Source organism: Cervus canadensis, chromosome 16 (assembly GCF_019320065.1).
Source record: "Cervus canadensis isolate Bull #8, Minnesota chromosome 16, ASM1932006v1, whole genome shotgun sequence".
NCBI classification, from domain to species: Eukaryota; Metazoa; Chordata; class Mammalia; order Artiodactyla; family Cervidae; genus Cervus; species Cervus canadensis.
In genome coordinates this window covers 32,023,744-32,167,922 of record NC_057401.1, presented here as the reverse complement: position 1 = coordinate 32,167,922, position 144,179 = coordinate 32,023,744, and the positions used below count along the sequence as shown (strand labels likewise).

At 39.3% G+C, this 144,179-nt stretch overlaps 4 protein-coding genes across 10 annotated transcripts; 1 reads left to right on the top strand and 3 right to left on the bottom strand.

Moving 5' to 3' along the window:
* Nucleotides 1-39,625: 39,625 nt before the first annotated feature.
* Nucleotides 39,626-44,222, bottom strand: LOC122454357. Of its 2 annotated transcripts, none has more exons than XM_043488791.1 (2): nucleotides 43,208-44,222; nucleotides 39,626-39,750 (listed from the first exon to the last, which is right to left on the bottom strand). In XM_043488791.1, the coding sequence occupies exons 1-2, from the start codon at nucleotides 44,220-44,222 to the stop codon at nucleotides 39,743-39,745; spliced, it is 1,023 nt and encodes a 340-aa protein (XP_043344726.1). In that variant the 3' UTR covers nucleotides 39,626-39,742. The 2 variants fall into 2 exon arrangements, with proteins under 2 accessions (XP_043344726.1, XP_043344724.1); XM_043488789.1 differs by lacking the exon at nucleotides 39,626-39,750 and adding an exon at nucleotides 43,054-43,130 and having other exon boundaries at nucleotides 43,202-44,222.
* Nucleotides 44,143-57,261, top strand: PTGER4 (prostaglandin E receptor 4). The gene is made up of 3 exons (XM_043488788.1): nucleotides 44,143-44,275; nucleotides 44,734-45,661; nucleotides 55,319-57,261. The coding sequence occupies exons 2-3, from the start codon at nucleotides 44,777-44,779 to the stop codon at nucleotides 55,910-55,912; spliced, it is 1,479 nt and encodes a 492-aa protein (XP_043344723.1). The 5' UTR covers nucleotides 44,143-44,275; nucleotides 44,734-44,776; the 3' UTR covers nucleotides 55,913-57,261.
* Nucleotides 57,262-66,736: 9,475 nt separating this feature from the next.
* TTC33 (tetratricopeptide repeat domain 33) lies at nucleotides 66,737-97,206 on the bottom strand. Of its 3 annotated transcripts, none has more exons than XM_043488418.1 (5): nucleotides 97,043-97,206; nucleotides 93,674-93,895; nucleotides 76,489-76,570; nucleotides 74,682-74,813; nucleotides 66,737-71,698 (listed from the first exon to the last, which is right to left on the bottom strand). In XM_043488418.1, exons 2-5 carry the CDS (start codon nucleotides 93,892-93,894, stop codon nucleotides 71,345-71,347), a joined length of 789 nt encoding a protein of 262 aa, XP_043344353.1. In that variant the 5' UTR covers nucleotide 93,895; nucleotides 97,043-97,206; the 3' UTR covers nucleotides 66,737-71,344. The 3 variants fall into 3 exon arrangements, with proteins under 3 accessions (XP_043344353.1, XP_043344352.1, XP_043344354.1); XM_043488417.1 differs by lacking the exon at nucleotides 97,043-97,206 and adding an exon at nucleotides 96,823-97,020; XM_043488419.1 differs by lacking the exon at nucleotides 97,043-97,206 and having other exon boundaries at nucleotides 93,674-93,898.
* Nucleotides 97,207-101,353: 4,147 nt separating this feature from the next.
* On the bottom strand, nucleotides 101,354-129,434 carry PRKAA1 (protein kinase AMP-activated catalytic subunit alpha 1). 4 transcript variants are annotated; one of them, XM_043488415.1, is made up of 10 exons: nucleotides 129,124-129,233; nucleotides 127,789-127,920; nucleotides 118,209-118,350; nucleotides 116,442-116,535; nucleotides 112,824-112,968; nucleotides 110,526-110,613; nucleotides 108,320-108,544; nucleotides 105,894-106,380; nucleotides 105,657-105,783; nucleotides 101,354-104,355 (listed from the first exon to the last, which is right to left on the bottom strand). In XM_043488415.1, exons 4-10 carry the CDS (start codon nucleotides 116,499-116,501, stop codon nucleotides 104,111-104,113), a joined length of 1,377 nt encoding a protein of 458 aa, XP_043344350.1. In that variant the 5' UTR covers nucleotides 116,502-116,535; nucleotides 118,209-118,350; nucleotides 127,789-127,920; nucleotides 129,124-129,233; the 3' UTR covers nucleotides 101,354-104,110. The 4 variants fall into 4 exon arrangements, with proteins under 4 accessions (XP_043344350.1, XP_043344349.1, XP_043344348.1 ...); XM_043488414.1 differs by having other exon boundaries at nucleotides 127,797-127,920; XM_043488413.1 differs by lacking the exon at nucleotides 127,789-127,920 and having other exon boundaries at nucleotides 129,124-129,434.
* Nucleotides 129,435-144,179: the final 14,745 nt, after the last annotated feature.

Sequence of the window (144,179 nt, the reverse complement as noted above, 5' to 3'; positions counted from 1 at the left end):
CAGCTTCAGTATCAGTCCTTCCAATGAATATTTAGGACTGATTCCCTTTAGGATTGACTGGTTTGATCTCCAGAGTCTTCCCCAACACCACAGTTCAAAAGCAACAACATTTGGGTTATTTCCAGTTGTGGGTTACTATGAACATCTGCATGCAAGTCTTTGAGACGACATATTTTCATTTCTCTTTGTTAAGTACCTAGAAATATAATTGCTGAGACACATGCTAAGTGTGTGTTAAACTTTTTAAGAAAGCAGCAAACTGTTTTCTAAAGTGGCTGTATATTTTTGCATTCCCACCAGCAATGCTCCAGTGGTGCTGTACCCACACCAACAACTGACTTGTCAATCTTTTAGCTATTCTGGTAGGTAGGTAGTGGTTTCACACTGTGGTTTTAAATTGTATTTTCTTATGACTTATGGTAAGTGTAAGATGAAATTGGTATTTAATGTGCTAATAAGAAAAAATGCTGCAATTAAACAATGACACAATGCTTTCTTATCACTTAGAAATTGTATTTTGTAAATCTCCCTGAAAAGCTCTCTTAGACTTATTTAAGCATAGTCTTTTTATTATAAATCCGTCACACATAAATAAAAGAAGGATGTATAAGCAATATTAATTGGTGAAGAAAACCCTAAAACTTCTTCAAATTTAGAGTCCAGCTCTTCTAAATGACGTTTTGGTTCCATTATTGATGTTAGTGTTTTCCATATTACATTGACAAGGCCAAAGGCAGCCTTTTATTTTGGAAGTCTGCACCATTGTGGCTTCTGAGGTTTTTCTCCAAGTCACTAACAACATTCTGCAAATTTTGATACTGACACTTACTTGATTTTACCAGACTAAATTCCTTATCAAAAAAGATTACTGTTCCTCCTTCAAATGGCTTATAGATTAAAATGGCAAAAGGTTTCAGTTGTCCAATCATACTACCAGCAATGATAACCAAGATTGCACATGCCCAGGCAATGATAAATGAATGAGCTGCCCAAAGGTAGTAATTGTAAAATGTCATCAGTGTAAGATAACATCCCAGCCTCAGAGATGTAAGAATATATAAAAAGATGAATCTTTTAAACATGAAATACAGTTTCAAATAAGCATACTTTTTAAAAAATTGTCTTCTTTATCTTAGATCTGTTTATTTCAATACAGAGAACATACTAATAAAAGCTGAACATCCATCATTCTTAAACTGCATCATGCAGTTTAGCAGCTAATTAATCATAGTCTTAAAATACACTCAAAGTTTTGCAAGTTAGTTTTCTCTCCACAAGTAGACCACAAGTCCTTCTTCTTCAGTAAATTTACCTTTGATTCCTCTCGCATTATTTACACTATTGTTTCTCAAATTTTATGTAATGATCCATTAGAGAGTCATAAAATCATTTTAGTAGGTCATGACCAGCAGTTTTTAAACAAAAAAGAATAGAATAAAAGCCATAAAAGTGTAATACATAGTAAAGGTAAGGGCCACTTCATAAAGTTTTCAAACGTTTCATTTGAAAAGTTTCTTTTGGTCAAATGTTTGAAATGTTTGCTTTGGTCAAATACATAGTAGAGTACTGGTTATGATAGCTAACGTATTTCTTAAAGCCTGCTGTAATCAAAAATGTTGAAAAGCACTACCATAATAGCATGAGAAGCATACAATAATATTGATTAATTGATTTTTTTCAAGCAGAAGTCAATTTTAAACTTTTTTGAATGGCCCAAATTTTTGGTCCAATTCTTTTAAAGTTATTACCAGGATGGTATATTTTTACCTTCTTTCAGTGAGGGTAATATTGGACTAAAAAAATCTTAAATTCTTATCAGTTTATGTGATTATAGTATCACAATCTGACATACTTCTGTTTCTAAGGGAAAGAGTTTCAATTTCTGATTCACAAATGAGATAATCAGAGTTCAGTCATCTAGACTGGACCCAGATTTTTAAGTCCTGGGTGGTTAATTATTTAGCACCCTTTCTAAACTGAAATTCTTTAAACAATTATTTAACATTTATTTGAAAGAAACCTCTCTCCTCAATTCTTCAATCAGTAAGTCTGTCCCCAAATCTGCAAACAAACCAATGACACAAAAACCCTGATCCATCACTCTTGAAAGCAGTTCCAGGACTATTTGTTGGCAGTTTTTCAAACACACCATTTGGGCTTCCCTGGTGACTCAGGCAGTAAAGAATTAGCCTGCATTTCAGGAGATGCAGGTTTGATCCTAGTGTCAGGTAGATTGCCTGGAGAAGGGAATGGCCACCCACTCCAGTATTCTTGCCTGGAGAATCCCATGAACAGAGGAGCCTGGTGGGCTACAGTCCATGAGGTCGCATAGAGTTGGACACAACTGAGCGAATAAGCACATAACTTTCACGCACATAACTTATCAAAATAGCTGTTATCTCCCCACCTCCTTCTTCCAACTAAATGTGATAGTACTCTAGGAAGAATTCTGGTACATATAATTTCTTCCATCTGAGTTACTTTTTCAGTAATGTACTGATCAATTGGACTGCTCCAGAGCTGTCTGGCTAACTTACCTCTCACTGCCCTTAATCCAGCTTTGGCTTTAATAGGAAAGACTCTACCCTGGAGCCAAGAGACATGAATGCCTATCCTGGCCATGTCACGCAACAAGTGACTTCTGACATTTTATTGGTTTTTCTGTATCAGCTTACAGAGAAATCCAAATGAACTTTTTGGCCAACCCAATATTTAGACACATTGGGTTCCAATTTCTTCATCTACAGATGAAATGAGGTCTCTGACTTTATGTGGTCTGATATTCTTTCTATCTACATAATTCCATATCTTTGATGAGTAGTTTTCATATCTGCTCCAAAAGATGGGGGTTAAAAGAAGATGAGGTATGGACGGACTCAAGACCAGGCCTTCCTTTTAGCCATGAAAATTCTACTATCATCAGTTTTTTTGTTCAACATGTATAAGGTTTCATTCGAATGAATGATTCTGTGAACAAAATAAATAAATATAATAAATGTATCCAAATATTTTCTGAGTAGCCTCTATGTGCCAGACCTTGTTCTAGGTCCTAGAGTTCTTCTTATAAATAAGACAGAGAAGGTCCCTGCCCTGGTGGATATTTGAGAGAGTATTTATGTTATTTAACTTGTAAACTTGAAAGCACTACACAAAGTAATATGCTAACTTACATTGAATGAAGATAATTTTGAAAAAAGCTTATCATTAAAATATTTCTATCAGACATAAGATTGTTATAGTCCATAAGAATATCATTGGAATCATTTGTATAATCAACTGGAATATAAGAAGATGGTGTAAAGAGGACTGACTTTCTGTAAAGTGTATCTCACTAAATCAGCTTAACAGCATTGTTACAGCATTTCCTTTCAGATAAGGAAGTGCTGATAGAGATTAAAACCATGAGAACAGAGTGAAATAAATAAGAATATACCAGTATTATTGTGACTTTTAGTAACAGCTGTCTCTTTCACGACTGCTTGAGGACAGGAGAGATATAAAACTACTATATATCTGTTTCTCTCAATAGAATCTACAACAGGACTTCATTACTTATTAGCTTAATGAACAAAATTGCCGAACACTCAACTCTGGGAGATAATACCCCACTGCCCCCACCATGTAAAGCAGAGTGACTACCCCACTCTGGTTTACCCAGAGTTTACCCAGGTTTACCCAGGTTTACCCAGGACCCACTTTAAGAGAGTCAGGTTTTACAAGATAAATCATATGCTTGCCCTAATTATAAGCCTCAGTCACATCATCCTGCCGTTCAGCTGCTTTTTAAATTTTATTTATTTTATTAACATATAGTTGATTTACAATGTTAATTTCTACTGTACAGCAAAGTGATTCAGTTATACACATATAATGTATATTCTTTTTCATATTCTTGCATTATGATTTATCACAAAATATTGAATATAGTTCCCTGTGCTATACACCAAGACCTTGTTGCTTACCCACTTACTATTGTTTTCGATACTTAACATGACATGTGTATGTAAGAAATTCTAGACTATTTGGCTCCACTTCCCAATTTTATTTTACTCTGTGAGCAAATAGTGTATACCTTGAGAAATCCACTCCTGCTCCACTGTCATTATAGTATTATAGACAACGACAATACTCTGAGGGAAAGTTTATCTTTGGGAGACTGAGATATACCACAACCACACCTTGCCCTGTGAAGTCAAGGTTACCAAGAAACTTGCATGAGAGGCAAGAAGTCTCAAGCTTCTACCAGAAAGACATGATCTAGAGGGATCATCACCTTTCACCTCAGTCTTGGTGATCCAACATTTCTATGAGGCGGATATGGCCCACTGCCTGCTACATCCAGGAATTTAGGAAAATAATTAGGTCACATCTGTTAATTACTTTGAGTTCCATGGAAAACAGATGCCAGATAAATTCCCGGCTTTGTTCAAGGAATGCTGCAAAAACCAAACTGTAGGAGAATTTCTCACTGGTCATAACGTCAGGGAAATTATCCTAGACTTCGGGTTCCATGAAACACACATGATGATAATAACATAGTAGCACCAACTGATTTTTAATCATCTGCTCTCTCACACCAACTCCATGAAAGTGGATAGGGAGAAATACCTCAGAGAAAATGGTGGCCCACAACATTACATCAGGAATGGACCAGCCTGAGTAGCCAAGTTGTGAACACAGAGAATAAGTTTGATGAGAAATAAAGTAAGAGCAGTACACATCATTTGTATTGATATTCCCTGGTGGCTCAGATGGTAAAGAATCTGCCTGCAATGCAGGAGACCCTGGATTGGGAATATCTCCTTAAGAAGGGAGAGGTAACCTACTCCAGTATTCTTGCCTGGAGAAGCCCATGGACAGAGGAGCCTGGAGGGCTACAGTGCATAGGGTCACAAAGAGTTGGACACAACTGGGCAACTAGCACTACTGCACTAAATAAAGTTTAGGTCAGGGCACTGAGCCATGTACTTCTGATTTCTAATCCTCCTTTTGATCTGGGCCTAGCAGTGATGTAAGCAGCCCAAATCATGTACTAGATGCCCTAAGAAGGAGGTCCCAGAAAGGAAGTACCACCTCTCTTCTTCCCAAGGTGAAGTTAATTCCCGCCCAGTTTTAGAAATCTAAAATTAGGTTAAAGATTTCTGGAGGCATTCCTCTGACCTTAGGGAAAGTCTGAAGCTGGATGCCCCACTCAGGTATTCTTAAGAAATTTATAAATTTATGTCCTATAATGGGTTTATGTCTCCCTCTGTTTAGTTCGGTAGCTCAGTCATGTCCTACTCTTTGTGACCTTATGGACTGCCGCAAGCCAGGCTTCCCTGTCCATCACCAGCTCCTGGAGCTTGCTCAAACTCATGTCCATCGAGTAGGTGATGCCATCCAACTGTCTCGTCCTCTGTCATCCCCTTCTCCTGCCTTCAATCTTTCCCAGCATCAGGGTCTTTTCTAATGAGTCAGTTCTATGCATCAGGTGGTCAAAGTACTGGAGTTTCAGCTTCAGCATCTGTCCTTCCAATGAATATTCACCCTGGACCTATATAATATAGGACATATATCCTAAATTTAATTCTGGTTAAATTAAATTTAACAGGTTTAAATTTAAATTTAATTTAATTTAAAACAGGTTAAAATACTTAACTCCCTTTTCCTCTTCACTACTTCCTAGCTACCCCCACTTTCTTACCCAAAATTGATGAGTCATTTGTTGTTGTTCAGTCAGCGGGTCATGTAAATCATGTAGGACTCTGTGACCCCATGGATGCAGGCTGTCCTCCTTTAACTCCCAGAGTTTGTTCAAATCATGTCCATTGAGTCAGTGATGCTATCTAACCATCTTATCCTCTGCTACCCCTTTCTCCTCCTGCTCTCAATATTTTCCCATCATCAGGGTCTTTTTCAATGAGATGACTCTTTGCATCAGGTGGCCAAAGTATTGGAGCTTCAGCTTCAGCAGTAGTCTTTGCAATATTATACAAGGTTGTTTTCCTTTAGGATTGGCTGGTTTGATTTCCTTGTAATCCTAGGGATTCTCAAAAGATATATACCCAACTGAATACAGAGTTCCAGAGAATATCAAGAAGAGATAACAAGGCCTTCTTAAATGAACAATGCAAAAAAAATAGAGGAAAGCAATATGAGAAAGACTAGAGGTCTTTTCAAGAAAATTGGAGGTATCAAGGGAGCATCTCATGCAAGGATGGGCACAATGAGTCACTTAAGCTCTATTTCAATTTCCTCATTGGCAAAATTGCCAGGACAATTTGGAATGGAGTAGGGACTACATTTAGGCAACAACAACACAGAGTATTAGAATAGTCCCATATGTTTTCATGAATAAAGGCATAGCTATTATCTCCCTACCAATCTTCCTGGCAAAGTGTGGGGACCACAGTGAAAGGAATCTAAGGCACCAACATCAAAGGCAAGCTAATTCTATTGCTACAACAAAGGATGGTTATGGTGTAATTAGAGCCATAGCAAGGTCTATAAAGCACTTCATATACCAGCAGTAGTCACAGCAGTTCCTCCCTAGATCCTTTTCTCTTTGTCTTCAAATTGAGTTTGGAGCCCAAGTGACTTGCCTTGAGCCCCAAACAACTTGCTCCCATCCACCCTGCCTATAGACAGGGCCCAGAACCAGGAGTGGGGACCCTAGGATCCAGCACACTCCCAACAATACTGTGTGGCCTTGACATAGGCATTTAACCTCCTGGACCAATTTGCTTCACTTGTGCCATGAAGAGCTTGGGCTTCATGAACTTTAAGATCCTTTCATATTTAAATATCTTCAATTCCCTAAATCTCCCCCATTATTTCTCTTACATCCCTTCCTTTCAGTCTTCAGTTGTGCTCATGTTCCCAAGCTCTTATATATTTAATCATCTGACAGAGGCAGAATAGCACAGAGGTTAAAAAGCACAGCTTTGACACTAATATATATATATATAAAATAGACGACTAAAAAGGACCCATTGTACAGCCCGGGAACTCTACACAGTACTCAGTAATGACCTATGTGGGAATAGAATCTAAAAAAAGAGTGGATATATGTATATGTATGGGCTTCCCTTGTGGCTCAGCTGGTTAAGAATCCACCTGCAATGCAGAGAACTGGGTTCGATCCCTAGGTTGCGAAGCTCTCCCGGAGAAGGGAAAGGCTACCCACTCTAGTATTCTGGCCTGGAGAATTCTGTGGACTGTAAGAGTCGGACACGACTGAGTGACTTTCACTTCACTTCACTTCATGTATATATATAACTGACTCACTTTGCTGTAGAGCAGAAAGTAACAAATGAATTTTCTAAATAACCTAAGTTTACCTCTTGGAAGACACAGGTTTTTTGTGTTAACCATTTTGACAGAAATCTAGCTGAACATTATCTTCTTACTTACCTTACTGAACAGGGTAGATGGACTGAAATAATTTCTTAGAGGAATTCTGGGGGTTCAGAGCTTAGGATTCTGTGCTCTCACTGCCCAAAGTCTGGGTTCGATCCATGGTTAGGAAACTAAAATCCCGCAAGGCATGAAGCATGACCAAAATAAGAAAGAATTTCTTGACCACTCAGAACCATCATTATAAACCAGCAGGTGAGCTATGTAGCATTATACAGTTTCCTGAAAGAGTTTTGAAGGTTTCGAAATGTTTCCTCTTGTATATATTCAATGATCTCAGACATCAACACCTGGCATGAATAACTGGAAGGAAGTAAAATAAATAATGACCATTTAACTTTTACCTAAAACTTTCTGTACCTGTGACCAAGTACCTATCACTTAATGTGCATATTCTATGTATTATGGATGAAAGCCTAAGGGTCACCCCTCTTTGACCCCCAATTCAGTGACAGATCTTTTTTCACTTCTTAGAGCCTTTTTGTTTTATGAATCATTAACCCCAAAATGGCTAGAAGGCTGAAATACCTTCTAGCCAATGTGTAGGAGGGACCCTCTTGCATAATTCTGGTCTTTCGGTGGGAAAATTGTAATAGTCAGAGACCAGCAAGTGAGTATTAGAGCTAATATCTCCAACTCTACCCCAATCATAAGACATAATAATCTAAATAGCCTTAAATTTTAAAAATAAATAAATAAATAAAAAATCTAAATAGCCTTTGTATTGTATTGGAGATCTGTTTGGAATTAGAGAGCTATGGGCTTAGGTCATTTCCTAAAAATTTGTCCCACAAAATGCAAAATTAGATCCTCAAATGTATTTGGTGACCCTCATATGATAAAGGCTCAAAATTCCCCAGTTATAACCTTATATAAGAACTCCTGGAGTCTTTCCAAAATGTCCATAGGATCCAAAATAAGACATGCCTTAGATTTAGGCCAACATAAACATTCATATCTAACATTATATCATCAGCTACAAGCATAAAAGATTAATTTGCCCTGTTTGATAATTTTCTGATTGTTGAATTTGTTGTATTTTAATGCATGTATTTTCTTCCTACTTGAAGCTCCTGCTCCTTCTCAAAGAAAAGTAAAAACCAAAACTATTTCTGAACCTACACTGCTATTATGGCATCTTCAGATCTGTAAATAAATCCTCATTTGTACATTCTGTTGGTGGCTTCTCTCTCTCTCTCTTTCTCTCTTAATTATTGGAAACTTGAAAATGAATCAGCAACAATGACTGCTGCACTTAAGGAAATGTATGATCTGCTTCATAATTTATGAATTAGCTCCTAAAGGAACTTAAGTGCTTAACTCCCAATTTGTGATGAAAATATGAGTAACGGCAGGTCTCAATTTACATCTGATTCAACTTGCTCGTTTTATCCAAATCTAATGTCTAGATTTAGTTCTCATTATATTTTCATTTCACCTGCAGTTTAATCCCTAAATGTGGAATTGCAATCAAATATTTGTGTTTACCCCAAATGCCTTCTTTCTAGTTCCGAGATAATCCATAGCATGGTGTCTTCAATATTCTCAGAACACACAACTGTTCTACCTGATGGAAAATAGCATTAGACATAGGAGTTATTTTGCAAGATATTATGAGGGAGACAAGGAAAGGGAGAAGAGGGCAGTCACGTAGACAGGCATTTGTTAACCTGATATATTAATAATCAACTAAGTATTGTCAAACTTTTTTAAAGGTCACTGTATTCATTGCTTTCTTAAAAAGAAAGAAAGCATACTGGAGTGGGTGCCATTTCCTTCTCCAGGGTATCTTTCCAACCAAGGGATTAAACCCAGGTCTCCCGAATTACAGGCAGATTCTTTACCAGTTGAGCCACCAGGGAAACCCTATTTATTTCTTATCCCCACACCAAATCTAAGCTTCCCTGTATGGCTTTCCAAATTTGGCATTATCCTTTTTATCTAAGCTTCCCTGGTGGCTCAGATGGTAAAGCATCTGCCTGCAATGCAGGAGACCAGGATTCAATCCCTGTGTTGGGAAGATCCCCTGGAGAAGTAAACGGCAACCCACTCCAGTACTCTTACATGGAAAATCCCATGGGTGGAGGAAACTGGTAGGCTACAGTCCAAGGGGTCGCGAAGAGTCGGACACGACTGAGCGACTTCACTTTTCTTTCTTTTTTATCTAATCATATCTTCCACTTCCCACCAATACAAAGCATCTACCCCCTTGGCTCCCATACAAGCTCTGCTCACACCCACCTCTTGAACTGTGTGACCTGACCATCTGGAATATATGTGCATAATTGCAAAGAACATTGTAGGAGCTGGTGAGCCTGGATTTTATTTCTTTCTTCCTAATAAACTGGGTGACCTTAGTTATGCTACTTAACCCCTCTGAGTGCTAGTTTGTTCATTTATAAAATGAGAGTATTAGCTTGATATGGTCAGATTATATCACTCCTTAGATCATTCTCTACACCTATCTTACAACCAAAGTATGCTTTTAATTCTATAGTTCTTATCATCATTTGATATAATATTTGCTGTTGTTCAGTCACTAAGCTGTGTCCAACTCTTTGTGACCCCTTGGACTGCAGCAAGCCAGGCTTCCCCATCCTTTATTATCTCCTGGAGTTTGCTCAAACTCATGTCCATTGAGTCAGTGATGTTATCGAACCATCTCACCCTCTGCCACCCCCTTCTTCTCCTGCCTTCAATCTTTCCCAGCATCAGAGTCTTTTCCAGTGAGTCAGTTCTTCACATCAGCTGGCCAAAGTATTGGAGCTTCAGCTTCAGCCTCAGTCCTTCCAATGTATATGCAGGGTTGATTTCCTTTAGGATTAACTGGTTTGATCTCCTCGCTGTCCAAGGGATATAATATGTATTTTACTTATTTATTTTTCCTTACATACCTCTATTAGAATGAAATCTCTGTGTGGGCAAAGTTTTTTCCCATCTTGCCCACTGCTGTATTCTCAGCACTTAGAGAAGTTCAATGCATTGTAGCCACTAAATAAATCTTTGTTGATTGAGTTAATGCATTAAAGAATCATACATATTATTCTTCCTTAAATATGCTCTGCAAATAAGAGCTCCATCAGATTCTGCTGACTACTCCAAACCCAAATCTCCCTTCCATGCACTTCTAACACAATTATAGTTAGGGCTGTAGAGTTTAGCATTTAAGAATGCTCTGAATATTCCAGATATATCAGCATCAACTATTAAATAGAGAATATACATTTCTTAGAGCCAAGGGCTATACCTAGTCTATCATGCATTTGCTAGGTATTTGACTGATTGAATTTATGGATAAGTGTCAGCCTTGGATTAGGAAAATAACTCAGATTTTAGTCATCTGCACCTCTTATCTTCTAATCTCTAAATCTATTTTCTAAACAGAGCTCATGGGCGTGATGATAGCACCCAAGATGCATCTCTGCAAGCAGCAAAGGAGAAGAACAGTCAACATTTTCCTGTGCCAGTCACTGTCCATGAAACCATGTAATAGTCTCTGCAGGTAATAGAGAGACTAAAGGGGGCAGAGTTTTGTGGGGAGAATCAGAATAAAAATACCTGGATGGATCTCTCAAAAAGGAGAAAGAAGTCATAGAGGACTTGAATTCAAATTTTAGAGATTGAACAGAATTAGAATTTCTAGAGGTAAAATATAAAATAGAATTCAGAGATTAAAAAAAGCATCTTAGACATTGTCTCTTACCCTACATTTGTCTGAGAAAATTGAGGATAACTGAACTGAAGTGGCTTGCATAAATGTACACACATTATCAGTGAAAGTACAATGCAACACTGCTCATCAAAATCCGATCTGGCAAACTGAACATTTGATTTATAGCTATGACCAAAATGCTTTCTAGAGTATACTGGCAAAGATATACAGTATATTGGAACATCTTACTTCTAAGTACAGTGTAGTTTAAATAATTGAGTCTCCCTTTGATATTTCAGGGACATACATATTACTGAGCACCAACTCTAACTCTAACTGTAGCATATTAAAGATGTGAAAATTATAGGAGCAAGAACTTGCTAGGCTCTGACAATGGATTTGGGGATACTGGTTTTTATAACAAATTGTTTTCTTTGAATTTATTTTTTTCTCCTAAAAATCAAATGCTAAAAAAAAAAAAAAAAAAAATTGAAAAACCACTAAATTAGAAGGCCAAATTAGATTATTTCTAGTTCTCATTTTATAATCACCAGACAGGGTTGGGTTTTTTTTTTTAATATTAATTAACCATATCATTGCAGAAACTCTGATTTTGCCTTTATGAAGAGGTATTAGTAAGTAAATCCTTACTGACTCTGCTTCTATTTCCAACACAGAATCATAGAACCTTGGATTTGGAAGATAATTTAAAGAACACCTTGCCCTATCCCCAAGAAGTAATGGAGATCCAAAGAGGCTGAGTGACAAACCCAAAGCTAAACAACCAGTTAGTGGTAGGACCTCTTACAAAATCCTGGTGTTAACTTCAGGACTGTAACCAAAGGCATTCTAGTTGCTAGCGGATGCAACTTCCCACATGCTCCAGTATCTCTCCGTTGCTATAAATCCAGAACCACACACATAACATCCCTGTGATTCCACAGACCTATTGTTGAGAATATCCTCCTTAACTGCTGAACATTGCCCCGTTGGCCCTAGAATGGTTGCCAAGTGAGGGCTCCTAAAGTTGTGCCAAGTCCCCCATCCTTTCTGTTAAGTGACCCACAGCATGGAAGCCACACCTGAAAAAGCTGATTCTGTGCCCTAATCCAATTTCTGACTTGATTTCTTACTAAGGAATTCTGATCAATCCTGTCTGGATTTTGCTTTAAACACTCATATTTTCTGAGCATTCATAACATATAACACTCACTGCAAAGACCGAGGGAACTATGGTTTCTGAGTGAATGGATGTGGTTTTTGCTACGCTGGTAAACTCTCTCAAATTTTGTCTGGGAAGCATACATTTAACATCCCAGGTTAAAATTTACTTTACTTGTTAAGTGCATTTATCAATGGAACAATTTTATTTTGTTTGTTTAATTGAGTAACATCACAAGTGCAGAAGACAAATAAATTAGTTGGGTTGGAGGTGGGGAAAGTGTCTACACCTATTTTAGGAAACCAATAGCAACATCTCAAAATGCAAACAGTTATAGCACTTAGAATGCCCCAGGCACTCTTCTAAGAGCTTTACCCTGTCAACTCATTTAATCTTCAGAAAAACTCTCAAGAGATAGGTGTTAATATTATCCCATTGTATAGAAAAGAAACTCAGCACAGATACAGTAAGTAGTTAGCCCATTGTTACTCAGCTAGTAAGTGGCAAGGCCAGGATTATGAACTCAGCAATTCATGTTTCACCACCATGTTATACCTAACACAGGAAACTTGAGAAAGGAAATTAAAACAACCTTTTAACCTCCATTTTCTAAGCATTTCAGGTTAAATTATTTAGGTATCTGAGATAATTATTTGGACAACTGACCCAAGAGCTAGAGACACTACCATGCAAATCATCTGATCATTTTTATCATAATTCAGTTTACATTTTCACAATTTTACAAAATATAGTCAAACGTATGAGAACATTTCTATACTACTTGACCTTGATAAATAAAATATGTCACTAGCTGCCTACTATGTGCAAGGCTTTAGTGCAATAACCATGAATTAATCACAGTTCTTTACAAGATGCTTACTATCTTCTTGGGGGAGATAGTATTTGAACATAGAAAAATGCAACAACATGGGCAATACATGGTATGTGTCAAATTGGGAGGCTGATGGCAAGTGGAAAAAAAAAAAAAATCCCTCTAGAAATAATTTGAAAATTCAGCATTTTAAACACTAAAGAATATAAAAGCATTCTGGACTAACTCAAAGTTAGAAAATTGTGAGGACTTCTCTGGTGGTCAAGTGGTTAAGAATCCACCTGCCAGTGCAGGAGACATGGGTTCAAGCACTAGTCTGGGAGGATTCAACATGCCACAGAGCAACTGAGCCTGCGTCCTGCAACTGCTGAGCCCACATGTCCTAGAGTCCGTGCTCCACAGCAAAAGAAACCACAGCTACGAGAAGCCCAAGCACTGCTTACTGCAATTGGGGAAAGCCTGCTCGCAGCAACAGAGCACAGCCAATTTTTTAAAATTAATTAATTTTTTAAAAAGAAAATTGTGAAAAACTTTTTATTTTCTATTATAATTTGTGATGCTATTGTTTTTCAAATCTTGGTATAATCAAATAAGCATTTTACTAAATATGAAGTGTGAAAGTGTTAGTCACTGTCGTGCCCAGCTCTTTGTGACCCCATGAACTGTAGCCCACCAGGTTCCTCTGTCCATGGAATTCTCCAGGCAGGAATACCAGAATGGGTTGCTGTTTCCTTTTCCAGGGGATTTTCCTGACCCAGGGATTGAACCTGGGTCTCCCGCATTGCAGGCAGACTCTTTACTGACTTGAGTCACCAAGGAAGACTACTAAATATATACTCATTAATATAATTTAATTAGGATTTTAAAGGACACTGAATTAATACCAGGTGAATATTTTCTTTATTATTGAATAACATCTTCTATTAAAGCTTCAGTATGTTTAATGTTTATAGCTTCTTTCCATGTCTGCTTTTCTTTAAAAAAAATAATAAATCAACATAAGTCCCTTGCCTATAATGGTAGCAAGTTTTCAAAACAGACCATACAAATATCAGAAATATCAGTAAGTTAATTTCCCTTCCCTGTAAATGAACAATTTCTTAATTGCTTTTCATTCATTAAACGTGTAGACTAGCTTTGTGTACATCTCAATGTGGTTTTCTGTTTTTTAATTTTCTTTATTTTACACTATGGGTTAGCGATTATCCATTGTTCTTCAAAAAACTACAATTAGTTTGAATATAGTCATTTTATTCCCAACTCATTCTCACTGAAATCTGTAAGAATAACAAAAAGCTGGGAGAATCTATTAATTGTTATGGACTGAATTGTGTCCTCCCCCCTAAATTCATATGTTGAAGCCTGAACCTCAGAATGCAACTTTAAAGAGGTAGATAAGACTCTTCAAAGAGGTAATCAGGTTAAAGTGAGGCCACTAAGGCTCGCCTTAATCCAATGTGATTGGTATCCTTATAAGAAGAGATTAGAATACACCAGGATATGCGCCAACAGAGAAAAGACGGTGTGAGGACAATGTGAGAAAGAAGGCAGCCGTCCACGAGCTGGGAAGGGGGCCTCACCAGGACCTGAATTGGCTGGAACCTGTACCTCAGACTTCAGCCTCCAGAACTATGAGAAAATAAATTTCCCTTGTTTAAGCCACCCAGTCTGTGGTATTTCGTTATGGCCACCCTAGCAAATTAACATACTCATTTTGAGAGGTTTACTTTCCTCTCCCACAAAGTCATTTTCTTAGAATCAGTGACTCGAGAACCCTGGTTTGCACATATTACCTCATTTTCTACCTTCCTCCCCAAGTCATATTTTTTCTTTTTTTCTCTACTCAAGCAAGCCTAATTCTAAAACACACTCTAGCCCTAGTGAGAGGGTCATTTCTGAAATACTCACAAAAACTGACAATTTCTTGATTTTTAGCAAGGACACTATATGGGGTCAGAGTATCTCCCCAAAATTAAGAACATTTTTAATTTTGAGAGCCACAAGTTCTTGTCCACATTTTTATTATGAATGTAATTTGCACCAATTTGATTTTTTAAAAATCAAACAATGTGAGTTTATATAAAGGTAAAAAAAGAAGCTGTCCCTAATCACTGACTATCCACCAAATCCTTTTCCAACTAAATAGTCACTGTTGATAATTTGGTGTGTAAAACCCCTGCTTTGAATGGAGGATTCTCCTTTAAACACATCTGTGGTACTTGTACAAGCTACCTTCTTATTTTGTAAGCACCACTCTAGCAAATGTCTGACTCCCTAAAAGATAAGAGACCGTCTTTGTTTCTGGGGCTGGAGAACCAGTCAGGACCTCACCACCTGGATATCTGCCAACCAGAGCAGACCATGAACCTTTGCAGACAGGCTTCCATAAAGTCCTAATAAAAGGAGCCCGGCATTGCTTAAACATTAGGTGAGTAATTGTTCAGATTTATTTGTTCCTGACACAGTATACCAACCCTTGCAGTTGAAAATTAAATGATAATATACTTCCCCCTCAGTTCCACAAGCAATAACCTGTTTCCCTGGTGGATAATCGGGGGCCAAAGGGTGGGTAATTTATCACAAAAGAGAAATGGGAGGATCGCCAAAAGTAACAAAGGGGCAGTGATAGCCTTGCTCCTCGTATATGGCACCAGTTTAATTAAGGCAAAGCCAATAAACTTTCCCAGCCATGTAAGGTCAAGTACAGCCTTCTCATTAAAGTCAAGGCAGCCAGCCAGATCACCGAAAATAGGAAGAAATAGATATCGTGTTAATCACCTTTTTTTTAAATAGTCAAGAGTTATATTCCTGGGAATCAAAAGACTACTGCATTATAATCTGGTTGGGTTCTCTAAAGCTCTCTAATAATATTTCACATAATTATGCAAGTTGATATAGGCCATACTCCCAGGAACTAAAAGAAAGACAGCTTTCAGGAAAAGATACAAAGTCATTAAGAAAATTAAGTTCTCTTTTCCTTAAAGTTAATTTAAGGGTTATTTTTCCTGAGAATTGCATATGTATTGTGAGTGTGTGTAATTAAGTGTTTAAATTTTCTGTGCTCATTCTCATAATCATGTGATAGCTGAGCCTGTTTAACAAGTTGTTGGAGATGACCCTGAGGAAATAGAAAGTATTAATAAGTAGATGAGAAGTGAATGCAAATTTTGTTAACTGCTAAATTTTGTTTGCAGATTCAAACTTATGTACATGGAAAGGGTGACTGTGGCCATACACACTAAATAAAACAGAATTCAAAGTCAATGTTTAGATAATTAATGGGAAAACATGGATAATGATATATATAAGGAAGAAATCACTTACATGCCTCATGTGGGGTAGGGAATACACACCCTTAAAGACTATAGCAATAACAGCTAATATTTATTAAGTGATCATTATACACCAGGCATTGTTAACTATTTAACCCCCATGACAGCCCTGTTAGGTAGATTCTATTATTGTTCCCATTTTACTGATGAGAATATCAAGGCCAGAAAGGTTGTGACTTGTCCCAAGTCACACCATTAACAAGTGTGGATTCAGTTGGTGAGCTGGCCATTTGATACCAGGTTTCAATGTATCTTCAGGTCTTGAAATCCCCAAAATGAAAAACATCCTAACAGTATTCTCTTTCAGTCCTCCACCAAAAACCCTAACAGGAAGTCCCCCAGCCTCCTGCGAGACAGCTCTTCAGAAAGAGGAAGCTCCCCGAGGAAAGCCCTGTAAGAGCAGCTCTCTTAGAAATTTCTTCCTTCTAGCTTGAGTTGTACTTGTTTCCCCCTGCAACTGTCACTTATTCCTTCAGTGTCTGGTTTGAGCCCTACCCCTAGTAGAGTGAATCCCTTCATTCACAAGACAGCTTTTTTAATATATATACTGGAGTATAGTTAATTAACAACGATGTCTTAGTTACAGGTATATAGGAAAGGGATTCAGTATCCAGTTGTAATGAATACACATATCCATTCTTTTTCAAATTCTTTTCCCATTTAGGTTATTACAGAATATTGAACCGAATTTCCTGTGCTATACAGTAGGCCCTTGTTGGTTACCTATTTTAAATATCGTAGTGGGCACATGCACAAGTCAGCTTTTGAACATTTGTGGAAGACCCTCACATTACCCCTTGAGACGTCTCTTTGTTATTTACTGGACTTTGTCCATCTTCAACAAGTGGCTTCTAAGGTGGCCATGCATACCTGCTGTAAAATGGAGATTAGCACGTAGGAGTTGTAGACCTAGAAAGGTGCAGATAACTTCCACCCACATGGCAATTGCGAGGACTCTACCACACGGCTTCATTTAAGTGCAAAGGAAATGTGTTCACTCAGGAAGAGGAAGAAACGGCCTGGTGAGCAGCCAGCCACTCTCTGGAGACCTTACCTTCTCTTTTCTGCCTCATGCATCACCACTTTCCCTCAAGCAACTATATTTAAATCCATCTCCACTTCCTATTATTCTAAAGCACGATAGATCCTCTCTTTGCTTTATGTATGCTTTGCTGTATCTAAGTTCCCTTCTTTGTTTTGTAAAATCCTATTTCTACTTCAAATCCTAGTTCAAATGTCTCTCCTACACTTCCTCATCTCTCATTCCCCTGACGACTAGTGTTATTTTCCTACTCTGCTGTCTTCTCACAAAACTTGAAACACATATGCACTATAAAATTTTACATATCTATATGTGTATACATAAAAAATGCATTGTGTTATACTCATGTTCAGTGATCGCTTTGGCAGCACGTGTATTATACTCATATTCGTGTTCTCGTCATTATCTTCATTATTATTTTCTTATCTTTCAGTTGTGCCAGGCGGCATGTGGAATCTTAGTTCCTCAATCATGGATCAAACCTGTGCCCCCTGAAATGGAAGACAGAGTCTTAACCATTATACCGCCAGAGTTCCTCTTCATTATATTTAAAAATTTTCAATGTTCCTTTTTTTCATCTCTACAGGCCTTTAATACGTCTTATTGGACCATCACAAAAGCCTCCATACTGATCTTCCTTTCTGACCGTCTTCCACCCTCCACACCGTGCCTGGAGTAATTTACCATTGATGACCATACCACCCTGAATGCGCAATTCACTGAAACGCAAACCATGCTGTGGATGCCACCTCCTACTGAAAACCTTGTAAGAGCCATGGCCTGCAGAGCTGATCTTAAAACTCAGGGATCCCTGAGTCCCTCCTCCAGGGGGATCTCTCTTCTCCAGAGGGTTTCATGCTGCAAGTCTAGAGTAGCATCAAAAAGCTATGGATTTAATAAGTGCCCAAATGAATGGAGTTCTGCTGAGTGTTATGTGGCAGTCTGGGTAGGTAGAGAGTCTGGGGGAAAATGGATACATGTATGTGTAAGGCTGAGTCCCTTTGCTGTCTGCCTGAAACTATCACAACACTGTTAATCAGCTACACCCTAATGCAAAAGAGAAAGTTTAAAGTTTGGGGGAAAAAAGTGCCCAAATGATTTAGACGTAGGAGATTGATAGACCATATTTTGAGAAATAATGAGTTATAGGATAAATCCAAGGTCTTGCTATATCAAGTGTTCTACTAATGACAAGTTATGTTCATGTCCCTGTAGACATGCATTTTGAGTCCACTGTACTTCTGCACATATTCTTCCTTATACTTAGATTGTTCCTCTCTATGTGGTCTTCCTAATGGATTTCTAAATGCTGCTTAGACCTCATCCGTCCTGGAGCCTTCCCAGTCCCTCCTTGCCCAAACAGAATTTATCTCTTCCTCCAGATAATTCCTGTGCCTTATAAATACTTATGTTTCTACATGTAACACATTGGCAGAGACACAACCAGCCTGGACTGAGAGGCACAAAGAGAGTGAAAAATGAAAAGAGATCATTAGACCCCCCCCACAAACTTCTATGAGCAGGAAGCAAGCTGCAAAAAACTACTCAGTTACAGACACATACTAAACTTTAACTAAACAAACAAAACCAACAGTCACAGGTTAGAAATAAGAGCAGAGAGAGGAGCCAAGAGTCATGAAAAATTATTTCCAGGCCTTGCTTCCTGATCAAGAACTTCAACCTGTGCTCAGCTGGGTTTCAGAACTGCCATGGACCAGGGACTTCTGTGCACACTGCATGTTGCCTTTTTTTAACGGGAAGCTCTAGAGTGGTTATGCCGGGCTTATCTCACCATTGCATGTTGGCTGCTGGAGGAGTAGATAACATGTCTCCTTGGTTTCTACGTCTTCTGATAAATGGCATGAAAGAGGTATACTTAAAGGAGTCTCTCCACAATTGGATCTGATTTGGAAGCCAAAGTCATGGATTTTAAACTGATAAAATAAGTGAATGAGACTCTTAGAGGGACTTTTAGGGAAAGGGGAAGAGTTTAGTATATTTTGCTTGTGAAGACACTGTAAGTATTTTTTGGCCAGAGAAAGAACTATGCTGGTTTCCAAATATGTCCACAAGTTCGATACTCCTCCCTTCCAAAGATGGAGCTGTCTTCCCTTTAAGTGTGACCTGTGCTTGCTGTCTTGCTTTTAATAAATAAGATGTAGTAAAAGTAACAGTATGTGATAGCCAAAATTAAGATATAGCTGGCCTTCTCCTTAATCTCCTTCTCCCTTGGATAATCTATCTAGAAGCTTCCCCAGTGGCTCAGTGATATAGAATCCACTTGCAATGCAGGAAACACAGGAGATGCAAGCTCGATCCCTGGGTTGGGAAGATTCCCCTGGAGGAGGGAATGGCTACCCACTCCAGTATTCTTGCCTGGAGAATCCCATAGACAGAAGAGCCTGGCGGCCTATACAGTCCATGGGGTTACAAAGTGTTGGACACGACTTAGCAACTAAGTAGGCACACCTCCTTAAACTCCTTCTCCCTTGGGTCATCTCTCTGGGAGAAGCCAGCTGCCACATGAGGATAACACTCAAACAGCCTTATGAAGCAGCCCGTGTGGCACAGAAATATTAGTTAGTGAGCCCTTTCCCCCAAAAAAGATCCTCCCACCCCACCCAGAGGCTCAGAAGCATACGATCTTGGCTGACACCTTGACTACAACTCAGGAGAGTCTGAACCACAGCCACCCGACAAGCCACCCCAAATTCTTGGTTCATTGAACGTATAAGATGAGACATGCGTGTTATTATTATAAGTTGATGTCTATGATTTTTCATTAATTTGTCACACCACAGTAGATAACTAATACACTGGGTCATAACAAACCTTTTCTTTTATTCATTGGGCCAGGTGTTCTGGTTGGCACTTGGATATAGTAATGAATAACATGAGTGCAATTTTTCTCTTTGGATAGACTAGTGGGAAAGGTAGATATTAACAAACACGTGAATCTATATATACCGACTGCAATAAGTACTGAGAGAAAAAGAGTATGCCAAGAGGAGAAAACTGAGATACAATTTAGATTTAGAGGCTCTCCCTAAGCAAGTCCCAGGAGAAGGAAATGGCAGCCCACTCCAGTATTCTTGCCTGGGAAATCCCATGGACAGAGAAGCCTGGCGGGCTATAGTCCACGGGGTCACAAGAGTGGGACACGACTGAGTGACTAAACCACCACCATCTAAGCAAGTGGCATTAAAGCACATATCTGAAAGAAAGGCAGGCTTTAACCAGCTGAGACTGTGGGAAGAAACTTCCAGGCAGTGCAAGCAGTTTGCACTAAAGCTTGTTAGTGCCTTAGAGTTAAGGAAGGGCGTGGGTGGGTCAGAGAACCGTGAGGGTGTGAGGGAAGCAGGCAGTGTGACTTCTGTGTCACTAGCAAGAGGGAGTTGGGATTGAGTTGAGGTTGTAAAGGGAGGCCAGAAGTAGATCATGCAGAAACCTGTGGCCATTCTGAGGACTTTTTAGCTGAGGAAAGCCACTGAGGCGGAAGAATAACATGACTCAATGTATTTTATTAAAATGACTACTCTGTAATTCATGTGCAGAATTGATTGGAAAGGGACATGAATAGAATGGAGAACTGTTAGGAGCCTCTGAATGTAGATGAGGAGGGGAAGAAAGTGGATCAGCTTAGGTAGTGGAGATGGAGAGAAATATATGGATTCAAGCAAAGCCAGTGGGGTCAGAATCAATATGACTTTCATCCATCAAGTCCAGCAGAAATTCAAATTAATACATTTATAGCAAAAGTCAAATCCCACATAAATTTTTCTATGAGTTATTACCTAATATTTGACTGCTTAATATGGGCTTCCCAAGCAACCCAGTGGTAAAGATTCTGCCTTCCAATGCAGGAGATGCAAGAGACACAGTTCTGATCTCTGGGTCAGGAAGATCCCTTGGAAGAAGATATGGAAACCTGCTCCAGTATTCTTGCCTGGAAAATTCCATGGACAGAGGAACTTGGCAGGGTACAGTCCATGGGATTGCGAAGAGTTGGATATGACTGAGCACATGCACTTACTGCTTAATAACCATTTCACTTTTTCTAAAATGACTCTCCACAAACATATGAACTCTAGTGTTCCTCGGTGTCCAGAGGAAGAAAACAGAGGAATAATGTTCTGAACTTTTCTTTGACTAAATGTGTGAATTATCAAGCTTTTTATAAAACAATCCCTTATATAACTATGGAGGCTTCCCCGGAAGCTCAGACAGCAAAGAATCTACCTACAGTGTGGGAAACCTGGGTTCAATTTCTGGGTAGGGAAGATCCCCTGGAGAAGAGAATGGCAACCCACTCCAGTATTCTTGCCTGAAGAATATCATGGATAGAGGAGCCTGACAGGCTACAGTCCATGGGGTCACAAAGAATCAGACACGACTGAGTGACTAACACTTCTTCACTTCCCTTACATAACTACAGCACCAAAGAGGTGAACTGAGGTGTAATAGAATACTATATGGGAGGGAGTCCATTGTTGGTTTGTTTCCATTTTATTGTTACTTGTATAGTCATGTAAAAATCTTAAGTTAGAGTGTTTTTACCTGGCTACCACAATTATACTGATAATATGCCCATAAGATTGCCAAGGTAAATAAACTAAGGGTGATCCTTTCAAAAGCTAGGCCTATTCTATCAGGTCAGTTTCAAAGATGTTGCAATCAAGGGGTGTGTTTTGAGTGGGATGTTTCCTGTTGTGGTTACATAAACTGCACCACCCCTATGTTAAATACCACGTGTCGACATCTACACTAGGAGAGGCTAGAATGGAAAAAAGGACACACTTGACTGCATATTTTTAAAACTGAGGTCATGCAATGTAGAAGGATTTTCTTCAACGGTAACTACTCCAGAATGTCTTTCTTCAATTAGAGATGTTTATCCTCTGCTGCAGGGCTTCCCTAATGGCCCAATGGTAAAGAATCCACCTGCAAAGCAGGAGATGCAGGAGACCTGGGTTCAATCCCTAGGTTGGGAAGATCCCCTGGAGAAGGAAATCACAATTCACTTCAGTATTCATGCTTGAAAAATCCCGTGAACAGAGGAGCCTGGAGGACTACAGTCCAAAGGGTTGCAAAGAGTTGGACACGACTGAGTATAGCACAATCCTCTAGAACAACATTCCTCAAAGTGTGGTCCAGGGGCCATTTGCATGCGTCAGCATCACCTAAAATGCTCACAAAAATACAAGTGCTGATTTAGCGAGTCTTAGCTGAGTCCTTGAGAGGCTTCCCAAGTGGCTCAGCAGTAAGGAAACTGCCTGCCTATACAGAAGCTACGTGGGTTCCATCCCTCGGTCTAGAAAATCCCCTGGAGGAGGAAATGGCAAACCACTCCAGTGTTCTTGCCTAGGAAATCCCATGGACGAAGGAGCCTGGTGGGCTACAGCCCATGGGGTCGCAAAGAGCTGAGCATGAGCTAAGCCCTTGAACCTGTGTCTTAAACAAGCATTGAGGGAAACCTGATTTATATACACTAGAATTTAAGTACCTTGGAGAAGGAAATGGCAACCCACTCCAGTACCTTTGCCTGGAAAATCCCATGGATGGAGGAGCCTGGTAGGCCACAGCCCATGGGGTCGCAAAGAGTCGGACACAACTGAGTGACTTTGCTTGCTTACTACAGGATACACTATCATGGCTTGATAAAAACTCTAAGTATATGCAAAGATATCTGGTTTAATAGCCAAATGGCATCAAACCATTTCAACAGAAAGAGAGATTTTCGGTCAGAAATATAAATCCACTTTTTACTTTGAGGACAGTAACAGTGTTAAGCACATTTAAATCTTTCAAAATCCTCCATTCTTCATAATTTGAAAGCTTACTGTTGGCTGTCAAAACTAAATGGGTCAAAGCAACATCAATTTTCTTTCTTTAGAGGTTTTTGCATACAAAATGGTCTTCAAACTGAAAGTGAGCACAAGGACAGTTAATGTTCTTTTTTCTCTGCAGACAATGTTCTGTATTTTGATCTAGGTGTTAGTTACAAAGCTGTGTTCTCTTTATAAAAGCTCTTCAAGCTAACTACTTGATATGTGGACACTTCTCTATACAAAGTTTTCTTCAAAAAATGTAACCTGTCTTTAAAAAAAATTCATCCAAATTATATGAAAATACTTTAACATGATATTCTTGTCTTTCAAGCCAATAACCCTTATCTGTAAAACTGAAATGGTCATTCTCATATACATGACTTTTGGAAATACAAATTGATGTAAGCCTCCTGGAAAGCATTTTGACAATCAATATTTGTCCAAAACCTCAAAGCAAATCCATTGTCCTAGTAATTCTACTTCTAGAATATATCCCAAGGAAGCAAATCTTCAACATAAGAAAAGCTCTATTCCCAAATTCCAAAATATAAACCCAACAAAACAATCATAATAGAGGAACTTTTACTCAAATCTTAATACATCTATACGGGAGTAAGTATACACTGGAGAAAAAAAGTAAAAAGAAAAGCAAGTAAATAATTAATACAAAATTCTTTCTTAAATTTTATTGATGTATGGTTGATTTACAATATTGTGTTAATTTCTACTATAAAGTGACTCATTTATATATATATATATATTTCATATTCTTTTCCATTATGGTTTATTACAGGATACTGAATATAGTTACCTGTGCTATATAGTAGGATCTTGTTGTTTATCCATCCTATATATAATAGCTGCATCTGATACAAAATTTTTGATGCAGCTGGAAAAAGGCACAAAGGGACTCCTAAGAGCTTATTAATATCCACGTTTGGTACATATATAGATAGTCCAATTATCATCACTATTTAACTTTCACATAGACTTTATACACTAATATACACAAATAAATGTTATACTTTACAGTATATACATTTTTATAAAATTCATAACAAATCATATTTACCTAAAGTTTATCAACATGAAACATGTTCAGGTATAATGGTAAGTTGAAATCACCTCAAAACAAAAGAAAAGAGGAATGCGCCTAAACTGATATTTTTTTCATGTGATATAATGACATACCTAGAACTTTCTAAACAGTCAACTGACAATGTTATAGAACCAAACTGGGGTCTGTTGCCTGACACTCAGAAAAGCCAGGTTGTGGTGAAGGAAAGTGCAGCATTTACTGCAGGGCATGAATCAAGGGACTGGAGAAGGAATTGGCAACCCACTCCGGTATTCTTGCCTGGAGAATCCCATGGACAGAGGAGCCTGGCAGGCTACAGTCCACGGGATCTCAAGAGTCGGACACGACTTAGCAACTAAACCACCACCGCCACCATCAAGCAAGGGAGTGGGAGACAGGTCTCACATTCACTCCAACTTGCTCTGTGTTACGTGTTTTAAAGGGGGTGAAAAGAGAGACTAGGATTAGCGTCATTTTGTGACATTTCTGACATTTCTTCATTGGAGTTTCAGGAGTCAGTATGTCTATGGCTCTTGGTAAAGAATGTGCCTGCAATGCAGGAGACCCGGGTTCAATTCCTGGGTTGGGAAGATCACCTGGAGAAGGAAATGGCAACCCACTCCAGCATCCAGCATTCTTGCCTGGAGAATCCCAAGGACAGAGCAGCCTGGCAGGCTACTGTCCATGGGGTCGCAAGAGTTGGACATGACTTAGCGACTAAATTATCTCATCATGGCTTGGGGATATGTTAGTTCATCTTGCCCTGGACAAACAACCTGAATGTGTTCATTAATGATGATGCCTATACTAGCAATTTTAGTCACCTAACTCTGGTTGATTAGTGTTCAGTTAGCACAGAATTAGCAAGGAGATCAAACCAGTCAATCTAAAGGAAATCAACCCTGAAGATTCATTGGAAGGACCGATGTTGAAGCTGAAGCTTCAGTACTTTGGCCACCTGATGCAAAGAGCCAACTCACTGGAAAAAACCCTGTTGCTGGGAAAGACTGAAGGGCAAGAGGGTAAGAGGGCAGCAGAGCATGAGATGTCAGATAGCATCACCAGCTCAGTGGACATGAACTTGAGCAAATTCCAAGAGATAATGGAGGACATAGAAACCTTGCATGCTTCAGTCCATGGGGTAGCAAAAAGTCAGACACAACTGAGCAACTGAACAATAACAGTCCAGTTCAGTTCAGCTCAGTAGCTCAGTTGTGTCTGACTCTTTGCGACCCCATGAACTGCAGCACACCAGGCCTTCCTGTCCATCACCAACTCCCGGAGTCTACCCAAACCCATGTCCACTGAGTCAGTGATGCCATCCAATCATCTCATTCTCTGTCGTCCCCTTCTCCTCCTGCCTTCAGTCTTTCCCAGCATCAGGGTCTTTTCGAAGGAGTCAGCTCTTCACATCAGGTGGCCAAAGTATTGGAGTTTCAGCTTCAACATCAGTCCTTCCAATGAACACCCAGGACTGATCTCCTTTAGGATAACAAGCACAGAATTGATGTGAGGGGGACAAGATGGTGCTAGACACCAGTGGTAGTAACAACAACTAACAATTTTTGAGGACTATGTACTGAGCACTATACTAAATACTGTTTAGTATATTAACTCCCTTAATCCTGAGGGAGATTAGCATTATTATCCAGATTTTAAAGATTTAAAAAAAAATCCTAAGGAAAAGGTAGGTAACTACGTGAGGTCATACAGCTAATAAGTGACAGAACCTGGCAGAGTTTGTTCATATAACCAATATATTATATTGCACTAACAATAAGCAGTTAGAAAATGTAATAGGTCACAGGATCTCATTCATAAAACAATAAAGGGTCATTAAAAACACAAGCAAAAATCAAAACAAAATCCTAGCAATAAACCTAACCAAAAAGTCACATTTAAAAAAATTTTAAATAAGACCAGACAGGTAGACTCAATAAATTAAATGGATGTAATTTTAAAATGTGATTCCAAAATAACAAAAAACTGGGAGGTGAGGGGCATTAAAAGAAAAAAAGTGTTAAGCCTTATCTTAGTTCTCTAGCGAGTCACTTAGGGAACTCTCTGAAGCTTGAACTCCAAAGTTCTCTATTCACACAAAGGTAGCTCAAATCCAGCAGTCTGGTTTGCCTACTTCAAGAAAAAGGCACAAGGAGGTCTCAACAGCATGCCATAGAATGAAGCATTCTCTCCACTGCCATCCAGGATCCGAGGCATCAGCACAACAGCCTGGTCAACATGCTTTCACCAAGGTGTGGTCAAGGCAACATTTGGCCACCATTTTCCTGGTAAAGAGAGCAATGCAGGTTGTAACTTTCCAGCTAGACAGGGATAAAAGAATCATCACTGAGTCCCAGAGTGCATGAAAGGGGCTAGCAGAGCAGACCACCACAATCTTCTGTCACAGCAACACTGTTAAGCTGAAGTCAACCATAGATCTTCTCCAATCCAGCTCTCCCTACTTATAGATAAAGAAACTGAGGTCTAGAACAGACTTCTCTTCCCAGGTCACAAAATTATTTTAAACTAGAACCACAGTGTTAACTCCCCTTTTCCCCCAAGTTTCCTGATGACCAGTCTGAGTCTGCACATCCAATCTGTCTATGGATGAAAGCAGCATTTCCCAAACTTCAGACATTCACCTACCAGCTTCATGATTTTGCTACACTATATATTATCTTTACTATTATTTACTTTATATGTTCTTTGAATATGTTCCTTTTTCATACATTAATTTAGCTTCATTCTAAGCAATGATATCCACTCAGTCATGAATGAAATGTGTATTTTCCCTAACGCATTGAAATAAATATGTATCTACTGGAATTACAACATTTGTCTCTGAACTATTCCTCAGAAGAGTAAAGTATCTTTTGCTGCATCTGGAGAAAACTCCCACATGTATTCCAAGAAATTCTAATCTGTATCAGGTTACTAGGTGTGCGTGATCAAATGAACTTAAGGGATGCTAACTAAAATGAAGTTAAAGAGCTTTGAGTTTTATTAATGGTTAGACACCTCAGAGCTTTTCATAAAATATAGAATGAAACTTTCCAAGGAGGGAATATGGTGCTATATTTCCAAAATTTATCTGACCGTGAAATCTTTTTTCCTAGACAGAATCAGTATTGAAAACATATTCTAAGTTGTATTAATTTTCAAAAGGCAATAGCATTTTTGAGCTCATGTTATAAAAAATAGATACTGCACATAATAATTTACCCTATATCCCTATTAGAACATTTAGAACATTTTTATGGTCAGAAAAAGAGTGGGTAGAAAATCTTATTTCCTCTTGTCATTTTTTAAAAGTTCAGTCTCTTGGGTAAAGCTAACTTACCTTGTTGATAATGAAACCATGCAATAACATTGGGCATTCTAAAAATATATTTATCACTTCTAATAAGTCATCCAAATCTCCTACATTATTGATTGTAGTCGATGACACATAAGCTTTTTATGAAGGTTTGTTTTAGTTGTGTTGGGGACTTCTAGGTGGAACTTCAAGAGTGACAGGTCCATAACATCGCGTAAGTCTGTGGGTGTGACCATGAGAAAACGTGTACCCGATTTACCACACAGGCATTTTCTTTCTCTCTCTGTCTCCTGGCCCTTCCTTCCTTTCCTCCTTCCTTTTTCTCTTCCCCACTCTCCTCCCTTTCAAATGCTTTGATAAAAAACTTAAAAGGATTTTTCTCTCTTTTTTTAGGATTTTTAATCTTTAGGCATTTTTAAGTATTTTTGTTACCCCTGGGGAAAACATCCCATAGTTACTAAACTAATGCTCTAAAGCCAAAGTTTACAAATATTTCTTTTCCTGCATTTTCAAATAAAATTAAAACTAAGATTCAAGGCAGAGGAAATGCTGTAATGTTCCTTCTTCAGTATTCCTGTCAATGATATTAAACATTAGTAAGGAAGAATGCTGATGTGTTATGATAAGATATTCCTTCATCCAATCATGCACCAAGTCACACACTATCTTGAGTATATTATTCTTAAATACTTTTTTTTCCCAACAACCAAAGTCTCAATATATTCTTCCTGCACACACCATGGAGGTAATCAAGTTATCCAGTGAATTTTTATTCTATAGAATGCTTTCTATGCTCTCATTCAAAAATACGTATTAACTAGAAAATTGTGTGCTGAGATTCCTCACTGAATGCTGGAGGCCAGGAAAACATTCAGAAAAATGACTCAGCTCTTGTGAGTGTCCACATTAAATACTAATGCATTGTAACAGAATTGGCCTGAATAAAGTCAATTCTCTGAAATACTTAAGGCAGATGCAAACAGACTAAAAATGGAGTTTCCTCCTCTCTCTGGTTCTAGAGTCAGTTCTGCTCTGCACTCATAATAAAGAAATAGTGTTTCACTTTTTCAGTAAAGGAGATTAGAAAAAAGGTTCAAAGTGTATAAATACAATTTAAAATGTCTCCTATTTTATATGAGTTGGAATTATTAAAATACATAAGCACCAAGAACAAAAGATAAAGTATAGATAATAAATAAATATTTGATCTTTTAGGGAAATATTCCCCAAAGGGCTCTGTTATTATAGCCATAGGTTTCAAATAACTCAATTGTCCAAATACTCATTTTTGTGTATGCTTAAACATCATAAAGTTCACTAAAGTTAGGTTTTAATGATTGCAATTAATCTTTTTTTCTTCATTTATTTGCCCCCTACTTGGCTTCCAAAATTCCATTTAAGGTACTAGAAGATTTAAATGGTTCATAAGAGTTGAAATCTTAAATGTCATGGTTGGACCCAAATACAATCTGTTCCTACCTCTTTAATTTGTGTCCTGCTGCTCCCTGAATAGGGCTTTCCTGATAGCTCAGTTGGTAAAGAATCTGCCTGTAATGCTGGAGACCCTGGTTCAATTCCTGGGTCAGGAAGATACCCTGAAGAAGGGATAGGCTACCAACTCCAGTATTCTTGGGTTTCCCTTGTGGCTCAGCTGGTGAAGAATCCGCCTGCAGTGTGGGAGAACTGGGTTCGATCCCTGGGTTGGGAAGACCCCCTGGAGAAGAGAAAGGCTACCCATCCCAGTATTTGGACCTGGAGAATTCCATGGATTCTCCCTGAATTGCAAATGCGGGTGTTTTGCAGAAAGGCATGTATGATACTGTAAGATGCATTCTAGATGAGCGCTGAAGAATTGATGCTTTTGATCTGTGGTGTTGGAGAAGACTCTTGAGAGTGCCTTGGACTGCAAGGAGATCCACCCAGTCCATCCTAAAGGAGATCAGTCCTGGGTGTTCATTGGAAGGACTGATGCTGAAGCTGAAACTCCAATACTTTGGCCACCTCATGCGAAGAGTTGACTCACTGAAAAAGAGCCCAGTGCTGAGAGGGATTGGGGACAGGAGGAGAAGGGGACGACAGAGGATGAGATGGCTGGATGGCATCACCGACTCGATGGACACTAGTTTGAGTAAACTCTGGGAGTTGGTGATGGACAGGGAGGCCTGGTGTGCTGCGATTCATGGGATCACAAAGAGTCAGACACAACTGAGCAACTGAACTGAACTGAACTGAACTGAGACATTCTTGAAGTACTTTTTTAAAGCAGGACCCTCTGTCCTAGGTGAGACTTTTTTTCTAGTCACATGTTTAATGATCATGATCTCTTGTCTACTTGTACCCCTTTCCTACTCTCTTGGCAAAAATTTGCCCTCCAAAGCAAAAAAATCCTGAAGAAGGATCTTCAGAGCCCTTTCATAATCACCTAGGCAAGGAGGACCTTACCAACATACCTTCCAAGTTTACAAAACCTCCTTGTATTAGGATTTCTTCGAATCAATTCTATGCATAGCATATGCTAAATCAAGCATAGCAAATAACTTCTATCTCTTGCGTCTGCAGTAGTATATGGTGGTGAGCCCTTGAAGGAGGAATGATGTTGTGGATTAGCAACGTCTATGATGAGAACTGAGAGACAAAAAGAATAGCTATGTGTCTCCCACTCCCCCCATTTTTATCTCATTTTATGCTAATCGTTCTTGTATGTGCCCACTCCTACCCCATTTCCCAGAAAAGAGAGGCACCAAATGACTGCGGATTTTTTACCTGACGTTACATCCTGATAGGGCTGCAGAAGCAATAATGCTACCTCCTCTGTAGGTTTACTGTAGGCTTATCTAAGATAAACACAAGGGTTTAGCCTAATCCCTAGCACACGGTTTATACTCAGTCGATGCTTTTTTCATATTATTGACTTCACTCTCCACTTTATCTGTGCATAGGATCAACTTAAGCAGGAAATTTGATTTTGGGTGGGTGCTTGTGAACAGAATAAGACAAATAAGGAAGTATATGATCATTTAAATGTCATAGAAGCTATTATATATACCCTTGGTAGTTGCAGAAGTGGAAAACTACTCTGCATAAAATAGAAAATTAAAATAAGTGGCAATAAGTTCCAATCAGAAATACTGTGAAGAATTTTCTACTTTCTGCTTTTTGTATCTGCTTCCTGAGCACCCAAGGGTGGGTGGTTAAGTGGCTAATCTAAATTTACTATTATTGCTCAGAGAAGTTTTACCTTTGTCCTTTTGAAGTGTGGTGACCCCTTCTTTTGTGTTTTAAGGGGTGGAAGGAAGTGTTAAGGAGTGCTGTGCTTAGCCACTCAGTCATGTCCGACTCATGTCAGACTGTAGCCCGCCAGGCTTCTCTGTCCATGGGGATTCTCCAGGCAAGAAAACAGGAGTATTGAGGGTTGCCATTTCCTTCTCCAGGGGATCTTCCCAACCCAGGGATCAAACCCAGGTCTCCCACATTGCAGGCAGATTCTTTACAGTCTGAGCCACCAAGGAATCCCAAGAACACTGGAGTGGGTAGCTTATCCCTTCTCCAGGGGAATCTTCCCAACACAGGGATCAAACTGGGGTCTCCTACATTGCAGGTAGATTTTTGACCAACTGAGCTACCAGGGAAGCCTGGTTTGCAGAACAGAGAGAAGTATACAAAGGAATCTCCTGGACTTCCCTTGAGGCTCAGTGGTAAAGAATTCGCCTGCCAGTGCAGGAGACATGGGTTCTACCCCACATGCCACAGAGCAACCAAACCCAGCATCACGACTACTGAGCCTGTGCTCTGGAGCCCAGAAGCCACAACTACTGAAGCCTGCATGCCCTAGAGCCTGTGCTCTGCAACAAGAGAAGCCACCACAGGGAGAAGCCCTCTCACAGCAACTAGAGAGTAGCCTCCACTCTCTGCATCTAGAGAAAAGCCCATGCGGCAATGAAGACCCAGCACAGCCAAAAGTAAATAAATAAATTAAAAAAATTTAAAGGACCCTCCCAAGAGAGTCTTAATTTGAATTATAGGAAAGCTTTTATTGTTATTATGGATGTAAATGAGAAAAGAGAAGTCAGCATTTGCCCGAGCTTAAAATGCCATGATTAACACATTAGTACAGGGATCATAAGATGGATACTGGCTTTGCAAGAGAAATGATTTCCTCAAACTCCTAAAAATCAAACAAACAAACAAAAACCCAACAAAAGTGTGCCACTAACCTCTACAGAGCAATGTAGGGATCACCTGGATAGAACTGACCACTTTCTAATAAATAGAGCTCTTAAAAGCAACAGAGATCTCAGGTGTCTTTCTCTAAAAGTGAATGCTTATGCAGATCTGTAAAACAGCACATCCAATTCTTCAATCCTCCTGCACAAATTGAATCTCAGAAAAATACAGGAAAAAAGTCAAATGCAAAAAGCACATTCTGTCAAAATCCAAAGAGAATAAACTAACCTTTTAAAAACAGGAAAGGGAAGTCTTCAAAAAAATAACAGAGGGTACTGAATTGTTTAAAAATGTATTTTTAAATCTTTCCTAAGACCAGTCCTTGACAAGGGCTAAAAGATTCGATTTGGTGTTCAAAGTTGACTGGTCTGTCATTTGGGCCAAAAAGACAGAACTTTGGACTTCCTTTAACAGTCTAAGACTTATGGACACTTCATAAAATGGGCATTTCTAGTGCCACACCTTCAAGCCCAGGTGACTGTGTGGTGTGTAAGAACCCAAAGGAGTCTGTAAACAGGATCTCCAAAATTATATAAGTCCAGGCAAAACCTCATCTGGAGGATGGCCTCTTCCTCAAGAGGGAAATATATTTTATTTCTATATTTGGTAGTATTTTTGTTAATGTTCAATTTGGAAAACAAAATTTTAAATGAGATGCAAGTCAGGAAAAGGAAAACAAAACTAAATAACACTCTTCCTTTTATAGTTTGTTTGGCCATTAAAAAGTGTTTCGGAACTTCCCTGGTGGTCCAGTGGTTAAGATTCCGTGCTTCCACTGCAGGGGGCTCAGCTTTCAGTCCTGGTCAGGGAATTAAAATCCTGCATGCCTTACGATGCATCCAAAAAAAAAGTTTTAATCCATAGGTAGAATGCTAAAGTAAGAATTGACTGCTATCAAAGCTTAAATTGAACATACATAGTTTAGGGTGAAGTCTAGACTTTAGACTGTCAGCAGATCTCTTAAAGTCCCTTTAGCACTAATGGAATAGGATCAGAGATGAAGTCAAATCATTAACACAGCAAAACAGTTTTGAGAAGTGTATGTTGTTTTTTCAGTCATGAAAAAGTCACAAAATTTTACTTCTCAGCAACTGACACTTTTATACTAATTCACGATTTGAGAGAAAAAGAATTTGTTCTTGCTTCTTCAACTGTCTATCGATAGATGAATAGGTTAAAAAAAGAGGTGTGATATATATAGTCAACATAGTTTTGGAAGTCCTAGCCACAGCAATCAGAGAAGAAAAAGAAAAGGAATCCAGATTGGCAAAAAAGAAGTAAAACTCTCACTGTTTGCAGACAACATAATACTATACATAGAAAACTCTAAAGATGCAATCTCTATCAAATTACCAATGGCATTTTCCCTAGAACAAAAACTTTTCCAATTTGTATGAAAACACAAAAGACCCCAAATGGCCAAAGCAATCTTGACAAAGAAGAACAGAGCTGGAGGAATAAACCTTTCTGACTTCAGACTATACTACAAAGCTATAGTCATCAAGACAGTATAGTAGTGGCACAAAAACAGAATATAGACCAGTGGAACAAGATAGAAAGCCCAGAGATAAACCCAAGCACCTATGGGCACCTTATCTTTGACAAAGGAGGCAAGAATATACAGTGGAGAAAAGACAGTCTCTTCAATAAGTGATGCTGGGAAACTAGACAGCTATGTGTAAAAGAATGAAATTACAACACTTCCTAACACCATACAAAAAGATATATTCAAAATGGATTAAAGACCTAAATATAAGGCCAGAAATTATAAAACACTTAGAAGAACACATAGGAAGAACACTCTGACAAAAATGACAGCAAGATCCTTTATGACCCACCTCCTAGAGTAATGAAAATAAGAAAGAAAAAAAAGAAAGAAATGGGATCTAATTAAATTTAAAAGCTTTCTCACAGCAAAGGAAGCCATAAACAAGATGAAAAGACAACCCTCAAAATGGAAGAAAATAATAGGAAATGAAGCAACTGAAGAGGATTCATCTTCAAAACACACAAGCAGCTCATGTAGCTCAATACCAAAAAACCAAACAATCCAATCAAAAAGTGGGCAGAAGACCTAAACAGACATTTCTCCACCTCCATACAGGTGGCTAATAAACATATGAAAAAATACTCAACATTGCTTATTATCAGAGAAATGTAAATCAAAACTACAATGAGGTATTGCCTTACACCATTCAGAATGGCCATCATAAAAAATCTACAAACAATAAATGCTGGAGAGGATGTGGAGAAATGGGAACCCTCTTGCACTGTTGGTGGAAATGTAAATTAGTAATAGCCACTATGGAGAACAATATGGAGAGTCCTAAAAAATTAGGAAGAAAACTACCATATTACCCAGCAATCCCACTACTAGGCATATACCCTAAGGAAACCATAATTGAAAAAGACATGTGTACCCCAATATTCATTGCAGTACTATTTAAAATAGACAGGACATGGAAGCAACCTAGACGTCCATCACCAGATGAATGGATAAAGGAGCTGTGGTACATATATACAATGGATTATTACTCAGCCACAAAAAAGTGGCTCAAACTGCATTTGAGTCAGTTCTAATGAGTTGGATGAACCTAGAGCCTGTTATACAGAGTGAAGTAAGTCAGAAAGAGAAAAACAAATATCGTATATTAATGCATATATATAGAACTTAGAAAAATGTTACTGATACTGATGAACCTATTTGCAGAGCAGGAATAGAGACACAGACATAGAGAACAGACTTGTGGTCATAGCAGGGGGAAGGAGAGATTGGGATGAATTGAGAGAGTAGCACTGAAGCATATATATTACCACACAGCCAGTGGGAATTTGCTCTATGATGCAGACAGCTCAACCCAGTGCTCTCTGACAACCTAGAGGGGTGGGATGGGGTGGGAGATGGGAAGGAGGTTCAAGAGGGAGGGAATATACATATACCAGTTCATGTTGATGTATGGCAGAAACTGTACAACATTGTAAAGTTCCAATTAAAAATTAATAAATTAAGACATGCTAACAAAAAAAAGAAAACAAATAAGCCACAGGATATGATATACAGTAAAAGAAATATGGTCAGTAATATTGTAATAACTCTGATGGAGACAGATGGTTACTAGATCTGTCATCATTTTATAATATACGCAAGTGTCAAATCATTGTTGTACACCTGATACTAACATAAAATTGTATGTCAACTACATTTCAATTTAAAAAGATGTACTTGCTTTTCTTCTATTAGATTAAATGAATGAATCTTACTGCAGAAACACCTTAGGCAAATTACATAGCTCTTTTAAAATATAATCTATTATTTTATAGGAAAATACAAAACAATTTAGCATCAGAAAGTCAGATTTTTAAAACTGCTATTTATACAATCAAATCTCATTTCTTGTTAAATTAAGTACTACAGCTTTTTTTTTTTAAGTTTTCCTGTAAAACAGCCTTATTCATTGACTTTGACTTTCATACCCTTAGGCCCTCTTAAACTACAGCAAAGTTTTGGTTATACTTTTAGTTTCCTTTGTGACCAGTACTTTTTAACATGAAATGCAAGGAGTTGGCCAGGCCGGATACTAATTTTGACTTGAATTTTAATAGTCAGAGAAGTTGGTATTATCCTCAGAAAGCAATCCCACTTCACTTCTCTACCTCACCCTCCACAATGAAGAGCTTTGAACTTCTGTTGCAGGAGTTCACAGTGAAGTGGCAGATTTTCTCAGGTCATGGGTTCCTCTTTTCAAATTTCAATAATTTCCTTTACTTCAATGCACCTCAGTCGGGTTTATTCAGTTCCGGGTTTATTCAGTTCCTAGTTTCCTCAGTCCTAAAGTAAATTAAGCCTGAATATTCACTGGAAGGACTGATGCTAGAGCTCCAATACTTTGGCCACCTGATGCAAAGAGCCAACTCATTGGAAAAGACGCTGATGCTGTGAAAGATTCAGGGCAGGAGGAGAAAGGGGTGACAGAGGATGAGCTGGTTGGATGGCATAATTGGCACAATGGACATAAGAGTTTGAGCAAACTCTGGGACTTAGTGAAGGAGAGTGAAGCCTGGTGTGTTGTAGTGCATGGGGTCGCAAAGAGTCAGACATGATTTAGCAACTGAACAACAGTTTCCTCAAGATCCATTCTCTGAATTCTCAGAAACCTTCTCTGCTCTAGCCATTGGCCTATAGAATGTGCAGTTATCTTTTCTGAAGCATCAGAGTGCTTGAGAAACTCTGAGCCAGAATATGCTTAAAGCTTCCTGTACTGGGAGTGGAAGATAACCTGTTGTTAAATAACAGCCATCTTGAAGGGAAACAAACTATACTCTGGTTAGAAGATACCACCTCTTCAGAATGGCCATTCCTGCTCTCAAATCTAAATGAAGCATTGATGACAGGTTGTAAATATCTAAGTGTATGTGCTTATTTGAATGTTTCCCTTTCTGGACAGTAAGCTTTTTCCCATTACACAAAGTTACATAAGGGCAGGAACTTTGTTTATTTTGTTCAAAGGATGCACTCAGAGGTTATCCTAGTCCTTTACACAAGTACTTGTTGAATGGATGAATGAATGGCAGGCTGAAAGGAGGAAGAAATGTTTGCGACTGGGCAATTTAAGTGCAATGAATACAACCAGAAGAATGAGTACACTCACAGAAGAATGAAGGCATCATGTTTGTCCATGTCCTGGGTCAACTGAGAGATCTATGTCCGAGGATGCACGCAGGGATGTGTTTATCGGTAGGTTGGGGGCAGTGACTTGTGTGTATGTCTCTTTAGGTTGGATGTGTATGCATATAAACGCTGGAAGTGAAGAGACTACTGTGACTAGATGCAAAGTGGAATTTGTATGGATGACAAAGTTCAAGAGGGTAAGTTCTGAAGACTCATGTTACTCTGGATTTGCCATGCATTGTGCTAGCAGACTGGCAGTTTTTGCAGGACAGGGCTCTATTGGTGCCCTGGATAAGCTGATGCAAGTCAAGGGACATCATAGCTATAGCCAGTACCTGGCAGAACAGGCTGAGCCCGGTCCAAGAACAGCTGCTTTCCCCATCGTATCTTGGCTCATAAAGATGCTTTCCTTTTTTTTTCTATCCATTTTTGATTGAAAATGTCCCCCTCCAGTCTTCCTCCCCTCTGCAAGTTCCCCACATTGGCTCCCTGCTTTCAGGGAGAGCTGCATTCATTTCTTCCAAATAAAAGTGCTTAGGTTCTTATAAATATCTCAAAATTAAAAAAAAAAAAAGGAAACTTATTTTCGAGGAAAACCAGGTAAATTCTGTGTCTGGGTAAAATTTACTAATATCAGCTCAATAGCTAGACTGTGATTACAGTCAATATTAGGTGTACCCTTGAGAAATTATCTAATAAAGTTAACCTAAGTAGGCAATAGGAATCATCTCTTTGAAAGTAATTCTTTCATTCTCATGAAGGGAAGGAAAGGGGATTGACTAAACTATCTTATTTGTTATTATTTAGTAGCTAAGTCATGTCCAACTTTTTTGTGGCCCCATGGACTATAGCCCCACCAGGCTCCTCAGTTCATGGGATTTCCCAGGCAAGAATACTGGAGTGGGTTGCCATTTTCTCCTCCAAGGGAGTTTCCTGACCCAGGGATTGAACTCGAATCTCCTCCATTGACAGGTGGATTCTTTACCACTGAGCCACCAGGAAAGCCCAAAATTATCTGATAGATACCTTAATTCTCTTTCTGTGATTATATATACAACCAGTCTTTGGATATTTTGGGCAAGACCCAGGCAAAATTAAGTTCTATCAAAGTAATATATACTCAACTTATTATGATGCCATCTAAAACATCAGGGAGGATAAACATTTTATGCATAAATTTGGGGAACATAACTGTATGTAGAAATAATAACTATTTTTAATGTGTGCCAGATATTTTCTTCATGTGGATTACTATATTACTTAAACTTCAAAAGAATCAACTTAGTAAAAACTCCTTTTCAGTAAGGTTTAGGCAATTTAACTTACTTACTATGACCTTGAATCCAGACTTTCTTTATCCCAAAGCCAATGATACTAAGGAAGAAAAAAAGAAGACTAAGATTCATGTGGCTGTAGTTCCTGGGCTAAGAAATATAGACGTTAGAGATAGAGGTTTCGGGATTGGACAGACCTATATTTAAATCTTTGTTCTGCCATTTATCAATACTGTGATCTGTAATTTACTCAACCTTTCTGTGCTAGGTGGGGTGATTATTTGCAAGCAATAGCAACTGAGCATGATCAATTTAAGTACGAAAATAATTTATTGGAAAGACAATCAACACACAAAGAATCAACAGGAAGACAGGCAAAGCAAACTCAGCCAAGGTCACACCTAATCAAGATGGTCAGGAAGCCTCAACCAGTGGCCAGTGGGACCCTTCACATTGCCACCCCCAAATGCTGTGTAGTCTTTTAAGAAATGACAACGTCTTCCTCCACATTCCTCAAGCAAATATCAGTTAGCTCATCTATAAACTGGGCCTACTACTATGTAGTACCTGCTTCATAGGTTTCTTGTGAGGTTAGATGACATATGCATACATCAGTCAGCACACTGCCTCACACAAGCTAAGCACTGGATAAATTTCAGCTGGCCTGACTTATTTTTGTGCTTTTGAGCAAGTCACATAGCTTTTTTGTGCCCACCGTCTCATTACTGAAGACCGATGAGCCCAAGACCGATGACTACTGTTTTGTTAGCACAGGGTAACTGCCCAAACAAGCAGCCCCTCAAATCTCAGGGGATTCTTTCTCTTCATTTCCTTGTCCAGTGAAGGTCACTAGGATTAGAATGAGGTCCTCACTCAATGAAGGTATACAAGGACCCAGTCACCTTCTACCTAGTGGCTCTGCCATACACCAGGGCCTTGTATCCTGTTGGCAGAAAAGGGAAGATAGAGAGCACAGAGAATCAGGGTCCTTTAGGGACCAGGCCTGAAAGTGATACACATCACTTCCTCCTATTTCCACTGGCCAGAATACAGCCACATGAGCCTCAGCTAGCCACAAGAAGTCTGGGAAATGCCATCCAGCTATGTGTTCAAGAAAAAATGGAAACAGGATTTGGAAAAGCATGGGTCTCCATCACACCTACCTAACATCTTCAGGGGGTTACTAAGAAGAGCACGGTTCAGTTCAGTTCAGTTCAATCACTTAGTCGTGTCCAATTCTTTGTGACCCCATGGACTGCAGCAAGCCAGGCCTCCCTCTCCATCACCAACTCCCAGAATTTACTCAAACTCATGTCCATTGAGTCGGTGATGCCATCCAACCATCTCATCCTCTTTTGTCCCCTTCTCCTCCTGTCTTCAATCTTTCCCAGCATCAGGGTCTTTTCAAATGAGTCAGCTCTTTGCATCAGGTGGCCAAAGTACTGGAGTTTCAGTTTCAGCATCAGTCCTTCCAATGAACATTCAGGACTGATTTCCTTTATGTTGGATCTCCTTGCAGTCCAAGGGACTCTCAAGAGTCTTCTCCAACACCACAGTTCAAAAGCATCAATTCTTCGGTGCTCAGCTTTCTTCACAGTCCAACTCTCACATCTGTACATGACTACTGGAAAAATCATAGCCTTGACTAGATGGACCTTTGTTGGCAAGGTAATGTCTCTGCTTTTTAATATGCTGTCTAGGTTGGTCATAACTTTCCTTCCAAGGAGTAAACATCTTATTTCATGGCTGCAGTTACCATTTGCAGTGATTTTGGAGCCCCAAAAAATGAAATTAGCCACTGTTTCTCCACCTATTCGCCATGAAGTGATGGGACCGGATGCCATGATCTTAGTTTTCTGAATGTTGAGCTTTAAGCCAACTTTTTCACTCTCTTCTTTCACTTTGTGAATGCAATTGTGAAAGTTCCGTGGAAAGCAGTCAACAAGCTATAGAAAAAAAGGGTGTTGATGACTAAACCAGGGAGTCTCTGTGTATTTTCTGAAGTGCTAAAATATACAGCAATTCAGGGGATGTGAGAAGAAACTAAAATATAATCAGCATGTCCATCTTCCTGTAGAAGAGACACCTGGACTTATAAGACTTTATCTCTCCACCTGTACCTTCCAAAATGAGCAACACTTCTGTGGGGGGAGGGAGGAGACAGTTAGGGAGTTTTGGATTGACATGTACACACTGCTGTATTTAAAATGGATAACCAACAAGGACCTACTGAATAGTACATGGAACTCTGCTCAATGGTGTATGGCAGCCTAGATGGGAGGGGAGTTTTGGGGGAAGAATAGACACATATATATGTATGGTTGAGTCCCTTCATTGTTCACCTGAAACAATCACAACATTATTTGTTAATTGGCTATACTCCAATACAAAATAAAAAGTTTCTTTTTATTTTTTTTTTAAAAGTTTCTTTTTAAAAATGATCTCCAACTAATAAAAATAAATGGAAAAAAAAATCAATATTAATTAAATAATCTTCTTTCTTTGTCCATTAGCCCAGTTTACAATGGGAGTGCAGTGGAAATATCTGTATGGAGAAAGAAGAGGGGAAGAACAAAAAGGTAGAAAGGTGTCACTTTGATGAGTGAAACTGTCAGAGAAGAAGGAAGCCTGAAGCAATCACTTGGTAGCGACCAGCCACCACCGTGGTAATTCAGGCCCACATGAAGACGCTGAGGAGTCAATCACAGTACTATCATGTATAATAGCCCTAAGCACCAGAATCAGCACAAAATTTATTCTTGGAAAATGAAAATAATTAGGTGCACATTTAAAATGCACTGCTAAAAAGGGAGGGACCAAAGCCACAATCATGGACCTCTTTTCATGTCCAACATCAGGTTAATGTCATGCTTGTAATTTACTAAACCAGTTGGGTGAGCACATGGAAGGCAGATGTGGCCATGGGCACTGGGTTATCTGCACTAGATAGACACCTTTTTCACCTTTTTGAGAATCTATATGGCTAGTCCTGAATGACAGAGAGCAGGTTTTGCATGGGCTTTGCTACATGAATGTTATCTCTTTAGGAATGCTCTAAGATCTGGCCAGCTTTGCCTCAGTATGGGGGTCCAGGTCAGATCTGATTCATCCTGCTGCCTTCCTCTCAGGAATTAGCCCCTTTGTTTTCCATTCTTTTGACCCAAGGAAGATTCAACCTAGTCAAAGGGAATGTAGTTGGTAGCCTCCAAGTGGACTCTGCTTTTAAGAGTTCCCACCTTATGATGTTGACCTATAGTCCAGTAATTTAGCTAGCAGAGAGCAATCAAAAGGATCAGTCAGGCCATTCTTGGACTAGTGCAAACCTTCGGGGAGGATTTGGTGACAGAATTGAAATAGAGACTTACAGTGTAGAGTAGGGATTGAGGCAGAAATGGCAAGAGAAGATACAAATCAATGCTTAGAATAAAATTTTTTCATAAAATACACAAACAATGATAAGAATTGTCCACCTAATCGTGGTGATTCTTCGTTTTCTTTTGCAACGTACATTCCCAGGAGAGTGTGAGGGACACTGAACAACAGTGTCCCAGTTTTTCAAATAAAGAAGATAAAATATTTGTTGGCCAAATTTTCAACTTCTACTTTTGAAGGCTAAACTTAAGTTTTAAGAATCATGTACCAAGAGAGGGTAGCGGTAAATCTCATAACAGTTTTTCAGTCTTACGTTCGGGATTCTTATTTATTTTCATTTTCATAAAGCTACTCTGGAAAGCAAATGTAAATGACTAGTAAGAAAAACAGCTCTATTGGTAACAAGTCCAGTTTATCAGCAATGTGTTAAAATCTCTAATCCTAATTCTCTCAACAGGGTGCCTCAACTTTTATATTTAAAATACTCTTCATCATGAAAAGTTAACAAGGACCAATTCAAACTGTTCTCCATTTTAGGAACTTCAAATGCAAAGAGAATTGGAAAAAAAATGTTATTAGCAGAGGGTGATTATAAGTGGAACTTCCCACCTCGACTTCAAACTGTTACTAATAACCACCTGACAGGCTTACAGTGATGCAATGTGGTCACAAAAGATTGGGGGTAGAACGTGCAGTTTCCTTTCTCAATGCTGACACAACCCTAGAGCTTACTACTCAACAGGAAGCACAGACTATACGAGTGGTAATAGGGGATTAGGGCTCTGAGAAACTGACGGATCTCCATCAGTTCCTTTTACATGGGCTACCAAATGTGTGTTTCTTTCTGAACCCCTGATATTCATGTGGAAACAAGACAAACAACACATTGATGTTATATCAGTATACCCACATGGTGCCTTATACAATTATGTCCTGTAATTAGCTGAAAACTGGAATGCTTTGTTTTTCCTATTACTCATTTGTTACTGTGTCACTTGAGAATAACGGGAGCACCAGACAAATTCTTAAGTTTGTACATTCACGAAATAATAAAGGCATGAGTGCCCGCTTTAGCATATAAAAGGATCAAGTTATTTATCTATCCTGTGAGGAGATGCATTACCTTAAAATGCATGTATCCGACCTCTGGAAAGAGACTTTCCTAGGAACTGAAATTATGAAGGCTCACACAATCTCACTTTACGGTTTAAAAAAAAATGGTGAAGCGGTTATAATTATGCCATAAAGCTTTACAATCTTTTTTTTTTTTTTTTTAGTTTTCAGTTCTGATTTTAGCAAGTAAAATATTAATAGAACAGTTCTGACTGTAGCAAGTAAAATAGAAGGGAATAACGAGAAGAAGCTAAATTGTAATTCAAAGATTAAAAGGTAGAGCAAATAAGCTTTTCCAAGAGTTGACCAGTGAGGTAGTGACTGGACAATTCCTTTACTTGAAGACAATCCCAGTCGCTCTGCATCAGCCTCTCTAAGGATTCATGCTGAAGGTGTCTAAATCCGAGTTAACCGAGCCCAGACACGAAACTCAAGTCTAACCGTTCTCACGGGCCGCAGAAGTTCCCCGGAGGAGGACAAAGGTCTCTGCGGTGCCACGGGCAGCTCCGCAGTCACCGTCCGGCCCCTGGAGGGCCGCGCGCAGGCTCTCCGCAGCCGCAGGTCTCTGCCACCTGCGACGGGAGACGTTGCTGTCCCGGCTCCCTCCCCCACCCCTCCCGCTTTTTTTTGCCTCTGCACTGCCAATGAACTCCTTTCGTGGTGAGAGGATGGACTCCTTGTCGTTTCCCCGCCCAACCCTGGTGCCCACTCGCCCATCCAGCCACCACGACAGTCACGCGCACCCTTACTTCTGATCCGGGACCACTCGCGCGCGCACCCTATTTCTCCTCTCCCGGCCGCGCGCGCACACACACACACACACACACACACACACACACACCTCGACAGCTCCCAGGTACACACACACACACACACACACACACACACACACACACACACACACACACACACACACACCTCGACAGCTCCCAGGTAGAGTCCTAAGCCGCTGACCTCCCTTCCCAGCACCCAGATGTTGCAACTCGGCTGAAGAAGGTGCGAGAAATAGCCCACTTGGAGAGGGAGGCAGCGAGGAAAAAAAGATGCCGGTTTCAGAGCTGTCCTCCCTGGATGCCGAGTTCAAAGTAGCTAAGAGGGTGCACAGGAGAATACCGGGACTTCCCCAGGGTCCCCGCGGACCGCGGCCTCTCCGCACCACCTGCCTACAGCAGGGTGGCCAAGCCTCCACCATCCCAGCCCCACGGTGGGCTGGAAAGCCGCAGGCAAGCAGCCAGCGGAGGCGCGGTGGGACCCGCGCCGCCCGGGGCCCCGCCCTCTGCCCCGCAGCGCTTCCTCGCCGCGCAGGGGAGAGAGCGGGCGCCCCGCCCACTTCACATCTGGCCAATGGGGGCCCAGGCCGCGCGCTGTGTGGCCCCGCCCCCGCCAGGGAAACTTGAAGCTGCCGAAAAGTTTGTACAGAGGCTGGACCGGCCAGAGCGGAGCTGGAAACCCGGCAGCCCGAGAGGAAGATGAACCGCCCCAGGTCAGCGCCTCGGGCCGAGGGGACCTCAAGCTGCCCCCAGGGCGTCAGAAGCGCCCTCAGCTGTAGCCGCCAGCCCCGGTAGCCGCCCGCGCTGCCCTGGGCTGGGGAGGAGCGCGGCCCGAGCCGCGTACCCAGGCTCGGTGCCACCTGCGCGTGCCGCCGCACACCTGAGAGCTGTCCGCCCGCGGACGAGTCCCGCGGGCTCCGCAAAGCTTGGATCGTCTTTGAAGAAACGAAGGAAAAAACGAAGGAAAAAAGCAATCCATGATCGGGCTTCACTGACCCACTTCGCTGCTCTTCTGTTCCTCCAAGTTTTTGAAAGCTGACCACTGACCCCAGTTCCGGAAAACTGGCAGCCACCGAGAGCAGGCTCTGAGAAGGCAGAGGCTTGGCAAGCTCCACATTGAGCAGGGCACGGCTGAGGGCAGGTTGAAGCCTTGTCCAGGACATCTGAGGCTTGACCCTGGGGGCTTACGTAACTGCAACCTCCGCGGCTTCCACAGGTGAGACAGGGTTGGGGGCACTGGGCAGAGAGCGGTGCGGGCGCCCCTTGAGCGTAGCCTGGAAATGAAGAGTTCTCTATTCAAATTATCTTCCATAACTTGTTTTCAGCGAGACTTTTATTGACTCAGAATCTGTCGGGAAAACGAGCAAGCCACTTTTCCCTTGAGATAGGCCTTGTTCATCTTGGCAGTGGAATGAGTTGGGTTGGGGAGAGGAGAGAAAGACAGTATCAACGTATAAATATTAATGCCGGTAGAGTGGTGCTGCCGGCAGGACTTATCCGGAGCCTGGAGATTTCGGTAGCTGCAGTTGGTAAGTGGCTACAGTCCACAATGTTGGATCGAGTTGCTCCCCCCCGATCTCATCAGCATATTGTTTCTTGGGAGCGGGCCTGACACCTTTTTGCAAGTGGTAATTTCTTCTCATCGCTTTTTCGTCTCTCTCCTATTCTCCACAGACCCAGCCTCGCACTCCAAGGCAGTGTACCGTCGGCCACCACCATGACCGCCCCTGGGACCAATGCATCATCCTCCCAGGCCTCCAACCCACTGAACAGCCCAGTGACCATCCCAGCGGTGATGTTCATCTTCGGGGTGGTGGGTAACCTGGTGGCCATCGTGGTGCTCTGCAAGTCGCGCAAAGAGCAGAAGGAGACGACTTTCTACACCCTGGTATGCGGGCTGGCGGTCACCGACCTGCTGGGCACGTTGCTGGTGAGCCCGGTGACCATCGCCACCTACTTGAAGGGCCAGTGGCCCGGGGGCCACGCGCTGTGCGAATACAGCACCTTCATCCTGCTCTTCTTCGGCCTGTCGGGGCTCAGCATCATCTGCGCGATGAGTATCGAGCGCTACCTGGCCATCAACCACGCCTACTTCTACAGCCACTACGTGGACAAGCGGCTGGCCGGGCTCACGCTCTTCGCGGTCTACGCGTCCAACGTGCTCTTCTGCGCGCTGCCCAGCATGGGCCTGGGCAGTTCGCGACTGCAGTACCCGGCCACCTGGTGCTTCATCGACTGGACCACCAACGTGACGGCGCACGCCGCCTTCTCCTACATGTATGCGGGCTTCAGTTCCTTCCTCATCCTCGCCACGGTGCTCTGCAACGTGCTCGTGTGCGGCGCGCTGCTCCGCATGCACCGCCAGTTCATGCGCCGCACCTCGCTGGGCACCGAGCAGCAACACCACGCGGCCGCCGCCGCCGTCGCCTTGGCCCCGACCGCCTGCCGGGCTTCCCCGGCCGCCTCCTCCCCCGCCCTGCCGCGCCTCAGCGACTTTCGCCGCCGCCGGAGCTTCCGCCGCATCGCGGGCGCGGAGATCCAGATGGTCATCTTACTCATCGCCACCTCCCTGGTGGTGCTCATCTGCTCCATCCCTCTTGTGGTGAGTGGCAGGGGCCCGGGCCCCACTCGGCCCTTTTCCTGCGTCCACCTCCCTCCTCCATCGCCCGCTCCCTGCTCTCCCTCTCCTCGGCCACCGGCCACCGACGTGTCTCCTCCAGGTCGGGGCTGGGGTCCCCACGCTGGGCTTCTCAGAGCAGACTGAGGCTCTTTTTAGGCCTCGTTGCTAGCGAGGTGCAGCAGGTGCCTTTCCCCTACATCGCCGAGTTTCTTTCCCCGAAAGCCTGGTTTCCTCTCCCTCCCGGGACAGCCCCTACCTCTGGCTGCCTGACAGTGGCCTTGAGCCTTCCGAGAACACGCGCTGCTCTCAGATGGAGAGAGGAAACCGCTTTAGTGTGACTGAGCCCCATCCTCAGGCGGAATCCGAACCGTCGGGGACGGTGATTTCTTTGGTGTCCACTCCTTAACAGTAGTAGGGTTTTTAGTGTTCTGATTTATGTCCGTTTTTTTTTTTTTTCTTTTGGTAGCTTATGTCGAATTTTAGAGCTTGAATGCATTTTGGTCTAACTCCTTCACTTTACACTGGGAGTGACTTGCTTAAAACAGTCCCGCAGAACTAGACTGTCAAGCTAAATTCCTCGCTCTGTGCCATGCAGTGAGTCCCCCAGGAAAACATCTCGGTGCACATGTGGCCCTCCACGGGCGAGGCCCAGAGCTTCATTCTTTCTAGGGGCCCGGAAAGCAAGGTGTTTCGGGGACCTGTTGAGGGCAGACTGATGCACCTGGGGTATTGAATTCACATTCTCAACTGGGAGAGGTAGAGTGCCCTTCTAGAGAGATGGGGCTTTAGAGATGGTCACCTTATTTATTGCCAAACCAAAGCTTTGCAACTTGAGATGAACCTCAGACCAATCTAACCCCAACGCTGCTTCTGTAATATGACGTCATGTCTCCCTCCTAGAACACTTCTAATTTTGGCCTTCGAAACAGTGTGTGAGTTTGGGTTTTGGTACACTTTATTTTAAGGACACCATCTTCTTTAAAATGGCCTTGCGTTAACTTTTCAAATGTTTTAAAATGTCACAAGCAGAAAGTTTGAAAGTCTGCCTAGTTCTCCTCTCTTTGCACTGGAAACCCATGGGCAGATGCACATAATACTTCATCTAGAGTTTCTCATGAAAGCAACTAGTCCTGAGTTTTTCTATATCTCAAAACACCACATTCCTGGAAATTCTAAACTATCAACTTGAAAAAATTGGTTTTGTTTTTTTAATGTTGATTGGGACCATGAGAAAATACATGTTATAGGCTATTATTCCATCTTTTCCCTTACTAATACTGTTCAGAGACTTTAAGATAAAAATATTATATAATAAAATTGATATTGTATCTAATAAAATATTTTAATATAAAATATTATATAAAATTACAGATGGATAAAATTCCTTCCATCTGTAAATGGAACTCCAAGGTGGCAGAGAGCCAGTGTACAGTAGCTTCTTGCCAATTTGTATGAACAGAAGTAAATATAATTGGCCAGAAGGGCCTTTAAGCCGTCCCAGGACCCAGGATAATTTACAGCGTTAATTGAGCCACATAAACATATTTTACTGTCTGTAATGGCACCTTTAGAATAGAGGGAGATTTTAGAAGAAACAACTCTCTGGCTGGGGCCTCCTTCTGTGGCCTCTGCCTTCTGTTTTACAGAACAGTAAATGCCAGAGTGAGTGGTTGTTATTTACAGAACATCCACTTTAAGGAACTGAGGAATCACAGCTAGAGGTTTAGCAACACGCACATAACTTTTAAACTGTGTTTTGGTTGGAGGCAAGCATGCGAAGCTGTTGATGACCACACAGTCACAGATGAACTGTTCTCTTCAAAGCCTCTTATGGGCTGAAATGGTAGATCCATGGCAAAGCCATTTATCACAAAGCCTTTGACATTATTTGAGAAACAAGAGGCAAGAAATTATAGGACTTATATTTGTGGTTTGCAGACCGACCACATTTAAACTAACAAGGATTGTCTACTCTTTGTGAGGTCAGTGTTGGGTAGTGATATTAAGTCTTTTTACCCTGCAAATTGAAAATGGCTCAGCTGAGAAGTTAACACATAGACATACCTTTGTAAGTAATAAGAAATCATACAAGTAATGGTAGCTTCAGAATAGATTTAATTGTAAATTAATGATAAGAATGATGTCATTATATTACACACCCACCCACAGTTTAGCAATGACTGAAAGAATTAAAAAGTGAAGCATCCACAACTGTAGCCTTCCTTGGATCACTTTTACAACTTTCTTGGTTTCTGTTTTTTTTTCCCACATTTCTCACATTCATGTTGTAATTTGAGTTGAAAATTTCTGAACTCTGACTTTTAAAACAGTTGGATCTATCTTCAGTTTCAAGGAAACTAATGAAGAATCTCTTCTAACTTTATCAAATCAAGTTAGTTGGTAATCCTGTTTGAGGCAAATTAAACCCTTCCAAACATTTAAAATGCTTTGGAAATAATAGAGCAAATACAGTTTATGTGCAATTTCACAAGTCTTGACTTACAATACATAAGGAAAACAAGCATCACTGCAAAGCGGCCACATTTTTGTCTTTCAGATATCAGAGAAAGAAAAATGACAGTGGCTCTTAAAGGCAGTTGATATTGAATTTAGTATAAAAGTCAATTTTAATTTGTTCTCCAAAATATATATATCTCATAAATAGAACTTGGAATGGAAATTTGAGAAAGGTTGGAAAAATTAATTGCAGTTATATAAGGAACTGTGCTGAAGTTGCAAAATTTTTTAAAGTGAGTCATAAGCAATGAAGAGAAAAGATGTAAATACAATCAACAGGGAACATTGCATGACAAGGTTTAGTGGGACAAGGTTAATGTCATATTGTCTGTTCTGTTTATAAGCAGTCTCTGGTTTTTGAAATACAAGAGAAGCTAAAGAAATGAAAGAGTTTATGCTCAAAATAAATAAAAGGGAATGAATTCTTTGGAAATATTCAAGTGAGACAGCCTAAGGTCCTGGTGTTAAATGCTGCAGCTGGATCAATGTCTGGTACCTAATTTTGTTACTAATGTTAGACATTATTGTAATCCAGTCTTTGGCCTCAGGGCTAAACGGTTACACTACAGGATTTGAAAGGCATTTTCCCCCATGCACAGGCATGCTATGGCAGTATTTATTGCTTACTTGTTTCTTTTATTTTCTTTCTTCTTACTCTGAAGTAGCAAGCCTTCACCTCTATTAAGAGTAGAAGGGCCAGTTTGATTCATCTTCTGCCTGGGAGGAGTGAAACTTAGGAAAATAGCTTCCTTTAAGTGTTTATTTGGTTCCTTACTATAAACTAGTTGTCTGTATAAGCCTTCATCAGCATTTGATTGCCAAAGGTTTATTAGAGCGGAGGAGAACTGTGTAAATAGATATACTTTTGTTTACTGCAGGCAGACTGGAAGTGGAAACTAAAAGAAACTGATGGGGTTGCAGATGAGTTAAAAACCACATCTAGAGGTCCATGAAGAATGGCATAAATCCAGGCACTATTACAGCAAAACCTGAAGGATTTGATTATTTTTCAAATAACTTTGCCTAAATTTTAAAAAAGTAGCAATTCCCAAAAGCAGAATTTTAGCCAAAACATAAAATTGCAGACCCAGGAGTAGTACCTTGAAGACTGGAGCAGCACATAAAAGTAAGGTTGTTTTCCCTGCTTCTCTTCTGAGTCTTTAAAAGCGCTAGGAAGAAAAGAGGGCTGACCAATATTTTCACTGTCTCTGCACCTCAGATTCCTCAACTGCAGATAATGACTTTATTTCATGCTATTTCCTGGGTGGCTGTGAGTGAGTCCTAGTCTAAGACTCTTTTCACCATGCTTTGCTGACCTGTCAAGGCTTGATTTTATGGAACATCTGCTAACAAGATATCTTTCCCCCAGAGCTGAAGTGATTCTTGAAGGTTCTTGTTAGAATGTTGAAAGTTAAGGGTGCAAAGAAACTAAACACTTGAGAAGTAAATTTTCAGTGTACACAGTGACCTGTAAAGGTGAAGCAGTTGATCTGCAGTTAAATAGTCGGTCAGTGATGCAGAGGGAAGGAGAACCGAGCTCTCTCTCATTCCACCACCCATCCAAGAACTCTCTCCACTCTCCTGTACTTAGAGATTTTTGTCACAAAAAAAAAAGAGGTGGGAAGAATTTCTAGTAATGCTGTGTCAATTTTAGACCCTTCACAGGGCAGTTAGATAACTGACCACACACAGATCATTCCTTTCATGTGCTCAGAACAGAACAAGGAGCACATACAAATCCAATCACAGGTTCCCGTCATTTATTGGAAAGCATTTCTATTTCGACAGTCAACTACCAAATCAGTCTAATCAAAATTTCAACATTCCTTTTCAATTAGACATTCCCTGCCGACAGGTTAATTCATTAAACAGGAAGTATGTGTTTTAGATACCATGCGCGTCATTAACTATACCCCAAAGCGACCTCTAAGCTGTGGTTTTCATGTTATTGATATAGTCCACAGTAGCCAAGCTTCCACATATTTGTACTAAGCCCTTTCATGATTTTGCTCATAAATTATACGGAGCAGAGAGCTAGGATTTGAACAGAACTGGGCATTTATCTTTACAACCTGTAGCCTTCCTTATAGCTTCCCCATCATCACACTTAATTTGGGGTTTATCATATTTTTTCCAAGTTATGTTCCTGAATCCTAATCTCTAGCCGTCCTCAACAAGTTTAGAATATTGTCGTGTATGCCAGTTCTAACAACAAGCCACATGTGCAAATCTGCATCTACTGAAGAAATAGACTAATGAAATTGCAAGAGACTATATACGTTGTTTGTTTTCAGCGAATTCTTTTAAGGTGTCCCCCACCCACCTCCCACTCAGAGGTTGGTTTTCTCAGCAGCACACTCTTCCAACACTGAAAACTGCCTGAACACGTTTATTTGTGTAACATACAGAGCCTGTTGGACAAGAATTGCAGAAAAGTGCTCTCTCCTCCCTTCGTGAGCTGGAGTCCTGCTGTGGATGGTCCCATCTTAATCTGGGGTCTACCCCTTTGGGGAAGCAAATCAAGTAAAGCCTTTAAAGTGAGGCAGAGATGGCTGTGATTTTTTTTGAAATCTAGTGAAGTGCATGGAGCTTTTGTTCACTTTTGTCTTCTTTTTCTCTATTCAAGTCAGTCTCCATTGAGATCATGCTGCAAAGGAAAGCTCCGTCTTCATTTTTTTCAAATAATTTTACCAGCTTTTGAGAATGTTTTCATCTAAATTTGGAATGTTGCTTTTCATACTCATCTTTGCTGCTACCCCATGAGCTCTGCTTTCCTGAGAAGACATGAAATGACCAGGTTCGCTAGCTTATATTAATTGTAAGCCCTCTGCCCACCGCCCCCCCTACACGCACTCCATGGAGCACTGAAATAAGTCTCCTTTTCATGCCTTTATACAGTAGTTTCAATTAATTACTACTGAGCATGAAGTGAGCCACAAAATAATTCTTTGCTTGCCTCTTGTCACCTTGATTATGAAAGTTCACTATTAATTTTTTTTACAACACTGACTTTTCTGAAGGGTCATAGGAATTTAAAAAAATAAATGGTAACTCCTAGTTTATTCCCTTAAATAGCTACAAATTTCATTCCTTCTATAGCCATTTCAGGTGTTAAAAAAATTTCCTCCTTTCAGTAATAAATGTGTTTCCCTCGAGGAAGCGGTGGGAGAAACAACTACCAATGAAGCATTTCAATGTTAAAATTTTAAGAAATGCAAACTTTAGATTTAAAATTCTGTTCTGAAAGAGGGTCTTGAAGTGGCTGGGCAAACCTCTTAGGGAGGGCTGTGGGACCAACTCCCAAGTAGAGCAACACTGCCACCTACTGGCTAAAAGTCTCAAATTCACCCAAATCCTGCCTTGGGTTTTTTTCTAGAGGCTACACTCAGGGGAGGGCCTAATACTAAATCCAGATTTATTTATTTATTTATTTATTATTTTTGGCCTGCAGATAGTCCCTTTTTATTTATTTTTTTAATAGATATGATATTGTTTAATCCTCTTGAAAATAATACAGTCCAACAGAAATTAAAAAGAAAGTAAGTTAAATTGTCTCTGTGCAATTTCAAATAATCTTATCTACAGAGAAAATTTTGTTATTCATTTCCACAGTCCCATTTGACTCTTTGTGACTCCATGGACTGCATCATGCCAGGCTTCCCTGTCCATCACCATCTCCCAGAGCTTGCTCAAACTCATGCCCATTGAGTTCATGATGCCATCCTAAATCCAGATTTAAATCCATCATTTCTTTTACCCTTAAGAACCTACTGTGTGACGTGAGTAAAATACAGACCTCATGCTCTGTATTTTACCAATAATTCCATTGTCAGGAGATAATTCTTAAGCAGAAAGCTAGCTAGTCTGGTAAAACAGAAAAAGCAAAATGAAAGTCATTTGGAGACCTGAGGCCCAGGCCAGAATCAGCCAACAGGGTGGGGGATCTAAAGAAGGTTCTCAAAACTTCCTGGTTTCAGTAGCACTTCATCTGAGAAAAGGTCTGTAGACCTGAGGGAATCTCTGTGCCCAGGCACAGCTGAGAACCTCAGTGAAGAGTATGGTAGGGAGAGACCAAGATGCTTTGTTCCATTGGTTTTTGAAAGGACAGAAGGTCAGTCATCCTTTGTCTTGGTAGAATCATTTATACAAGCATAGTTTCTAAAAATATTTTAAGAGTTGTCATCATAGGAACTTCACTGCAGGGGGGTGTGAGTCCTGTCCCTAGTCAGGGAACTTAAGATCTCACATGCTGTGTGGTTTGGCCAAAAAAAAAGAGTAGTCATCATATACTGTTGTTCATTCTAGTACACTTTTTATTTAGCTGTCTTCCAGAGATCAAGGGAATAATTTCATCTTAGAGCCATTTCACTATTTTATTCTATGAGAGTTACAGGGCTGTATGTAATTGCTTATCCAAAATATTTAGGACCAAGTGTGTTTTATTTTTTTATTTTATTTTTTTTTTACCAGAATGGAATTTTATTGTGTAAAGTTTATAGAAGTATGACTACTATTCTTCTGTACAAAGTGTGTTTTAAATTCAGAATATCTTGGCTTTTAGGAAAGTAATTTAGTCATCTACTATGTAATATGTAATATCCCCATCAGAAACTGGAATGGTACCTCTGGAGCAAAACATGGGAATATTCACATCAAGTGGACTAAATAAAATTATAAATAGCATCTTGGTCTAGTCAGTTCAGGTTTTGCAACCAAAAACAACAAATGAATATCAAAACAACAGCAACTTCTTGATAAAGGATTATAGACCTGTAGTTGATTGAGGTCTAAATTCCAGTATAGGAAGAAGTAGAAATACAGTTACATCCCACTGATCTAGCATCATTTAGAAATGTGTCATATAAGTTGACTTTTGCAGATTAATGAGATTTATTTACATGTTTTAGACTTCCTTTTATCCAGTTTATTATAAATCTTTCTAAAATATCCCTATTCTTTCTTAGTGATTCATACACTATAAATATTGTACTGTATGACAAAGTGGCAGTGTCATCAACTCTTCTTAATGTTAGACATATTTGCCCTTAGTTAAATGGCTCCAGCTATGCTTTTATAGTTCTTTCTTCTTTTTATGGCTTTTAATGCATCTTTCTTGGCTGTGAGACTCACCTCTTACTTATCCCTGACCTAAAATAATTACTATAGCAAGTAATAATTATCAAATAATTATATTATCTTAAAAACCACTATTTTTATATGAATTATTGTGAGATTTTTATATAATGATCCTGGTGGAATTAGAAGTAAGACTCAGATAGCATCATCATCTTTTAACAGTAAAATTTTGGGTTTTTTGGTGTGTGTCTTGTGTGTGTATTTATATACACATATATATTTATTTAGATATTGACATATAACATTATATTTATTCCAAGTGCATAGCATAATGATTTGATATTTATATATGTTGCAAAATAATCACTATGATAAGTCTAATTAACATCCATCCCCATGCTTAGTTACAAGATGTTTTTCTCATGATGAGAGCTTTTAAGATCTACTCTTTAGGAGTAAGTATGGAAGTGTATGTTTTACAAGTGCTTTTTCGAAGTAGACTCACAGATATAGACAACAAACTAGTGGTTACCAGTGGGGAGAGAGAGGGGGGTACAATATAGAAGTAGGGAATTAAGAGGTAAAACTACTAGGTATTAAATAAGATACAAGGATATATTGTACAACACAGAGAATATAGCCAGTATTATATAATAACTATAAATGGAGTATTACCTTTAATAATTGTGAATCACTGTACTGTACACCTGTCATTTACATAATATTGTACTTTAATTTTAAAAAAGAGAAAGAAGTGCCTTTTCCACTAAGGAATAAAATGATAATTTTCCTCTAGTTTACAAATTTATATTCTCTTCACTGAGTCTGGTCTGTCCAGAGTGCTCCTGGCTGTTTATTCTAAGATGCTCCAGAGATACAAAGGAGGGGTGGATTCCAGTGGAGGCTTCAGGATGGATTCAGAGTGGCAGATGTTGAACAGAACTATAGTTCCCAAGCAGCAGGGAGCCATTGAAGGTTTAGCAGCCGAGTAGCATAATCAAATCTGCATTTGAGAAATAATCTTCCGGTGGCAGGTTGGAGGATGGTTTGGAGAGAACAGGAAGTGGAGATGGGAAAGCTAGTTCGGTGGTTGATGCAATAATCTAGGTGAGGAAGGCAGTTAGAGGAAAAAAAAAATGGGAAAGATTTTCTTTTTTTTCTTCTTTTATTATTATTTATTTATTGACACAATTGGTTTATGGAAAAGGTTTTTGAAGTAAGAGTTGATAACACTAGATTATTATTATTATAACTAGGGAACAGCTTCATATAGAGAAAATAAAAACTATTCTCTGGCCATTCTAGATGATAATAGATTCAAATATTGATTTAAAATTTCCATGTTTAAAAGTTTCTCACTATTCTGTGAGAAAGCACAGAAATGAAGTTAATAAAATTCTTCTCCAGGAACCTTTATGCCTATGTTACCTGTACACACATTGCATTCTTTTATCCATCTTTGACCTAGAGAAGATATTCATAAGGTAGTTACTGATATATTAAAGTTATACTAACTTGATAAATGGTAATTGGTGGTCTTCCTGGTTCTATATACGCTGCTCTTTTCTCAGCACTTTTTTTTTTTTTAAACTTTAAAAAAGTTTTTGACCATGCACCAGGGTATGTGGGATGTTAGTTCCTCTATCCAGGGATTGAACCCAGGCCCCCTCCATCGTAAGTACCAGTCTTAACCACTGAACCACCAGGGAAGTCCCCTCTTGGCACTTAATAGAAAACAGGGCAGCTAATGTTACTAATGGCTCAGTCGGTAAAGAATCCACCCGCAATGCGGGAGACCTGGGTTCGATCCCTGGGGCTGGAAGATCCCCTGGAGGAGGTCGTGGCAACCCACTCCAGTATTCTTGTCTGGAGAATCCCATGGACAGAGGAGCCTGGCGGGCTACGGTCCATGGGGCCACAAAGAGTCGGACAGACTGAGCGACTAAGCACGCACAACAAGGTTACTACGTTAGACGTTGCACGCAAATGTTTTCCCAGTTGATGAATGAATGCTAAACACTAAACGCGGGTATCTCCTTCACGCAGGTGCGGGTGTTCGTCAACCAGTTATATCGGCCACAGTTGGAGCCAGTCATCAGCAAAAACCCGGATTTGCAGGCCATCCGAATTGCTTCTGTGAACCCCATCCTGGACCCCTGGATATACATCCTCCTGAGGAAGACAGTGCTCAGTAAAGCCATAGAGAAGATCAAATGCCTCTTCTGCCGCATCGGCGGCTCGCGCAGGGAGCGTCCGGGGCCGCACTGCTCAGACAGCAGAAGGACGTCCTCCGCCGTGTCGGGCCACTCCCGCTCCTTCCTCTCCCGGGAGCTGAAGGAGATCAGCAGCACGTCGCAGACCCTCCTGTACACGCCGGAACTCAGCGAAAACGGCCTCGGGGGCGGCAGGAACCTGCTGCCGGGTGTGCCCGGCGTGGGCCTGACCCAGCTAGACAGCACGTCGCTCAGGACTCTGCGGGTATCGGAGACCTCAGACTCCTCCCAGGGGCAGGACTCAGAGAGCTTCTTACTGGTGGACGAGGTTGGCGGGAGCTGCCGGGCTGGGCCCGCCCCCAAGGGGAGCTCCCTGCAAGTCACGTTTCCCAATGAAACGCTGAACTTATCCGAAAAATGTATATAGTAGTGAAGGGAAGACATACAGCACTATCTCTGGAAGCTTCGAAGATCCCGTGCAATAGACACATCAGTGAACTGTTTGGCCAGTGCTGAGAGGGCTCTTTTCATTCTATCACGCACGTTAGAGAACACCCGGGCTTCTGAGCACTTTGCAGACAGACGAGTTGCTCCTTCTGGGTCCTGAGGTCCGAAGCCTTGGCTGCCACCTCGCTGTGATAATAGCGTTTCGGTGACAACTTGATGGCTGGGAAGATGGACCCTCAGTTTTTCTACTTGACAGGCGGACAGCATAAGTTTTGCTATTTTCATAAAATCAAGAGCTTTATATGTGGCACACGGCAGAAGTCCATGTACCGAAGGGCTCTATTCCAATAAACCATAAAGGACTGTCTTGTGGATGATTTAAGGGTCTCACTAAAGCATGAAATGTGAATTTTATTGTTGTAAATATGATTTAAGGTATTTAAAGTATTTTCTTCTCTGTGAGAAGGTTTATTGTTAACACGAGGTATAATAAAGTTGTGGTAATCCCTCTCCCCCTAGTATAACCAGCTGAAGTTGCAGATGTTAAGATATTTTTCATAACCAAGGTCAGGCCATGGTGTTGAAAATTCAGTGAGTCAGATCTATAAAATAAATACAAATTTTTAAAACAAGTTTAGCACTATTAAAGGAATAAAGCAAAATGCTATTTAAGACATAGACATTACAGGCCAAAATATTAAAAGTTCTTTCCAAGCTATGTGTAATACATAGTGAAAAATGTTTAGTGATGCTGCATGTATCTATCCAGAAAACTGTGATTTCAGGAGAACCTAACATGCTGATAAATATTTTGTACTTTTGTCTTCATTAGCTGGTACTTTTTAAAATGTAACAAAGCTTTTAAAAAGTGTTAGTAACCCATAATTGAAGTGTGTAATATAAAAAGTAAGCAGCTTGTTTTCCCCCTTGGAAATGTGTATAGTTTTACTTTCCTAAGGAATGACTTAGAATATTCTTTGATATTTAAGAGAAAGGCAGATTGCACCATGAAGGGTTTTAAGGGAGGTGTGGAAGGATTGATTAAATTAGCCTTTCACAGATGTCACAACAGAAGGGGTACAAAACTTGGGCATGTAAGAATCATCTTCTAAAAGTTTTGTGTAATGCCCAGTCATGCTGTACACACATCTGAAGCACCTTTCTCAAAGAAATATTGAGCATGTTTTGTTGCTTATAGTGTCTTTGTGAATTGCTTGGTTGTAATTAAATTGAGCCTGATAGTAATGTGGTTTTAAGAAGCAGTTGAAGCAACTGAAATTATTTTGGAGATTATAATAAATAAATACACTCAATTGGAGTTTCATGTCATCTGTTTTGGAAACTTGTGTGATTTTTGTGTGTTTGTTTCAGGTCATCTTCCATCTTTTTAAATTGAAATATTTTAACTTATTTTACAAATAATGTTCAATGTAAAGTTGCAAGAATAGCACAAAGCCTTGGAGCCACTTAATAAAGAATGGCATTTAGAAACCAAGATCTGAGTGCAAAGTGTGCTCAAAATTACCAGTTTGTATGGATGGAGACAGTATTATGCTTAACTTGCTACATGTAAATAATCTAAATATTTATTATTAAAACATTAGCATAGACTTGTGGTCTTTCCTACTTGTAAATTCTCTAGATCTCTGCTTTTCAAACTTTAGCATGCATCAGTCTTTTGGAAAGCTTGTGAAAACACTAAGTTTCTGATTCAGTAGTTCTGTGGTGTATCCCAGGTATAGTGATGCTGCCAGTATGAGAACATACTTTGAGCAACAATAATCTCCAGGAGCGAGGTTATAAATTTTTTTTTTGCAATTTTTAAAAGATATTTTTGAATGATACCAGAAAATCAAGACTGTCATTTTCATAGACCTGATAGCTTAGTGATTTTCAGCTAGCTCAGAAAAGGAGATCTGTTAGACATGGGGAGAGGGAGGGAGTGGGTGAGATGTGTGGAAAGAGTAACATGGAAACTTACATTACCATGTGTAAAATAGATAGCCAATGGGAATTGCTGTATGTCTCAGGAAACTCAAACAGGGGCTCTGTATCAACCTAGAGGGGTAGGATGGGGAGGGAGATGGGAGGGAGGTTCAAAAGGGAGGGGATATATGTGCACCTGTGGCTGATTCATGTTGAGGTTTGACAGAAAACAACAAAATTCTGTAAAGCAATTATCCTTCAATTAAAAAATAAATACATTAAAAGAAATATATCCTATAATCAACCATAATGGAAAAGGGGAAAAAAACAAACAAACTGAAACTTCTAAAGTGTTCTATTTTGCCATGCTAACCAAAGACTTTGGAAGGTGGTCAGGGACAGGGAGGCCTGGTGTGCAGCAGTCCATGGGGTTGCTAAGAGTCAGACAAGACTGTACAACTAAACAACAACCAAAGACTAAACACAATGTTTTCAGAGAGTGTTTTACTTGTTAAAGAGGCTTTTATTTTTCTTCCATGTATATGGACAATGAGACAACATATCAGTTCAGTTCAGTTCAGTTCAGTCGCTCAGTCGTGTCCGACTCCATGGACTGTAGCACGCATCTTCCCTCTCCATCACCAAGTCCCAGAGCTGGTGTTGTCATCCAGCTGTCTCATCCTCTGTCATCCCCTTCTCCTCCTGCCTTCAATCTTTCCCAAAATCAGGGTCTTTTCCAATGAGTCAGTTCTTCACATCAGGTGGCCAAAGTATCAGAGTTTCAGCTTCAGCATCAGTCCTTCCAATGAACACCCAGGACTGATCTCCCTTAGGATGGACTGGTTGGATCTCCTTGCAGTCCAAGGGACTCTCAAGAGTCTTCTCCAACACCACAGTTCAAAAGCATCAATTATTCAGCACTCAGATTTCTTTATGGTCCAACTCTCACATCCATACATGACTACTGGAAAAACCATAGCTTTGACTAGATTATAGACATTTGTCAGCAAAGACAATGTTTAGATTTATATATAAATGAATATATTCATTACCCATGTTAATGGGAGGAAAAACAAAGTCTTATTCAGAAGTTAGCAATACTAGTCAAGGTATATGCTCACTCATCCTTTACTTCATGTTCACCACCCAGAATGCTGATTCTAGCTGATTCTTTTTTTAATTGAAATAGATCTCACATATAATAAAACTTTCCTTGTAAAGTATTGTAGCATTTTCACAGAGTGCAACCATCATTCCTAATTCCAGAATAAGAGAAACCACAAACCCATCTGCAGTCATGCCCAATTCATCTTTCCCCCTAGACCAGGGCAACCACTACATCTCTATGGATTTGCCTATTCTGGACATAAATGAAATCATACAATATGTGGCCTTTACTGTCTGCATAATATTTTCAAGTTTCACTCACATAGCATGAATCAGTACTTTCTGATTTATAGCTGAATATTTCATTTGTGTGAACATACTACATTTTGTTTATCCATGCATCAGTTGATGGGCATTTGAGTTGATTCCCAAATTTGGCTATTATTAACAATCCTGATAGCCACAGTTGTATACAACTTTGGGGGGTATACTCCTTTGTATCTGGGAGAGAGATTTCTCTATATATCTGGGAGTGAAAGTGCTGAGTCATAAATTAACTACACATTTAATTTTTTGAGGAACTGCCACGTTTTCCCAAGTGACTGCAACATTTTATATTCCCTCCAGCAATGTCAAGTTCTCCACGTCCTCAATACTTGTTATTGTCTTCTAAATTATAGTCATCCTAATGGGTATGACCAGCACAGAGGGTCCATCCTGATCAGGTCAGTACCCCAGAAGGGTTTCCTTTCCCCATGATCCTGGTCCATTCACTTCCTCACTCTCTTGGATTAATGAAGTATGGCTCAGTTGGGCCCTCATGAGTCACCCCTTGTTCACGCTCAGTCTGTGATCCATGTACTCTGTCAGATGCATTTGATGCAAGCAAATCCACCATCTGAATGTCACTGTCCTAGGTGGCGTAGTGGTGAACAACCTGCTTGCTGATGTAGGAGACGGGGCTCTATCCCCGCACCAGGGAGAATCCCCTGGAGGAGGAAATGGCAACCCACTCCAGTATTCTTGCCTGGAAAATCCCACGGACAGAGGAGCCTAATGAGCTACAGTCTATGGGATCGCAAGTCAAACATGATGATGACTGAGCACACAATGGGTATGAAGCCGTGTCTCATTGAGGTTTTGATTTGCATTTGCCTAGTGACAAATAATGTTGAGAATCTTTTCATATGCATACTCACCATTTGTAGATTTTCTCTGGAGAAATGGCCATTCAAATCATCTATGCATTTTTAAATTGGTTTATATGTCTGTATTAGTTTGCTAGGGCTGCCGTAACAAAACACCATGAACTGGCTGACTTTAATAACAGAAGTTTATTTTCTCACAGTTCTGGAGGTTGAAGGTCCAAGATCAAGGCACTGGCAGATGTGGTTTCTCCCAAGGCCTCTCCCCTTGGCTTGCGATGGCTGCCTTTTCCCTGTCTTACCACGTGGGCTTCTCTGGACGGAGGGGCCTGGTGGGCTACAGTCTATGGGGTTGCACAGAGTCGGACACGACTAAGCAACACACACACACACACATCCCTGGTGTCTCTTAAGAGGACACTGGTCACACTGGATTAAGGCCCACTCTTACGACCTCATTCAACCTTAATTACCTTCTTAAAGGCTCACCTCTAACTACAGTCACATTGGGAGTCAGGGCTTAACCATGTGAATTTCAGAGGATACAGTTCAGTCCAAAACAATGTCTTTTTATTGTTGAGTCTGGCTTACTCTAAAAAGAACAGCCATAGGAAGAAAAACTTCAGCATTGTTCACCATCTATTCCATGTTTATCTGTAAGTTTTACCAACTATGCTATGCAAAGACAGTTTTTTGTGGTAAACGTGTTTCGGACCGTTCAGAGCCCCTAACTTTTTCTGTAGGTCAGTTCTCATTATCTAAATGGTTAGTATTAAATCCTATCTGGTTCCAACAGGATACAGTAGACAGGAAGATAACTGAAACACCACTGGCTTCCCCGGTGGCTCAAACAGTAGAGAGTCCACCTGCAGCGCAGGAGACTCAGGTTCGCTACCTGGGTCAGGAAGATCCCCTAGAGAAGGGGATGGCTACCTACTCTAGTATTCTTGCCTGGAGAATCCCACGGACTGAGAAACCTGGTAGGCTGCAGTCCATGGGGTCGCAAAGAGTCGGACACGACTGAGCGACGACTAACACGTTCCTTTTTTACTTTCATAATCTTTAAGACCATCTCATAATCTAACCAACCGGGTCAAGTCAGAAAAAGTTGTGATACTGATACAGCAATTCAAATGGTACTTTGACTAGAAAACAATGAAATGCAAGAAGCATTTCCCAAACTACACCCACTTCTCTCCACAAGTTCCTTATTGGAGCCATAGACACAGAGGGCCATGGAAAACTCAAGGCACAGTAGTATTCCCTGTGAACTACGCCTTTGGCCTTAGACTTAGTGCAGAATAGCTGCACTACACAAAACAGTGATTTTTCCCAAAAGTACTTGTCAGTTTCAAAATAAAACAAGCCATGAACTTTGCTGCTTTCACAGTTCCCCCTTCCCACCACCCTCATAACTTCCCTCATAGCTCAGTTAGTAAAGAATCCGCCTGCAATGCAGGAGACCCCAGTTCGATTCCTAGGCAGGGAAAATCCACTGGAGAACGGATAGGCTATTCACTCCAGTATTCTTGGGCTTCCCTTGTGGCTCAGTTGGTAAAGAATCCGCCTGCAATGCGGGAGACCTGGGTTTGATCCACTGGTTGGGAAGATCCCCTGGAGAAGGAAAAGGCTACCCACTCCAGTATTCTAGCCTGGAGAATTCCATGGATTGTATAGTCCATGGGGTCACAAAGAGTCGGACACAACTGAGTGACTTTCACTTTCCCATACCAGTGAACCTGACTCTAGGATGCTGTAAGTATTATCTCATGACTGCTCTCTAGATACACCAGAAATGGAATCAGCAAAAAAAGAGACTCAGAGCAAGAGAGAACATTTGACCCTACTGTTTAACCTGGAGCTGCCCTGGGTCACACATGCGGCTTTAGCTCTAAGCTGGAAGGACTTTGGAAGAAAAGAAGGAAACAGAGTAAGATAGTTGGGCTTCTTGTCCTTGTGTTCATATCAGTATCTCTACCATTCATTCATAACCTTGTATTTACCCTTTTAGGTCATCTACCCCATTCCACCACCGAAGAGAAGGACACAGCCCAGCACTCGTACCTGTGTCAATAACAACTTTCAGCCACAACAAGTCCCTACACTGAAATCTGAACAACTGGGTAAACATTTCTCTTTCTTGAGTTCAGTACAAGGAGGAAGCAAAGAGAATTCCAAGAACAATGATGAAAGAGAACTCAAGGCAACAGATCCACACAGGAACACACGTAAAACTGTAAAAGGCAGGAGAGGGGGCTCTGGATGTCTCTAGATTAAAACCAAGAAAGAAAGAAAAGAAAATTAATGGATGTTTTATATGTGGAATATTGAGGGGAGTATTCTATTAGTCAGAGGGGATATTTGTAATATACACTACATAGGAAACTAAGAAACGAAAAAACAAGGCAATTATTGACTCCATGAAAGACAAAGAGACATACTCAAAAAGTAAAACGAAAATAATAGACCCGGTGAGATTCACTATGTGTAATAATTATATAGTCATATTAACAATGAATATAGATTGAGGTCAAAATTACAATCAACTGTATTGAAAATGGATGCAGGAATAGTAAGTAAATGTATCGAGGAAATGAAAGAGAGCCAAATCATATTTCTCTATAATAAAAAATCAATACTTAATGTCACAAATTTTTAAAAATGAATTAAGCAATGAAACCACAATTATTGTAATTTCACTGCATATATATGTATATATATATCCTTATATACCAATCATATTCATAAAAATTTTACAGCCTGAAAATACCAAGTATGCTTTAGAAACTCAGATACAAAATTAGAACCATTGAAAAAAGTGAACTTGGCACGATCTACTAAAGTTCAGGACTATATTCATCAATATGAACAATAACTGCAAGGATTGAAACATAGCATATATATATCTCAATGCATGACTTCATAATGACACAAAAATAAAACAGAACACTTACGAGTCACCTTTAGAGGGTACTGGACAACCAACCTATTATTTTGAAAAGTGCTAAATAAAGGGGGAGAACAAAGCCTCCAATACATAAACTGCCTGTACTACATAAATCATCTCTATGGTATAAAATAGTTGATGAGAAGTTTTTCTTTAAAGATATTTTCTAGCACCAAAATTCTAACAATTATCACCATATTGTGGCCTTTAATGAAACAATAAATCTAGGCAATGATAATCAATGTCTGCTGACATTACAAAGAGATAGCCAGAAATATTTAACTTCCGGTCTAAGTATCCAAAACCACCTGTAATATATTCTTACCAGAAAACTGATGTTAAAGCTGAAGCTCTAATAGCTTGGCCACCTGATGCAAAGAGCTGACTCATTGGAAAAGACCCTAATGCTGGGAAAGATTGAAGGCAGGAGAAGAAGGGGACTACAGTGGACGAGATGGTTGGATGGCATCACCGACTCAATGGACACGAGCTGGAGCAAGCTCTGGGGGAGATGGTGAAGGACAGGGAAGCCTGGGGTGCTGCAGTCCATAGGGTTGTTGGACATGAACAACAACAGCAAATCATTTTATAAGAAATGTAGGTCAAGAGGAACATTAATGACAGGTGGGATGCAAGAGACAGAACACAAAAAGTAGAAAATTCTAAAGGACAGGCAACTCAGTTAAAAAAGAAATAAATAAACTGCAAAGAAAAAAATGAAAGGGAACCTATAGATTATAAAAGACTAAGACATATCAACAATGCAATGAATGAACTTTTTTTTGAATTATAATTTAATCAAACCATACTATCATTCAATGTGACACAACTGACAAAAGTCTATGTTGTAACTACTTTTGAAACTTAATTTGTCATTTTAAACCTTCCCAAAAAGGATACTGTTAGGTCTAAGTGACATTTGTTAGTTTTCTAATAAACACTATTGAACAAGATACCAAATCTACAGGAATTCTTTGAGAAAAGAATAGATGGAAACACTTTTCAACCTCTATTTTTAAAGAGGTCAGCATTACTCTGACTCAAGAACTAAAAAAATATATATATTACAAGAAAACTACAGACCAAAAAAACAACAAAAAGAAAACTACAGACCAATATTTTTCATGAACACAGTCATAAAAATTCTTATTCCAAATTGAATAAGAAAAGATCTAAAAAGGACAGTCCACTACAACTAAATAGGGTTTATCCCAAAAATGCAATTGATTTGACATTTGAAAAATACATCTAATTCATCACACTAACAGAATAAAAAATAAAAATCATATGATCTTCAGATGGATGCAGGAAATACATTTATCAAATAGCAGACTAGGGAAAGAACTTCCTCAATTTAACAAAGGATGTATATAAAAACTACACACACACACACAAAAAACTACAGATACCACCATACTTAACAGTGAAAGACCAAAAGATTATAAATAAGGCAAAAATGTCTATTCTCACAGCTTCTATTTAACACTGTATTAGAGGTTCTAGCCAGTACCTAAGGTGAGAAGTGGAAATAAAAAGCATTCAGTTTGAAAAGAAGGAAAATTGTCTTCATTCACAACTTGGTAATATATATGAACAGCCTAAAGAACATATAAAAAAGCTAATGCAACTAATAAATGAGTTATCAAGGTTGTAGGCTACGAGGTCAGTATATAAAAATAGATATTTCTATGTAATAGTATCAAACTGGAAAATGAAATTTTAAACATACTTCTTACAGCATTAGAAATATATGAAATATCTAGGGATAAACAACAAAAATACAGGCAAGACTCAACCACAGAAAACTAAAAAACACTACAAAGAAATTAAAAGATCTAAAACAATGACAATTATGCCATGACCATGGATTCAAAGATGTGACAATGTTAAAATGGCAGTTCTTCCCAAACTGATTTACAGACTCAATACAATTCCAATCAAAATTCCAGCAGACTTACATGTAGATGAAGACAAATGATTCTAAAACATATATGGAAGAAATCAGAACAGCTCAAGAATTCTTTGGGAAATAAAGAACAAAGTTGAAAAAATCATGTTGATTTTTAAGAACAGGGAAATTTCCTGGCAGTCCAGTGATTAGGACTTGATACTTTTTCACTACTGAGGGCCCAGCGTCAATCCTTGATTAGGGGAACTTTTGTACTAGAGGTTCTAGCCAGTGTAATAAGGTGAGAAATGGAAATAAAAAGCATTCAGTTTGAAAAGAAGGAAAACTGTCTTCATTCACAACCTGATAGTATATGTAGAATAGCACAAGATAACACAAGCTACAAGACACAGCCAAAAAAAAAAAAGTAATAGACATATAGATCAGTGTAGCAGAATACTGAACTCAGACCCTCAAATACATGCTGAAGGTATTTCAATTGGAAAGAGTAGTTGTCTTTTTTTAATGAATAGTACCTGAATAACTGAAAACCAAAAAAGGAACCTAGCCCTTTACCTCATACCTTACATAAAAATTAACTTGAATCAGACCTAAGTATAAAAGCTAAAACTGTAAAACTTCTACAAGAAAAGAGAGATTCTTTCTGATCTTGTCAGCACACAAAAAATACAACCGTAAGGGAAATATAATGGACTTCATCAAAATTAGAAACTTCCACTCCTCATAAGCTATCACTGAGAAAACACAAAAGCAGAGACTTCCTTGGTGGTCCAGTGGTTAAGAATCCACCTTCCAATGTAGGACACACAGGTTCGATCCCTGTTCAGGGAACTAAGCCTATGCACCACAGCTACCACGCACATGCTCTCTGCAGCCCCCACGCCACAACTAGAGAAAAGCCCTAGCACTGCAACAAAGAGCCTGCATGCTGCAACTAAAACTCAACGCAGTTATAAATAAATAGATAATTTTTTAAAAAATGAAAAACAAAAAAGCAAGCCACACCACGGGGACAAAGTATTCACAATACATATACCTCAAGATTTTCATCCAGAATATATAAAAACTTTTATAACTCAAAAATGAGATAACCCAAATAAAAAACGGACAAAATATTTTAAAAGGTATTTCCCAAAAGATATACAAACATCAAATAAGCATATAAAAGATGCTCAACATTATCAGGAAAATATATATTAAAACCACAATGAGATACCATTACACATCCACTAAAGTCACTAAAGTGAAAGTTGGTCAGTGGTGTCCGACTCTTTGTAACTCCATGGACTATACAGTCCATGGAATTCTTCAGGCCAGGAAATTGGAGTGGGTAGCGGAGAAGGAAATGGCAACCCACTCCAGTGTTCTTGCCTGGAGAATCCCAGGGACGGGGGAGCCTGGTGGGCTGCCGTCTATGGGATCACACAGAGTCAGACACGACTGAAGTGACTTAGCAGCAGCAGCAGCCGGCGGATCCCTTCTCCAGCAGATCTGGCTGACCCAGGAATCAAATGGAGTCTCCTGTATTGCAGGTGGAATCTTTACCAGCTGAGCTACCAGAGAAGCCCTAAAGTCACTAAAATGAAAACCAACAGCAATACCAAGTATTGACAAGGATATGGCACAACAGAAAATTAATACATTGCTGGTGAGAGTGCAAAACAGTACAAATACTTTAGAAGATTCAGTTTCCTCTAAAGCTACACATACACGTACCATAAAACTCAGCAATTCAATCCCCAGGTAAACATATATTCATACACAGACTTGTGACATATGCATACAGCAACTTTATTCACAGCAGGTGAAAACTTAGATGTTCATCTACAACCTAGATGTCTGTCAACAGATATGATGAGCAAATTGTGATATATCCATATAACAGAGTAGTGCTCAGCAACAAAACAGAATAAATTACACAACAGCATGGTTGAATCTCAACATGGATGGATTTCAAAAGTATTATGCTAAGTGAAGATCAGAAAAAGTATACATTGTATGATCTATTTATTTGAAATTCTAGAAAAGTCAAATCAGTGTGTAGTCACAGAAAGCAAATCAGTAGTTGAACAGTGTTTGTGGAGTGGAAGGGAACTGACTATAAATAAACTTTAGAGAACTTTCTGGGTGATAGAAATACTCTCCATCTTGATGGTAGTGTCAAAACTCTTCAAACTTAAACTTACCATAAGTGCATTTTATTATAATGCAAAATTACACTCAAGAAAGTTACAGGATGAGCAGAGATACTGTTTCATATCCTCTCCTTCAAATTAAATCTAGAATCAATATTGTGGTCTAGCACAATGCTAAGTCAGTAGACCTTTTAAATATGCCAAACAAATGTTTGCATATTGCCTTGTAATTAAACATTGCCCATTTTTAATAGAATTTCCATGATTTAAAAAAAAATCTAAAATTAGAAAGAAATTTGGTTTTTGTCTCATGCTTACGTTGAAATAATCTACACTAATCTTTGTTATGAGGGACTCATAAAGTAACACCCATTTTCCCTTCCTGACTTCTGAACCACTTGAGAGACAATGTCATGCAGAGATTTATAAGTCAGATTTATTGCTGAAAAAGTCTAGGTGAAAGGATATGATTTAGGTTTGTGCCAACAACAGCCACCTAGTATCAAACCCAGAATTAGACAGACCTGCTCACCAAGGCATGGGCAGTCCTGAACAACTACAGGTCTCCTCTCACAGGGGCAGACAGTCTTCGCTGCAAAACATACATTTCTAGCAAGAGACCACAACAAAGGCTGTCTGCAGGCATGACACATTCCAAAAACAAAGGTAGAAAGAGGCTGGCCTGTCCAGGTCTCTATCTTAAACTTCCTCTACTGGGGAGAAGGCGGGGAGGAACAAAGGAGAGACCAGAATTCCTTGGCTAATGGATGTCCAAAGCACCGTGGAAAAAAAGCCATCCCCTTCCCCATCCTTCTGCCTTCTCAACCAAGTACAGACCATTTCTCACCCTGTCTTCCACTCTGGCACACACAGAAGTGAGGTTCACACCTAACACACATTAAGGCACAGTTCATGGTACACTGGCTGGAGGGCCATCCCCTCCTCCACTCAAGTAGGCGTATTTAATTGCACACAGGTAAAGTGACGTATTTCATTTTACTTTAGTAATGAGTGAATCATTTACAAACTTGTGTATTTTTATTATTGGCTTAAAAAAAAACATTATTTTCTCAATACTAAAATGTCATCAATTACAAAACACAACATCAGTTTCATAGTAGTCTCTAAGGAAAAACGCATTTAATATACCTATTGATTTGAAGATAATTATAGAACTATGGTTCTTGTGTCAATGTACAACTCATTTAGATACATGTATGTCATGAAATCAAAGTCCAAATCAATTTTAAAAGGCTTCTGACTCATGAAGTCTGAAATTAAAGAAATTATTAACAATTTCCTGCTGCTGAGAAAGGCAGGGAAACAAGCTTTTGACGTCATTACACAAAGCACAATTTTCAAACTGAAAAGGCTATATTGGTCAGTTATAATCATGAAAACACTAGCTTTCTGAACCAAAGCTTTTTTAAACTTTTCTTTATAGTTTTGACATATTAACATCAATTTAAAAGCTAATTTCATACTAAAGTATACCATAAAACTCTGCACATAGGTTCCAATTAAAGTAGATCTTGGTTCAAGAGAGAGGAAACATCTATACCTGTGGCTGATTCATGCTGATGTATGGCAGAAACCACCACAATATTTAAAGCAATTATTATCCAATTTAAAAAATGTAAAAAAAATTTTTTTTTTGAAAAAAGAATTACAAAAAAATAAAATAGATCCAGGTGTTGTGGTCTAAACCTTGCATGTGTTTATGTAGTATTTATTAGCACATTTAAGATAAATACTTTATAATCTAAGAACCTGTTGTCTAGAGAATAATGATTCTCAAATTATCAGACATGGTCTGGATTGTATAGTGTTCTGACTAATGAGTTATCTATGCCACACACATTTTCAGATAAGAATGCTACAAATTATGTTCAATATAGTATTAGTGATTAGTGTTGTTTCAGAAATTATATTAAATATCTTTAATTATACCATTATCATGAACATCAATTATTTCCCTCAGATTGAAAGAATTTGCTATTACAGTTACCAAGCTTAGTATAGATCTATCAGTATTCACATCCTTATAAATTAATGTATGCATTTTTCCCTTCCTACACAAAAGAGTGCTAACTAAGCATTTTTGGGGGCCTTTCTCCTCCATAATTCACTATTTCGTTCTCTCCTCCATCTGCATCTAAACCATCGTATGTCTCATCTCTGTGTAAGAAAGAGACTAACCTGGCCTGCTGATGTCAGTACAGAGGCAACAGTAGGTTCATAAACAGAATCTAGTAGCTACATGCACTCCCATCCTGGATCTTGTTTCTTTTGGGTTGAGGGATAAACCTTATACCAAGAATAGTCCCCAACTGAAAGCCATCTGTCCTGTAGTATCAGAAGTAGTGACTTCTCACTTCCAAGTATGCAAAAAATTACAAAGAAGTTTTCCTCCTTTCTTAAAACCAGAAGAAAGTGAGGTTAAATAAAACCAATTCAAGGGCTTCATAGAAACAGCTAGCATTTACTGAGTACTTCATACACAAGACACCATACAAGGTGCCTTATATATTTTATTTTCATGTAAGAAATAAATTAATCAATCTAATTTTTTCAAAAGCTAACAACACAAGGTAATAGACAAACCTTTAAAAGCAAAAAAACCTATTTATTCACAAACTATACAATCAACATCCATTACTCAAAACAACATATGAAACAGTAAGTGCACATTTCTCTACATACGCATCTACCTGCCCTTGAAGAATATGCATTATTAAACAAAATAAAATATAATTAATTTTTTTTATCTTTCTAAAACAAACTTCTCTAACCAGAGCTAACTATCTGATATAACTTTGGGGGTAAAAAATAGTACTTTTCAAGGCAAATGCTGGCTTCTCCAACTCTGAAAAAAAGAAGTAAGCATTCCACTAAAAACAATGTTTTTCAGTCATCTCAGACCGTTATATGTACATGCTCCCAGTTGGCAAGATAAAATTCCTTAAAATAAAAAGTAACTTACTTCCTCTCTAACAAGGATAAAATACCAATACTAGCTTCCTGAGTTTCAAAAGTAACAGTACCCAGCAGTTCTATGTAACTGTACTAAAATAATAATTAACATTAGCAATGACAGTATTGATTTGTGGATGTGATGGTGACCTTTCAATGAAATATATCCTTCAATATATCCTTTCTACTCATGGGATTAAACCATAAATCACACTTCAGTTTCTGTGTATGTTGCACCTAACGTTATTCACTCCTTTATTTCAATAACATATCTACTTTTCCCCCTCAATTTTTAGAAAAGTATAAATGAGTCATTTAAAATTGTGATTGTTTCTCATTTCACTGAGCAGTTCCATAAAAGTTAACTAGAAAAGGAATTCTAAACCATCAGCTAGGAAATTACAGCAAGAAATAAGTCATTTTTAATGTTTTTAATCTTTTAAAAATAAGGAAAAGAAAATACTGCTTTTGACTGGGAAAACAGTAGTGCAATTTCTTATGATGCATCTATAAGAGCCACTGATTTTTTTTTTTAAATGCACATCTTTAAAATGACTCAGTGCTAAGGACTACTCTATCTACCTTAATAATTTAAAAAGTAAACCATGATTCTGACATGTGTCAGTATCTCACACATCTAACAAATACTGAAAGTGGCAACTATCATTGTTATAATAAAGTTAAAAGCACAAATCAAAATTAAGAGAAACTGCAGAAAATGTTCAGCGTACACATTTGCATGCATTTTCAAACTTTCAAGATCCTACATAGGCCCAAATGACAACTCTGAATCAAAATGAGTATCAAAAAGATTCAAGCTTCGTGACGGACTTACTCTAATGAAACAAGAGAAAAAGAAGAGTGAATAGGAACAGCAGTATATTTCTAGCAGGGAAAGAAGCCTACTTCCTTTATTATAAAACAAAAACCAACAAGTCAATATTTTTATAACACTGGCCATCAAGTTATTCACTATTTGAGAACTTACTTTTCAAGTTGTATCTTGAAAATGCATTCACTTATATATTTGGATTAAATTAAGCTTCTTAATCAAAAAACCATGTACTCAGAGTTTTAAGCTTGAGCTGAAATCACGTCTCATCAAAGCACAGTCCAAAAACTATACAATAATTCTTTCACTTAGTTTTATATGTCTCATCTGAAAAACTTATTTAACAAGCAGGAGTTTTACCCTGTTTCTCCAGACTAAATGCCCCCACGCCTAATTAAGTGGTAATCAAAGATGGATTCAAACGACTCTTGTTAAGCTTCATCGGGCTTTGATAAAAACAGAGCCATCCGGGGGTGCAGCACCATCTTCCTTCTCGGTCACAGTCTCTACAGTCCCAGAAGCTGACACGATAACCATTGTTTTATTTGCTGCAACTGTCTTCTGTTTTTCAGCAATAGCTGCACAAACAGCAACAACCTCATCACTTTCAAAGTCATAGTCAGGAATTGACTTGGGTGAGAAGTGTGTTACTTCTGCTGGTACTTCACTCTTTTTAATCCTCTCTGCTACTTTCTGCTGCTCCTGGAGTGTTCTTGCCCAAGAAAGGTCTTCTTTCCATATCTCAGGGTTCATTGGATAGATGTGAAGGGCTACTTGAAAACTTCGAATTGCCTACAGGGGAGAAAAGGTCAGACTTCTTTGCTTAGTTTTAATAAGGAATGTATTTAATATAATCCACAATATGTCTCTCTCTCTCTTTTTCTCACTGTATTACAATGTAAAGATGGAAGTTAGAACTGTGCTGGATATGATGGTTATAGTTTAAAAAAATGGTAAATGTACTGGAATGATGGTTATGGTTAAAAAAAAAAAAGAGTCAAAAAGCATAAAAGAAAGTAGCTGACAAAACTGTTTGATAAGGACCAAAAAGTCCATTAAAATAGAGGTATTGATATTATGGCTCAGAACAAGTCAAATACATTGCTCAGCTTCTGGAGATCAGCAAACATGTAAATCTGGGGATTTCTTGGGCCAGCTCATGATCAGAAAGGCATCAGGAATGCATGTCTTTGAAGCCAAAAGTTTAGATCATAATAATGATAACGTGTCTTAAGTGTCACAAGAGGGCAAAGAACAACATTATATATAATGATAAAAGAATCAATTCACCAGAAAAATATAATAATTATAACTATATATGTACCCAACATCAGAACATTTAAGTATATAAAGTAAACACTGACAGAACTGAAGGGAGAAACATATAGCAATAAAGTATTAGTAGGAGACTTCAATGTCCTACTTTCAATAATGGATAGAACATTCCAACATAAGATCAGTAAGGAAACAGAAGACCTGAACAACACTACAGACCAAAGGGACCTAACAGACAAATATAGAAAGATTCATCCAGCAGGAGCAGAATACACATTATTCTCAAGAACACACAGAATGTTTTCCAGGACAGATCACATCTCAGGTCACAAAACAAGTCTTAAATTTAAAAAGACATACCAAGTATCTTTTCTGAACTACAACAGAATAAAACTAGAAATCAACAGAACTGGAAAAACTCATAAATACATGGAAATTAAGCAGCACACTCTTGAACAACCAGTGAGTCAAAGAAGAACTTAAAAGAGAGATTAAAATGTATCTTGAAATGAAAATGAAACTATAATATCCTGACAGTACAGGATGGTATATTTGCAAAAGCAAAACTAAGTATAAGTTTATAGTGATAAATGTTATGTTTAAAACAGAAAAGATCTCAAGCAAAACCTAACTTTACAGCTCAAAGAATTAGAAAATGAAAAACAAAGTAAGCCTGTGACCATTTTCTAACATACACACTCAGCTTCATATAAAAATCTAAATATTACTCATAGATATATATCCAACTATTGACTTTTAACTTACTGCCTGTTTAATTTACCTATGTATTTTCTTATGTTTTTGTCCATATGGATATATTAAGAACTGTTAGATGTTAAAAATTTTAGCTTGTTTTCAATATTTTTTACAGTATTCCCTTTATTATGACAATGGATAAATTTATTTTTTCTATTCCAGTGTTTCAAAATAACAGCTTAAGTTTACCTAAAAATCAAAAGTTTATATTTTTTCCAAATAGAGTCCTAAAATCATACTAAATGGGACAGAAAAAAACCACTTTTGATTCCTCCAATAATTTCACAATATAAATAGAAAGAAATTTATCAAGGGGAAAAAGGTAACAGCTGAACCACTGGTATTCTTATTTTGAAAACTTGAAATACTGAATAATTTTACTTTCATTCGCTGATTCAAAATAGCTCTGTTGTTTCATCTGTACTTTATTTTCTTTGTTTATAGGACAATCTTTGCTATATGTCCTAGAGATTTTCTCCATTACCATAAACACTTATAAGTAAAATAGATAATGATGTGTAAGATTTTAATAAAAGAGAAATGGGTAAAAGGTATTATAAGCTAGACTTTTGTTTGTTTTGCTATTAACCTGTTAGAAAACTAAATTCCTTGAATTTCTTTTTCCAACTGTGATATGATTTAAGTCTTCAGACAAGAGAGAAAAAATGACTATGTCAAATGGCAAGGAAATAAAACAATCTCTGGTTAAACTTGTTTCCATTGCTATGACTCTTCCTTCAGACTATCATTTTGAAATTATTTCAATCAATTCTTTTCTCATCAAAATTCTATATGATTTTTGAGAATTTGATAAATACCATAGTTGGTAATTAGAAATAATCATATATTTACAAGAGTACCAGAAAAATCTAAGTTATTCACAACTTACTAAAACCATTACTAGCAATGTTAAACTCAAGATTTACGAAGAATTTTAGAAGTAACTTCTTTGGAATTTTTTTGCTTGTTTTGTTTTCAACTATAAAACGGTAATAAAAGTATGAAAAATTTCAATTTACTTGATGACATAGAGGAAATCTGGCACCACTATATTAGATTTTCAAACACCTTTTAGGAAATTAGCTGTTAGGTACATATAGTTCAGTCAAAACAAAAAAGAAAAGAAGACAATGCTCACAGCCAACGCTGACCTATTGAGCCTTTACTACATACACGGTATAGTCCAGATAAGGTGAGAAATTCATTCAGTACCAGTTTATAGCAAACTTTACACAATGAATACTCCAATTTCATAAGCTTCTACCCTTTCCATTTCTCTGCTCACCAAACTTAGCAACTTTTCAGTCTAAGTATTTATCACCATTATTCTTCTGTATTTTACTTTCTTCCTTCAACATAATGTCTTAGTGGTTTTGTCTCCATAGTGCTACTGATATCACTTTATAATGGGGGTAAACTGAGTGATGCAATGAACTAATCTAAAAGTTATTTTATATTTAAATAAGTTTTACCGAATGCCAACATTTATTGTTAATTTTTTTTAATTCCCATAATGCCAAATACCTGAAAAATATTCTGATCCTGATATATTGTAACTGACGTTTGTAATGGAAAAATGATGTTCAGTAATAAGTGAGCAGTGTTTATGGGTTAATACCTTTAAAAGGTTATTTGCTATTTACCTTTTGTGTAGATTTGATAAATGACTATTTACTTTTTGATTCAACTGATCAAAAACATGTCAAAATAAAATGTCATCACTGTAATAATCCGACTTCCTTACCAAGACTATCTCTCCTAATCCAAGTTGAGCACGCCCTAAAGTCTGCCAAGATTCCCATGAATGTGGATTTCTCTGGACAGCCATTTCTGCAGCATGAACTGCTGGGAACATTTCATGAAGAGACATTAGGACCTATGGCCAAAAAAGAAGAAACCCATCAGTAACATTCATAAATTAGCAAACTAAAAACTAGCCAAAAAAAAACATGGACAATCGTATGTAAACAACTCTTCATTTTTAAAAATATATTTTTAGTTTGGAAAATATAACATTTTAGTGGTTTTAACCCCCTCCTTTGCTACTTAAGTTTAAAAGTTATATTCTTCCTATTCCTGAAATAATTATGAAAAACATATTCTCTTTACAACTACTGAACCCTACTGCATGCACACATGCTAAGCTGTTTCAGTTGTGTCCAACTCTTTGCAACCCTATGGACTATAGCCCACCAGGCTTCTCTGTCCATGAAATTCTCCAGGCAAGAATACTGGAGAGGATTGCCACTTCCTCCTCCAGGGGTTCTTTCCTACCCAGGGATCAAACCCAATGTCTCTTGTGTCTCCTGCATTGGCAGACATGTTCTTTAACAATAGCGCCACCTGGAAATCCCCATCTAAACCAGACAGTCATATTCTGGCCATGATGGCTCACAGCTATTTGAACCCCAACTCCCCTTCTATTTACTCAACTTACAATGTGTTTTTTAGGGAACCCCAGGTCCTTCTGTCAAACTAGGTAAATTTAAATTTTGGTTCAACCACCCGCCTTGTCCCACATGAACATCTTCCTGCTATAAAAATCATTTAAACATGCCATCAGCCTGCCCACAATTAGGTTCTCCAAATCATACACACCAGAAAAATCAAGGCATTCCAAAACCCTCTATTTCAATTTATGGGAAAGTGCTGGCTTTTACCTATAAAATTTTGACCATTTGCATTTCACAAGATTTACGACACTACCATTATCAGGTTCCAAATAAAACGACTCATTTCATACAGCGTGCCATAAATCCTACCTTTAATATATACATATTTAAGATTAAAAATTAAAGGCTTATCCAAATGAAGGTCCTCATAGCATTTCATTCAGTGGAAATAATTTATTTGGGTTTTTTCTGGAAAAATTAAAATCAGATCTGAAAAAGGAGGTGCCCTATGTTTTGGATCATTATCTGAAAGATATGCTAGGTGGGCGGATCAGGCTGAATTACAACTATTCCATGCTAGAAGTATGTTAGTGCTCTGTCTGAGATTTTAAAAGTCTCTTAATAATACAATAGAAGTACTCAGAGGTTTTCTTTATGAACTTTCCCACAAAACATTAAAAATGTATTTATAAGTACAAATGTTATTTTTACACTATTAATAAACTGAGTCTATTCTGACCTTTTGCTATGGACCAGGCCGTTCTAAGAGAAACAACCTCATCCAGAATCCAATTCATCCTCATTCTGAAGAGACTGAGTTACTGTTAAGTCCACTACAATTAATTTCCAAGGAAAGCTAACACATTTCATCTATTTAAGAGATCACCAGTAACTTTTTAAAAGATACCCATCACTCATATCTTAAGCATAGTTAGGCTGAAATAAAAAATAAAAATTAGCTTCAATATTAAGGTAAACAAATTTCTAATTTGATGCATGAGAAAGAGCCATAAATAATAAGGTGACATATGTTTTTCCCAAATAAACAAATTGTATTTAACAAAAGAAAATGGGAGGAAATATTCTTTCGGTTCATCACTGCTCACATCACAAACAGTGCAATTTCACAATGAAAGGGAAATTCTTCATGACCATTACCTGTGATTTCATCTCATACAGGGTAGCATCATTTGGGGTTAACTGTAGTGCTTCATCCCACTTCTGAATCGCCTCTCGGTATCTATAGTTGTTAAAGTTATATTAGTATTATATTTTCAGTAAATCTTTGAGAATACAAGACCAAATTTAAAAGTCAGAAAATAAGAAATAATTGTTTACCAAGAAATATCTCTATTCAAGAACTGATAATGATGATGTTACAAAAGCAGAAAAAATTAAGAGATGAAGGGAAAGGAGAGCAAATGACAAAATATTTTTTTAAAAAAGGACAGCAATTCAAAAAAAAAAAAAAAAAAAGGACAACAAAAGCAAAATATGAATTAAAAAAGACTGGAAGTTTTCCCTGAAAATTTATTTTCTGGGCTAAGAAAGCACCACAGAATTTCTTTTTTTCTTCAACCTCAGTGTCTATATGTGTTGTCACTCATTTCAGATGGATTACAAAGGACTTCTCTCAAGAATTTATAATCCAGTGGCAACCCCTGACCCTAATGCAGCAATCTAGCGGACAGAGATGACAATTTAAGACATCGCCAGGTCATTTTGTAAACATTCTTCAGTACTGAGTTTCTCTGTCTATAAGCTCCATGAGTCTAGGGATCATGTTTTATTTATCACTATCAATACATGGTAAGTTTATAAGATATGGGTCATATGAATGAAAACAGTATGGAGACAGTGATTTCCACCACTGTCTTTTCACTGATGTTCTCCCAGTCATGACTCTCTTCTAAGTCAACATCTCCACCTAGATTCCCTATAGATGCCTCAGACTCAATATGCCCCAAACTGATCTTAGCATACTCCATACTAAATCTGCAGAAGCAAATGTATATACATATATCCTTACGGCTGACTTACACTGTTGTAAACACAGAAACCAATACAATACTGTAAAACAATCACCCTCCAATTTTATAAATCTGCAGAGGTACAGCAGCACTTCCTTTTTTAAATAAAATTAAGGAAAGATTAAGTCCTACACATTATCCAAAGCGGTCATCCTCACAGCATCGTTCCCAAGCAGTTAATTCATGTATACTTTAATATTTCTAGGAGGACAAAGTTCAAATTACCAGAATATTCTTCATTGTAACAAGCTGAAACTTTCTGTACCTTTCCGTCAATGCTACTCACCCTCTCTTCTAGACCTAAACAGAAAATATATAATCCATCAATTGTTTTTTTTTTTTAATCCATCAGTTTTGATGGTGGATGATGGATGATCTAGGGAGGTTTTGGGGGAGAAAAAAATGCACACACACACATACACATACTGGTCCCTGCCTCAGATCAATGAGAAATTTCTGCAGTAGGGCCCAAGCATCTGTATTTTTAAAAAGTTCCCTAGGTTATACTAATAAAAACCAGGGTTGTGAACCACTGATAATCTCTCTCTTGGTATATTAAGCCCTATCACGTGCTGTCTTCTCCTGAATCACTTCCAGCTACCCTTCATTTTCTCTACGTATTCTTGTACATAATTTCCTACCTACTACGTGAAGATCCAGGCCAACCACAATAACCAAAAATGTGGGCTGACCTGCACTGATTATTATTTAAGCAGGGAGCAGAAAACTAAAGGCAGAATTAGGTAGAAAACACAAAGTTAAATAACATTTAAAAAGTACATTCTCTGTCTGTTTTCACCATGCTATAGCATTCCTTTACTAGTAAATAATACAAATGGCAATACCATTTCCAAGGTCTCATGCCAGTGTGGCAAATCTTAGACTACACCTGCCACATAGCCAACTCCATGCCTCGAAGCAGGGGTGAGGGTGGACAGGGTGGCAGGGAACTTTAGAAAGTCTGCCTTAACTGCCATATGGGTTGTATCAATGGCTACTATTACTTTGTAGCAGCAGTCTACATACAAGGATAAGCTGAAGATTCACCCCACAATGGCTGGCAGTCTTTGTTTCTAGGCAAACCACATCTGAATAATGCAGAAATGATGATCAGAACTACTATTAATATCTTCTACCCTAACAGGGTCCCCTGCTGAGCTCTGGAATATATCTGTTTGAAGACTGTGTTTAACTCAGGGAGAAAGACCACTCAATTTTAGGAACTACTAATGATTTGAAGATAGACCATTATTCACCTCATTTTTATGATGCGCTACCACAATGCTCTGTTTTCCCCTGCCTCTGCCTGCATATTTTCTCTGTAAGGCACATCACAGCCTTCTTGGACTTAACAACAAACACTACAAAGCACCTCTGCACTACACGTGGGGGCCTTTCAAAACAGCAAAATCACCAAGAAAAAGCAATAAATGTGGAAAACGTAACACTAAAGAGACCACAGAGAGGATGCTTGTTTTCACTGTGAGAGCTAAAACACAAAGGCAGAAGGAAGGAGTCTTTTGACTCAGCTGAGAACTCAGCTGGGAAAGCACCTGGAAACTGATTCTGGGCTTACAAATACATTTAAAATGAGTAAGTGAGCTCACAAATACAGAATCCATGAATGAAGGCTGTATTTAAGAAGCAATCTTATAGCATTTTGTCAATGTCAAACAAAATGTCACTAAACACAAATGGTAACTACTTTTCACTAAAATTATGGTAGATTTCTATCATACAATTTTATGTGCTCATGTGGAAATACCGAAACAAATATAAAAGCTATTCCTATACAGCTCTGCGCTTCATGTGCTTAGTCGTGTCTGACTCTTTGCAGCCCCATGGTCTACAGCCCTCCAGGCTCCTCTGCCCACAGAATTTTGCAGGCAAGAATACTGGAGTGGGGTGCCATTTCCTTCTCCAGGGAATCTTCCCAACCCAGGGATCAAACCCACATCTCTTGTGACTCTTGCATTGACAGGCAGCTTCTTTACCCACTAGTGCCACCTGGGAAGTCCCTCCTATACAGACACATTTTGGTAAATAAATAGCTAATGCAAGATTCATCACTTTATTTCCTTATGAAAAACTATATTATCAAGGACATTAAAGTTTTCACCTTATTTTATATTGTGCTCCTAATATTTATAATCATTGTTTTCCCAAAATGCTTAATGACAGAAGTAACTTTTCCACCTTAGTTTATCAGAAGTGGCTTACCACTGTTAAGTATATAATTTTTGATTTTAGAGTTTGCCTCCTTGATTTTGGGGGAGGCTTTACAGAGAAATTATAAAGATGTTAAAAGTAGCATTAGACAGATCTGACTGAAAATTGTGTGATTTCCAATGCAGGTAGATCTGGTTCCAAGTTTTAGATAATGCTCAATACACTAAATTAAGCCAAAACAAAAAAAAAAATCCATAAATTATTTTGAGTTTTTCTGTCTAGAATTTAGAATAACATTCTGAAGAAACCAAGGAAAAAATAATGTGTAGTTCCATATAATGAGCACTCATAGTAAGGAACCTAACTTCCCAAAACTTCAGGAAGGCTCAGAGAGAAAGAAAAAAAAAGGAGTAAAAACAATGGAAGAGAAAAGGTATACTTCCTAACTGCATATTGTCTCAAGATTGTCATACTGAAGAAGAGGGGATTTGGAACAGGAAGAAGTACCGAGATGATGCTCAGACTACAGTATATCTATACTGTATAGAGATACAATGTAAATATACTTTAAAAAGAAATGTTGAGGGACTTTCCTGGTGGTCCAGTGGTTAAGAATCCAGCTGCCAATGCAGGCGACACAGATCTGATCCCTGCTCCAGGAAGATCCCACAAGCCGCGGAGCAACTAAACCCACACACCACAACTATTGAGCCTGTGCTCTAGAGCCTGGTGTTCTGAAGCAAGCTGCAACCTCTGAGCCCACACACCCTGGAGTCTCCGCTCTGCAGGAAGAGAAGCCCCCGCAATGCGAAGCACACCACAACTGAAGAATCGCCTCTACTCACCGCAACTACAGAAAGCCCGCCTGCAGCAACAAAGACCTAGCGCGGTCAAAAGTAAATAACATAAAGTAAAATTAAATTAAGTTAAAAATGAATTTTAAAAATTAAAAACAAAAACTCAGAAAAGCTGCGTTGGCCATAAAGTTCCTTCGGTTTCCCCCACAAAATCTCATGGGAAAACCGAAATGAACTTTTTGGCCAATGCAATACTAAACTACTCTGAATTTTAGTCACCATTCCTTATTGAAACTGTGTGGACAAGGATTAGGTCATAAAGTCTACTTTCAGTAATAATTTAAACTATCTACTTACACAAAAGAAGAAACAGGTCTTTAAAAGTTTCTAATTTATTATAGGCAACAACTAACCATTTGCAATGGATCAATTCAATCTGGAAACAGGAAGGAGCTCTGAAATTACTTGGAGGTACAAACACAATGAATAAAGATCATTTTCAAAAGCAAATAAAAACAGTAATGCCAACTTCTAATTAGTAAAGGACATTTCTTAGTTATTGTACTGAACACAGTTGCTCTATTCTACCCCTTGAGACACTAGACGATGAGAATTTTCTGAAAAACTTCTAAAAAGTCATAACCTTAAATTCAGATTCTTCCTTTTAATATCAACTTTTTACTTCAGATACAAAAATCACTTAAAATATTTTACTATCTCTATTACTCATTCATTTAGCTTACACATACATGTCACAAAATAAAATTGACTGGCAATTAATTCCAGTACAACTAGGATCCAATAAAAACATTCACAAATAAATGGGCTAGACTATAGCAAGTTCCTATACTTAAGTGATAAATATGATAAAATCACAATAAAGGCAAAACAATAAACAGTAACTCTCTTCAGCGGGATGAACTCAATTACTTGTCTTCTTGCTTTCTTGGAGCAGTCTTCTGCTGAATACTAGCTCACGGTATCTTTGTAAAACTATTTGAGGGGTGCTTCCCTGATAGCTCAGTAGTAAAGAATCCACCTACCAATGCAGGAGACAAGAATTCGAACCCTGATCCGAAAGATCCCACATGCCTTGGAGCATTTAAGCCTGTGCGCCATAACTATCAAGGCTGTTCTCTAGAGCCTGCCTGTGATCCGCAATAAGAGAAGCCACCTCAATGAAAAGTCCATGCACAGCAGCTAGAGTAGCCTCTGCTTGATGCAACTAGAGAAAAGCTCATCCAGCCAAAAATAAATAAATAACTTAAAAAAAAAACTATTAGAAACTTTACATTTATTTCCATGTTTATTTAAACTAAAAGCTCTATGTAGACAGTGTAATAGGTATTTTGCTCACCAAAGTATATGCAGCTGTAGCAGCTAACACAGGTTGAACTGGAACTCTATGGAAGGGGCCTGACCAGAAAATATAAGCCACTGCCCAATTCAAAACTGTAAATGGCATAATTAGAAATGTAGTCTTAAGAGTCCTAATGATCAAAAAAAAAAAAACCAAAAAAGAGTTCTAATGAATTTCAGTGCCATGTCCTACTCTTTGCAACCTCGTGGACTGTGGCCTGCCAGGCTCCTCTTTCCATGGTATTCTTCAGGCAAGAATACTGGAGTGGGTAGACATTCCCTTCTCCAGGGGATGGATATTCCTGATCCAAGGATCAAATTCAGTTCTCCTGCATTGCAGGCAGATTCTTTATCATCTAAGCTACCGTGGAAGCCTGTATTTGGAGAACCTAGCAATGAAAATAAACCAAATTGTTGGGTTAAGGAAAATACATTATTTGAAAAATTAATCCCAGTGATCAATGAAGAATTTTCAGTTCATAAGATAAATGTAAAAATCCTAAATAAAGGATTAGCAATCAAATCCAGCAACTTAGTAAAGTATAAAATCCACATGACCATGTAGGATACACCTCAGAAAACCATTAGAAAATGTTTCATGAGATGATGGAGGAAAAGATTACATGGCACTCAACAATGCTTACTATAATTTAACATCTATTTTTTATTATTTATAGCTATTATCTATATGATTTTTAACAAAAAATATATACATCATCAAAGGAATTTAGTTCCTTGGTGCTGCTGCTGTTGCTGCTAAGTCGCTTCAGTCGTGTCTGACTCTCTGCGACCCCATAGACGGCAGCCCACCAGGCTCCTCTGTCCCTGGGATTCTCCAGGCGAGAATACCGGAGTGGGTTGCCATTTCCTCCTCCAATGCATGCATGCACGCTAAGTCACTTCAGTCGTGTGCGACTCCGTGTGACCCTATGGACAGCAGCCCACCAGGCTCCTCTGTCCACGGGATTCTCTAGGCAAGAATACTGGAGTGGGTTGCCACTTCCTTCTCCTCCTTGGTGCTATTATACACTAAATATTAATCATATTGACATTATCTCTAAAAGCATTAACTATGTCACCCAAAAAAAGTAGTGTATTATGAGTGATTACAAGCTTTTCTCTAACATTTCCAAATGTTATTATAGACACAATATGAAAAACTTTGGAAGTATGCTATGTTCTATCATCTTTCTCTTGAAAGTAAAATTATTCCTTCTTAATAATTCTTATACTCATAATTTTCTAATTTACAGTACAGTAGTAAATTCCATAGGATTTAACAGTAGCAAGTCGATCTCTCCCAGTCTTAGCCTATCTGTCCAATCTTTTTTCTCCTACTCGCCACCACACCTGTTTCCCTCAGCTGTCTTTTTTTAACTTTTGGGCCATGCCATGTGGCATCTTTCCAGACCAGGGATCAAACCCGCACCCCCTGCAGTGGAAGTGCAAAGTCTTAACCACTGGATCACCAGAGAAGTCCCTCAGCTGCATCTCTGCCTTGTCTCTATCCACGTATCTACCCTCAGTGTACAACTGTGCACGCTGAGGTTCCCGTTCCTCCCCCTCCTCACCTAGTCAAAGGCTCTCCTCTGAGACCAAGTAAAAACCCTCTTTTCTCGTGAAGACCATGAGTACCATTTAAGTGACCACAAAGTCACACTTTTAAGTACTGTTTTACTAAATACTTTCCATGCAATTAGTTAACACACAATTATTTTCATAGAAAGTTAATTCACTTAGTGCGCACAAAAGTTCTATAAGACACGGCATTATTTGTTCTCATTTTACTGAGAACATTGACCAGAGAGTAGTTACAGAACTAATCCAAAGACACATGACAAGCCAGGACTTGAAGCTAGCTCTCAGAACTACATGACCAATGCTTTCTCCAATTATCCCAATGTTGTTTTCATTTAATTTTTCTCTAATTCTTCCATGTATTTTTATCTTTTCTTTACTAATGAATTCAGGGACCAAAGGGTGGGTTTGCTTATATTCTCTACAACACCCAGAACATGGGCGGGCACAGAGAAGGTGCTAATATCACTGATTCTGCCCATCTCATTTGTCCTTTCCTTCTCCAAGAGAAGTCTTGGAAAGTTGCAGAGAGAAGCATGGAAGATAGGAAGAAGGGACAGGAGCTAGCATGTTTCCAATACATTAAAAAAAAAAAAAAAAAAAAGGAAAGAAGTAAAAAAAAAATTCTACCCTAAAACAAAAGTAGCAAAGACTTGAATTCTTATTTTGTTTCATCTCACCATTCCAGGTACAGAAATTACAAGAAATTCCCAAGACCATGTGAATGGAAATATGGGTAGAAAGAATCAAGAGATTAGAAGTAGGGGTATCTTAAGACTCTGGGATATCTGAGGTTTCAAGAGCCACTGTGGCTTTGGGGAAGGGTCTGGGGGCCACGGTCAGCATAGTAATGGCCCGTACAGTACATGTCTCAGGCTTCGTAAGCCACAGTCTCTGACACAACTACTCTGTCTGCTGTAGCACAAAATCCGTCACAGGCAATACACAAAGTACCTGCTTGTGTCCCAATAAAACTTTATTTATAAAAGCAGACTTTGGTGTGCCAACCCCTACTCTAGTTGGCCCGTGCGTGCCAAGTCACTTCAGTCATGTCCGACTCTTTGCAACCCTATGGACTGCAGCCTGACAGGCTCCTCTGTCCATTGGGTTCTCTCAGGAAGAATACTGGAGAGGGTTGCCAAGTCCTCCCTTCAGGGGATCTTCCCAACTCAGGGAAAAAACCCACATCTCTTATGTCTCCTGCGTTGGCAGGCAGGTTCTTTACCACGAGTGCCACCTGGAAAGCCCCAACTTGGTCCAACCACTGTTAAACTTATGTCACTTTCAGTCCTATTTTCTTCCTAACTCAACCAAGGGCAGTTATCACCCCATGGAGGGCATTTATGGAGGAATTTTTGGTTGTCACTAAGACTTGGAGACACTAGTGGCAAGAGGATGAATGATTAGCAGCCTGCAAAGCAAAGAGCAATCATGCACAAGAGACGGTCCTGCCCAAAATGCCAACAGCATTATTCCTAAAAAGTCAGGATGGCTCTTCCCATCCACCCCCACAAAGCTGCTTATGCATTAAAGTTTAAGTCGTCCTAAGTACAAAATAAACCAAGAAGTTTAAGATGACACTGACCATCACTAGCTCTGTTTTTCCCTTTCATTAGGCAGGCACGCAAACATGCCCACACATACAAAAATGCACACATGCAAACACAGGCACACAGATTTGAGGCAGAAAGAAAAATGTCCTCTTCCCCAGCTGCATTGCTTTGATCTGGAAAACAGCCACTACTGTTAGCAGAGGCACTGCCAAATGAAATGTGCACTGCTGCTAAAGGCATACAGAGGTTTAAAGAAACAACTGAGCTGCTTTCCACTGGCTAAAGAGAGCCAAGAACTGGTGGGCATTTACTTCACTACCATCAGCTTGTGGAATTCCCTCCCCTCCCTCATTTCTCATTTCTCCCCTTGCTTTTTCTCATCTCCCCTTCCTCTTCTCCTGGCTATGAATAAAAGGTGGTACCACCAAGCTCCTCCATTTTTGGATCACAGGAAACTTGGCACCTAATAAATCAATGGTCACTCATAAGCTCTACAGCGTATCTCTTAATTCAACTTTGGTTTGGAACAGATTGAACAGACATGGCCCTACTGCAGCTGCTGGATAGGAAGCATTAAAAGATAAAAACCTGGTTTAAAGTCACTATGGTTAATAAGTGTCTAAAGTCTGATTCAGCCAGTTTAAAGACAACCTGAACTAGCACAAAGAAGGAAGCAGAATGAATATTTCCAGGGACTGCCCAAGGGCTGGGTAAGATAATACCCGACACTGAGGTACAAGAACAGCTGGTGACCAAGCCAAGTGAATCAGCACACTTATTACCAGATAGAAATGTCACTGTGTTTAGCTAGTTTGCTCCCAATTAATTTGTAATTTGCTATAGCATCAAGTTTAATGAGCTATATAGTTACCAGCTTATTCATTTAATAAACATTTATTGAGCACCAGAGCAGAAAACTACTGGGCCAGGTAGTATTCTAGGTACTGAGGATGCAGCATTCAACAAAATATAAAAGGACCTACCATTCTTCTAGAGCTGACATTCTAGAACGTATGTGTGTGGGAAGAAGGCACAAAAAGACAACAAATATAAATTAAAACATGGTTAAGTACCATGATGACAGACACACGGAGGGATATGATAGGGGTGAAAGCCTGGTGAGGAAAAGTCTCTCTGGGAAGGCATCTGAGCTGAAAGCTGAGTGACAGAAAGCGGCCAGGCAATGGGAAATCTGGAGAAGTTCACTCCAGACAAAGGGAAAGGCCAAGCGAGGCTTAAACACCCTTTTTGGATTTTTTTTTCCCCTGAGGCAAGAAAAGAAAAGCATGGCTATAGGAGGAGGAGGAGGAAGGAAGGAGATTGACAGGTAAGAAAGGTAGTCTGAAGCCATGATTATGAAACTAGTAGGCCATGGTTATGAGTGTAGATGTTCTTGTATGAGTGATGGGGAATCCACACAGTTTCCAGGCAATACAGTCATGAATTGCTTTGCATTTTGAAAACATCAGTTGGGCCCAGCGGAGGAAAATTAACTGAAAGGGTGTAAGAATGAGCACAGGGAGGCCTGTTAGGAGACTACCAGAGTAATCTAGGTAAGATGACAATAAATTAGACTAGGATGATAGCAATGAAGACAGAAGGGAGGATAAAAGTGATTCAGAACATGTGAAAAAGTAAAATCATCTCAACTTGGATTGGATAAGAGGAGTGAAAAAAAAGAAAGGAATCCAAGATGATATGTTAGCCTGATGATATGAAGCCTAAGCTTACAGGCTAACTCTTTGTGGCGGATAAGATCCAAGGAAAGAGTGAGGAAAAAAGAGAAAAGTGAGGCAGTTTGGGAGAATAAACACAAGGCATATGTTAAGCTGACAACAGCTTCAAAAACAAACACAGATGACTGTTAACCTTGGAGAACTTCTTCAGACACAGTGTGAAATCTCTTTGTACTGGAAACAGTCCAGTGGGGAATGGAGGAAAAAGAATTTATTTGCATCCTCCCTCCCATATCCTGCCTCCCGTTGATCAAAGTCGGTCCCACAAGACTTTAACCCATTCACATTCCTGGGTATGTGACCCAGTCCCTCTAAAGTGCCCATAGGTCCAACCTAGCCAGCATCAAGGTGCGATGGTCTTTTCATTATCAGCACCATTCATGGCGGCTCTCTAGTCTGTGCTGACAGCAGCATCTGCCAGGACCTTAGGGTAATAAGAATAGCTGTAATAACCTGTTACAAAAAATAATCTGAAAAAAAATACATGTATATGTAACTGAATCACTTTGCTGTACACCTAAAACTGACACAATACTGTAAATACTGAAAAAAAATACATGTATATGTAACTGAATCACTTTGCTGTACACCTAAAACTGACACAATACTGTAAATCAACTACACATCAATTAAAAAAATATATAAAAAAAAAAAAAAAGTATCATGAGCTGTCTCAAGGGCAGGGATCTGAGGGTGAGTGGGGCTGATTAGATCTGGAATGGCACATCAACCAGCAGAGATGACTTCATGCTTCCAGTTTGTTTGTTGTAGCTGCTAAGTTGTGTCCAACTCCGCGATCCCATGGATGATAGCCCACCAGGCTCCTCTGTCCATAGAATTCTTCAGGCAAGAATACTGGAGTGGGTTTTCACTTCCTTCTCCACGGGACCTTCTCCACCCAGGGATCAAACCCACATCTCCTGCATTGCAGGTGAGTTCTTTACCGTCAAAAATTGTGAATCACTATATTGTACACCTATAACTTATATAATATCAACTACAGTTCAATTTTAAAAGGGTAAAAAAGAGAGAGAGAAGAACAGATGACATCAAAACAAAAGGAGGGGAGACTTCCCTGGTAGTCTAGTGGCTAAGACTTCATGCTCCCAATGCAGGGCGCCTGAGTTCAATCCCTAGTCAGGGAACTAAGATCCCATATGCCATAACTGAGACCTGGTGAAGTCAAAAATTCATTAGATAGATTAAAAAAAAAAAAAAAAAACTTTTTTAAAAAATGAGGGTGGTTTTAGGAACAAGATTCTTGATAAGACAAAAAGGGATGAGATGGGCCTTTGATAAAAGCAGGGGCACTTCATTACAACACAATGAAAGTAAGTGGCTTAGATGCAGACACTCAGACTGGAAGACGTGGGGTGAGAAAATAAAGGCATTCTACACTGACTGCATCTATTCTCTTCCACAGAATAAGAGGCAAGATCACTGTCATTAAATACATCCAGGCTGGCACTCAACAGAATGTGTTTCACACAGCCAGATCACCCTCAAGTTCACTTTGGTAGGTATGCTTTTCCAGACAAGGAACAAAATTCATGGCAAATTATAATTTATTCCAGCTTTCCAAACATACACACTAATACAAGGAAAAATGAGACCACTTAGCTACACGATTAAATATCACCATCTAGTGGTTGAAACCTTAAAAGCCAGTTTGAACCCACACTGTGATTCCTAAAAAGGTATGCATGTCCTGTGCATGCGTGTGTCCTGTGCAAGCGTGTGCGTGCTCAGTCATGCCCAACTTTTGTAGCCCACCAGGCTTCTCTGTCCATGGAAGTTTCCAGGCAAGAATACTGGAGTGGTAAAAAAAAAAAAAAAACCAGTACTGGAGTGAGTTGCCATTTCCTCCTCCAGGGGATCTTCCTGACCCAAGGATTGAATCCACATCTCCTACAATACAGACAGATTCTTCACTGCTGAACCACCCTGGAAGTCTACGGTGTGTCCTAGTTAGTATTAATTAGAGAAAAAGATGCTTGAACAAAATAATTGATAAAAAAAAATTTAATACTTCATGAAATGTATCAATCACATATAAAATCGTACATCATCTAAAGTATATTCACTAGTGCTTACTAGATGCTATGTGGCACGCTAAGTGATTATACATGGACTTGATCTTTAATCCCCCGATAGTTTATGAGATAAATGTCACCTTCATTTTTCATATAAGGAAACTATAAATTGACGCTTAAAAGATTAAGAATCTGCCCAAAATTTATACAGTAAAAATGATAAAGCTAGCATCTGAATGGAATTAAAATGACTTCAAAATCCACACTCATAACCACTAGACTTACAACACTGTCTCTGTAAGGCACCAGGGGCTTCCCAGGTGGCACAGTGGTAAAGAATCTCCTTGGCGACGCCAGAGATGCAAGTTCAATTCCTGAGTTGGAAAGATCCCCTGGAGTAGGAAATGGCAACCCACTCCAGTATTCTTGTCTGGAAAATTCCATAGACAGAGAGGTCGAAAAGAGTCGGACCCGACTGAGGGGCTGAGCACACACAACCGTGAGGCACTAACATTACTTAGGGCTTCGGTAGAAAAGTAAACCTGTTTTCTGTTAGAAGGAATCATGAATACTACAAGGTAGAAATTCAGAATTTAAAAGCTATTCTGTTGCAAACCACATTTTCCTAAGAGTAGTTAATAGTTTGTTACTAATGAAGTAAACTGGACAGGGTAGAGTCTGTGATGCTCAAGAACTGTGTCTCCTTTGGAGGAAAAATGACATTAACACACTGGATCATACATATTCAATGTACTCGGACAATTCGCTAAGTGCTAAATAAAACTAAACGAAAAAATCTGCAGAGTAAAAAGAAAATCTCAAGGAGGCAAAACAATGTATCCCAGGAAATTGAAGGAGCTCCCTCCTTTCCATCTACCTTCCCTCCCTCCTTCTCTAGCAATGCCTCCAGAGGCACCCCTACCTCTCTACACTCTTAGGATTACTACTCATTCCAAGTTCAAAGCTGTTCCATATTTTGTTACTTAATCCTTACCATCATAGCTTATGGGAAAGGAATTGGACTCAGAAAAGAACAATAATTCTCAAGTGTCATATTCTCAGGCAGGAGGAAGATAGAAAATTCTATTCCCAAAGGTCCTCTGTGGTTGGAATATGAAATAAAATATGTTCTCAGAATGGTGTTCCAATCTGGAGCTTAAAAGTATATATTCCTACAGGTACAATGTAACATATGGTAGTTAATCCACAAAAACCTACTTAGTGACAATATCGCATAACACAGCAGTCCACAAATATTCAGTAAATATCTACTCACTGGCCTTGTAAATGACACAAATTGTTCTAAGAGCTAAAGGTAGAGTACAAAAGTCTGTTTAGACAAAGTCCCTACATTCCTGGAGCTTACATTTCTATAGAAGGCAAAGAAATATAAAGCACTAAATAAGTGAAAAATGTAACTTCAAAAAGGGAAAAATACTAAAAGAAATTTAAAAAGCTGATATGATTGTGGTTCTTCTTTGTTTAACTCATAAAATTACTTTTCACCATTGTTAACAAAATACAATGAAAAAGGTCTTATTGTTGCATACAAAGAGATCACAACCTAGTTTTTCTCTTCAGGAGTGTTTACTGCAAACTTTTTTGTATTTCTTTGCTCCAGCAATACCAACTTGGTAGAATTTTCCTAAACAGGTAAAACAATTTCATGACTCTTTCTACTTCCATGTTCTGTTCCCACTTTCTTGAAATACTTCCCACCACTATTGGTTTGGCAAATACTACTCCTTTGAAGCCCAACTGAAGATTGAATTTATCTGTCAGAACTTCCTTGATATACACAGGTAGAATTGGTGGCTCTGATTTCCTGTGATTCTAAAATATTTTGTATGGACCTGTCTTACTGCACACACTAGTCTACAGTGTAATTATTTGTATTCTTGTGCATCTTCCAGCCCAGTGTTTCTCATGATGTACTCTGCATATAAGTTAAACAAGCAGAGTGACAATATACAGCCTTGACGTACTCCTTTTCCTATTTGGAACCAGTCTGTTGGTCCATGTCCAGTTCTAACTGTTGCTTCCTGACCTGCATACAGGTTTCTCAAGAGGCAGGTCAGGTGGTCTGGTATTCCCATCTCTTTCAGAATTTTCCACAGTTTATTGTGATCCACACAGTCAAAGGCTTTGGCATATGCAGAGTACATCATGAGAAATGCTGGGCTGGAAAAAGCACAAGCTGGAATCAAGATTGCTGAGAGAAATTATCAATAACCTCAGATATGCAGATGACACTACCCTTATGGCAGAAAGTGAAGAGGAACTAAAATCCTCTTGATGAAAGTAAAAGAAGAGAGTGAAAAACTGGCTTAAAGCTCAACATTCAGAACACTAAGATCATGGCATCTGATCCCATCAGTGCAGTTCAGTTCAGTTCAGTCCAGTCGCTCAGTCGTGTCTGACTCTTTGCGACCCCATGAATCGCAGCACACCAGGCTTCCCTGTCCATCACCAACTCCCGGAGTTTACTCAAACTCATGTCCATCGTGTTGGTGATGCCATTCAGCTATCTCATCCTCTGTTGTCCCCTTCTCCTCCTGCCCCTAATCCCTCCCAGCATCAGAGTCTTTTCCAGTAAGTCAACTCTTCGCATGAGGTGGCCAAAGTGTTGGAGTTTTAGCTACCCATCACTTCATGGCAAATAGATGGGGAAACAGTGGAAACAGTGTCAGACTTTATGTTTTTGGGCTCCAAAATCACTGCAGATGGTGATTGCAGCCATGAAATTAAAAGACGCTTACTCCTTGGAAGGAAAGTTATGACCAACCTAGACAGCACATTAAAAAGCAGAGACATTACTTTGTCAACAAAGGTCCGTCTGGTCAAGGCTATGGTTTTTCCAATGGTCCTGTATGGATGTGAGAGTTGGACTGTGAAGAAAGCTGAGCACAGAAGAATTGATGCTTTTGAACTGTGGTGTTGGAGAAGACTCTTGAGAGTCCCTTGGACTGCAAGGAGATCCAACCAGTCCATCCTAAAGGAGATCAGTCCTGGGTGTTCACTGGAAGGACTGATGCTGAAGCTGAAACTCCAATACTTTGGCCACCTCATGCAAAGAGTTGACTCATTGGAAAAGACCCTGATGCTGGGAGGGATTGGGGGCAGGAGGAGAAGGGGACAACAGAGGATGAGATGGTTGGATGGCATCACCGACTCGATGGACATGGGTTTGGGTAGACTCCGGGAGTTGGTGATGGACAGGGAGGCCTGGCGTGCTGCGATTCATGGGGTCACAAAGAGTCGGACACAACTGAGCAACTGAACTGAACTGAATTGTGCATCTTATCAAAAGCTGAGCTCCTTAAAGTTTATTAAAATATCTTACCTCTCTTTGAATGTTTTTTTTAAAAGAAGGATGAATGGATGAATGGCTATTTGATGTTAGATTTTAATGATGACATTACACATTTCTTAAAATGTAACACATTTTAAAGAAACTCGTACACCAATAAATGTCTAACACTGTTCCTACACCTTGGTACATCAACAAGTCTTATAGCACTTGAAGTAACTGCCACTCTAACAACTAATTCACTTTCTGATCTCTCACCATTGCACCACTGTAGAGATCAATTTAATGATTTTCTCTGAAACACAGATTTAGAAATATAAGTCATGAGTAAAGTAGTTTTTCAATCTTTTGTAAGGTTTATTTGACTAGCATTCCTTTCACCTAATCACAAAATAAGACATTAAAATTCTTTTTCTAAAAAAATAGTTGATGTGATGGAAAACAAGGAAATACAAGGTGCTATGTAGTCAGGGAGTGGTTTGCTGAGAAGAGGACTCATGAGCAGAGATCTGAAGGACAAGACGATAAACATCAGAACACAGGAACTAAGAGGTTTTCAGTTAAGCGTCGCAAGGCAAAGCTGCATCAAGAACTGTCTTCAAAAACACAAGGAAGGACACTATGTGCTGAAAATGATAGTGGTTTAAGATGAAGTTGATTAAGAAAACAAGGATTGAGTTCTATTCTTTTAACTTTACTATTCTTCCTTATATTATTTCCTACTCCTCATATTACTTTCAACCATGTTGAATATTCTCTTAGATATTTTTAAACCATTATTTCTATTTATTTTTGGCACAGAGGAGCCAGACAACTCACAGAACTACAGATTCCTTTAATTCTGTTTAGTGATCTTTCAAAGCTGTGTGTACAGTAATCCAAAAACAAATGCTAAAGAACTAAAATACTTAATTTTCTCACAGTGTTCTACATTCAAAATAAAGCATCCAATCCAGCTGATTTCAGTGAAATGACTCAATGTTTTGACATGCAAGGGGAAAAAAAGCTATTTGTTTATCCACAAAGTTGATATCTCTCATCTACCACAGGAAATTCAGAGGGAATCCCATGGGAATAACTGAATAGCTCTTCCCTTCTACACATAGTGTGGTCTAGAGAAAAAGATAAAAACAACAAAATTAATGAACTTTTAACAGGCCTCTACAGGAATTTCTAAAGATGTTTTATGGATGTTCTCAAAATGATTTCATGAATGTGGAAAAATTATAGTTGATTTTCTTCTAAGATAGAATGGCCAATCTCATGAAGTCCTACAAGAGAAAAATCTTTGTGCCTAAACACTACAAATGAGAATTCACAATCTAACATTAGGACAAGAAGCTGTTAGTTGTCGTTGACTGATTGTCTTCCCTTCACTTCCAATCTGAGGTGTGAATATTTTAGTTTAAGCATTACTTCATGTTTTACATTAAAATTCAGTAAGATTACTCCCAGAATCACAATAACATTCCTAGAAACAAAAAGGCTGGTTCTTCAACTTTGACTCAATTAAGACAAAAATGATAAGCAAGGAATCTTTTATAATCATCCTTACCAATAGGGAAAAAAAGAAGAAGAAAAAGAACAGAGAAAAGAATTTTTAAAAAGAGCTTCTTGTTTAGCACTACTACTTCTAATGTCTCAAACGCTTCAGCACCACAAAGGATATACCAGTCAACAGCACACAGGCCTGACTGTAGATCTCTGGATGATCTGAAGAGCATTCCATCCTACCAAAGACCAAAGCCATCCTCTAAAAGAAAACTCTAAAAACATACCTTTTATTTTCAGCCAAAGTGGCTCCTTCATCCTTCAGCTGTTTGCTTTTCTCGGCACAGCCTTCAAGGAGACTTTCTTTCCTCCGTTTAACAGCATGAAGCCAGATACTTTCATCTTTCCCGACTGCATCCTTCTCATCAGCAGCTTCAGCTTCAAACTGCTGGGATGTGACCTTTGAGACCTTCTCACCAATCTTCCTTTTCCATCCAAAGGAAGCCATTCTGGAAAAATTACAAAGAGAGAGCTTTAAATTTCATAATTGGCCCTTTATAGAAGTACACCAACAGGTAAAGAAAGAATAAAAGGATAAGGCTGTCACCATTTTCTGGCCCCAAATTAAAATAGTGAATCTAGGCGATAATCATCTAAGGCTGCTAACATCCCAAAGTGAAAGTGTTAGTCACTCAATCATTTCTGACTCTGTGACCCCATGGACTACAGCCTGCCAGTTTCCTCCGTCCATGGGATTCTCCAGGCAAGAATACTGGAGTGGGTTGCCATTTCCTTCTCCAGAGGATCTTCCCAACTCAGGGATGGAACCCAGGTCTCCTGCATTGCAGGTGGATTCTTTATTGCCTGAGCCACCAGGGAAGCCCAACACGGTAAAGAAAGACAAGTTCACAATATGTATCTCCTGATGGAAGTGACAGAGCAGCCATGAAGTATTCCTGCCAAAATTAACACTAAATCACATCATACCTCTACCAGTTTACAAGAAATAAGGGATACAGAGGAGTACGCTAAATAGCATGTCTGAGACAAGACAGCAACAAACAGAAAAATAAACTGGTTTCTTCACGAAAAAAAGAAAAGTTGGGAGGTATCCCCTAGATTAAGAGAGACTTAAGAAACACACAAACCAAACACAACGTGTGGATCTTGTTTAGCTACAGAATCAAACAAGCCAATGGGGAGGAAAAATTTATGAAATAATAGGGGGGACCAGAACAATGGCTTCATATTTAATGATATTAAGAAATTCCTGCTTTTTCAGGTATAATAGTATTATATTGACAAAAAGAATGCTCATCTTTTAGGAATACATATTAAAATATTTTACATGAAATTACACGGTATCTAGGAATTGTTTCAAAGTAATCAGCAGGAGTGATGAGTGCAATATAAGATATACAGATTAAAAGATTGCTATGAGTTGATAAGTAATAAAGTTAGGTGATGAGTACATGCAGTCTTTTTACTTTCTTCTCTCTTTGCATATATGTTTGAAATTTTCCATCATAAAAAGTTTTTTGAAAGATTCAAAACTGGTAAATGACTTAATTCACAGAACTATACAGTTAATCAGAATGACAACAAATATTAAACTGCTTTGTGAATTTGCAATAATAATACAAAATATAAGGGCTGAGTGAGTCTAACTGATGGAACAAAGTTAAAGAAAACCCTGAAAGAATTCAACAAATATTTATTTTGAGAAGGGATTTACTGAGGGATCAAGAACTCTTGTTAGTTACATGAATGGGTTTATAGATACTGAGAAACCTTTGGAATTGTATATGAATTTTTATATGTTTGTGTGCACCCCGCACAAGAGTCTCTAAGCTTTCATTCCATTCTTAAAGGAGCCTACAACCCCCAAAGAGAGTATCAACTGACTGATCAACTATTGGGCTAAGGAAAAGCAATGGACCAGAGGTCTTCACACAACTATCAAAGAATGGGCATGGTGGGAGTACCCAAGGGAGAGACATGAAATAATAAGCTCCAGCAGATACCAAGCTCTTCATCACCGATGCACACTGAAATAAAGTATAACCACTAGGAAGAAAGAGACCAAAAAAACGTGTGGGTGGCTATGAGGTCACTAACATGGAAAGGCCTAAGATAATGGCAGATTTTGGAGAGGTAAGAAAATTGTGGGTCATGTGCCTAAGTTCTTAATGAAGTGTCAATAAACTACAGCAATCAAGAAATGTACTGGGTGGGACTTCCCTGGGGGTCGAGTGGTTGGGATTGCATGCTTCCACTGCAGGGGGTTTGGGATCCATCCCTAGTTGGGGAACTAGGATCTCACCTGCTGAGAAAGGAAGCCAAAACAAAAACCACCTCAAAACTAACCAAGAAAGAATGGATAGGCTGACAGGGGTAAACCACATGCTTTCCACAGGAGCAGAGATTTTTAGGAAAGCCTGCAGAAGTAATGGATTATAAACTATACCAGGGAATGAGGACAAAGCCAAATCCTCTTCCCAAACCCATGAGAATAGGGGAGAATGAGTTTCCTATGTTCGAAGATCACTGCAAGCAACACAGGGAAAGAACAACAACAACAACAAAAGCCTGAAAATTTAAGTGTGTTTACTAGGGAACTTAAGTCCAGAAGTACAGAAAGAGAACATGAGAATGGCTCGTTAGAAAGGTCTCACAAGATATTAGCATAAGTCATGTTAAGAAGTTTTGCATTTACCACTAAAGGTGACAAGAATGAGGATGGTTAAGTTTTCTGGCTTCAAGTTTCCAAGTCGGCAATGTGAGGGACGAAATAGTGTGTGTTAGGCATTCAGTCGTGCCCGACTCTTTGCGACCCCATGGACTGCAGCCCGCCAGGCTTCCTCTGTCCATGGGGATTCTCCAGGCAAAATACTGGAGTGGGTTGCCATTCCCTTCGCCAGGGGATCTTCCCGACCCTGGGATCGAACCCGGGTCTCCTGCATTGCAGACAGATTCTTTACCGAGCCACCAGGGAAGCCAACATAGTGTGGGAACCCTAATAACACAGACATTCTACCCTGCCACAAGCTAGAGAACGCTTCTCTTCAGGGCGTCGGAAAATGAAGCAACGAAGGTGAGGAAACTGAAGAACACAAACAAGCAAAACAGCATCCTTCTGCGTATACGGATATATTCGGAGGTGAGGGATTCCGCAAGAAACGATTTACCCGAACACGTTACCGCAAGAGAGAAACCAGTACTAGCGACTTCCCCTCATTTGGCACATACACACACAAAAAAAACACTGCGAAGTTCACAAGGGCTGCCCAGGACGTCACCTGCGAGTTCAGAGTCCCGCCCCGGCCACGGCCCCGTCCCCGCAGGGTGCAAAGTCAGCTACCTTCCGCTCCTCCAGCCCGGGGCGGGAGTACCAGGGAGGGCCTGAACCCCAAACTGCTGGTCCCTAGAGACCAACCTTAGCGTCCCGGCTCTGCCACACCCGCGGTAGGCCTCAACTCCGACTTCTGAAGCTCCTTACTGCCGTCACCCCAAGACCCACCAGCCTCGTTTTCCCCCAACTTCCGCCGACTTCACCACAGACCGGTAGCCTGTGTTACCCGAAGACCACTCCCCGGGCCCCCTGTTTACATTCCGCTTGCCCTTTACCCACCGGAACCGGAAATTATGTGCCCCACCTCCTTCCCGCTTGCCGTAGGTGCCGGGTCTTCCAAGAGAGGGGGTTGGCCGGCCTGGGGCGTCCGAACCGTCCGGAGCAGCGAGGTGGGAAGAGGCGACTCAGTGCCTTTCACACGCAATCTTTTCCCTGGGACTACAAGTCCCAGGAGTCACTGCGGCCGCCCCCCCCCCATTATTACCCTCCGAGGCTGGTAGTCCGGGCCGCCCGGATCGGGCGCGCCCTCTAGCGGCAGACGAGAGCATCGGAGCGCTGGTGCCCACAGTTTGGGAGCGAGGGAAACTGCGTCTGCGCAGGCTGAGTTCGCGTGGAGAGGACTTCGCTGGTGGTATCGCGAGGCCCATCCAGTCAGCAGGTAGAGCGCGGAAAACGACTTCGGGGGAAATCGAGAGCGGCTCTCCCTGAAGGAATTTACAACCTAGTTGAGATCTGCCAGGCGCTGAGGACAGAGGCAAACCGAACCATAAAATATATGAGGGTGGGGAGAGGACCGGGGAGGACCGTAGCTCAACTAGGGGGCAGGGGTCGGCGGGGGAGGGCAGCCGAGGGGGCAAAAAAGTTGGATGCAGCGTCTCTAAAGAACTATGGCCCGAAAGTAGCTGTTTTGAAAAGTAAAGTGGGAACGTGTAACACAGGGAAGTGTTTAGGAAATTGAGAAAATGGAATTGTTGATTTCTCAGTGTTGTGGTTTCATTTTTGTAGACCTAGTTTTCTCAACCTCAAGGGTGTAACGTTTCCAACTGGATCATTCTAGGGCGGGGGAAGGCGGTGACTCTCCTCTGCGCAGCAGGGTGTTCAGTAGTAACCCTGGGCACTAGATGCCAGTAGCCTCCACTACCACCCCACCAGTGGTGACAACCAAAAATGTCTCCCGAAGTTGCCCAAAGTCCCTGGAAGAAAGATGGGTCCCCCTCCCCTGCCTCTTTGAGAACCACTGATGGGAAACAATGATTCTCCAAAGTTGAGCCTCAGACCCCTGAGGGTCCTCAAGATCCTTTCAGAGTCAGAAGTATTTGCGGGACTTCTCTGTGGGTTAGAATCCGCCTTGAAATGCAGGGGACACAGGTTCCGTACCTGATTGGGAAACTAAAAATCCCTCATGCCACACCATAGAGTCTGTGCACTGCAACCCCTGAAGACAGCCTGCTCTGCAGGCCGAGCGTGACAATGACAGATACCACATGACGAAATGAAGATCTTACCTGCTGCAACAGAGACCCAGTGCAGCCAAATAAATTTAAAAACAAAACTATATTTTCATACTATCATGACATCATTTACCTTTTTCATAATGTTGACATTTGCAGTAAGAATGGAAAAGCAATGGTGGCTAAAACCACTGGCAGCTCAACGCAAATCAAGGTGGCGATACCAAGCTGTACTAGTAGTCATTGTATTCTTTCCTCAGTACACATTCATTGTTAGAAAAAGAAGATTCAGTCACTGAGTGTCCTTAAAGAAGCAGTAAAAATCATTTTATTAACCCTGAGTATACACGCCTTTTTAATATTCTGTGTGACAAAAATGGGAGGTACAAAGTACTTTTGCTCGTTGAAGTATGATGTCTCAAGATAAAAGCACTTGTGAGATTACACTATAAAAATACGTGAGAGGGAGGAGCCAAGATGGCGGAGGATTAGGACGGGGAGACCGCTTTCTCCCCTACAAATTCATGAAGGAACACGTGAACGCTGAGCAAACGTCACAAAACAACTTCTGACCGCTAGCAGAAAGACATCAGGCGCCCAGAAAAGCAGACCATCCTCTTCGAAAGGAGGTAGGACAAAATATAAGAACATGTGAGATTATGTTATAAACAAATACTTTTTTTGTGGAATACAACTTTTACTTAGAAGAACTGGCACACCTGCTGATTATTCAGGCTTGGGTCTGCCGAACATTTTGAAAATGAAGGAAAGGCGCCGGCTCTACCTCAAGGAAAACAATTGACAGTGTTGCCAAAAATAAAATTCAAGAATTTAAGCAAGAGATAGCTGGAGTAACAGCCAAGTTTGGCCTTGGAGTACAAAATGAAGCTGGGCAAAGGCTAACCGTTTTTTCAAGCGAGCACACTGGTCATAGCACACACCCTTTTCCAACAGCACAGGAGACGACTATGTGTGGACATCACCAAATGGTCAATACCGAAATCAGATGGATTATATTCTTTGCAGTGGGCACTGGAGAAGCTCTATACAGTCGGCAAAAAGAAGACCTGGAGCGAACTGTGGTTCAGACCATGAGCTCGTTATTGCAAAATTTTATCATATCTATGGAGTCACAAAGAGTCGGACACAACTTAGCGACTAAACAACAAACCATTTTGGAATACTTGTATTTGACATACTTATCTTGCCAGCTTCCTGGTACTTCCAGACTTTTTTTTTTTTTTGGCCACACTGCTGAGCATGTGGGATCTTAGTTTCCAACCAGGGAATGCACCCACAATCCCTGCAGTGGAAGCACAGTCTTTTCCACTAGACTGTCAGGGAAGTCCCCAGACTTTTCTGATGAGATCAGTGGTGGTATCAAATGTGATTTTCTTTTTTATTGTTGGATTAGATGTTTCCAGCATTTATAAGAACTGCAGAAGTGAACCAGTTTTTTCAAAATAAGCAGTATGCAATTGTGGTAGCCAACGTCCAAGATAGCCACCTATGAGCCCTACCCCTTGCAGTCACACTCTTGTGTAGTTACTTCCCACATCATACCAGGATTGTTCTCTGTTGCCTCAAAGATATAGCAGAAGTGATAGTATATCATTTATTATATCACTTCTGGTATTAATAAAAAGATACTACTATGGTGGTGGCAGTGTTTCTTCACCTGGGCAGAGGTTTACATGGCCATGTTCATTGCAAACCTACTGAAAATTCATCAAGGGAAATATTTGATTTGAGCACTTCTCTGCGTATGTTAGACCTCTATAAAAATCTTTAAAGTGTATGTATCTAAGGATTCAGAGCAGGATTTATGCCTTATGGTCACATTCATAGTGCTTGGTTCATAGTAGCCATACAAGAAGATAGAGTTTGCAGAGTGAATAAGTAAATGGTGCTTGAAGCTGTACACCTTTCTAGGAGTCTATATCAAACCTCTCAAATAACTTTATCTTGATCCACTCTACCCTGGTAAAGGCTACCCCCACCACTTCACTACTTACTTTGCTCTATGACCATAATGCACCTATTGACATATTTAATAATTTCCCATGCTGCCTATATAGACAACATGATCATCTTCCAAGTTGTTAGAAATCCTCTAAATTTGTCATAGTTAACATTTATTGTCATTCACAATAAATAGAACAATCTTTTTACAATAGAACAGTTCAATAAATATTGATTTTTCAGGCAAAAGAATTTCTTGTACAATTTTGTTCAGTCAGGATAAATATCTAGAAAAATTTATAAGTCCCCTAAAAGAACAACCCATGTGTTGTTCATAATACTCTTTAGTACTGTTTTCTGTTGTTCAATTATCAAGTTATTTTAAAGATTCAGAATGTTGACAATCTAACACAAGCCAACAATGCCATAAGGGATATAAGATTTTTTACTGATTGAATTCTAACAGTAGTAGTATTCTAACCAAATCCAATGTTAGCAGCCAAAGGTAACTGCTCTACTTTTATATAGAACTTAATATTTTGTCCAGGTGTTTTTTAGATGAAACAAAAGCTCACTAATTTAGATGAAACAAAAATCATAACATTCAAGTGCCAAAATCTGCTCAAGCACTATACTTTATATTTAGGCACACTGTTTAAAAGGTACACAGATGGTTGGCCATAACAAGTAACTTTTTTTTTTTCCACATAGTTTTCTCAGAAGTTAAAGTTAACCGCATTGTAAACCAATGAAAAATCGTATTTTTTATTTTCCATTTTCCAAGTCAAAGTATTTGAAATTGTATCCTTAAGTATACCCTGGTCAAGACAAACGTGAACAAGCCTCAAAAATCTTCTACCACAAAGACTGATTTCTACCATACTACCAATTTATAGTTATGTTGTGTGTAGGCTTTGATTCATCTAGTGAAGAAAACTCACAATGAAAATAGGATTTCTGTTATGGATGGGGGACTCGGAAGGAGTTAAGCGGAAAAGATTTAAAGCATTTTTTTCTTTCATTCCAAAGGTGCATGGAGTTCTACATCCACCCATAGTCCACCAATCATTCAGAGTGAATGGTATCACTGAAAGGCCAAAAGGGGGGCTGGGGGTGGGTGGCAAGGTGAGAGGTCAGAATTTTCTGTATAAAATGATTTAAAACTCTGAAAAACTACAAAGCCATGCAAAGAAAAAATATAATCAAAGTAAAAGCAATGGAGTTTATTTCAGTGAAATTACCTTAAATTAGATATATTAAGCTCCCCAGTCCCCCAACCTGGTAGAAAAGTTCCTCTCAGTGAGAAATCATTTATTTTAATGGCAAAAATTTTACATATCAGTAAAATCTGTTATTTAAAACTGTGTACAGTACATTTCTGGCAAAAGCCTTATACATCTTTCAGTTGTCAAGACAAAGTAAAAATATGGTTGCATAAAGTCACAAAAAATATAAATTGCTGAAAACATAATAAAAAAAGATTAAAAATCATTTGCATTGACTCCCTTACATCTTCAATTAGTAAGAATTTGCAAACAACAGTAAATTTGTGGAAACTGTGATGAAACCTTGACATTCTCAACCAAAAGTTGTCATTTCAAATATCCCAGCTTAAAAAGAACCTACTTGCAATAGTCTGTGCATTTATCATACTATTTGTCCAAGTGCAATATTTAAGTATCCAAAATAAAACCCAGCAACTTAAAGGAATCACAATAACTTAAAAAGAAGCTGTTTACAAAATCAACAATTTTTAGAAGGTCCTATTTAATTGGTTCCTGTTTTTGTTCCCCACTCCCCGCAACAGGTCAGAGACATTACAACAATGTCTTAGCTCTATATACAAATCTGTAGCTTTAAAAATACAGTCTTCTGTTCTTAACATTAGGAACATAATGCTGCACTTAGAGAGCCTACATGAAGTCAGTATCTCCAAAACAGAGGGCCACATACAAGTTATAAATACAGTTTGAACTTATATTTAAATGGAACTCCCATAATTTTATACAGTTTTCCAATTCTAAGTTGAATACAATAAGCCCTGGACAGAAGGAAGCAAGGTTTTCTCTTGAATTCAGTGCATGTTTCTAGGGATGCTGGAGCTACAACTATACAAGCTATCATGACATTTGAGAGCATTATCATCAGGTTACATAGGCGCCAAAAACAATACTACAATATCAAGAGTCTTGGGGGGGGGGGGGGTAGAGTTCTGTTGCAATGGAAAGATAATTAATACCAAAAAAACTTTCTTGAAGTTAAAATATAAGGCAATTATGAATGACACAGTATTTTTTTATTAGCATACACATGATACAAATTTTATATGAGGTGGCTGAATTTTTTTCTTACACCTAGTATGTAATGCATTACACTAAGAGCAAGAAAAAGAAAATATAAATCTGAGTTCTTAGGAGGATTAAGCAACTTTGGGCAGTTCCCATATGCTACTTTAAGTAATGAAAATCCATAGCAAATGTGACTAGTTAGAAGAACTGATTTGTTCCATATTTTATCAAAACAATAAGGTAATAGCTAAGAGACAACCAAATGCAATGTGTAAACTTTAGTTGGAGCCTGGTTTGAAACAAATTTGTATGACAATGAGGGAAATGTAAATATGCATGATTAGATGGCATTAGAGAATGTATTATGGTATTATGGTTTTTTAGGAGAATGTCATCACTTTTTAGGAGATGCTTTAAGTTTTGAGGCATGATGAGTCTATCTGCAATGTCCAAGTTGTTCAGGGGAAAAAAGCATATATACACACATACATATACACATATATATATAACTGTATCTACATACAGATATATAGATAAATATGGCAAAATGTTAACAAATATTGAATCTAGGTGGTAGATAACACATGTGATCACCTTACAGCCTTTCAATTTTTCTTCTAAAAAATGGCCATAATGAAATTTAGGAGAAAAAGTCCTGTCTAAGCAGTTAATGGTTTTTAAGACATGTCCTATGCACTGAATCAATTTAAAAGGTACATGATTGAATGACCAGACATTCCTGCATACGTTTAATACTGACTGACATGATTAGGAGAGAGGACTCTGTGATATTGGCAAATGTCAAACCAACCAATGATTTATTTACAGTATATGCAACACAGCTCTTGTGACAAAAAGAGCAATTTATATACAGAATATAGTGGGGCAAATTGTAGAATTAGAATTAGTGCCTGGAGTATCTGAATATATAAGTTCTGTATGTTTTTGCACTTAACAAACTAAAAGAAAAAAATTTAACTGTGTCAGGTATCTTTAATGTGGCTTACCATACACTACAGAAAATTAAGGAGAGGATATGGAAGAATCATCCAGGCTGTCCCTAATGTTGAAAATACTTGCTAAATTAAGGAGCCCAGAAAACAAAATCACCTCTAAAGGTCTCTGCGGATTCTAGTCAAATATTTATTTCTCTATTCCTTTTTTGGCCGCACCACGCGGCATGAGGGATCTGAGTTCCCCTACCAGGGATCGAACCTGCACCCCCTACATTGGAAGCACAGAGTCTTAACCACTGAACTGCCAGGGAAGTCTCTAGGCAAATCTTTATTGAATAAATCTTTGAAGCAAATATATAACACATCAACATGTAATTAACATATGAAGGCCTTTATGGTAAATTAATATTCTACAAAGCCCTGTATACACTAAATATAAAATAGCCAAAAAATCAAGTGAGCCTGAGAGACCTATAATTCATTGCGCATAGTATATTATTCTATATGCCTACTGAACAATGAACAAAATTGTCTTAATTCATTTTTGCACATTATGCTTTTAACTGTTAATCATGTTTCAACCTCTGTGCAAATTGCATTCCAAAAGGCCAACCCTCAGTTATAATTATGTATAACTTGATTATACATGGAAGCATTTGGCTATGATTTATTATGCATGCTTATTGCTATCAAAGAAATAAGCAAAGTTTTAGGTTTACTGTGCAAGAATTTTAATTAGATTCGCGCACATCTCAAAAAATTCTATTGTGTGACTTCCAGGTCTTGGAGTTAATTCAACAGGAGAAGAGTCAAGTGAGGTTACAGATGAGGTAAGAGAAGCTTCTGAGGATTTTCCTTGAGCCTCAGCATCTGAATCATTCCTTTGGCACGCTCGATAGTTGCTAACTGAGCCCGATCTCTGTGGAGTAGCAGTCCCTGATTTGGCTTCAGTAATTTCATCTGGGTAAAAAAAAAAAATTCAATTTATTCTAATCCATGACACCCTTCCCAAAATTTTAACAGTATTTAATTTGCTTCTTTAAGTGAGACCAGCTATCAAGAGCATGTTTGTTTTGAATACTCCCTATAACAGAGGCAATGAAGTTTCAAGATTTACCTCTCTGTTCACTTGTTACCTATGGCAAGTCACTTAACTGTTAGGGGTTTATGTTTTCTTATTAATAAAGCAAGGAATTAGATGAGATGATTTCCAAGATTCAAATTTTAAGTGCATTTATTTTATTATTGTAATATAGAAAGGTTGAATTTTGTTGCTAGTGAATGATGTTTATTAAGCCTCATTATTAGTTCATTGAGCTCTTAATCCTGGATTGCAAGACTGATGAGTAGCCAAATATGTACACAATCTTACTAAGTCATCAGGGGAATACATTACTGTGTATAAAAGAGGCAAGTGGCATAACATAGATTAATACCATCTGGACATAAACAGACAAACAGGTTTGGCCAACATATCATAGCTTAAAGCTGTGTCTTTCTGATACTATGTAAGTACTATCTTTGAGTTTATAAAGAAGACAAAGTCATGGGTAAATCTCATAAGTGAACAAAAGTGGCAACATATCTTAATTGACTTGGCCAATGAAGAAAAGCCATAAACACGTCTACTTAAAGATTCTGTTCGTGAGAGAGCATTTATATGTACACAGCTGTGTGCATGCATGCTCAGTCACATCCAACTCTTTACGACCCCATGGACTGTAGCCCAGCAGGCTTCTCTGTCCATGGGATTTCCCAGGCGAGAATGCTGGAGTGGGTTGCCATTTCCTTCTCCAGGGGATCTTCCCGACCCAGAGAAATAACCCTGCATTGGCAGGTGGATTCTTTACCTCTGAGCCACCAGGGAAGCACTGTACTCTAAAACTTCAATGAATTTTATTAAATATCAGATATTTTTTAAGTTTAATGCTACTGACTTTAACAGCAAAGTCAACATTTATTCTAAATAAAGCATTTCATCTTACCAAAATGAACTACAAGAAACAAAAAAGTAACAAACTATCACTTGAGGATAAAGCTGTATAAGGCTTTAAGGATTTTAGAAGATAGTCTTAAAAGGACAATAAACTATTTCCAAGATTCTCAAATATTCAAATCTAAAAGGTGCTTTTATGTTCTTTTGCTATTGAATTACGAGGTACAATTCAAGAAGCTTCAAAAGACTCAAAGATTTACTAAAATGCCAAATTAAGTAACAAGGTCTAATATGTTGTCTAGGTTGTTCTGTGTGATGTACATACCATCAATACTTCGGAAATCCAATAAATATGTTCTACTATCCACTTGGTATAACTGCAGACTCATTTTGGAGTATGTACTTGTCACAGGATTCTTCCTCCGAACACGCAAATAATACGGGTTTACAACCTAGCACATGGAATGGACAAAAACAAAGTGTAAAGGAATTCTTCTGTAAAACATGATAGACTACAGGTTTGTCAAATATGCTAATAATCAGAATGCTCTTTCTTTCTTACCTTCCATTCATAATCCAGTTGTTTAATTGCTCTACAAACTTCTGCCATGATATCATTTGGCCGACTTTGACTTCTAATTCCCAAATGCCATTTTGCTTTCCTTACACCTTGGTGTTTGGATTTCTGTGGATTTAATTCGTCGAGGGTATGGCGCGCCCTGGGAGTTTCAGCAACCAAGAATGGTACTCTTTCAGGATGGGGCCGGGTCAAGTGGTGATCGTCAAGAAAGGAATCTGGTGGGCTTGTTGCCAAGTAAAAATCTTTGGCCTCATTCATTATCCTCCTGTTATCTATTATGAGGTGGTAGGCAACTGCCAAAGGGTCCTGGTGATTTCTGTTATAAAGGCAGCTGAGAACCTCCTCTTCTGAGCACTCAAATTTTTCACATACTTCTTTTAAGGCTTCATCATCAATCATGGTTGAGCTATACGATGGATCCTCAGGAAAGAGATATTTTGGAAGGTCCTGTTTAAACCATTCATGTTCCCTGAGAGAAAATGGTAGGTGTCAGAAGGGTTTGGAGGAGAGATGAGGCTGAAAGTAACTGTTTGGGGGAATTTATACTCATACAGTATTACCCTTTATATTTATATTCATACTGTGTTATCATTTTTTTAAAACAGATTTTTCTCTTTTGGCTCACATTTCACTGTATAACAGAAATGCTCCAGCCTTCCTCTGATAGTAAGAGGGAGAGAACTACTGGAGCAACCAGGAAGAAGTGTCTACACTTTAAATTTTTGGAACAAATGGCAATGACATACTAATGGTAAAGACCATCTTATTTCCAGCTCAGAAAAGAATAAAATTAGTCAGTGGCTTCCTCTTTGGATATAATGTTAAGTGAAAAAATATATATAACAACAAAAATAGACAGCTTTCACTCATCGAATGCTTACTATGTGGTAGATTTTAGGCTGAACACTTCATATCTGTTATCTCACCTCATTTTCAAACAACTCCAATAAGATAATAATATCCCCTTATTTTAATGAAGGAACAGAGGATTTCCTAGTTTTATATATAAAAAGATATTTTTTGACTTGAATTATATAAAAATATGCTAAAACTAAAAACACTGAGAGGAAACACCCCAAAGAACAAAGATTATCTTCTGGATAACGGAATTAAAGATCATTTAAATTCTCTAATGTTTTTGGTGTTTTCTAAGTCTTTTCCAATTGTCACATATTTCATTTAAATTGGGAAAAAAATATGTAAAACACAAGGAAAACCACCTCTAACTAAGATATTCTGAAATATAAATTTTAGCGATGGATCAGTCCTTCTCCTCTAGTAGTAAAGTCATGACCTGCCATTCATTCTCTTTTTTAGTCTGCAGAATATGGAGTAATTGGAAAGGAATAAGCTTTTTTTTTAAACTGTAGTTGGTTTTACAATGTTGTGTTACTTTCTGCTGTCAGCACAGTGAATCAGTTGCACACATATCCACTCTTTCTTAGACTCTTTCCCCACACAGGTCACTACATAGTATTGAATAGGGTCCCCTGTGCTTATAAAGTAGGTCCTTATTGTTTATCTATTTTAAGAATCAAACTTTAAGTTCTACACATGCTCTTTCTTCTTCATTGCCCTAATACTTTCTTCTTTACTAGTCTCAGATACCCATCTGATTTCTTTCATCCTTCTCCTTCCATCTCAGAGAAATGTTCTATATAAACATTAGAAGACCAAAAGAGAAATTTCCATTAACGAAAAAAGGAAAGAAAAACAATGGTAGAAGAAACAAAGTTTGCAGTATTATCTTCATCAGAAATGACCTGCTCAAATTTGAGATTTGTCATCATCACTTTTGCCTTATTTAAACTATTAGGTTGAACCACATGAAACTGGCAATATTGTTGGACTTTTTTACTTACAAAACAGTAATTTCATATGTAATTCAATGTATACTACTACAAAAACAAACATGTCATTGATTGAATTAAAATTTTCTCATTCCTTGAGATGAACAAAAGGAAAAAATACAGTAACTTGTAAGATGAGAACTCAAAAAGTAACATACACATTTACTATGAAAAAGTATGAGAATGTGTTAAAAGTCAAACATGAAGCATATTATAGAAAATCTTAGAGAATCACTACCAAATCTAACACCCTACTAAGGTCCTTTTATTTTTTTCATTACCTTTTTTTAAATTTAAAAAGTAATATAATGTTCACAGTTACAATTTCAAAACAGATAAAGAAGCATAAGCAAAAAGTGAAAGCCTTTCCTCCTCCTAATCTTACTTCCTAAGGTAGCCAGTTTAGTATTTTTAAATAAAGATAAAATAAGTTTGAGTCTATAAACTATTTTTAACATAAAAACGGGATTACACTGTACATACTGTTCTGCAAATTTCTCTTTCACTTGACTTATATCACTGATACTGTTAGATCTGACAGTCAGGTTGCTTTATCACCTGATATCTTTGATTGTGGCTCTCTTCATGGGATCCACCTGCAGCATATGTTTCAAAAGGCTAATCACAGAAGGATTTAAATACTGAGGGGTATAAAAGATCCCGTCACATATCTTCTTAAAAAGAGTTGGCACATGATCATCATCAAATGGAAGGGTTCCACATAATAAAGCGTAGAGGATAACCCCACTGCTCCATATATCCACCTCTGGACCAGCATACAATCTGCAACAGGAAATACCAACTGGGTTAAACAAGCATTAGTAACTTAAGAGTCAATTAATTAATCATGCATTTTAAATACAGATACTTCATAAAGAATTCTTAGTCTGAATATGGTTTCTATAAGTCACTGCTATGTACTACACATAGAGATTCTACACTAATTCTATCAGTATCATCTTGGAAAACAAAAATTAAGAATTTTTTTAAAGTTACAGACTATAGCTAAAATTCTCTCCTTACTACCTTACAATTGTCCTCATGATATCCAACCAATAGGGCCAAACTTTGAACAAACATATCATTACTGAATTTAAAACCACTGTTTTTTGGTTACAGATTAAGTGATCTTTCCTCAACTGGGAATGTTCTGTAGTGATAGACTATAAACCCACTCTCCCCAATAACCTAAGACCTTATACCAAGGTAAAAGGCGCCTGAAGCTGTGGAATGAAGCCCAGCTAACTGATTTGCAGAGAACTTTAAACTCTTATTTGCATTGTACTGTAGCCTGCTGACTTAACTGTCATCGTTATTTAGTTGCTAAGTCGTGTCCAACTCTTTTGCGACCCAATGGACTGTAGCCCGTCAGGCTCCTCTGTCCATGGAATTCCCCAGGCAAGAATACTGGACTGGGTTACCATTTCCTTCTCCAAGGGATCTTCTTGACCCAAAGTTCGAACTCAGGTCTCCTGCGTAGCAGGTGGATTCTTTACCACTGAGCCATCAGAATGAAGCCCTACTGACAACTAGCTGCAGACTAACTAGATAACCCATTCAAAGTCTGGCTTCAGGGAAAGGGTTTCTTTAAACTGGTCAAATAAATTGTTGAACTGACTAATAAATACTGTTTTGAAAGTAAAGGTTTCCATACATCTAGACCACACAGGAAGACCTTATCCAAACTGGGAAAACAGACTTCAGTAATGGTCCATTATATATATGCACAATTAATATATCTTTTTGTTTAGTTAATGAACAATGCCCCCAAAATCCAGGTCCTGAATTGTCTTCTTCCCCAAATAATTTACACAGCCCACATGAAATAATTTTAATATTCACCTGCTAATATAAAAAGATAAAGATGAACCTTGATAAATCTAAAATTAGATATTTTTGCCTTACTCATATCCATGCCTTAACACAAACATAATTTCTCTGCGTAGGCTAGCTAGCTTATGAAAATAGAAAGAAAATACTACATTTCTACATTCTAAATCAGGATGTAAGACATTCAAACAAAGAAATAAGGTTTGAATGAAAAGTTATTAAAAGTTAATGATAAAAACTAGTAAACAAACTTTAGCTTCTCTGTTTTCTATTTCAGTAGTATAATGAAGAACAATTCCTCTTCAAAAAAGTAAATTTTACTGTTACATAAACTATTCAAAAAGCTGCCTTATACTAAGATCTTCATGTTCTCAATGCTGGCAGTTAGTATAAATAAACTGAGACTAGAATTCTTATTTTAGCCTCTAGAAGATTTAAAGAATGACAATTAAAAATAAATGAAATCTGAAGTTTTTATCAATACTTCAGTCCAATTCCCCAAAATACCTTATCATAAAAGCTAAAGCTAATTTGAAAAATTAAAGCTACACATTACACTTTTAATTCTTCATCTAAGCAAATAGTAAACCATTTCTTACTACTAGATATTTCTGTATTATTCAAGTTTTTAATGTCTCACTTTTAAACTTGCTAGTTTTTAAGCCTTCAATTTCTTCCACCAGGGGAAAAAAATGAAAGTACTCTCATTTAACTAATATTATATTAACTTACAAACCAATATCCTCCTCTATAAATGGAGTTCTTAATCCTTACTCACTTATAATGTTTTATTCTTAGAACACTTTTTGGATGACAAAAGAATAAGCTTTAAATTTCTTTCACCAGAATTGAGTACTATACTACAGACTAACGAAGTCTAGAAGAAAAACATGATCACATATACACTGGGCAGGGAGGAGGTGTCAGACACTACCTTCCTGAAATTACTTCTGGTGCAGCATAGTTGGGTGAGCCACAACTTGTTCTTAAAAATTCACCATCTGACATCATGTTTGAAAGACCTGGAAATGCACAAAATTCACCGCTCAAGATTTCCCAAGGACAAAAATAAAAACAAAATTCCATTAAACAATAAAACTGAGTTTGCATTAAAGTGATAAATCATCATTTTGTTCTTTCTTTCAACAGAATCCTACATCCTTTGTTGTTTCCAAATAGTCTGCCTTTATGCCATAAAACCTGTAATCTGTTTCAACAGTTAAAGTTAGTGCAAGGTCAGGAGTTCAGTGAGTACATATTAAGCTATTAGTTATTTTGCTTATTAGAATAAACTGGGCAAGTTTAAGATTCACAGACTTAGAGAACAAACTTACATTTGCCAGGTGAGGAAGAACAGGGGGTAGAGATAGGGAGTTTGAGATCGACATGTATGCTCTTGCTATATTTAAAAGGGATAACCAACGATCCTACTGTAGCACAGGGAATGCTGCTCACTGTCATGTGGCAGCCTGGATGAGAAGGGAGTTTGGGGTAGAATGGGTACATGTATATGTATGGCTGAGTCCCTTTGCTGTCCACTTGAAACTATCACAACATTGTCAACTGGCTATACTCTAATATAAAATAAAAAGCTTAAAAAAAAACTGGGCATGTTTTATTAATAAAGAAATTACTAGGGAAAAAATGTAGACTGGAATTAAAATTCAGAATTTCTATTAACCCCTGATCTGATTCTTAAAATATATATATATATATATATATATATAATTTTTAATATCCAAGTTTCTTCATAGTTCTAGTACAAAATTAAAAAACTCAGGAATTCCCTGGCAGTCCAGTGTTTAGGACTCAGTGCTTTCACTGCTATGGCTCAGGTTCAATTCCTGGTCAGGGAACTAAGATCCTGCAAATCACAGTTCAGTTCAGTACAGTCGCTCAGTCGTGTCCAACTATTTGCGATCCCAACTGCAGCACACCAGGCCTCCCTGTCCATCACCAGTCCCCAGAGTTTACACCCAAACTCATGTCCATTGAGTCGGTGATGCCATCTAACCATCTCATCCTCTGTCATCCCCTTTTCTTCCTGCCTTCAATCTTTCCCAACATCAGGGTCTTTTCAAATGAGTCAGTTCTTCGTATCAGGTGGCCAAAATCCTGGCGCTTCAGCTTCAACATCAGTCTTTCCAATGAACACCCAGGACTGATTTCCTTTAGGATAACTTGGGTGGATCTCCTTGCAGTCCAAGGGACTCTCAAGAGTCTTCTCCAACACCACAGTTCAAAAGCATCAATTCTTCTGCACTCAGCTTTCTTTATAGTCCAACTCTCACATCCATACATGACTACTGGAAAAACCATAACCTTGACTAGACAGACCTTTGTTGACAAAGTAATGTTTCTGCTTTTTAATATGCTGTCTAGGTTGGTCATAACTTTCCTTCCAAGGAGTAAGCATCTTTTAATTTCATGGCTGCAATCACCATCTGCAGTGATTTTGGAAATCACAGGTGCAGCCAAAAAAAGAAAAATAGGAAAAGAAAACTCTGCTTCTTCAAAAATACAGTGAATAAAAATAATAACAACTAAAGAATAAGGAAGTCAAATAACTTAGTCAGTTATTTAAAAAAAAATCTCAGTAGCTCAGAGGTGTTGGGAACTATTTAGTGAATCTCTAAAATAGATCATATATACAAAACTGAAGAAAATAAAATTTATAAGCATCTCCTCTGATCTGAACTGAAACTAAGCAAGAGAGCTGCAGAGATTCATTTTTATCTTAGGTTTAATAATGTCAATGGCAATTTATATAGGAAAACTAATTACATTCTCCTCAAGCTGAAATTATGCTTTTCTATCATTTAAAATACTTTACTTTCATTTTTTAAAAATAATTTTGTTCACATGGTTTGCCTTCTGGCTTTCAAAGTCCGAGTAACTTCAGCCCAGTTTCTTCCTCTTGCTCCATAGTTGATCAGAAGAACACATGGAAATAGGTTGCTAACTTCTCCTTCACAAATAATGGTCTCTTTTCAGATGATGTTGCTAATGCTGCCAATTTAAATTGTCTGCCTAATGTAATAAAAGTCAATTTTAAAGACATAAAGATATGAAAAGAGAATTCCTTATTTTTACTCCTTTTCGTATGCTCCTATACTAATAGTGAGGATATACTACTTTGGGATATTCAGTTGATTATATACAAGTTACCTGAAGAAACCTACTGATGTTTGTTAAACATAATGAACATATGAAACTATAAAAATCTCCTTACCAAAATCAGCTATCTTTGCATTCATGTGTGCATCAAGCAGGACGTTTTCAGGTTTCAAATCTCTGTGGACCACCATATGCCTGTGACAGTAATCCACACCAGAAAGGATTTGTTGAAACAGTCGTCGACTTTCTTTTTCATCCAGCTAAGAAAAAGTAGAGAGGCAACTTAAAGGTGTGTCTTTCAAAAGAAAGTAGTCTATCTATAATTCTCTAGCCTATAAAACTGTGAAAATGCAAGAATCTTCCAAATGAACCTCACTCATGAGATGCTTTTCAAATGGGGAGATGGTATAGGCAGCACAAAACAGAAATGCTAGGAGAATCTTAGAACTCAAATCAGTAACTCAATTTTCTAATATTATCACTCTCATGACTATACTCTGTAATAGCTTGTTCTCATCTAAATATCATGTGCTATTTCGAATAATTTCAATTTTTACTTGAAACTAGGCATGTTTTCTCCTATTAATTACAAATACTTTTTGATTCTTTTAGCAAATATTTATTGAATACCTTCAATGTGCCATGCACTGTTTTAGACACTCGTGATATAGCAGTGATTAAAAAGAGGCCCTAATCTAGTTAAAGAATAGACACATAAATAAAAAGAAAGAGTGTTCAGAAGAAAAACAACGCACGACAACGGCACAGAGAATTACATTGGGGTGGAGAATACTGGTTTGAACCATGTGAGAAAGCAACATTTAAGCATTGTTAATGAATTAGCAAGCAACCATGTTATCCTATCTTCTGAAATAAAAGGTGTTTTAATTTAAAAAAAAGAAAAACCCTAATTCATTTGTTTTATAAAATATAGTGAAAGTGAAGGCCACTCAGTGTCTCTTTGCGACCCCATGGACTATATATAGTCCATGGAATTCTCCAGGCCAGAATAGTGGAGTGGATAGCTCTTCCCTTCTCTAGGACATCCTCCCAACCCAGGGATCAAACCCAGGTCTCCTGCATTGCAGGCGGATTCTCTACCAGCTGAGCCATGAGGGAAGCCTTTATAAAATATAACAGCATTTATCTTTACTCCACTTACTGAAAAAATTATATCTTATGCTGTACCACATTTTAAAAAATATTTTTTAAAACTTCTCTTTCCATTTATCTATATTTTCTTATTTTATGATTTTCTTCCATAAGTGAAAACCATTACTTGGATATGGCTGCTCCCAAGAAGTCATATTTAATAAACAAGCTATTAATCCTCTAGGCAAAGGACTCTAACATGCAATTCTTTAACAAGGTCACAAATTAGCATTCTAAAACTAGGTTCCTACACCTTAAATGGTAATAGATAATCTGGAAGATGAACCAGTAAATTCTTTTGAAAGCAAAACCAAAACTATCAAAGAGATAAGAGATACCCTTCCTCAAGAGCAGGTAATAATGATTAGCAATCTAGTTTACTTCTAGAAGAAATATAGGTTCATTTTCTAATACGACTTCATATATAAATATACTAAATAAAAAGAACAATGTGTTCTAAATGTGAAAGAAAATTAACTGAGAAAACAAAATACAAGAGGTAAAACAACTAGTTAGGCTACAAAAATGAAAGTTATATTCAATACTATATTAATAATAAATACAGTACAAAGGATCAAGGAGGGGAAGTCTATAAAGAAAGACTAGAAAAGTCAAAGCATATTTCCATTTAAACATGGAAGATGGAACGTCACTAAGATGACAGCAAAGAAAGACAAAAGAGCAAGAGAAGGCAGGGCAGTAACTGAGGGGAGTCAGTAAGTGAGAGGGTAGATGACCAGTGATAAAGACTTGGCTAACCACAGCAAGCGGAAACCTAAGCCTTTAGGGGTGGAGCTCAATGATAAACCCATCCGCACACAGACTTCTTGAAGGGCTTAGATATTGAAGTGTTGGGAATTTCTGATGGTAGAAGTGAGAAATGGACTGAAAACAGGACAGCTGATTGAAGAGAGAAGTTTTAAGCTCACCACCCTTACTGGGGAATAAGAGCCATGATTTACTCTTTAGTAAGGCTAAACCAGCCCTGTTCCTCAAGGACACTAGAGCGGGAATGAGGCACCACATGGAGAACACAGGGCTTAAATGAAAGTCAGCATAGTAACCAGTGAGCCTTGTGGGCCTTTCCCCATTTAGCTCGCAGAGCACTGGCAGCTAAGCTCACACCCTCAAGGAAACTGGAAGGTTTCTTCTGGAGCAACTATCTGAGCAAGGAAAAAATATTGTTTATTATTGACATTTGGTGTTCCCTAGTAAAACAGATAAGTTCCTACCCATTCAACTGATGGGAAGGTCCATCAATTAATAAATTCCACCCTCCTGACCTTGGCATTTAGAATTTCACTTTCAAATATGAGTGGACAACCCACAATCCCCAGATATCTAAGCAAGGGTCATGCACAAAAGACAAAGACCAATAAAATGAACAGAAAAAAGCAGGGCGCACAGAAGGTACAGAAGCAATGAAGGAAAGAAAAGAAAAAAAATTTTAAAGAAATTGGCATTCTCAAACAGATGTTTATTATCTCTGTGGAACAAAAAAATAGGCTTATTTAAAGAAAGACGACTTCACAAACAAGGAAGAAATAAAAAATGACAGCTGGAATTTTAGTATACAATGGGTAAAATTGAGCACAATTCCCATACTGTAAAGCAAAATGATCAGGACATGAAAAATGGAAAAGATAAGAAGCAAGACACCAATTCAACTTGTGTCTTTTTCCATTTTTTTAGGCAGAATATTGGTGCCAGGGATGAGGGCAGGGGGTCGGTGGAAGAAGCAGAGGGTGAAAAGACAAGTAGAATACCTGAAATTGAAATGAATCATGTTAAGAAATGGTAAGATCAAAATTAACTTGGTTAATGATTTTGATTTTGATGAAAGTGAACAGATATGCTACGCAGAACAAATGAATGAATGATATAAAGAACTTTAGATTGGGAGGGAAAACAATTGGCTTCTCAGTGCTTGATGAGGCTCCTCCAGAAGAGGTTTTTGCATACCACATACTCTGGGTATGAGAAAAAGTACGGCAGGGGCAATGTTCTGTTTTTGTATCTGTAACTTAAGATACTGTTCAAAATGTCTTCTAAAGTTCCTTCCAACTCTAAATTCTTTAAGTCTAATTCCCACCTCCTTCATGGAGCCTGTTCTTACTATTCCAGGTACATCAGATTTCTGAAACCAAAACATGAATGTAATTTAAATGTAACTAGGGTTGACTAGCAAGGCCCAGATTTCTAAGTATCAAATAATATGTTTTTTAAGGATTAAATACATACTTTAAGATATATATTATAAGTACTCGTGTGCCCCAGAAGCCAAGTCTGAAGATCATGAGTTCTAGGGTCTCAATCTAATCCTATCACAATAAATCAAGTGACCTTGAGCAAAAAAAAAAAATCCATGAGTCTCAGTTTCCATATCTGTGTAAGTAGGCTAAGGATATAATCTTTAAGATCCTTCCTAGCTCTAACAAGTCTGTGATTCTAGGCAAATATGTGACTAAGGGGACTGGTTATTAAATAGAACTCTTAACAGAACTGCTTTCTAATATTCTGATGCTTGTAAAGGATAAGGGGAGTTATAAAATATATACAGGATGAAATCAGAACTGCTTACCCTTCCATTTTTACAGATATAATCAAATAGCTCTCCTCCTGAGACATATTCCATCACCATGAAAATATCAGATGGTGTACTGATGACCTGGTACCTGGTGAGAGAAAACATTACCTACCAGCATTAAAACATGTACATTCATTCATTCAGTAAAGATCTACTAAGCGCCTATAATACACCAGGCACTGTGCCGGAAGCTGGGAAAACTGCAGTGAACAAAATAGATTCTCTACTCTCACGGAGTTTATTTTCCAGGAGCCAGGAAACAGACACTAAATAAAAAAGCAATATCTCAGGTGGTGGAACATGCTATGAAGAGAAATAAAGCAAACTAAGGGAAATATTTCATACAGGGTGTCCAAGGAAGGCCTCTCTGATAAAGTAACATGTAACAGAGCCTAATGCACATCAGGGAATAAACTATGCCAATACCAAGAAGGTGAACCAGGCAGAGGGAACAGCAAGTGCAAAGGCCCGCAGGAGGAAGCCTGCCTGGCGTGTTTGAGCAATGGTAGGAAGGCTGGAGCTGAGTGAGCCGGGAGAGAGAAAACAGGATGTGGGGTCAAAGAGGCAACTGGTACCAGAGGACACAGAGCCTTACAAAGCCGTGATGAGGCAGTGGCTTTTATTCTCTGGCAGAGAGACAGCTAATGAAGGTTTTAAGCAAAGCAGTCATGTGGCCTGGCCGATTAAAAGGGTAATAACTTTGATTGATGGCAGCAATGTGAAGAACTGATGGGGCAGTAGGGTAGAAGTAGGTGGCTACTGCAGTAGTGCATTAAAGAAATGAAGGGGGCCCACACCGGGGTGATGACAATGAAGCAACTGGAATCAGATCCTAGATATATTTTTGCAGGAAGAGATGGAATGGAGGTTGGGAAGTGAGAGAAATAGTAAAGTTAAGGATAGTTCGTAAGTTTCTGCCCTGAGGAACCAGATTATCAACTGAGATGTTTAAAACCGTGGAAGACCAGGTATGGGAGGGTAACAGAGAGCTCAGGTTTACCCATACCGAGTTTCGCATGCCTCGTGCACACCCAAATGGAGATGTAAAATAGGCAGCGGGCATAGAGTCTGAAACCCAGGGAATGGGTTTCAAAGCAGGAGATGTATACTTAAGGGCTGTCAGCACGAAGATGGTATTTAAAACCATGGCACTTCAACAAATGAGAAGAGGTGAGGGTGAAACAAACTTTCAATCAGCCAGTTCAATACAAAAGCCTAAACAGTTTTAATTTATAATCTGCATAATAAAGCCAAGCAGTAAATAAGTTATCTGTAGACCCTAAAACTGGCAACTGTAAAACAACAGTAGTACTACTGCCTTTTGAAATTTGGATTTCTAAAATTCTATTGATTATTTGTTTTGTCAGCTAGAACCAGTGTACAGGAGTGGGGGAGACTTTCTACTGTACTGTCTCTAGTGAGGCTAACTAATGTCACGTGGAAATTTGGAGGTCAGGCATTTTTGTTTTGCAAATCATTGTTGGTTCTATAGCAATAGGAGGGCACTGAAAGTCATCTAGCAAAAGGACATCAGCTCAGAAAATAAGAAATATAACAGCTGATAAACACAAGGGCAAAATGTGGACTCAGGCTTAAGTGACCATGAATGGGGTTAGATAAATACATGAACAGGAAGAACTTCTAAAACTCTCAGGAATAAACTGAAGAAATGTCACTCATCTTTCTCACTTGTCGGATTAAGCAGGTTAACAAAAATGATGAAAAAATGATATGACTATACTTAATATAATCAGATCTTACAGTTTAATTATATGAGGATGCCTGAAAAGCTTGAGGTTCTGAATTTCTCTGCGGATTTTTCCTACTACATCAAGGCTTCGAATCTTCTGCCGATTCAGTATCTTCACAGCAACTTTATGCCCAGTCAATTCATGTTTGCCAACTGTAGGAGAAATGATTTTAACAAATTAGTGCCAGGTTTGGTTAGTAACATATTTAGAACTATTCTAAGAGTAGAAATCTTAGCATTCTCCAAAAATACTTAAGCAAATCCAAGTTCCTTTCAATTCTGCCTGATTTACCCCTGAATGTTTAAGAGTGATTAAGTATGGGCTTCCCTCGTGGCTCAGATGGTAAAGAATCTGCCCACAATGCAGGAGACTCAGGTTCAGTCCCTGGGTTGGGAAGATCCCCTGGAGAAAAGAATGGCTACCCACTCCAGTATTCTTGCCTGGATAAGTCCATGATCAGAGGAGTTTGGCAGATTAGAGTCCATGGGGTTGCAAAGAGTCAGACATGACTGAGTGACTAATACTTTCACTTTCAAGTGGGAAGACACATAAGAAACTAGTAACTGTGGTTTCTTCCAGAAAGGAAAGTTGGAAGGCTAAGGCAGAGAGAAAGCAAGCAACTTCTTTATTGTTCTCTACTTTAAATTCTCTTACTTTTCGTTTTTTAATCTGGCATACATACAAATTGAGCTTTTCTCTTTTGATGTGCAATTCTATGGATTTTAACACATGTGGAAATTGGTGTCATCACTGCTATAATCAGATACAAAACAGTTTCCTCATTCCAAAAACCTCCCTCATGTTAGACATGCTTTCTCTATAAGCCCTTGAACCTTTTAAATTTTGGTTCATAAGCATGTAGTTTCTATTTTTAAAAATAAGAAAAAAATTCTAGTGATTACCTTTCAATTTTGAATGTTATACCCAGATAATCAATGGTTGTAACAGAATTTAGACATTTTTTTTTAATAGTGGCAAAGTCTTTTCTAAGGATCTAGTGGAGAATTTATATTCCAACAAAATCAAGAAGTAAACCAAGATGGTATTCAGTAAAGAAGGGATCCAGTATAGGAGAAAAAGAAGACAACTCCCAGTAATTTAATGAAGCAAAGTCCTAAGCAACAGCTATGTGGAAAGCTCTCTAATTACTAAACTTTGACTTGAACAAGTTAAATTATTTCAACTTTGTATTCAAAATAACAATACTACATACTCCATAGGGTGACATGAAGTAGGGCTTGTAAAGCACTTTCCATCATGCCCAGCAGAGTAATTTCTTTATGAAGAAACGATGACTATTACTATTTACGGTTATTTATCTTCCATTGCTCCCAAATGTCTCCCCATTCCTAGTTAATCAGTCCTAAAGTTTCTGATTAATCCTATATAGCTGATTTTATCTCAGCTTTTTGATTTGTCCCTTTTATATAGTTAGATTCAGTACCCTGCCTTTGTCCAGGTCCACAATAAATACTAAACAATAGCTTCCCTGGTGGCTCAGACATCTGCCTGCAATGCAGGAGAATGGGGTTTGATCCCTGGGTGGGATCAGGAAGATCCCCAGGAGAAGGGAATCACTACCCACTCTAGTATTCTTGCCTGGAGAATTCCACGGACAGAGGAACCTGGCAGGCTACAGTCCATGGGGTCACAAAGTCGGACACAATTGAGCAACTAACACTTTCACCTTTTTTTCAAATCGCTGTAATTTCTATGCACCTGGCTTCTATCCCCATAAGCTTCAATCTCACTAACCTGCTCCATCCTCCCCTCCCATCAACACCAGAGATTCCTAGCTTCCAAAGTTCAACCCATTTCCTGACTTTGGTTAATTTTCAACATGATATTGCTAGATGTATATACACATAGCACCAAGTCCTTGACAGGAGATTTCACTTACTACCCAAAAACTATAGAAACACTTATCCAGTCACAGAAGAGCACAGAGGTAAAAACAGGTTTATCTGACTTAAATTGAAATCAGATTTTTTAAATGATTACTATTTTTAAAAAATATAAATCTAGTTGATTTATAATACATAACATATTTAAGGTATACAACTCACTAGTTAATATTCATGACATACCCACTTCATACCCAAACATACTGCCTCTAACTCTCCCAAGCCTGGAAGACTAGCATTATTAGCAACACTTTACAAGTAACTGAGGTATAGGAAGATGAAATAACTTGCCCAAGATGAAATAACTTGTCCAAAGTTACATAGCTAGTGACTGACAACACAAAAATAGGAACCCATGTCTGTCTCAAAAACTGCCCTTTTTCCAAAAATGGTAAGTAAAATGTGATTATTTTTTTAAAAGATAATCTTCAAAAGACTATTACATATATAATAATACTAAATAAATATCCTTTTAATAAAATACAAATAGAAGTTGAACATGTAAGTGGTACCCTTGATTCACACTCTTACAATTTTGAAAAAAATAAAAGATTGAATTCTGCAAACTAATAAGACTTACTCTAAAACTTCATTCATTTACTTAAGAAACAGTTATTGACTACCTGCACCCACTATGTGCCAGGCACTTGCTACTATGACCTTTCCCCTGTATGAGAAAATAAATCCACTCTAATAGGCTTCCCAGGTAGCTCAGAAGTAAAAAAAAAAAATCTGTCTGCTAATGCAGGAGACGCCAGTTCAATCCCTGGGTCAGAAAGATCCCCTGAAGTAGAAAACTGACAACCCGCTCCAGTATTCTTGCCTGGAAAATTCCTTGGCCAGAGGAGCCTGACAGGATACAGTCCAAGGGGTCACAAAGAATTGGACACGACTGAGCTACTAAGAATACATGCACCTGCAATAAAAACCTGCTTCTTATCAATTTCAGTGTTTTATAACAAGATACCAAAAAAGACTTTTTATTCAATCTATTAAATCTGTTTAAAAGTTACTCAAAAAACTACAACTGATCCTTGAACAACTCGCGTTTGAACTGCAAGACTCCACTAATACTAGAATTTTTTTCAGCAGATAAACATTTAGCCCCCTTATCCCCAGATGTAGAACCCGAGGGTCTGGAGGGCCCACTCTAGTATGTCACTTAATAAGAGGGACTTGAGCATCCGGGCATTTTGGTATCCTCGGGGGCTCCTAGAAACAACCCCTCACGTATTCTGAGGGGTGACTGCATCATAAGACAGCAATGAAGAGCATAAAACGAAAAGCACATAGAGAATTCCCCGGCGATCCAGCTGTTAGGACTCAGGGCTTTCACTGCTGGGCCCGGGTTTGATCTCTGGTCGGGGAACTAAGATCCTGCACGCAATGCACTTCAGCCAAATAAATAAATAAAAGCACATCAAATATAATGCAAGTGTACTGGGTTGAAGAGTATCCCCTCTTCCCCACAAATTCACATTCACCATCATCACAGAATGGGATCTTATTTGAAACCAGGGTTTTGGGGGATACAGTTAGTTAAGGATCTCAGGATAAAATCATCCTGGATTTAGGGTGGGCTCTGTATCTCATGACTGGCGTCCCTATAAGAAAAGGAGAGAACACGGGCACGCACACACAGAGGTGACCGGGTGAAGACAGGCAGAGCCTGGAGTTTCGCTCCTACAAGCCAAGGAACACCAGGAGTCACCACAGGCTGGAAGAGGAAGAAACAGACTCTCCCCTAAAGCCGGCGGAGGGAGGGAGTGCGAGTCTACTAAACCCTTGCTTTCGGGACTTCTGCCTCCAGAACTCCAAAGTGATTTGTTGTTTTAAGTCGCCCAGCTCTGTGGCACTGTTCCTGCAGCCCTAAGGAACTGACAGGTTTATGACGTGTGCTCTGCTGTTTAGTCACTCAGCCGTGTCCGACTCTTTACAACCCCATGGGCTGTAGCCCACCAGGCTCCTCTGTCCATGGGGACTCTCTAGGCAAGAACACTGGAGTGCGTTGCCATTTCCTCCTCTAAGGGATCTTCTCACCCCAGGAATCAAACCCGCATTCCCTGAGTCTCCTGCATTTCAGGCAGATTCTCTACCACTGAGCCACATGGGAAGCCCTAAGTTTATGAGTCACATCAAAACCAACAAGTGAACAAAAGTAATCTTTTTTGAAAACAGATTTTTCTGAACTGTACTACACGTGTCCAAGCATTCTTAAATGGAACACATGACGACAGGGAACCACAGGGACATCCATGGGGGTTACTCCTCTGGACAGCACTTCTTGCTCCCAGGCTATTCTGTGCCAGCTCCTAGGGCTTTCTGCTTTTTGAAGTTGTGTTTCATCCATCACGGTCTATCAGGAGTCAATTCACAGCCTCTTCTCCAATGTTCTAATTTCAGGAATTCTAATTTTCAATGGGCTATAAAACTAAGATTATTAGAATAAATTTTCTAAAGTATGCTTTACAAAACACTAGGACTGGAGACTCTTCATGGGAAAAGATTTCACAATCAAGTGGTCTCAGAAAGGACGTCTCCTCTCCTTTTTAGAAATTTACTATGCATATTAACACAATAATACCAATAAAGCCCTACTGGAAAGAAACCCATCAAATGTTTAATCTGGTATTTCCCAGTCTTAACTGGATAAAGGTTTTTTCCTCCAAGGCTTGAAAACGATGTCCCAACATTGAGAAAGAGAAAAGTGAAAAAGTTGGCTTAAAGCTCAACATTCAGAAAACTAAGATCATAGCATCTGGTCCCATCACTTCATGGCAAATAGATGGGGAAATAGTAGAAACAAGTGGCTGACTTTATTTTTTAGGGCTCCAAAACCACTGCAGATGATGACTGCAGCAGCCATGAAATAAAAAGACACTTACTCCTTGAAAGGAAAGTTATGACCAACCTAGACAGCATATTAAAAAGCATAGACATTACTTTGTCAATAAAGGTCTATCTAGTCAAGGCTATGGTTTTTCCAGTAGTCATGTATGGATGTGAGAGTTGGACTATAAGGAAAGCTGAGGGCTGAAGAATTGATGCTTTTGAGGTGGTGTTGGAGAAGACTCTTGAGAGTCCCTTGGACTGCAAGGAGATCCAACCAGTCCATCCTAAAGGAGATCAGTCCCGGGTGTTCACTGGAAGGACTGATGCTGAAGCTGAAACTCCAATACTTTGGCCATCTGATGCGAAGAGCTCACACATTGGAAAAGACCCTGATGCTGAGAAAGATTGAGGGTAGGAGGAGAAGGGGACAACAGAGGATGAGATGGTTGGATGGCATCACTGACTCAATGGACATGAGTCTGGGTAAATTCCGGGAGTTGGTGATGGACAGAGAGGCCTGGCATGCTGCAGTCCATGGGGTCTGCCTCATATTACCTGCATCATAGGTTTATTGTGAGGCTCAAATGTGATCTTGTGCTTCCTAAGCTATAATAAAATAACTATATTTTCAAAAGTATTATGCTACTGAAATTCTAATACTGAAATATGTTGGCAGTGGGTTCAAGGCAGATATCATATGATGGCTGGAAGATTAGCAAGATTTTGCTGGGAAGAAAAAGGGAAAAAAATATTATTTATTATAGCTTAGGAAACACAAGATCACATTTGAGCCTCACAATAAACCTATCATGCAGGTAATATGAGGCTCTGAGAGATTAACTCATTGAAGTAAAGTTATTAAGTGATCAAGACAGAACAGGTCTTCTAGTTAGAAGAATTCCAAGTCTGGGACCTATCCACTGTACACCACCATCAGAATGCACTGTGAAGGGAAAGTAGCCTTGACAACAATATCAAAATCTGAACTGTTTCCTCAAAACTAGGCTAAAGATTCTCCAGTGACTAAACTCAGTTGCAGCCAAATTAACTGCTGCTCCGTAAGTCAATCAGTACAGTACATGGACTTTGTTAGGGATATGCACTTCTGAAATATTTCTCCCTTAGTCTGAAGCTCAAAACTTTTCTCTTCAGATGTCACTGTTTTACAGTAATAACAAGATGTGGCTTTTGGGTGAAATGGAAGACAGGTATTTCTGCCATGGAAGACCTGAGTCACTCACAGCAAAGGTTACCACAATTAACAATATCTCCCTCACAACAACAGCAACAGATGAGTCAACTAAACATTAGCTAAGAACCTGTTACTGCTTTCTAAAAGGAACTCTGTCTAACTGTAGAGCTCTGTAACACATGCTCTTCTAATCAGATACGTAATCCTGAAGTAAAGTAAGATCATACTTTGAAAGAGTTTTAAACACTGATAAAGAGTTGCCACAAAGATAGAAATGTTTACTAAAGATATTCTAATCACCCAATCATTTCATTCTCACTCTAAAATTGAAAAAAACAAAACAAAAACACCTCACTGCTAAAAGTATCAGGGAAATAACTTAATTCTGGCTGAAGAGGGATGAATTTTAAAAGCTACAGGTAGAAATTTGAAAAAGGTACTTTTTCTTAACAAAACATTTCAGGCATCCCAAAAGGCAAAGCAAATACCCATGTTCCACCCAGTAGCCGCTTAAGCAATAAAACATTACAGATGCAACTGAAGCCCAGTCTGACTCCTCCCAGATTCCTTCCTCCTTTCGTTCTCCCTAGAAGTTACACTGTATCTTGAATGTGGTTTGTCTTTCCCACATATATGATGAATCCATAAATGATATAGTAACAATTTTTTTTTTCATGTTTATTTTCACAACATTAATATAAACTTAATTTTATATATTTTTTTGAATTCACAATGCATGATTCAAAAATACAAAAAGATATACAGTGACATGTCCTCCTACAACCTAGTTCCCCTCCCCTGAACATGTGTAATCTTCAGTTTCTACTGCAACGCAGTTTCATGTGTATCTTTAAGGAAACACTGTATACAGATGCACACAGTTACATTTAAGATACTTCAATTTGCCCCTGCTATTTATACACAAATGGTAGGTATGCTATACACTTTGTTTATTATCCCTTTATTTTTTTTTCTCTTAAAAATACACCTTGGAAATTGTTCCCTATCTTATATAAAGTCTTTTTTTTTTTTTTTTCCTTAATGTTTGCAAGGTATATACCACTGTATGGGTAAACCATAATTTAACTACTGTCCTACGTACTAGCAAGGTTACTTCCAATCTTTTGTATTGACAAACAATATGGCAATGAATAACTCATTATTCCATATACCTATAGGATAAATTCCTAGAAGTTGAATTGCCAGGTTAACTTTATAAATATTGTCACTCTATAGAGGTGGTACCGATCTGTATTCCTGTCAGCAATGTATGAATGTTTTTTCATGTTTTTAAACTTTATATGAATAACATGACTGGACATATTCTTCAACTTCTGTTTTTGTGGCCTAAACTTATATACTTGAGATTCACCCATGTTGATATATATAGCTCTAATTCATACCTAGACTTCTTTACTTAAAACTTCTTATGTGATTCAAAGAGAACAGTCACCTATTTACCTAAACTTTCAGTTTCATGTATAAAATACTCATCAACTTAATAAACAGATTATATATATAAAAACTCATTTGGCAAAGATTACCCACCCTACTGAAGAAGTATCTTCTCTTAGAAAATGAGGAAAAACTGCCACTTATATTTACTGCAATAATAACTCTATTCATCCATGCTTTTATAAATGTTCTTCCTGGGAGAAGAGGGGAGTAGACCCACAAGGGAGTGGAGACCAACCCCTTGACAATCAAGGGGTCAGAAAAAAGGTATCTTGGAAACAATAAGATAATTCAAGCATAATTCCAAACTAACCCTAGTTGTCTAAAGTTTCCCCTCAAAATGTTCCCATTAAATTACCAAAGGATTTTTTAAACCTTAACAAGAAACAAAATAATGCCTATGAATCTGCAGTCCTCCCCATCAACTCAATAAGTTTTCTATAAGATAGAATATCATATTGGGAATGATATGATATCACATCTTCTATTAGACTCTTTTCTATGTTAAATTTACCGGTGTGTATGACTAAAAAGCTGTATCTCCTCCAAACTGCATCCTTTGAAATATGTGGCTAATCATATAATTTGTAAGAATTCCGGTCAAATTCTTGGCTACCCTAAGTTAACATGTCACCACCATCGTGGCTATTTCTGCGTGCTCACCAAGCATCTAGGTCCCCCTTTTGTTCTTCCAAAAAAACCGGTTTCTGTGCAGGTGTCCTCCCTATCCCCCTGTACTATTCAAGTACTTCAGAAGATGCCCTGCCACACATACATCCGAGAGGGGGCGCTCTTCCTTCAAGGGTAATGCCATCTGCCCTATAGGAACACAAGCCTAAGCCAATTAGCACATAATAACCCTGGCCAGACGGACTGACTGAGTCAGTGACTCCTGAGGGCGATGCTGGGGCTTCCTCGCCCTGGACACAGAACCACAGAAAAGACGTTCTTGGCTAGGCTGTGTTAAATTTTCTATTATTTGGGGGCAGGAAGCATTTCAACTGTTTAACAACTTTTAAAAGACTGTGATTGCTTCCATGTCCTGGCTATTATAAACAGTGCTGCGATGAACATTGGGGTGCAACCTAGATGCCCATCAGCAGATGAATGGATAAGGAAGCTGTGGTACATATACACCATGGAATATTACTCAGCCATTAAAAAGAATTCATTTGAACCAGTCCTAATGAGATGGATGAAGCTGGAGCCCATTATACAGAGGGAAGTAAGCCAGAAAGATAAAGAACATTACAGCATACTAACACATATATATGGAATTTAGAAAGGTGATAACGATAACCCTATATGCAAAACAGAAAAAGAGACACAGAAATACAGAACAGACTTTTGAACTTTGTGGGAGAATGTGAGGGTGGGATATTTCAAAAGAACAGCATGTATACTATCTATGGTGAAACAGATCACCAGCCCAGGTGGGATGCATGAGACAAGTGCTCTGGCCTGGTGCACTGGGAAGACCCAGAGGAATCGGGTGGAGAGGGAGGTGGGAGGGGGGATCGGGATTGGGAATACATGTAAATCCATGGCTGATTCATATCAATGTATGACAAAACCCACTGGAAAAAAAAAATAATAATAATAAAAAATAAATAAATAAAAAAATAAAAGACTGTGATTGAAGACTGACCACCATCAGTTAATGTATTTATGAACAAAGGAACCCGATCCATGAAACCTATGATCCTCTAACACTGGCCTTTCTATATTTGGAGAGATGGTTGACTCTGACAGCGGGTGTTATTTCAAGAGAGGCAGGTGTGGAGGAGGGAAGGTTAAGGAATAGAAGTCACTGGAGGGATTCCTGTCACTGCCACGTCACATATCAAACCCAGGCAATGAGGAATATCCTCTGGCTTTCCTATCTACCATCTACCGTTCCAAAAGCCACCTAGCAAATAAGAACGTTGAGACCTGACTCTACTCAGGTCTGAATTAGGAGAACAATGAGCATGCTAATCCAAGCAGAACCCGGGGTGGAGTGAAGGCATCAAAGCTGTCATTACGATCTGGGGGGCGATGGTGAATATTTCAGTATTTATAAACTGAAAGCAGTCTGTAATGGCTAACAAGTAAAGAAACAACATCGTCAAAAAGAAGTAACTTCAAAAGCACAGAAACATCTTACTGGCCCCCAAAACACCCACCCTAATAGCTGTAATTACCCTATTCTGGCATTTGCTTCTTACTTTCTTACATTGTTGGCCTTGCTGATTTTCTTAAGAAGGTTTAGGCAGTTGCTTCCCTGTGGGCTATACAGCAATTTTCCAGTTCTATGACTCAGAAAGAGCAAGAGAAGGAAGGGCTCTCCTCTTCCATCCCTAGATAAAATCAGAAAATGTTTATTTAGCTCTGATAGAGCAAGGCTCAGTTAGTTAATTCACTGTACTTTCACAAACTATTTTCACAAACTTTCACAAACTATTTTCTCTTTCAAATATTGACCAAGAGCTTATTATATGCAAGTCACAGGCTATTCTTTATTCAAAGCCAATGCATAATAATTTTTATCAGTTCCATACTTCCTTCCTCTACATTCCTAATAGCAGAGTCATCTATTTCAAAGAAAAAAATGTTTATGCCTCACAAAATTTGCAATTAAACTCTTTGTGCCAGAATTGGTGACTTGAAGGGCAAGTTTGTTATTTCCAAAATACTGTACTGAAACACAACAGAAAGCGATTCCACTTTTCTTTAAAAAAGAAAAAATTTCAAATGAATTAAAATATAAATATCTTGTGAAAATGAACGGAAGCGAATTGCATCAATGAAGAAACACTATCCGGAGGAAAAATCTGCCTACCGGGTTTGGTAATTAAGAAACACCAAGGACACGGGGTGTGCATTCAGACCATAAACCATAGATCGCAAATACATATAGGACCAATTTATAATCATTAACCGCTCCGAAAAATATCAGTGATCCTTTCCGACGAGACGGCCTTTTTTTTTTTTTTTAATAAATTCTGTAAACTACCTCCAAAGCAACCTTACTTCGGTGGGGGGAGACACATTTCACACCTGTCAGCCAGCTAGGGCAAGTAAGGCAACAGTCTCCTAAAGAGGACGGAAATACGGACAGTGACGGCCAGGGAGGCGATGGGCTGGCCCTGATCCGAGGGACCACAGCCGGGTAGAATAGGAGGCCGCCTCTCTCGGGTTCCCGGCCGAGACCCCGGCTCCCGCACCCAGCAAAGGGAGCACTCAGCGCTGCCCGCGACTGTCGGGCCTGGGAAAGTTAGCGCCTCCGCATCCCCGCCCCTCGCACGGACGAGCCCCTCCGGCCGCCGCACCGTCGCCATGGCGACCAGTCCCCACCTCACCCCCACCCGCCGTGGGCAGGGGGCGGGGGGCTCCGCCGCACTCCCGCGGCGGCCTCGGGTTCTGCTCGCGCCAGAGCAGGACAGGGGCTGCGGAGCCCGGGAGACCAGGAACGCAGGGGGCGGGGGAGGATGAAGAGGTGCGAAAGGCGGAAATCTCCTGGATCCTGGGCGGGGAGCCGAGCCTTGCCCGGGGGTCCTCACCCTTCACTTTGCCGAAGGTCCCGACCCCCAGCGTGTCCCCCAGGATGTAGTGACCGATCTTCACCCGCCCGTCGTGTTTCTGCTTCTCGGCTGTCGCCATCTTTCTCCAGGAACTGAGTCTGCGCATGGCGCCGCGGGAGGGGGCGGAGGGGGCGGGCAGGGCCGCGCCGGGGGCGGGCGGGGAGGGGGTGGGGACGCGGGAGGGGAGCCGCGCCGCCGAGCCGCCGCCCTGCACCGCCCGCCGGGTCCCAGCCGCCGGCCGTCGGGCGCAGACGCTCCCCCTGGCGGGACTGGCGGGGGTCGCTGGGAGGGCCACCGGTACCCCTCTCCTCGCTCTGCATCCGCGTGGCATGGGGCGCCCGCCCACCTGCACGCGGGAGGGGGTTTCCTGGATTGCCGAGGAGGGCCGGAGACCCTCGGCTCCTTTCCTCTGGCGAAGTCTCCGCAGACAGTAGGCTCCCCTAGTTATTACTCCGGACTCGTGGGGACCGCTCTCCCGACTCCAAGAGGGAAGATGGGCTTGCTTGGGTAAGGCAGATAATGTGGCTTGTTACTAGTACAGCGTGAATTTAAATATGGCTGGAGACACCACCTTGCCAGTATTTTCTAACCTTTTCATTTTTCCGCTTCGGATGGGAATCTAGCTAGACGCCCCTGGGAGTTGTCACTTGCATCTTTGATGAAGTTTCCGCTTTCTCCACCCCACCCCCTACACGCGCTGCTCTTTTTTGAGCCAGAAAGCTGCTATGGAGCACCTCGACAGCTCCTGTAGCGCTGTCGGTCTTTCCTCCTGCTGCATACCCTCCTGAAATGTCCTCCCCACAACAAGCTCCGGTGCGAGGAGCGGGTTGGGGTAAAGGGTGAATGGATGTGTGTTCGGGAAGCAGGACATTATCCAGACATTGGATGTACAGGAGTTAGTATTTTAGATCATCAGTAAAATGTAGACTTTGAACTGAAAACAAGGCTTACAGTTGCAAATCAATCGACAAATATTTATTGTACTTTCAGTGAGTAAAAGTCTATACAAATGGGTTCATGGCATATCACAGGGGGAGTGGAGAAAGTATGCTTATTTGCAGTAGGATTTTAAGTGTGTTACGCAATTATATTCCTGCATCATGGGCAAAATTAAATGGGCAAACAAACCAGTTTATGTGGTCTCAGTTTTGCAGTGTCATAGCATTTGGACAGGTATCAATGGGCAAAGAGTTGGCCTCTTCATGAAAATAATGTTAAAAAAAAAAAAAGGAAAAGACAAAATGTTATTTTTCCTTCCCAATGAAAGTTACTCAACTGTTCTGGTTTTTATACACTTTATGAAATCAAGGTAATGTGCATTAAGCACAGCTTTGTTCCAAGCAAGGTTCTGCAGAGGAGGAAAAAAAGCCTTTGAGCTTAGAATTACATCAAATAACCAGATGACATTAACAAATAATCTTGGATAAGTCAGTTCCTACTGTAGTATTGACTGCAGTATAGTTTGAAGAGCCAAAAAGTTAAGAAATCTTTCATTACTGACATACTGGGAGGCAAGCATAGATCATTGTTGTAATGTTTCCTCTCTTGTTTCTTCACCTTTATCTGTTTGAATTTTGAGTTTCTGCAGCTCTGGCTTTTGTGATCGCTACAAAACAGAAATAGCTCTCTGGATTCTCTTAGGAAAAAACTAAAACCAAAAAAAACCCCTTTAATCCACCCCCAATAAATTACTTTAAATTTGAATCTTGTCTAGAAGTTAGCCCAGCAAGGTTCTGTGATTTCTTTTAATCTGAAAGGAAAAAAATTGCAAGGTACCTCAGCTCTGTACCAGGCCAGTTAAGCCACAGAGCATCCAGCAAGGGAGCAGTCTGAAGCTGCATTTTGCAAACCTGTTACCAGTGTCTTCATAAAACTATCAGTTCAATTTTTAGCAGAAACATCAGTTCATTTCTGCCATGGTATTATTTTAGATCATAATTCTATTTAATACATATTCATTAAATGCCATAAGTCACTTAAAAGTATTGTTAGGTAAATACAACTGATAATCGTAGATCAAAGAATTGAATAGGAACTTAGAACTCATCCACTCTTCCACAGTCTTTTTAAGCAGCTTTTTTCTTGCTGGTTTTTTTTTCTTCTCCCTTATCTGAGTTAAAAACCAAATTAAGTAAGTAGTTTCTAAGAAAGCAAATAATAAACTTCCTTTATTCCTTTGGTTTTTCTGTTTCCTTCAGTCCTTTTTAAAAAAAGTTTTTGTCACATTTCCTTCCATCTAGACACTGGGTAGACACAAATGAAAACTCATGGTCCCTACTCTGGAATAACTCATAGTTTAGGAGGGCAGTTCTCTGTATCCTCCCAACCTCACAATAAATAATATTCACAAGCTCATCTTTCTTTCAGGGTGGAAGTGAAGATAAGGTAAACTGGGACTTATGCCCAGCTTCCAGACCCATTAGTTGTACCCCTATCTCAACAAAGTATATTGGAATATGTGTGGGCAGGAGTGACTTTGTAGAAGAAACCTAGAATACAGCCTAGTTTAAGAGGAGGAGGGGAAGTAAATTGTTTTCAAACTTCAGTTCTTCCACTTCTATTAATGCAAATAAGTTACAATACATTTCGGCACTGATGAAGACTAACTGTGGTGAAGAACTGTGGTGGAGAATCTTGGGTCTCATGGGAAAACTCACTAGTTAGTTGTCAGATGCTTCCTCTTTAGTCCTTCAGATTCTAAGGGAGCTGTGTATCCTCCTAGTCTTTTCTGCTTAAGGCCATTACAGTGTTCAGTTCAGTCGTTCAGTCGTGTCCGACTCTTTGCCACCCCATTGACTGCAAAATGCCAGGCTTCCCTGTCCGTCACCAACTCCTAGAGTCTACTCAAACTCATGTCCATCACGTTGGTGATGCCATCCAACCATCTCATCCTCTGTCGTCACCTTCTCCTCCCACCTTCAATCTTTACCAGCATCAGGGTCTTTTCAAATGAGTTGGTTCTTAACATCAGGTGGCCAAAGTATTGGAGTTTCAGCTTCAACATCAGTCCTTCCAATGAACACCCAGGACTGATTTCATTTAGGATGGACTGGTTGGATCTCCTTGCAGTCCAAGGAACTCTCAAGAGTCTTCTCCAATACCACAGTTCAAAAGCATCAGTTCTTCGGTGCTCAGCTTTCTTTATAGTCCAACTCTCACATGACTACTGGAAAAGCCATAGCTTTGACTAGACAGACTTGTATTGGAAAATTGATGTCTCTGCTTTTTAATATGCTATCTAGGTTTGTCATAGCTTTTCTTCCAAGGAGCAAGCATCTTTTAATTTCTTGATTACAGTCACCATCTGCAGTGATTTTGGAGCCCAAAATAAAGTCAGTCACTGTTTCCATTGTTTACCCATCTATTTGCCATGAAGTGATGGGACCGAATGCCATGATCTTAGTTTTCTGAATGTTGAGCTTTAAGCCAACTTTTTCATTCTCCTCTTTCACTTTCATCAAGAGGCTCTTTAGTTCTTCACTTTCTGCCATAAGGCTGGTGTCATCTCCATATCTGAGGTTATTGATATTTCTCCTGGCAATCTTGATTCCAGCTTGTGCTTCATCCAGCCTGGCATTTAGCATGATGTACTCTGCATATGAGTTAAATAACCAGGGTGACAATATACAGCCTTGATTTACTCCTTTCCCGATTGGAACCAGTCTGTTGTCCCATGTCCAGTTCTTGTCGCTTCTTGACCTGCATACAGATTTCTCAGGAGGCAGGTAAGATGGTCTGATATTCCCATCTCTTTAAGAGTTTTCCACAGTTTGTTGTGATCCATGAAGTTAAAGGCTTTGGCATAGTCAATAAAGCAAAAGTAGATGTTTTTCTGGAACTCTTTTGCTTTTTCAATGATCCAGCAGATGTTGGCAATTTGATCTCTGGTTCTTTTACCTTTTCTAAAACCAGTTTGGACATCTGGAAGTTCAGAGTTTATGTACTGTTGAAGCCGGACTTGGAGAATTTTGAGCATTACTTTGCTAGCATGTGAGATGAGTGCAATTGTGCAGCAGTTTGAACATTCTTTGGCATTGCCTTTCTTTGGGATTGGAACGGAAACTGACCTTTTCCAGTCCTGTGGCCACTGCTGAGTTTTCCAAATTTGCTGGCATATTGAGTGCAGCACTTTCACAGCCTCATCTTTTAGGACTTGAAATAGCTCAACTGGAATTCCATCACCTCCCCTAGCTTTGTTCACAGTGATGCTTCCTAAGGCCCACTTGACTTCTCATTCCAGGATGTCTGGCTCTAGGTGAGTGATCACACCATCATGGTTATCTGGGTCATGAAGATCTTTTTTGGATAGTTCTTCTGTGTATTCTTTCCACCTCCTCTTAATACATTTTACACTGTACTGTCAGGGAGACAGAGCTCTTCCTTAGTGTCTATCTGTACACACGGTGGCCAGAACTGAAAGTTTCCAGTACTGTGCTATTAATACAGCCTGATATTTCCTTAATTGCAGTTACACTGTAACTAATATTCATTATTTGTTAAACAACAACTAGGTATTAGGCAAATTGACTCTGAGGACTCAGAAAACAAAGGAACCTATAATACTGCTTTTAAAATGGCCAAGCAGTGTGACAGGTGCTATAATTTTATATTTATATATATATAATATAGATATATACACACACATACACACACACACACATATATATGGTCCTAAAAGGGCTTCGTGAGAGGAGGGTATAACCTTTATCTGTGGAGGTTCACAGTCTTTTGAACTTGAATATATTTAGAGCAGCATTAAGAGGTGGTACTCTGTACTCAAAAAAAAAAAAAAAAGGGTGGCATGGGAATGAAAGAACTTGGAGAAGGCAACCCTGGTGAGAGAAAGAGGATATGCAAAATCAAAGAGGGAAGGAAGCCTTAAGACTTTTTAGAGAAGAAAAATGTTTACAGGGGACAAAATCTGGATTGATAGAGGGAATGGCTAAAAGGAATGAGAAATAGGACAAAATCCTGAGGGACTGTGCTTCGCAATGTCACCATTTTCTTACAGACAGTGGTGAGCCAAGGGAAGATGTGACACAGATGCATTTTATTTATTTTTGGCTGCACAGGGTGCCATTCAGGATCTTAGTTCTCCTGCCACCTGCAGTGGAAGTGCAGAGTCCCAACCACTGGACCACCGGGAAGTCTCAAAGTAGATGCATTTGAGAAATAAATACATTCTTTACCAAAGGAATTGATAGCTTTGGGTGCAAAGTTTGCCCAGGAAGGCAAACTGGGTGACTTAGAGTCAGGTGCAAAGTGCAAACTTTGCCCTATGTACTCTTTTTGGCTTTAAACCTCAAGCACGTATTAAGAGTTGGAAAAAAAACAACCATTAGGAAAAAAAGTTTTTGACTCTGCCATTAGTATGGAAGATAGACTGCAGAAGAGCAAGACGAAAGTGTGGTAAAATGAGACTTGCAATCATCTAGTGAGAAAATGATAACATGGGCACCATATATGTAAAGGAAAAACTCAAGACCTATTTAGATATGCAATTAGCAAGGTACAGAGAGTCCACACTAACCTCCCAGGTTTCTGGAGAGGTTCACAAGTGGGTGGGGAATGGAGGTTCAACGGAAACAATAAATTCTGTCTCTAACATCAAGGCATCTGAGAGACAGTCACAAAAGGTATCCAGAAATATACTGGTAACACAGGTCCACTAGCCCACCCCAGTACTCTTGCCTGGAAAGTCCCATGGATGGAGGAGCCTGGTAGGCTGCAGTCCATGGGGTCATTAAGAGTAGGACACGACTGAGCGACTTCACTTTCACTTTTCACTTTCATGCATTGGAGAAGGAAATGGCAACCCACTCCAGTGTTCTTGCTTGGAGAATCCCAGGGATTCTCCCATGGATGGAGGAGCCTGGTGGGCTGCCATCTATGGGGTCGCACAGAGTTGGACACGACTGAAGTGACCTAGCAGCAGCAGCAGCAGCCGAAAGAAAGGTCAGTCTAGAGATACAGATTGGGTGTCCTCATCAAACAAATGGCAGAGTAGGGCAGGGAATTTGGGCACGATCTCTCCAAGTTGTGGAGTTAAGGGACCCAAGGACAGGACACTTACTTAGAAAACATGAATACTTAAGAAGATCCAGAAGCAATATGAGCCTGTGAAAGAAATAAGGAAAAAATAGTCATAAAATTAGACATTCTCCAGGAAATTAGTGATTAAAATTGTTTGTGGATAATTGTCCCCCTGTTTATCTAGGGTAGATGATTCCCAATTCCTGGTTTGAAATATTTTTAGGTTAAAATGTTTGCAACCCCCTCTCGATGATGAATTTTAACCTTCAATCACCCGTGTTGAAATAGGCCCAGAGCTGTTTTCTAGAGAAAATCTTGGTACTGTTCACAAGGACCCCCTCGGTCTATCTCTAGGTAACTGTGCTTGCTTAGTCCTGGATGGGTTCCTTACTTTTAATAAAAAGATGTCAACCCTGCCCACCACTCAGTTGATTCACTGAGTATCAGGCATGTGGATATGTCCATGATCAGTAGCACAAAGAATAGTCATTCACCAAAACAATGTAACTCCAAACTCTTTGCTGCCCTGTTCTTATCAGTTAAGGGAAATAATGGCCTGGATCATTGCGTGAAGAGTAGACTGATCATCTAAACTGTGCCCTTGGATCAGCTGATACTATCAGAGAGAGAAATCACTGGACTGTTTCTGGTCACTGTTAAGATTTGTTTTTACTAAGTTTGGTAATAAAAGGGGTTGATGACAGGTGGATGCCTTGAATAGGTTAATAATTGGGCTATTTATACTAGTAATTTGGTCTCCTTCAAAACAGCATTCTTGAAAAATTGATTCAGTATTTGAGTGGAAAGGCAGAGAAAGAGGACAGCTGGAGTGATGTCCCAGGAAACAAGGACCCTGTGGTTACCAGACCCTAACTTTTTAGGCAACAGCTCACAGGCCGGCTAAGCATGCATTTTTTGGGGTGGGGAGGATGTTTCATTTGCTTATAGTAGTATGGACTCATGAATACTTATTTTTTATACACCAAGTTATAATCTGATACACCTTCATTTCATTGCTCAGATTGTTCCAGCTTTGGTTATTGGGTGCCCTTTTAATTGGCTCCTGTATCCCTTTAATATGCCTCCATCAATGTAGTTTTTATTCTTTTTTTGTCACTTTGACACTACAAGCTGCTCAACTTGTCCTGTCCTGGTCCTAGGATCAGTCATTTCTTGAAGGTGTCCTTGTTACTTTTATTGGAGAGTGATATTAGAAACCAAAATTTGCTGTTTGGAGTATAATTGCTTCTGGAGTTTGGGTAAACTCTGGGAGCAGGCGATGGACAGGGAGGCCTGGCATGCTATAGTCCATGGGGTCGCAAAGAGTCGGACATGACTGAGTGACTGAATTGAGACTCTCTCAACTGACAGAGCAAAGAAATATATGTGTGTATTCTAACTAATAAATATACCCATATCTCTATTTCTCTGTGTAGAATCACCCCTATCTATATTAAGCTAAACATGACTTCATACTGATCCATACAAACAACTCTTAATTTGTTGCTGCATAGATTATTCTAGCCTTTCCCTTTGCTTATCTGTAAACTCCTGCTCCAACACTGAGAAACCTAGCTTTCATTTTCTAATATCCATTTACCTAATTGCTCAGTTTGAGTTTACATTTATGGAAGTGTCAGAATTATTAACCTTACCCCTGTGGATAACAATTTTATCAATTGAATCCAGTGCTTGTGTGCAGTTCATTTTGTCTTTAGTTTTATAGACTTCACTCATTTTCAAGTCTTAGCCCCTGGACCACCAGGGAAGTCCCTTCCAGATGGTAATTTTGAACCTTACCGTTTCCTTAGATAATCACCTATTTCTTCCACCCTCTTCAGTGAGGTGGTTTCATATGTGTATAATACACATAGATTATGTTGTCACAATCTGCATTCCATCCTCAGGTTCCCCTATTAATTGCCTCCAATTCACCCTGTTGGTGAGAGAGGAGTTCCCTCCCTAGGGCTATTATAGGAGTAGGCAAGCAACTCCTGACACAGGACAGATGATATCAACATCAGTCTGTGGTCATATATACTTGTAGCCATAGATACCACAATACCACTCAGGGCCACAGGGAAGTCACACTCAAGAAGAGAAGAAACAAGAGGCTATGGGAGGCAGATTTGTGGTACCAAGAGGGCGCGGTGCCCCCCCCCCCCATTCCTGTGAAGAATATGATTATTTGATTTGAATATGGGTTGAATAATTCCACAAGTTGGCAGGGAACTGAAACCCACTTTTCAGGGACTAGCACTGACCGTGCCTGGTCCCTTCAATAAGGAAAGCTAGAGATTTCGCTAGAGGAACTAATTTATGGGAAGACTGAGAAGGACATACAGCCAAGCCATTCTAGGCCCTCCGAGTTTTACCAAGTGATAAACATGACTATTAAGGCAATACATAATATTGACCCTTAATATTAGGTCATATACTACAACTTCCCAAGTAAATCTGCGTACATTAACATTCACTCTGGGACTTTCTGGGTGGTCCAGTGGTTAAGAATCTGCCTGCCAAGGCAGGAGACACAGGTTCCATCCTTGAACTGGGAAGATCTCACATGCTGCAGGGCAACAAAGCCCATGTGCCACAACTATTGAGCCCGTGCTCCAGAGCCCTGGAGCTGCAACTCCTGAGGCTGTGTGCTGCAACTACTGAAGCCCATGTGCCCCACAGCCTGTGCCCTGCAACAGAAGCCGCCATAAGCAGCAGCTCGCGCACTGCAGTTACAGAGTGGCCCCCGCTGTCGACAACCAGAGAACACCTGTGCGGCAGCGAAGACCTAGCAAGCCGAAAAAAGAATCCGCCTGCCAATGCAGGGGACACGGGTTTGATCCCTGCTCTGGGAAGGTCCCACACGCAGCGGGACAACTAAGCCTGCATACCCTAGAGCCCATGCTCTGCAACGAGAGAAGTGGCCCAGAATGAGAAGCCCGTGCATCTCAGTGAAGAGTAGCCCTGCTTTCTGCAACTGGAGAAAGTCGTGAGCAAGGAAGACCCAGTGTAGTCCATAAATATTTTTTTAAAAAAAGGTTCACTCTGTGCTACAAATTTTTGTGGGTTTTAACAGTGTCATGTATCCACTATTTTTTTTTACCCACTATTACCATATCATACAGATAGTTTCAGTACCCTAAAAATTGTCGTTACTTCACACATTCAACCGTTCTTTTTCCTGTCTCTATGATTTTGTCTTTTTCAGAATATCATATAATTGGACTCATATAGCATGTAGTATTTTCAAACTGGCTCTTGCCCTTAGCAATTTCCACTAAGGTTCACCTATATCTTTTTGTCACCCTTAAATGCTTTTGAAACAGGAAAATAGAAGCTATTTTAAAAATGTAAAGTATATTGGTCTCCACCTTAAAATATTTTTCTTCAAATATTTTGAGATACTTTTAAAATACTTTATTTGGCTGCATTGAGGTCTTCGTTGTGACACACGTGATCTTTCTCTGCAGCCCTTGGATTTCTCTCTAGTTGTGTGTGTCCAAGGCATGTGGAATCTTAGTTCCCAGACCAGGAATCAATACTTCATCCCCTGCATTGGAAGGCAGATTCTTAAGCACTGGACCATCAGGGAAGTCCCCAAATATTTTGAGATATTTTATACTTTCTAAAAGAATCTTAATATGGTAGAAATTTACTAAGTTACGTTAAATGTATTGAGGATGTACTCCAAAGAACTGAGCTGTTATATAGCTTTGGTGGATTCTTTAATAACTAATGAACTACATAAGAGTTAAAGACCTGATTATTTTTTAGTAAAGAATATTATTTCTTACATGTGATTATTATGTGAAATTACTAATTCTCATTTATATCTATTATTTCTCTTATGTAAAATGAAATACAATTAAATTCAAGTACATCATGAAATGTATAGTGTTTAATTTAAAAAATTAAGTTGATTTTATTTGGGATTGGGAGTTTTTTATATCAGGAATTTGTTCTAACTTTAGTAACCCCATGGACTGTAGTCTGCCAGGCTCCGCTGTCCATGGAATTCTCCAGACAAGAATACTGGAGTGGGTAGCCATTCCCTTCTCCAGGGGATCTTCCTGAATCAGGGATGGAACCCAGGTCTCCTGCATTGTAAGCAGATTCTTTACCGTCTGAGCCATCACAGAAGCCCTAACTCTAGTATATTTTGTTTTTATTGAAATGCTTCTAGATTACTTGACTCTGAAGTTTTAATATGGAGAGTGCGCTAATTGACTTATTGGATTATGTACATTATAGTTGACTTTTACAAAAAGCTTTCCAGAAGCTTTCCCTTCAGGCAGCTTCAAAACATTGTTAGGCAAGGCACATCCTCAGGAATGACTTCCCCAGCGTCATGCCTCTGGTGGCTTCCCAGCAAGTCCCAGAAACAAGACATTCCAACATCCAGTGAACTATGCTGCACCTTCTCCAACATCTGGCTCTCAATCCGGGGGTGGGAGGCCTCTTCCTTGGGTGCTCTGTCAGCTCTAGGGGAAGTGACTGCTGCTTCTCTCTGCTCTTTCTATAGAGTTCACTTCAGTTTTTCCTTACCAGTCCCTTATTACCTTAATCTTTTCCTGTTCAAGTTTACTATGTGGCTTCTGTCTCCTAATTGAGCCATCACTGATATACCAGCTACTTTAATTGGATGCTTGTATTTTATTCACTACATGTTATTTCTGATATTTATAATTACCATGTTTTGAGCAATAGCTGGTTTTTATTTTGCAAATACTAAACTCCTGTCTACGCTTGCATCTACAACTAAATTTTATAACTGATCTAAATGCCAAGTAATTGAAAAATACTAGAAGGCACAGTGTGATAAAATCTGCCTAGAGTTCACCTATGCAGGTTTGAAAAGCTGTCTCTGAAGAATATGAAATTTATCCAAAATTTAAAACTGTTCAAAAATTTTAAACCATTGAGGATTTTACTCCATAGTATATTCTCATAGGACTTTCTTTCGGGGAGAGGAGGAATCAGAAAAGGGCAGATTTGCTCTAAGATGACCAGAAAAATGGCTTGCTATTACCTTTAAAGAGAATCCAGTGCCAAAGTCATGTATGTGAATGGTATCTTAGATCTCTGTACTATATGATGTATGATTAGCACTGTTTCCATGTCTAGGATATAGATGAATTAGGGTTGTATTTAACAAAGACAAATTTCTACAAAAGGAACCTTACATTGTACAATGTAATAATTAAAGCAGTGCATTCCAACATTCAGTTGTCAGAAGCCTTATTACCAAAAATATATATATATATACAATAAATATCTATGCCTTAGTTTGTTCCTCTCTAAAATAAGGAAATTTAATTACACTATTTCAAGCCTCTTGCAACTCTAAACGCAGAGCATCAAGCTGTGCTCCCTCAGAGGCGTCTGTTCCCAGAGGCTTCTCTCCAGTCATCCCTAATTGGACAGTACTTCCCTCTGAGGCTTCCTGCTTCCTGTCTCTCCTGCCCTGGGGAGCTACTTCTCTGAGGGCTGTTCCCCTGCAACACAGGGACCATGAAGTTTCTGCTCTGTGCCCTTTCCATGGCATCCATTTGCTTCCTCCTCCATCACCTCTTCCACCTGCTCTAACTTAAAGGAGCTAGACCTTTCTCCAACACCTTCAGTTAAAAAAAATTTTTTTAGTCACGCTGGGACTTTGTTGCGGTGCACAGGCTTCTCATTGCAGTAGCTTCTTTTGTAGAGCACAGGCTCTAGGGCTCACGGGCTTTCGTTGCCTGCAACATGTGTAATCTCCTGACTAGGGATCAAACCCATGTCCTCTGCATTGGCAAACAAATGCCTATTCACTGCATCACCAGGAGTCCTTGGCTGTTTTTTTTTTTAAAAGATCTTTCCCCTAAAGGACTTAATTATCTCCACATAGTAACTCTATATAGGTTCAGATCATTTTAAACATTTTCTGAGGGCAAATCACACACTTACATGTGCTAGATAGATGTCTTTTCCAGAACTATACAAATTAACATTTAAGATTAGGGCTGTGAATACCCTGGCAGTCCAATGGTTAGGGCTCTCAGTGGGCTGGAAGGTATCAAATCAGACAGAGAAGATGCTTGCTCCTTGGAAGGAAAGCTACAACAAACCTAGACAGCGTATTAAAAAGCAAACACACAAAAAAATAAGTTAATTAAAAATAAAAAGCAAACACATCAGTTTGCTAACAAAGGCCGGGCATAGTCAAAAGCTATGCCTCTTCCCTCATAGCTTAGTCAGAAGAGTCTGCCTGCAATGCAGGAGACTCATTCAAACTCTTGGTTGGGAAGATCCCCTGGAGGAGGAACTGGCAACCCACTCCAGTATTCTTGGCTGGACAATCCTATGGACCAGAGGAGCCTCACAGGTTGTAGTCTACCGGGTTGTAAGAGTCAGATATGACTTAGCAACTGCACCACCACCATGTATGGATAGGAGTTGGACCATAAAGAAGGCTGAGCACTGAAGAACTGATGCTTTCGAATTGTGGTGCTGGAAAGACTCCTGAGAGTCCCTTGGACTGCAAGATCAAACCAGTCAATCCTAAAGGAAATCAACCCTGTATATTCATTGGCAGGAGTGATGCTGAAGCTTGAATACTTTGGCCACCTGATGTTAAGTGTTACTCGTTCAGTCATGCCCAACTCGTTGCGACCCCATGGACCCCATCACTTTACAGCATAAATTAACATTGTAGACCAGCTCTAGTGTTGGCGACTGTCATGTTCGACTCTGCGATCCCATGGACTGTAGCCCACCAGGCTCCTTTGTCCATGAGATTTTCCAGGCAAGGATACTAGAGTGGGTTGCCATTTCCTTCTCCAGGGGATCTTCCCAACCCAGGGATTGAACCCGGGTCTCCTGCACTGCAGGCGGATTCTTTACCAACTGAGCTACAAGAGCCAACTCACTGGAAAAGACCCTGATAATGAGCAAGATTGAGGGCAGGAGGTGAGAGAGGATGAGATGGATGACATCATCCCCTCAATGGACATGAATCTGAGCAAACTCTGGGAGACGGTTAAGGACAGCGAAGCCTGGTGTGCTGCAACCTTGTGACTCAACAGACACACTCAGTGGGTGAAGAATCTGCCCACAGTGCAGGAGTCACGGGTAACCTAGGTTCGAGCCCTGGGTTGGGAAGATGCCCTAGAGTAGCAAACGGCAACCCACTTCAGTAGTCTAGCCTGGAGAATCCCATGGACAGAGGAACCCGGAGGGCTACGATCCAACGGGTTGCAGAGTCAGACACAGTGGAGTAACGAAGCGTGGAGACAGACACACACACATGAAATGTATCCGAGAACCAGGTCACAGCCTTTTAAAACTGCAGCTGGAGGAGAAAATGGCAATCCACTCTGGTATTCTTGCCTGGAATAGCCATGGACAGAAGAGCCTGGTGGGCTACAGTCCATGGGATCGCAGAGTCGAACATGACAGTCGCCAACACTAGAGCTGGTCTACAATGTTAATTTATGCTGTAAAGTGATTCAGTTATACATATGTTCCTTTTATATTCTTTTCCATTATGGTTTATTGGAGGATATTGAATACAGGTCCCCATCCTATACAGTAGGATCTTATTGTTTATCCACTCTCCCTAAGTGGCTCACATCTGGTCACAGCTTTTAGAATCCTCAGCCAAATCAAAGATATAAAGGAGTGTAAGGGAAACATTTTGTAAAGAAATTTGAGTTCTAAGTATTTAATCCAACCTTCTCAGAATAGTTTTACTACTTTCTAGTTCTAAACCTAGGAAACTTCAAGGAATGTGGGAATTCTTCCTGTGGACCAGATGTGAGCCACTCAGGAGTGAGGGAGAGCTTGGGATCCTGTCTGTAGGGCCCAGAGTAGAGAAAATGTCAAGAGAAAGAGGAAACGCCACTCCCCCCTCATCTACTGTTTAACCCCACTGAGTGAAACTGCAGCTCTCAAGCCGTTGATCGCAGGGAGAAAACTGAGATCAGAGGGATCATGCCCCCTTCTCCAAAGGCTTCAGCCCAAAAGAGGCCCAAGCTGAAAGATAAGGTTAAGTCAACTTTGAAGTCTGACTATAACACAGAACCGAAAATTTCTTTGAGAAATAAAACTATTTTTACAACTAATCATGACTGGAGGGTCTTTTTTCTTATCTTTGAGTAACCTTAAAAAAAAAAAAAAAGGATCCTGGGGCATCAGGGCATATCTCCACTGCACAGAGTCGAACACACAAAAATAAAATCTCAATCCACATACCATGCCTGTGGTAATCTACAGACCACTCACATACTTGAGAACCATTTTTTCATTGGTTATTTGACAAGACATCCCTTTACCTTACCAGAGACATTAAGTTTTTGCTCCAGATTTCATTCTTAGTTTCTCAGTTTCATAGTCTCCGACCTATGCTTCTGTTAGAGAATTTCCATATTTATCTTAACCACCTTTCTAATGGGTCCTCTACTCCCATCCTGGCACACAGAGGTCACTAGATAGATCTGGTTCATTAGGGGCACTGTATCATCAATAGAAATGAAAAGGAACTACAGAATAACTAGGTAACCTTCCAAAATTGCTTTTTAAGCTAAACTCTTTATTGCCCAATCACCCCTGAACCTCTGACTTTATTCCTGATGCTCTATTGAAACAAGGCTGATGAAAGTAAACACTGAACTAAGTTTTCCAAACCCAGGAGTCATTAAATTTTTTTAATTTTAAAATCTTTTCCTCCACGGCCTTAGTCCCACAGGACACTTAAGTTTGTGGGACTCAATGCTATCCTAGTCCTGGGCTATTTCTGCAATGACTGGAGGCAACTTCAACCACGTTGGTTTTTGTTCCCACTCATCACATGTATGCTGAACAAATTAATGAACCACTCTCATCCCTCTTGTCTCCTAAGGACATCTCCCCAAACCTTTCCTTGTGCCTCTCTACACTGTCTTCTCTTTCTAGCATTTCTGTATTTTTCAAATGGTTTCAACCATTACTGAGTCAAGAAACTGAATTTTTAAAGAGAGAAAAATAAACAA

Coding starts and splice junctions, on each gene's coding strand:
- LOC122454357 (XM_043488789.1), bottom strand. CDS start 44,222: ATGTCCTGGACAAGGCTTCAACCTGCCCTCAGCCGTGCCCTGCTCAAT. Junction 43,131..43,201: donor TGGGAGCTGTCGAGGTGTGT/GTGTGTGTGTGT, acceptor GGAGCTGTCGAG/GTGTGTGTGTGTGTGTGTGT.
- PTGER4 (XM_043488788.1), top strand. CDS start 44,777: ATGACCGCCCCTGGGACCAATGCATCATCCTCCCAGGCCTCCAACCCA. Junction 45,662..55,318: donor TCTGCTCCATCCCTCTTGTG/GTGAGTGGCAGG, acceptor TCCTTCACGCAG/GTGCGGGTGTTCGTCAACCA.
- TTC33 (XM_043488418.1), bottom strand. CDS start 93,894: ATGGCTTCCTTTGGATGGAAAAGGAAGATTGGTGAGAAGGTCTCAAAG. Junction 76,571..93,673: donor ACTTTGGCTGAAAATAAAAG/GTATGTTTTTAG, acceptor TAACAACTATAG/ATACCGAGAGGCGATTCAGA. Junction 74,814..76,488: donor TGTATGAGATGAAATCACAG/GTAATGGTCATG, acceptor TTTTGGCCATAG/GTCCTAATGTCTCTTCATGA.
- PRKAA1 (XM_043488413.1), bottom strand. CDS start 129,250: ATGCGCAGACTCAGTTCCTGGAGAAAGATGGCGACAGCCGAGAAGCAG. Junction 110,614..112,823: donor TGCAAAGATAGCTGATTTTG/GTAAGGAGATTT, acceptor GTGCATTTCCAG/GTCTTTCAAACATGATGTCA. Junction 108,545..110,525: donor CCAGAAGTAATTTCAGGAAG/GTAGTGTCTGAC, acceptor TTCCTGTTGCAG/ATTGTATGCTGGTCCAGAGG.